We start from the raw sequence: 144,179 nt of genomic DNA, 5'->3' as shown, positions 1-144,179 counted from the left end.
AATGACACGTTTATCTTATCCAGCAATTGAGTCTTTGTTTCCTTCATTCCATTCGTTTCATTATTTTTCTTTTGTGACGGGATTAGGATTTATATATCTTAGTCCTCTACAGATTCAATTTTACTATCTACTAGCTTATAAGCACTATTATTATTATTATTATTATTTTGTTGTTAGTTTAGTAGTAGTAGTAGTAGTAGTAGTAGTAGTAGTTTTATTATTATTATTATTATTATAATTATTAATTATTATTATTATTATGTTGTTAGTTTAGTAGTAGTAGTAGTAGTAGTAGTAGTAGTAGTTTTATTATTATTATTATAATTATTAATTATTATTATTATTTTGTTGTTAGTTTAGTAGTAGTAGTAGTAGTAGTAGTAGTAGTAGTAGTAGTAGTAGTAGTAGTTTTATTATTATTATTATTATTATAATTATTAATTATTATTATTATTTTGTTGTTAGTTTAGTAGTAGTAGTAGTAGTAGTAGTAGTAGTAGTAGTTTAACACCCTCAGGTAAATCACCCCTCCAAATTAAAATGAGATTCAATCCTTTTAGGTGATTATGTGTTAATATCCTAAAAAATTTGGTGGGAAGAAAAACAAAAAAAAGTCCACTATTTAAGAATTTAGGAGGGAGGATATGATTCGCATACTGATTTAATGTAAAATGACTTTCATTTCCAAGACGTTCTAGCATTTTAGAGCAGTTAACCAAAATGTATTAGTTTTCTCTTAGAGATAAATTCTGTGCATTTTAAGGCGAAGTTACGATCAGTCGGATTTAGAGTTAGTGCTAAAAATTTAGTGAACATCCCAACAAAGTTAGAATATTGTAGAAATGATGATCATTTTACAATAACTTTATATATAAAATGTGACTGTCTATCTAAATTCTAAAATTATTGTTTTTTTTTCTTTTCACCAAGTTTTTCAAGATGTTAGCATGTAATCACCTAAAACAAAAAGAAAATCTCATTTTCATCTGAAGGTGTTAATCTACAAATTGTTGGCATTTTTTTTTTTGTACCAATAATAGTGCATCCCCCCCTGTTTGCATTTATTATTTTTTATCTGGTTCTTGTATCTGATTTTTTGTATTTTGTATCTTTTTTTGATTCTTAGTTTTGTACATTTTGGGTTTGTATGAAACTCCCTTTAATTTGGAGAAAAGGGAAATGCTAGCTCCGCGATGACGTCATGAGCCCAGCGCAAGATTCTTCCTCTTTTAAAATTCCACTGACGTAGAGATTGGACGTTCATTTCATTGCCCAGCACTGAGAATGGAATTTTGATGAGCCTCCTTGAAAGAAGAAAACCCGGCAAGAATACCCGGGTATGTGACGAGACATACTTCTGAAAACTATCTACGTGACTACGGTTTTGCACATATTTTAGGAGTGAAATTATTTTAAAGAAAATACCTTATTTTATGAGACAAGGAATTTTGGAACTTCCTACAAAGAAGAAAACCCGGCAAGAATACCCGGATATGCGACGAGGCCATACTTCTGAAATCCATCTGTGTGTCTACGGTTTGCACGCAAACATGGAGGGAGAGAAAATTCTAAAAGGACTTTAAACAAAATAAAAAAGAAAAAGGCACGTGCCTGACTGGCTTTCAATTTGTGAGTACACTCCTAAAATTTATTTCATATGTGAGTGTGATTAGGAGATACTATTTTGAATCTTATTATTGTATTCGTTAATGGATACAACATCTTCATTATAAGAACCAGTGTTATTTTTTTTCATAATATGTTACTTTGGCGTTTCATAAGTTTAATGCCCGCAAAGGGAAAAATTTGCAACTAAATTTATTGTGAATAAAATCTCTTCTTCGTTTCAAAGCAGGACCTTTATATTTCATTCTTTATCCCCCCCCCTTTTTATTCCATGCTGTCATTTTTTTTTCAGGTTAATTACTTTAGCGTCGAATTTATCTGGAAGCAAGATAAAATTCTGACAAAATTTGATATGATTAGTAATAGTTGTATTTTTATTAATTCTGTATCTGTTTCTTTTTGCATTAAAACAAATCAATCTACTACATATTTGTCATAATAGCAGTAGCAATAACTAATCAAATCTTTATAATTTAGGATAGAAACATTAACATTCTTTGGTAGTGTTGCGCAAACATGGATAAGATCCCATTACGATTTATTAAATTTTCCATGAACTAAAAAATAATCTTACACTGTTCCTAGTGAAAATATAACAGCAGTAACAAATGACTAAACAACTTATGTAAAATACTCAATCCTGATTGGTTAAGAAGCTTAATGTTTGATTGGTTGCTATAATCTAACCTTAATCAATCAGGGAGCCAGCTGATCGAATCGATACTTAAGGGTAAATCAAAGGACCTCTGTGGAGAAGGAACACAGAACACAACTTGCTGAAAGAACCCCTGGCCTGCAGAAAAAATCTTAATCATCGGTAATTCAGCAGACAATAAATTTTTGTCTAGGTTCAGGACCAACAAGCTGCTAAGGACCATTGAATAACCACTCCGTCTAAGACATGGAGCAATATACACTTATCTAGCAAATGACAACCCCTTTCCTTCTCCTTCAATTTTAAATATCAAAACAAAGCAGTAAGACACTGTTACTATTGACACTGTCAAAGGCTACTGTTATCATTTGCTAATGCCACATAAAGACAGCAAGGATAACTTTGTTATTGAACTGACAAATTTGTTTTTTTAGTTTATCCTTCAAATAAATGATTAAATAATAGTCACTTAAAACTGAATCCTGTTTGTCTATTTCTGCCTTGCCACCATATGCTTATTTTAAATAGATTCAAGTTGATTTTTAGCCGAAACTTGAATTTATTCCAAAAGATCGAATTCCCTATATATCATGTTTCAAGTCTGTTGAACAAAAATTGACAGAGTAGTTTGTTAGAGACATTTCTGTGCATTCATACACATACACACACATACACATTTTCACAGTCGAGAGCGCGTTGAGTGAAAGCAAAGACGATTGGAGGGAAAGACTAATTGCCGTAGCAAGAAGCTAGCAGGTCATGTGCAAAGACACGCAGGAATTATGATTCACCTCCCCCATTCATCACGTGTGAAGCTGAGAAGGAAAATAAAGATTTCAAACACTTCTTGATTTGAGTTTGATGAGAATAGACGTGTTCGACTGTGTTGGTTGCTAAAACAAGGCGCCTGTCGAACGGCATGGCAAAACCCCTATATTGGCATGGCAAAAACCCTAATGTATGGAATTATTGAAGAAGTCAGCTTCCTTAACTGATTGGTCATCAGTTGGGAGTATTGAGATAATGGAAACACTTCTTGATTCATGTTGGACTGTATTGGTCACCAAAAACAAGGTGCTGGTCGAATGGCGTGGCAAAAACCCTCTAACGGCAGCATATGGAATTTTTGAAGAAGTCAACTTCCTTAACCGGATGGCACAAGGCCATCAGCTGGGAGCACTAAGATCATGGAAGGAGGAGAAAACAAAAATATGAGGCATAATCTGTCATCTGAAGAACTTTATGGCACTGGATTTGTTGCACCCCGAAACAAACAACTTGCCTCCCCATGAGGGTCAGTGGATACCCGCTATTTCAGCCTTTTACTGTGATTTGCATGAGGGCAGCTGTTGAATGAACTCTGCTTGGAAAAGCTCAGGATTGCCTACCTTCTGTGTACTGTTTCTATATGTATGCCTGGATTAAAACCTTATCAGTGGATTACTGAGGTGAGGTTGGTGATTTTATATTTCTCGCTAGCTCTGTTTTTAAAAGAAAGAAAAATGATCCAAAAAAACTTGATATTGTATCCAACGCCTGTTAAATGAATTTAAATAACATTGCCGCTAAAATATTCATGACATATCTTTGATTTCCGTGTCCCTTCATTTGAAGTTCTCCCCATTGTGTTATGCTTAACTTATCAGAAGACCAGCCAGTGGAGCTTTTTCGTATTTCAAGCTCTGACTGGTCTACCAATGAACATTCAGCCCGAGGGGCCCTCCTTATGTTTTATGCCTCCATTGGGCCTCCCAAGGATGGAAATATTGAAGAACTCTTTGCCAATACATTTCTTTTATTTCTTGCTATCGGTTACATGTTTTTTTTTTTTTTTCATTACAGCATCGTTCAGTTGTTAATTATTATATGAAAATATAAAAAAACGACAAAAAAAAGTGATAAAATTCAATTATTTCGATTTTTTTTTTTTTTTTTGCTCTCCTTTCCATTTTTCTTGTTTTGTTGAATCTTTCTGCTTTCTGCTAGCCTGCTGAACCTCTGCCATTCTCGCGTCAGTCGATAACTGTATGCACGGAAGATCTAATGAGGAAACAGGTTTCTGTTTTTTTTCTTTTGCCTATACCTGGCTCAACATCGTATGGAAGCCCTTTTCCCCAGGGGTCTGACATTTAACAGGAGACAGATAGGTGGCACTACTTCAATAGAAAACTTCCATGTTATTTGAAGAAGCCAGAGCAAAGCAAACTAACTATAAGTCAGAGTGCTAGGGCTGAAGTTAAACTCAAATGCTTGGAACCAGATCAAAGACGTAATAACATGCATACACAAACTAACACATACACACACATACAGAGACACATACATATACCAACACATACGAACAAACATACACACACATACACATATGTACACATACATACACTCACATATACACACAGTAATATACACATGCATACACACACATACACACACATACGTATAAACACATACACACACAGGCACGCATATGCACACATGCATGCCAACATATTAACACATACACGCACACATATATACATATGCACATACACTCATACATGGACACACACATGAACACATACACACATATACATACACACATATCCTCACATATACACACATACACAGACACACACATATGCATGCATGCATACTAACACACACATACACGCATATGACATGTATACATACATGCACACATACACACGCATACATACATGCATATACACATACACTGCTATTATGTCCCAACAAATCAGCAGATTTCCAGGAGTTTTTCTCTAGAATATATCCCTGTACATATGCCAATTCATTCTACCATTGATGATTTCTAATTTACCAGTACCATTGGATGAAAAACACCCCCATACCTTAATCGAACCACTGCCAAACTTCACAAACATACGCGCACATACATACAGGCATACACACACTCAGACATGTACACACACATGCAAACATACATCATCATCATCATCATTGGCGGTCACTCGTGTCCGAGTAAGACTGTTCTCCGTTGTGGCTTCTGTGGGTCCTCAGGTGAGCATAGAGCCCAATCCTAGACCCAATTTGTCTTGTGCAATTTGGGCAGATAAAGGTAGTGGTGGTGGGGTGGGGTTGGGTGTGTCTGGTTGATAATCTGTCCTTTCTGTGCTTGCGTTTATCTTCAGCAGCTTGATTTAGGTCACTACTATAAAGCGCAGCACCTTTGTGGACAGCGCTCCTCCATGCCAACCTGTTCCCAGCCACGTCCTCCCATGTCTCAAGGTCCATGTCAAAACGCTTTAGATTTACTTTGATGTTGTCCGTATACCTCATCTTTTGGCCACCCTGGGCACGCTTTCCCTCAACAAGCTGAGAGTAGAAAATCTGTTTTGGGAGGCGGAGATCTGGCATTCGGACAACATGACCAGTCCATCTGAGCTGACGTTGAGCAACAGTAGCGGTGATAGTGGGAATGTCAGCCTCACTCAGGACGCTGGTGTTGGTGCGTCGGTCCTTCCAGCTGATTCTGAGGATTTTTCTGAGGCATCTTTGGTGGTACGTCTCCAGGGTTTTTACGTGCCTCCTGTATGTGGTCCAGGTCTCCAATCCATAGAGAAGAGTGGGCAGCAAGACAGCATACATACATGCATATACACATACACACACTGACAAACACACACACAATTCATGTTCATAATACATATACAGTGCCACTCAAAATTATTGGATCTATTACATTTTACTTCATAACTTTAATTAGGGTTCAAGATTTTATCTAAAATTTGGTCAGTATATTCCTATTACTATTCTAACTTATATTTAGGGTAGTAATTACAAGATCAAAGTTTAGAAATGTTTATATTTAAGGAAAAATATGTATGTTTGGGATCATTGTCATCCTGAAACAGGAAATTGCTATTATGGCCTAACAAATCAACAGATTTCCAGTGGTTTTTCTTTAGAATATCCCTATACATACGCCAATTCATTGTACCATTGGTGGTTTCTAATTTACCAGATGAAAAACACCCCTATACCTTAATTGAACCACTGCCAAACTTCACTCTGGGAATGGTATTCTTTTTGTTGTAGGCGGTGCTATTTTTCTGATATACCTGTATTGCTGTGTTTCATCCAAAGATTTTGATTTTCGTTTTATCTAACCAGATTACCTTGTTCCAAAATTCTTGTGGTTTCTCCCCCTATATTTTAACATCATTCAAATGTGAACCGACATGTTGACACTTGAACAATGAAAATGTTTTTGGAGATCTTGAAACAAAACTTGTACGATTTAGAGCTCTACTGATCTACTTGCTCATATGAAGCCCAGCTTCTCTGAGATCGGTTTGAATTTCACTATGAGTAACAAAAAGGTTTTTTTTATATACCTTTCTGCTTACCTATCTTGATTTTTTCGTTTACTTTTCTTAGTCGACTAAATCTTGGAAGATTTGCAACCGCTTCACCAGGGTTTTAAACTTTCTAACAACATTTCCAACTATATTAAGTGGTAGATTAAGTTCCCTTGATATCATTTGATACCATTTCCTTCTTAGTGTTTATCAATGATTTTTTTTACCATTATCTATTGACAACTCTTTAGTTTTAGGCATTTTTATAAATGAACTGGTTGACTTTGAAGCAGGTGAACACAAACCGGAAGAATTGAATAAAAATTATTTTAATATAAAGCTCTCTGATTGGTCAGTGATAACTCGCTTGCATTATTGCAACACGCAAAGCAAAAAGTTATCTAAAATTATTTTAGAAAAGAGATTTTTAAAAGTGTATCCAATATTTTTGCGTTTTTAATTTATATTTTTCCTTAAATATAAACTTTGATTTTATAATTACTACTCCAAATATAAGTTAGAATAGTAATAGGAATATACTGACCAAATTTTAGGTCTAATCTTGATATATATATAATTATTTCCATAGCCAGACAACGTCGCAGCCCACAAGAGCCAAGAAAGCCAACAAACCGGAAGTCTAAGACTTGCGTTTCGCCCTCATTTGGGCTCATCAGTTAGATACACCTGAATTCGGAATTTGAAACCCACGCCTCTTGCATGCTAGGCGAGCACTCTACCACAGCCACGAGCCATGACTCTACCAACTGAGCAAACACACCGCACACACAAGAATGCCTATTAACTTACACAGATCAAGCAACCCACGGCATAGATCTGACAGTGGACGTTGTCTGGCTGTGGAAATAATTATATATTTTCTCACATTTCGAAGATTATATTTTCAGAATGTGAGAGATTTTATTATTATTTTCACAGCCAAACAATATCGCAGTGCACAAGAGTCATGACAACTAACAAACCGGAAGTTCAAGAGGGTGAAAAAACTCGAGACTTGGACTTCCGGTTTGTTGGCTGTTATGGCTCTTGTGCACTGTCACATTGTTTGGCTGTGGATATATATATATATATATATATATATATATATATATATATATATATATATATATATATAAGAGAAAAAAAATTAAAACTGCAAGTTAAAATTTACAATCAAAATTTATTATTCGACTGAATACTCCAAAACACAATTAACAATTGTAAATTGTTTTTTAGAGTATTCAGTCAAGCAATAAATTTTAATAAGTTTTAATTTTCTTTCTCTTATAATAAGCTCAACTCTTTATTGCATATTGAGCTTTTTATTCGGTTGGGATTAAATTATCTATATATAAATACTGGTATTTATATTAGCTTACAGTTTACCATTGTGTACATTAGGTAAACACTACATCCTTTTGATTTCGTTACTATATATATATATATATATATATATATATATATATATATATATATATATGTATATATATGTATATATATAATATATATATATGTGTGTGTGTATATATATATATATATATATATATATATATATATATATATATATATATATATATATAAAATAAGAATTACAATTAAATTTACCAAAATGATCCAACATGGTAAAATTAAAGTATATTATAAATATTAAAGAATTAATATTTATAAAGTTATCTCAGCCAGATGTAAAAGCTCGATAAAACCAAATAGGAAATAGAGCTTATAATACGAACAAACAGTTAATAAAACATGTTAAAAAACACTTTGAAATGAGTTAAAACTCATTTCAAAGTGTTGTTTAACATGTTTTATTAACTGTTTGCTCGTATATATACATATATATACATACATATATATATATATATATATATATATATATATATATATATATATATATATATATATATATATACTAGCAGGCCGCCTGTCTGGTGGTAAAATACGTTTAAATATGATATTTTGATTAATCCAGATTTCGTATTTATTATTATATTATATTGGACCTAATATACAATAATGATTTAAAACATTGGAAAAAAAAGACTCTTGCTTTCTGACCAAGAATCAAAACCAAAACGTTTAGCTTACGATTTATTTTTTCCTCTGCCGTTAATGCCTGAGCTATGAAGACATGTTTGTTGCAAGGATAAAAATCAATACATGAATCAATAGCTATTACATTATGCATGCATATTCATAAAGCCGTCATTCGACATTCACCTGGAAAATTCCATTTTTTTATTTTCACATTATTGCACTGATTTTCCCAAATATAAAGTTTCGCCTGGGTTCAAATATCCTATATATTAAGTTTCATGTCTGTAAACCAAAAACTGACAGAGGAGTTCGGTAGGCAAATTTTTTTAAACAAATATATATACACATACATATATATATATATATATATATATATATATATATATATATATATATATAATATATATATATATATATATATATATATATGTATAAAGAGGTTCGTGTTTACTATAATATATATATATATATATATATATATATATATATATATATATATATATATATATACCAAGTTAAAGGTATTCAAGAAAGAAAACTCGTGAATTAAAACAAAATTATTAAGAGAGCTGAATAAAAAGAGCAATATATATATATATATATATATATATATATATATATATATATATATATATCCATTTATCTAGTGTTTCCTTTTCAGATTAAATGTTTTGAGTCATTTCAAAGTGTTTTTTAACATATTTTATTAACTTTTTGCTCATATATATATATATATATATATATATATATATATATATAGATAGGCTTGTTTGTATTATACTGAATTTTACTGGTTTCGTATAATTCAGTAATTGTTCATATACCAATAAATTTAAGCTAAAAAGGAGAGATGACTTAAAAAGTAAGCTACAAAATTATCATATTTCATAATTGAGCAGTCATATACTTTGTTAACAAAACCAAAAATTCAAAAAAGGAATTGGTAGCAACAAAAACCGGTCTTGAAACAATTGTAACTTACAATGAAATACACTTTTTGTTGCTACCAATTCCTTTTTTGAAGTCTTGGTTTTGTTAATACAGTACATATATATATATATATATATATATATATATATATATATATATATATATATATATATACTAAATCAATAAAAGTACACACAGTGTCTATTGACTTGCCAGTGTAAGTTTCAATTTTGTGGCAATATGATTCTATTTATAATTTAAAGTTGACTTTTGAACTCTGATCTATTTCGAATTTTTCACTATTCAGTTTTGATTTCCTTTTTTTAAACGTTACAATTTTCAAAGTTTTCAATTTTTATGAAAATTTGCAATTCTATAGCATTTTTATATGTTTTGTTCTGCAAGTTATTTTGTCTGAAGCAAAAAAAAGGCCCTATTTTTGAAACTCCATGGAATATGGAACATCTTTTGTTATATGTTATTTGAACTCAATGAATTAATAGAGTATTTTTTCAAATATTTCTAGTTTATATTGTGTATATATATATATATATATATATATATATATATATATATATATATATATATATATATATATATAATAAATTCCACAGCCAAACAGCGTCGCAGCCCACAAAAGCCATGACAGTCAACGAACCAGAAGTCCAAGACTCGAGTTTCGCCCTCATTTGGGCTCATCAGTTAGACACATCCGAACTCAGGATTCGAAACGAGCCTCTTGCATGCGAGGCAAACACTCTACCAACTGAGCAAACACCCTGCACACAATAATTTCTATTAACCAGCACAGATCAAGCAAACCGTGCAGAAATCCGACTGTGAAATGAACCTACTTCGTCTCGACAAGGGACGCGGTCATCCAACCAGCTAATAACCCCAAGCCGATGTCTCACAAGTAGGAGTTTTAACTCAAAAGGATATAGATATATATGTGCGTATGCGTGTGTATATATATATATGTGCGTATGCATGTATATATATAAACACATACATATATACATATATATCTATATATATGTGCATGTATGCGTGTATATATATACACACACACATATATATATATACACATATGTATATATGTACTCTTCAGAACAATGAAATGCAATAAATCTACTGGTATGCAAATCCAGTGATTTTCGGTCTTACAAAATATTATTGGATGTAATATTTTATATAAGACAATCCCAGCTAAATAAAATTGCCCAATATACAAGATAGAGTACATAAATCATAATTTAGGAATCAAAATTTTATGATTTGAAACGGTTAAATTTAAAACATAGAATTTTTATTGTATGTAAAGCAATATATATATATATATATATATATATATAAATATATATATATATATATATATATATATATATATATATATATATAAGAGCAAATAGTTAATAAAACATGTTAAAAAACACTTTGAAAAAGAGTTAAAAACATATTTAATTTGAAAAGGAAACACTAAGTGGATAGTCCTTAATCCGTGGAATTTCGAAGAAATACTTTCCTTCTCATCAGAGGGTAGGATTTAGCAAAATGTGGGATCGGATTTTGCATGCAAATGTATTTGATGAAACTACAAGTCAAAGATCTTACTTGATAACAAAAAGTGAAGCAGAGGGAATATGGTGAAGAAAAAGGTGATTTCACGTGAATGGATAGTCTGGTGAAAGTTAAATAATCCAATGATGGATGCTTTTGTTGTTGTGCTCTTTTTACACAATCCTTACAAGGGGTCTTACAATCACTTTTCCAGACTTCTTTTCTTCCATAATTTTGCTTAGAGGAGGATATTTTCCCTTCTTTTTCATAGGGTGTCATCAACTTTGAGACAACTCCTCTTGATATGACCAACATCTCTCACTATTTCTGTTACAGTAGAACTTGCTATATGGCCCTTTTTGGAAATCTGGTAGATCTGTGATTTTAATTCTTTTTACAAATATGCATTACCTGAAATAAAAAAAAATTAATTTAACAAATTAATTCAGAACAATAGTAATTATAAATAAACAAAAGTGAAACCAACTTTTTATTAATTTTCTTTTACAATTTTTATGATTGTTTTAAAATTGATGCAAAAATCACAAGTGTTAATTGTTGTTGTAAACAAACTGTTGTTCTGCAATTATTGTTGAAGGCAAAATGTTGCTGAAAAATTGTGGTTGATAACGAACTGTTACTGCTGAATTTTTGCTGTAGACTATTTTTTCTGTTAAATTTTTGCTGTAGATGAACTATTGGTATAGATGAAGTGTTGTTGTTGAATTGTTGCTGTAGACAAACTGTCGAATTGTTACTGTAGACGAACTTTTGCAGTTTAATTGTTGCTGTAAATGAATTGTAGCTGTTGAATTGCTGCTGTCAATAATTTGCTTTTGTTGAATTGTTGCTGACGAATACTAGCTGTATAATTGTTGCTGTACTGAATGGAGTGATAAAATTGTCACATTAGAAAAGAACATGATTCCATTTTCATTTGATGAAAACCAGTTCTCTTTTTTTGTTGCAGACCATCTACTAGTTGATCAGTTGTGTACAAATCCCAAGAGCAATAGGAGCCTTCCATCATGTCTGAAAGTGACACAATGTTCAACAAGTGAGATTGAAGATCCACCACTGTACAACGCATGCTCTCTATAGATCCACGTTATGACAACAGGACCATTGCTAGTGCCCTAAAATGCAAATCCGGACAGTTCAACGCTTGAAGGCATGGCTCAACGAAGTTTTCGGCCACAGTTATGGTCTTTGGTGTGGTTTCAAGTGAGGGTCACATCATGTCACTTCACATCTTCAAAGTCGGCTTGAAAGTGAACATTAAAGTGTACCTGGATGTGCTGGAGTGTGATGATCCCCTGGTGCAATCAGGTGACCACTGGCAGACCCTTGGTGTGACAGCAGGACTCAGCCCACATGTCCAAAGAGACCCAAATTAGCCTTTAGAATGAGTGTTATGACTTTGTACCCTTCTCTCACTGGCCCACCCCTCTTCCTCTGACCTGAACCTGCTGGACTACTTTGTTTGGTCATACATTGACAACATTATCAACATGACCTCCCACAATACCAAAGCCAGCCTGATAGTGGAGTATTAACCAAGCTCCCGCTATCACTTGTGGAAAAAGCATGCTTCCAGTTCTGGACTATTATCGAGGCGATGATTGAAGCTGAAGGCAACTAAATTGAATAGATGTCAGCTCTACCACATAAACAAGTTACCTGAATTGATTTTTTCAGTGAAAGTTTAAAAATAAAGCTGTAGTGTTATTTTCTTTTAGGAAACAATTTTAGCATTCCACCCTATAGATAAACTGTCACTGTAAAATTGTTCCTGTAGATGAATTGTCACTGTATAGTTGTTTCTGTAGATAAACTGTCACTCTATAATTGTTGCTGTATATGAATTGTCACTGTATAATTGTTGCTGTAGATAAACTGTCACTGTATGACTGTTCCTGTAGATGAATTGTCACTGTATAATTGTTCTTATAGATAAACTGTCACTGTATAATTGTTCCTATAGATAAACTGTCACTGTAAAATTGTTCCTGTAGATGAATTGTCACTGTATAGTTGTTTCTGTAGATAAACTGTCACTGTATAATTGTTGCTGTATATGAATTGTCACTGTATAATTGTTGCTGTAGATAAACTGTCACTGTATGACTGTTCCTGTAGATGAATTGTCACTGTATAATTGTTCTTATAGATAAACTGTCACTGTATAATTGTTCCTATAGATAAACTGTCACTGTATAATTGTTCCTGTAGATGAATTGTCACTGTATAATTGTTCCTATAGATAAACTGTCACTGTATAATTGTTGCTGTAGATAAACTGTCACTGTATAATTGTTCTTATAGATAAACTGTTACTGTATAATTGTTGCTGCAGATAAACTGTCACTGTATAATTGTTCCTGTAGATGAATTGTCACTGTATAATTGTTCCTATAGATAAACTGTTACTGTATAATTGTTGCTGTAGATGAATATTCACTGTATAATTGTTGCTGTAGATGAATTTTCACTGTATAATTGTTCCTATAGATAAACTCTCACTGTATAATTGTTCCTGTAGATGAACTGTCACTGTATAATTGTTCCTATAGATAAACTGTCACTGTATAATTGTTCCTGTAGATGAATTGTCACTGTATAATTGTTCCTATAGATAAACTGTCACTGTATAATTGTTGCTGTAGATGAATTGTCACTGTATAATTGTTCCTATAGATAAACTGTCACTGTATAATTGTTGCTGTAGATGAATTGTCACTGTATAATTGTTCCTATAGATAAACTCTCACTGTATAATTGTTGCTGTAGATGAATTGTCACTGTATGACTGTTCCTGTAGATGAACTGTCACTGTATAATTGTCCCTGTAGATGAATTGTCGTCATATAATTGTTGCTGAAGATGAATTGTCACTGTAAAATTGTTGCTGTAGATGAACTGTCGCTGTATAATTGTTGCTGTAGATGACTTGTTGCTGTATAATTGCTGATATAAATAAACTGTCGCTGTATAATTGTTGCTCTAAAGGAATTGTTGCTGTTGAATTATTTCCATAGATGAATTCTTGTTGTAGATAACTTTAGTTGTTTAAAAATGTTATCAACGAAATTGTTGACAAATTCGCTTGAAACTAAATGAAACAAATGCAGTGCATGGATGTACTGAGACTGCCTACATAGATTTAATAGGGTAAGCTGGCCAAACTCTTCCAGCTAAAGGAGTTCCAAAGTGTAGATACAAATACTAGTAAAAAGCTTGGAGGTCTTCGACTACATGATTTAGCTTAGGAGTCATACAGTTGGAAACACCAAATAAGAAGTGATTATTGACGCTAGGAAGTCGTTCAAAGTATGGAGGATACATGTTACGACGGTTAAAAAACCCTGATTCAAAACGGCTGTAAGTTATAAAATTTTTCTTCTGTGAACTAAACCTGCTACTTCAACTGTTCTACATCTACTAACCCAAGAACTCTCATCCATTCTTTCAAAATGGCCATACCATCAAGTCTACTCTCGGCTCATATCTCATTATTCTCTCTATGATTCTTTCCCTGAGATCATCAGATCTAAGCCTGTCTTTAAGATTCACATTACACACCTATCATATCATTCTCTCCATGCAATGCATGTCCTCAACCCTCACTGGCCAAGTTTTACGCCTATACATCACACTGTGCATGCATGTCTGATAAACTCTTCTGTAAATCTTAGAAACATTTCCTAACTGTTCAGCTGAGAATCTTAGATTATTGATTTTGGTTAAATGAATTAGAAAATCGATTTTAGAATTGATTTTGATTAAATGAATTAGAAAATCGATTTTATTTATTTATTTTTGTTCTTTTTTTATTATTATTTTGATGTCAATAAACGAAAAATACTCTTTTCTAATTTACATGCTTTTTTCCATTAACTTTCGAATTTTCCAGGGAGATCCTGATCATGCAATATGTCTCCTGAGAGATGCATTTAATCGGCACATATTCTGGGCAAGAATTGATTTGGAGAATGACCTTAGAACTGACATATAATTATGGCTGTCTCGTGATCCTCTTCGTCCTCTGATAAAAAGTGGAGGTTGACTCTGATAAGTAGATATCAAGTAGTTCTTTACATATATAAGTATACTCTTTAAAGTTATGAAATAATTATCTGTTGTAAAATATATATATATATATATATATATATATATATATATATATATATATATATATATATACGAGCAAACAGTTAATAAAACATGTTAAAAAACACTTTGAAATAAGTTAAAAACATTTTTAATCTGAAAAGGAAACACTAGATAAGTGGATAGTCCTTAATCCATGGAGTTTCGAAGAAATACTTTCCTTCTCATCAGAGGGTCACCATATTCCCTCTGCTTCACTTTTTTTGCTTTCAAGTAAGATCTTTGACTTACTTATTGTTTCATCAAATACTTTTGCATGCAAAATCCAATCCCGCATTTTGCTAATTCCTACCCTCTGATGAGAAGGAAAGTATTTCTTCGAAACTCCACGGATTAAGGACTATCAACTTATCTAGTGTTTCCTTTTTAGATTAAATATGTTTTTAACTCATTTCAAAGTGTTTTATAACATGTTTTATTAATTGTTTCCTCATATTATGAGCTCTATTTCCTATTTGGTTTTATCGAGCTTTTACATCTGGCTGAGATAACTTTATAAATATTAATTCTTTAATATTTATAATATATAATATACTTTAATTTTACCATCTTGGATCATTTTGGTAAATTTAATTGCAATTTTTATTTTATATATATATATATATATATATATATATATATATATATATATATATATATATATATATATATATATATATATATAACTATCCATTCACGTGAAATCATCTTTTTCTTCACCGTATTCCCTCTGCTTCACTATTTGTTACCAAGTAAGATCTATGACTTACTCATGGTTTAATTAAATACTTTTGCAAGCAAAATCCAATCCCGCATTTTGCTAATACTACCCTCTGGTGAGAAGGGCAGTATTTCTTCAAAACTTTGCGGATTAAGAACTATCCACTTATTTTGTGCTTCCTTTTTTAAAATTAAATCTTTTAACTCTTTTTCAAAGTGTTTTTTAACATGTTTTATTTATTAACTACTTGCTCTTATATATATATATATATATATATATATATATATATATATATATATATATATATATATATATATATATATATATATTTCATGATTTTCTTGGGGGTACAAAACTTTATTAAGGCAATCATGAAGGGAAAACATATTCCTTCGGAATTCATTTTATATTAAAAAAAAAAAAAAACGAGGAGAAAAGGAAAATGGATAGTGACTAAAAAATAAAAGTAGGGAAATAGAGGAAAAAAAAAATCAAAACGAGTCAATTGACATGTTTTGCCCTCACTCATCAAAATTGGAATCGAGGGATTTATTTTTTAGTAATTTGTTTTCCTTAATGATAAAATCTAAAAAAAAGAAACGGGAGCAAGAGCAATCGTATGGGGATGAATTTTAGAGGCTGATCACGTTCAACCCCAACAAGCATTTGAGAATTGAATGCTTTATGTTGAATTTCATTTATGATTTTAAGAACATCTGATTAGACTTTCTGTAGTTATGGGTATATTTTTTTTACCACAAGATGCTCACGATGTAAAATGCAGTGCGTAGACAGAATGTCTGGGTGCCTAACATTTTTTACCTTTTCAACAACTCCAAAGTGATGTCCAGTCATGTTTGCAGCACCATCCGTACATATACCAATGCATTTTTTCAGTTCAAGCCTTTAATAGACATTTATGTTCACCAACCATATTTTTTAAAGCACCTATTTCTTTTTTCATACCTTCATGCATTCTTTGAAACTATTCAAGAGATTTCTTAGCAAAATCTGGGTGTTTTGATTGCAAATGTCTTTCAAGTTTTGACGGTTTCATGGCATCGTTGGATAAACTGTCACAACTCACAATACAAAGAGGCCGTGGGCCCAGGTCAGTACCAACTTCTTGATTCAATCCAAATTTCAGGTAGCTTGAATCATATTTTCTTGATATTTTGCTGTGTTTTTTCTTGTCACCTCCAGTTTGTATGTTTTCTCTAATACTGTTTGACGAGGACTGTGGATGTTGTGATTCATTGATCAGTTCACTATTAACTGAAGTATTTCTATTTTCATTAGTTTATCTTTAGTTTTACTAAAGAAGTACAAAATATTCACTTGCTTTTTCTCACTTATTATGGGTTCTATTACCTATTTTATTTGAATCTTGAAAAGGAGAAGAAGAATTAGTAACTTGGAACAACAGTATATATATATATATATATATGATGATGATGATGATTGCAACGTCTTGTCAGACGAGTGCCACTCCCTCAAACATTTAAAATCCATGAGCCCAAATGCCTGAGGGAGTATCTATACAAAGATAATGTTACAGAGTCTTAGCTTTGTACGACAGCTAAGTCTCTCTCTCTCGGTTCAAAATGTTGAGATCCAGCAACAAGCAAGAGCAAGATATCCAGCAACAAATTAAACTGCAGACCAGCTTAATGCGGGTACTGGTCTCCCACTTTATGGTTATATATATATATATATTATTTCTTCTTTGTTTGACTGGTTTTCTATCTGCAAATTCCGTCTTAGTCTTAATATTCCTATCTACCCATACATCTATATCCTGCATGTATATTTACTTATATTTTACTATATGCATTTACTTACATACTTACTTGCTTTATCCTGGATTCGCAGATACCGGCCATCCTCTCCCCTTAAAATTTTTTCTATTTTTTTATTTTTCTATTTTATTATTTATTTATTTACTTATTATCTATTTTCTATTTTTTATTTATTTATTAATTAATTTATTTATTTTTTCATTTAGTGTCTTTTAACAACTCTTGCTGATATTTTCTTAAGTAATATCCTGTACATTTCAGTTGACCTATTTTTTTGCCCTATATTTTTTGCGCCTTTTAACATCCTTTTTGTCTGGGTCATTTTGACATTTGTTTTTCTATCTTATATTTAATTCTATCACCATTTAATTTTTTTTTCCTCTTCTTCTTCCCTGATCTTTCTTATTATGACTCGGCAGTCGTGTGAAAACCATATCTTATTTTTCTTTTATTAATATTATTGGTATTTTCCTCTTTTCTTTTCTTTGTACATATTTGTGAATTATTCCATGGATTTCGTCCTTTTGGATTATTTTGGACCATCTTCCAATTACGTGATTTCCTTGGATTTTACTTGTGCAAATGGAAACTCAATTAACTTTCTTGGAGTTATATTTTGGGATTATACCGTCATTGGATTATTTACCTTTCACCAGACTATCCATTCACATGTAATCACCTTTTTCTTCATCATATACCCTCTGCTCCACTTTTTGTTATCAAGTAAGATCTTTGACTTACTTGTTCTTTCATCAAATACTTTTGTATGCAAAATCCGATCCTGCATTTTGCTAATTCCTACCCTCTGATGAGAAGGAAAGTATTTCTTCAAAACTACACGGATTAAGGACTATCCACTTATCAAGTGTTTCCTTTTCAGATTAAATATGTTTTTCACTCTTTTTCAAAGTGTTTTTAACATGTTTTATTAACTATTTGCTCTATATATATATACTTATGAATATATATCTAATAGGTACGCCAATGCTCAGTATATATATATTCAATGTCAGGGGAGAATAAAACTAAAATACAATAGGCCTACAGTAAAAAATAGACATCTTTTGTTGCAAAAATTACCTATTGGCCTATTTCAATCAGTTGCAAGTAATGTTTTAGCCTCAAAAAGCAAAGTTTATTTATCTCTGCATTTTCATAACTTCATAACAGTTAAGGATACCGTACAACCTTGGAAATTTTTTTTTAAATATTCGCTAAAAACAAGTATTAGAGTTAGGATGATGAAACTTTTTCTGCCTATATAGTCTATTCTATGACACTTTTGTTAATCATATTTTTTAAGATTCTGAATGTTCATGAATTATAAATAATGACCCATTTTTCTTTTTTTTTTTTTTGCGGACCACCCAAATATTTTCACAGACCACTGGTGGTCTGTGAACCAGTGGACCACAGGTTCCGGGGCCCGGGCAACAAGATCAAAGTGTAGTATCTGTTCCGACAGATACTGCAAGCAAAGACCAGATGTGGGGGCAACCCCACATATCTGACCTTTAACCAGCTCCCATTTCCCAGCTCTCAGGAGCTGGTCCCCTTTTTCCCTTCACTCCTCCCATTAAAAATCGGCCTTGTGCCTAATTTGCTCGGTGGGGGAGCAAATAAATACCCACAGGTTAGAGCCTGCTGGATCAGACCATTCCTGTAATAAGCTGGTCCCTGTTAATTGCAGTGTAATGCTGGGTTAATGCAGTTCTAGGAGATCCACCCTCTCAGATTTGGCATTCTCTCTTAGTGAAGGCGTTAGTTTATTGTTAATCGCTGCATCTTTTGCAGGATCAGTCCTTCCTTCTCCTCTGGGACACTGACTTTTTCAATCCCACTTTCCGACCCTATTGTCACAGTCCTTTTGGTGTGAGAAAATTAAATACCTCAATAAATGTGTAAAAAAAATTTTTTTTTTAACTGTATAAAAAAAAAAAAACGCACATTTCATTAATTGGCTTTGTTTTACTTTGACATGCCCATTGTTCTGTGAAACTGTGAACATGGCGGTGTATGCGGAAAAATAGTCCCGTTAATGTTAGTTTTATTTTTAATAAAAAAACGAGATTTTTTTTTTTCGGTTACTTTATTTGAACTTTTTAACAAACTTTTACATACTTATGTATGTAAATAGACTTTATGGAGCTTTTGTAATATAAAATTTAAAAATTTCTTTAATCAAAATATATGCTAAAAAGTCATCCCCGTTTTTTTATTTTTGGTAATGAGACTTTTTCAATCGCCATCTTCCGAAATATATATATATATATATATTAATAAAAGTACCTGTCGTTGACTGGGTTCAAAAACAGCCTACAGAAAATGGACTCTGATTTATGAAAGTATCATAGGTTATGAAAAGGAAGGGTTGTAAAGAGATAGCTTCGAATTTGGGGGTATCAAAACCAAAGCAAAATATGATGAAAGTAAAAATAAAATAGATAAACCCCATAATTTATTATACCATACCTGTTCACACTGAAACACTTATCACAATATTCTGTGGATCTATATTAAAAAACCTTATTAAACTTTGTGACATATTTCCATTCTATGGAGGTCAGGCACGAACGAACACCCCATAATTTTATTATACCATATTTCTTCAAACCGAAACATAATTATCAAAGTATACTTATGCAGATAGATATGAAAAGTCTTTATTAAAGTTTGTGCCTATTTCCATTCTATGGAGGCCAGGCACGAACGCAGACCCTACAATTTTATTATACCATACCTATTTAAGTTAAAACATACTTATCAAAGTATTATGTACATCTATATCAAAAACACTTATAAACGTTTTTTTTTTTTTAATTTTTAATTTTTTTATTTCCATACTTTGTGGACCAGGCGCGTACGCAGACCCCACAGTTTTAATGAATCATCATTATGCCAGATCAAACATACCCATTCCTGTGTCTCGATACATCTTCTATCATTATATGTGATCAGTTTTCTATAATAGTCAACCATATAGGAGCCTATTCGTGACCAGACACACACACAGACGTTCAGCTTTATATTATAGATATAGTTATATATACATAAAGAGATTTTTTTTCCATTTGTCATGTATTGGATACGTTTTTATATGCTTACTTAAAATACATGAGAAATGTAAAAAAGCAAAAAGACTTATAGTTAAATAAATGTTTAAATTTTATATTAAAACAGATCTATGATCTGTTTTTATGTATGTAAAAGTTTGTTAAAAAGTTCAAATAAAGGTTGTAATGTAAGTGTAAAAAAAAATACCTCGTTTTTTTTTATTAAATTTATTTATTTATATTTTTTTATAAAAAACGGGGTAATTTTTTTTTTTTTTTTTTCGATTACATTGACGTTTGATTTCAAACATAACCGGAGACGATTTTTTCGCAGACACGGACGTGTCCAAAGTAAAACATAGCCTATTAATTTTACAACTTTTATTAATTTGTGTAAAAAAAAAAAAAAAAAAAAAAAAAAAAAAACATCTTATATTTACCCAGTTATATTTTGATTCAATAAATGTGCGTATAGTTAACTATTTTATTTTGTGTTCATGACATTTGTTGAATTTTGGAAAAGTTTAGAGAATGTTGGAATTGTCTTCCCCTGCTAATGTGTGCTCTTCAAACTGAAACCAAAAAAAGTTCTCCTGTGACACTAAGGCACTATATTGACCTTAGTGTCCAATTTGTGGCCTTACATCCAAGTATCTGTTCCGGCAGATGCTGCAATCAAAGACCATTGCCCTTGTGGCAATGGGTTTCTGATCCATGTAGGGGCAACTCCCCATATACCAAGAGGCTCTCACTATCCAGCTCCCATTTCCCACCTCTCGGGAGCTGGTCCCCTTCCCCCCCCCTTCATCTCTCCACATTAAAAAATGGCTTTGTGCCTAATTTGCTCAGTGGGGAAGCAAATAAATACAGACCTTAGTGCCGACTTTTCCTTGCATTTAGTTAAAGTAAAAAAAAAAAATAAATAACAGAAAACTTTAGAAAATATTTATTTATGATGGAGAAATATTATGGTACTTGTGCATTTAACGAACCAGACGTAACTCAGTATTTGCTCGGCTTTGTCCGGCGCATGATGTCAACAGCCGGACATAACCGAGCGTTGCCGATTAAGCAGACGAGAATTTCGCTATCAATTGGAAGAGTGTCACAACAAACGCTTATTTGAAGAGAGTTAAAAAAAAATTGTTTTAAAGATAACTCACAAAATAATAATGAATATTATAAACCTTGCGGACCAGCTCCAGACCCCAGAGACTGCACTAAACTTTTGGCCAGGATTGTGTACTTGCAAAGAGAACAAGCCTTTCCGACGGTTACGGTTGGAGGTGTAGAAGTGTAACATGTCGTCGATGGACCTCCATTAGGATTGGAACCTTCTTCTCAAAATCCCGACTAACCATCGCATGTATAATAAAAATAATATACTTATGGGCGTTCAAGATGGCATCTACAAAAAATCTCCATCGCGAATGTGGGTTACGTTCTCGCCACACAATTGTGGATTGGAAATTTTTCCTGCGTGATATATGCAGGGACTATTTTCTTAGGAATCCCCGGCAGATTGGAGGCCCAGGCCATACGGTAGAAATCGACGAGTCCGTTTTTAACCGCAGAAAACAAAACGTCGGCAGACTTTTGACACCGGTGGCAGTGGTCTACTGGTCTACTGGTCTGGGTCTTCGGTGGATACGACCCCGCCGAAAAGGAGGGTTTCTTGGTCAATGTACCAAATAGGAACGCCGAAACCCTCCTTCCACTAATGAATAAAAAGAAAAAATACCGAAAAATTCCTTGTTTCTAGCAAAAAAAAGTCCTTGTTCTTGCCCCCCCCCAATAATTTTTATTGCCCTTTTTTAGGCTTTTTTCATTTATTTGACATAAAGTGTTGCAAAAAAAAAAAAAAAAAAAAATTAACTTTTACGTGTTTAAGACATAGACAATGTTTTTTTAGGTTAAAAATTAAAAAAAAAAACAAAGTTCAGACAAAAAAAGTTTCCTATCATTTAACAAAAAAAACAAACTTGTTTTATATGTATTTATTTTGAAAACAGAAAACAATTTCAAATCATTATAAAAATTAAAAAAAAACATAAATGAACGATAGGTTTTTGCTTTTTTTTTTTTTTACTTATTTAATTTTTTTTATGTTTCTACATTTTACAATTTCATTGTATAGTTATTTTGTTGTAGCGTTTTTATTTTATCGGCAACGCTCGGTTTTATCCGGCTGTTGACGTCATATGCGCCGGACAAAGCCGAGCAAATGCTAAGTTACGTCTGGTTCGTTAAATGCCCACAAAAATTTATGAAAAATAACCCAGTATTTTATTATTATTTAAGAAATTCTACTTTCAACTGTATGTGGTAGTCACACAACATTTTTCGATTTTTATTTTAATGTTTTAAGCAAAAACAACTGCCGAAAATAGTAATATATCCAAAAATTATAAAAGTTTCATTGAGTAGAATAATTGCTATTGTGTTTTTAGTAAAAAGAAAAAAGAGTACTCTTGCATAATTTGACCCGAATTCTCGTGAATTCCCGTCAAGCATGGATCGGGCGAGACCGGCAATCATCGATGTTAGCTGAGCAGTTTTTTTTTTTTTTTTTTTTTTTTTTTTTACATGGTTGTCACCACTTATCAAGGCCCGGAAGCCACTCAGGGATAAGGGTTATTGCAAGTAAAGTACGTTAGTGTGGAGATTTGATGAAGTGTTTACTTAAGGGGGCGGTTCATTAGGAATTTGTTAGCGTTGGACTTGAAGACATCCAGGTTGTAGTCAGGTGGGAAGAAGGCAGACGGAACAGAGTTCCACAGGCGTGCAGTTCTAAGAAAGAAGCTTTGTTCATGGAATCCACGTTTTGATTTTATCTATATAATCCCAGATGCATAATATCTAAAATATATATATAAAAAACAGAAAGAAAGATTTAATATTTGGGGGTCAAATGCCCATTTATATGATTTAATGTTATCAAGGTGTGCATACATGCGTCTTCTGATGCAGCCTGTTTTTTTAGTCACTAAAGGGAAGTAACTTTGATTTATTTTTAACTAGCCTGAGTGCCCGGGGTTGCCGGGTGTTTAGAGATGTGTGTTGAGCAAAAAAAATAAATAAAAGTGGTAGTAGGTAGGCAGGCTTGAACCCATACCACGAAGGATAAAAAGAATGTGAAAAAAAAAAAAGTGACATGTTTGCTGTTGCCCCCATCACCAAATCAGAAGTGATAAAGGTTTAAATTAAGGCTAGTCAATCAAAAAGAGGGGATGACCTTCAAAAATATTAGCGAAAAAGGCCACCGCTCCCTGCAGAAAAGTGCACAGTTGAAGATGAAGGAATTAATGTTTTTAGCCAATTTTTCGATATTTGCTGTCCAAAGGGTCGAGCTTCAAAACGATACTGATCTCATGAAAATCCGTTGCCTCTGTCAAAATTTTTAGGCAGACATGCATTCATACATTTAAACAGACAGGTGACATTTATATTATAGATTATTTCCCATTCTACCAATTCAATTTGTGTATGTGTGTGTGTGTGTGTGTGTACAGAGATAGGAATGGGCTGAGCAAAGAAAAAAAAAGAGGTGAAAGGGAAAATGGAGGAGGGGCAAGAGAGAGAAATAGAAGTTATGTTACACTTTTGCCTCAAGCAATGCCAGATGGGCTTGCTGATCAGATATAAATACAAATCCAAAAAGGAAAATTCAAAATTCTGATTGGATAAACAAAGAAAAGGATTTGAATGCCTGACCAATAAAAATCTGACACCTGAATTTAAACTGCCTCTTTGTGAGACTATTAAAAGATATTAAAACAAAAAGCCATAAAACTTACTTGAGTAGAAGGAAACAAAACAGCATCACCAACCAACCTCCCGACAACAACACAGATGTGTTGGCGAACAGTCATGGTTCACCTTATTAACCAGCCACATACCAAAGCCAGACAAGTTATTATTCTTTCTTTTATCTCACACGAGCCAATACACAAACATCCGCTTTTCCTTATAAACTATACCTAACAATCATGCAAATTTACCATATCAGCTAACAACCAAAGGACTCACTTCGGTGCTTGTCCAGATTTTCCCCCATATTATTTAATAAAAGACAACAATAAAGATAAATCTGTGATGGAAAGAAAGAAAATATTGCATTTTAAAAAATCGCATGGATTGATTCAAGTAGTTTTATTTTGGTGCTTGTCTACCTTTGGGCCTATATAAAAAAAATTTTTTTCAATAAAAATCTTTAAAAAATCTATATGATGTACATACCTGTCACCACACAAAGATTTCAAATTCCAAAACTCACAAAAATTGATCAAGTATTTTTTTTTTTCATTTAAGAAAATCATCCCCCCCATGTAAACACAGAAGGGGGGGGGATCATTTTACGCTAAATTGTGTTCATAAACATTATTTTTGTTTTCAGCGCCTCCAAAAACCTGTGAAAGTGGTAATTTCAAATGCTTTTTCAAGGGTGGAAAGATTTTTTTTTTTTTTCAAAATCGATTTGTCTGCCCTTGTTGATTCTACATTACCGATCACTTGTAATTAAGATGGCGCACTAATCATTCGATAAAATGTGTCATAAAATTTGATTTTCTTGAATAAAAATAACCACTTGATCGATTCACGTGATTTTTGGAATATGACATCTTCGTGCACTCACAGGTACATACATCATAAAGGTTTTTCTGGAAAGAAAATTTTTTATAGGCCCAAATGTAGACAAGAACCTTTATTTTCAACTAAGAAAATCAAATTTTCTGAATAACTGAGCAGCAACTGTCTTGCGACACAATTTTGAAAAATGGTCAAGTCCAACATGAACAAATTCTTGTGGAATTGTCCTTGTTAGTAATCAATTTCTACTCAATTTCCACCATTACCGGTATTCTCTCATTAACCTTATCCTCGAGTGGCCTCTAAACCTTAATAAGCAATGATTCACTTGTAAAAAAAAATGTCTCACAAAAAAAGATATCATAATTCAAACTTGCAAGAATTTTGTTGTAATGCCTATGAATTCCCATTAATCGCTTAAAAATGATTTTCTTTATAAAAATAAAATGACTTGATCAATTAACGTGAGCACTGAGCACTGAGCAGAGTCGTAACAGACGCAGACTAATGAAAAAAAAAACAAAAAAACAAAGCAAAGCCGTCCATTTGTACATCTCCAGGAGAAATCATCCTTTACACACGATCTCTTGAGTAAACATTTGTGTTTGTTGACAGCAATTTCTTCTCCTGACAATATGAGATTAGATTGTTTTCATTTCTTTTTCTAATATGTATAGATTTATTTTCTTGTCTGTCATTTTTCTGTTTGGCCAATTTGAAAATATATTTGTTTGTCAGCTTTTCTTCTTTCTTTCTTTTTTTTTTTTTTTTTTTTTTTTTTGTTTAGTCGCTTTCTTCCAATTCGAACGTCGTCTGCTTCCATTTAGATAGCGCTTTTTCATTGGTTAATCAAACTCCCAAAAATTCAATTAAAAAAAATAATAAATAAATAACTAATCAGAAAATAATCCCCCCCCCTTAATATCACCTTAAAAATTACTAAAAACATAACAAAAAAAAAAAAATTAAATAAATAAAATAAAAAGTCGAGTTAGCGTTTCAACATTTGAACAACGCTCGGCTGACATCGATGATTGCCGGTCTCGTCCGATCCATGCTTGACGGGAATTCACGAGAATCCGGGTCAAATTATGCAAGAGTACCGAAAAAAGTCGATCACTACGGTTTTAAAAAGTTCGCTAATGAAGTGAAAAGAAGGGAGATAAGTATGTTTCTTGCATTCGCAGCCTTCAAGTGTTTACATCTAGAAAAATTTGCAACTCCCCCAATTTTCCATAAGAAAAATATTTTTAACTCTGAATAAGTTTCTACTCGATGAATTTTTACAATTTGTCAATGTGCAAAGGGAGACAACTCTCTTTTACTAAGAGATTCGTTCATTTTTTTGTTCATCTCATAATTTAGGATACTCGATGAACAATATTTTTTATTAAATCAAAGCAAAAAAAAAAAAAAAGAAGGCTGCGACGAGTTTTTTTTTTAACTTAACAAAGTTGATAACATGGGTTTGTATTACTGTACACATAGATTCGAAAAAGTTGTCAAAAAACAAATATATAACAAATAAATGTTATCAAAGGTAAGATAAGTTACTTTTCTACCAAACTGGATATGATTTTAGTGTTTTTATTCAATGTAACATCTTTATTCAGTTCGAAAAGCATACAGTGTTTACCGATGTATTGGAAAATTCAAAATGGCGCCCGAGTCTCTCTTTAACACGGTAAGTTCAGGAAAAGATGTTATAAATAATAAACTAGACAAAATACTGTTAGAAATTCAAATTCGCTTAATATATATTATTGTGACATAAGTTGACATATATTCGGTGTTTTTTTAAATAGTATTTTGTCTAGTTTATTATTTATAACACCTTTTCCCAAACTTACCATGTTAAAGAGAGTGTCGGGCGCCATTTTGAATTTTCCAATACATCGGTAAACACTGCATGTTTTTCGAGCTGAATAAACATGTTACATTGAATAAAAACACAAAAAATGTATCCAGTTTGGTAGAAAAATAACTTATCTTGCCTTTGATAATATTTATTTGTTATATATTTGTTGTTTTGACAACTTTTTCGAATCTATGTGTACAGTAATACAAACCCGATAACATTAATAATACAAAATGTAGTTTTTACACGACTATTAAGAGAATCGTTTTTGTTTTCATGTCACAATGTACGACGCTAAAACCAACGATATTTTCATTAGATGAAAACATTTGAAAAAGAAAGTTGCGGCATATAAAAAAATGTATTTAAAATTTAGATGAAAACATAAAAAATAAAGAAAAAAGAGTTTTTTTTTTTTTTACATAGGCCAAGGCCCAGAGGCCACTCGAAGATAAGGGTTAAAGAGAATACAGCAGGCAATTAGACAATATAGTAATCGTTAGTAACGGAAATTCGGTAAATTTGTTAACTTAAGTGGAACTGCTCATCAAGAACTTGTTTACGTTGGACTTGAAGACAACCATATTGTAATCAGCTGGAAAACAGGCAAATGGAGGGCAGTTCCACAGGCGTGCAGTTGTAAGAAAGAAACTTTGTTCATGGAATCTATGTTTAGGTTTAGGCACAGATAAAGAGTGGAGGAAATTATTGATAGTGTTTTCAGCTAGACGAGTGTTTCTTGGGAAAGTTTGGCGGAGGTAAGGTATAGATAGGAGTTCAGATGAGTACCTGCCATGAAAATAAAGATAAACAGAGGCAGACTCGCAACATCTCTCCTGTGAGAAAGAGGTTTCAGGAAAGCGAAAAGGGCATTCCCTACTAGGCTATGAAGTCTACTTTGAACTCTATCAAGGCAGGATAAGTCCTTTCTAGCAGCTCCTTCCCAGATGTGGCAACAGTACTCCATCCTTGGACATACCTGGATTTTATATAGATAGAGAATTGCATCAGATATCTACTGGATCGATAGAAGGATCCCACCATTTTTTCAGTGACCTTGGCAACGGATTTGAAGTATGTATTCCATTTCAGATCAGGAATAAAGGTCAAGCCCAGAAGCTTGTCAAAACATGAAGCCTCTCAAGACGAGAGCCATTCATTTCAATTGATGCCAGATGGGGATCACAGTGTTGATGATGTAAAGATAGAAGCTTGGTTTTAGATGCATTAAAATTAACCAGCCACCTCTTTTCCCATTGTACCACATGTTCAAGATCAGAGGAGAGAGAATCAGAGAGAACTTGGTCATTTACAGTCTTTGATGTGCTACTATAGATGGTAGTGTTATCAGCATAAATGTCTATGAATGATCTAAGGATGTGATTTAGATCATTAATGTATGTTATTTTTGCTGAGATGGTTGATTACTTCTCTATTTAACACAGATTCCAGCAACTTACTCATGACGCACAGGAGACATTGGCATGTAATGAGAGGGAGATGATCGATCACCTGAATTCTTAAATACAAGACAAACTGATGAGATTTTGAAGGGTGATGGTAAGCAATTCTCCTTAAGATAATGCTTAAACAGTTTTGTAAGTCTGGGCGCTAGTTCTGGTTTTATTTTTTTGAGCACTATAATAGGAATGCTGTCAGGGCCAGTTGCTTTACTGGAATTGAGTTTTTTGATTAGCTTGGCAACATTATGTACAGATATTTGTATGTCATATAGTGTGTTTTCTAATACAGGAGGAAATATTGGGGGTTGGCGGCCTTGGTCGCAAAGGATAGAATTAGCTGCAAAATTCTTGGCAAAGAGTTTGGTTTTGTCTGATGCTGATGAGATTACCTCAGATCCATTGATGATGGTTGGAATAGAGCACATACTTCTATTCAGGATTCTGTTTGCTATTTGCCAAAACTGGTGGTGCTCAGAAACCTTGGACTTGACGAACTGAACATACAACTCTCTCGTATTCTTTATTACTTTTTTACAGTGGTTGCTGGCAGTCCTGAAAGCAGCTTTAGTCTCAGTACATCTATTACATTGGAAGCAGTGGAAAAAGTGGTTTCTGTGTGCAGTGGCAGTAGCACATTCTGGAGAGAACCATAGCTGACTATTAGGTTTTTGCTGGAACGTTTTGAGGGTATGAAACGGTCTATACCTACAATTAACTATTTTATAAGATCTGATACTATAGAGGACACATCCTTTGTAAAAATGGAACACAGAGGTAGATCATATATAAATGTACAGAAGCTATCCCAGTCAGCCATAGAGTATCGATATACTGTACGATGGTCTGTTTTGAACGAATATCATATTTAAAATTATCTATAGCAAGTAGTTGTATACAAGTAAAAAAAACAAACAACAAAATAAGTCAATCCTGCCTAGAGTACTGGAAAGTTTTATTTTATTTATTATTTTTTTTTTAGATAGGTGGACATTTTTATTTCTTGCTTTTTTATAGGGAGGGGATTCAAATCTGCTTTTTTTTTTTTGCATTTATATATTTACAAAACTTTTAGATTTTCGAGTTTTTTTTTTTTTTTTTTTTTGCGCTGCTTCGGTTGCTAGTAGACTTGGGTAGAAAATACCAGTCAAGAATCTATTCTGGACAATCACCCGGCTTTTAGATGCGATAAGTTTATGGCATGCTGCCTGAGGCGCCCCGACCAGAGAATGCTGACGGGGACTCCCAGGCAATTTTTTCTAGGCAAGAGGGGAGTCTGCTTGACATTCCCACAACTGGCAGTCTGCAGTTACACCCGGCAAAGTTGAAAGTAACTCGACAACTCACATCAGTATTTTACACCATCAAATCATGTGTTATTTTTTTAAGAAAATTATATTGAATGGACGTACACAAATGTTACCCATCTAGCGAAATATGCATCGGCTCCGATGTTGTGCGTAGTTCGACTGAGGGAGCCGTTATTATTTTTACAAGGGAAGAATTTTGGTGTGTGACCTAGTTTTATTTTTTTATTTATTTATTTTGGGTTGAACTTAGTGCATGATTTTTGTTATTATGATTTTATCTGTTTTTTTGGGGGGGATGGATATTTTTTTTTTGTTTTGTTTTTTTTGATGGAGTTTATGTAATTATTAACAGGAAAATTGGTGAAAGTCAAAATGGAATCCGCGCTATTTTTAAATATTATTTTCAAGTTTAATTAAAGTTTTACGATACCTGCATTATTTTTTATTTAAAAATCCGCTTACTGGTGTTTGCGCCAACAATATTGAAGCCTACTGGTCTCGTATTAAAAGAAGACTGAAATACATATCGAGATCAGTAGGAGAAATGAAACTGTCTCATGTCGATGAGGCCATGTATAGAGAGGCTTATAACATGAAGAGTGAAAAAATATTAGATAATTTTGAAACATTTTTAGAGCATGTTCATGAAAAAATATGGTAATTAAAAAAAATCCCAATAAGCTTTGGGAAAAAAAACGTTTTAAACAATTGAGATTTTAATTTTTTTTTTAATAAAAATAATTATTAAAACAAAAACAGTAGTGTTCTTGTTGAGTAGTTTTTTATTTTATTAAAGAAAATAAAAGGTACTCATGCACTTATTGAGCCGTGCTGAAATAATGACATTATTTAGAAAGCCATTCTTAACATGGGGACGGGAGGGTGTTGTGTACCCACTCTGTACTTTCACCTAACAATTTAATCAAAACGGGTATCGTAAAACTTTAATTAAACTTGAAAGTACTATTTAAAAATAGCACGGGTACTTTCACCTAACAATTTAATAAGAACAGGTATCATAAAACTTTAATCAAACTTGAAAGTACTATTTAAAAATAGCGTGGATCAATAAGTGCACTAGCACAAAACAACATTTCACTGTGTTTCGATCTACGACATTTCATGAGAGGTACATACACGCTAAAGCTTTTTGTTTATCGCCACAAGTGCTAATTTTGACTTTCACCAATTTTCCTGTTAATAATTACCTATGACGAAAACTTGGGAATTTGGCTGGAATTTTGAGCGGAACACTGTATTTACTTCACAGGGATAGCATGCTCTTGTTCTGTCAAAGTTTTGTAAAAAATACATTTGCATTTTTGTAAAAAAAAAAAAAAATACAATTGTGAATTACTTAGGACCTCTATCCTGTCATGGCTGATGGAACAAGAGTATGCTACCCCCGTGAAGTAAATAAAGGGTTCTGCTCGAAATTTTGTCCAAAATCCTGAGTTTTACAGAAACATTCCCAAGTTCAGCAAGATACATCTGAAGAAGGTCAGAGATTACATCGTCTGAAACGTGGTGAAAATCACACTCAAGATGAGAGCAGTAGTCCGTTTGATACATGTGATTAATAAAATACCCGTATTTAAGTGAACTATATTTTGATACATGTGATTAATAAAAGGCCCATATCTAAGTGAACTGTATTTTGAGATCTTTTCAGAAAATGTGGGCTCCTCCCTCTACCATGCTAAAAAAAAATCACTCCTACCAGAGAGTATCCTATATCTTTACAAAGCCACAGTTTGCCCACACGTTGTGAGCTTGTCTCTGCTTTATTGTTATTTCCTTGGCAAGTGCTTGTCTGAGCTCCAATCTACAGTCCTTCTTCACCAAACCTTCGCAAGAAACACTCGTCTAGCTGAAATCACTATCAATAATTTTCCCCACTCTTTGTCTGTGCCTAAACCTAAATGTAGATTCCATGACTAAAGCTTCTTTCTTAGAACTGCACACATGTGGAACTCTCTTATTTGCCTGCTTTCCAGCTGACTACAATATGGCCGTCTTCAAGTCCAATGTAAACAACTTCTTGATGAGCCGTTCCCCTTAAGTAATACAATTTACCAAATTTACACTTCGAACGATTGCTATATTGTACAATAATCCTTATCCTCTGAGCCTTAAAAAGTGGTGATTCCTTTGTAAAAAAAAAAAAAATAAATAAAAAAATAACTTAATTGCTTTGTCAAAAATAGTAATATATCCAAATATTATGAAAATTCGAGTAGAATGTCATTTATAGTTGAAAGTAATTTTTATAAAAAAAAAAAATGGAGGAAAATTGGATGTTTTAACAGACAGTAAAATTTCAAATACAAGGGACATTACTCAGAGGCTAAAAATGTTGGGCACCTTTGAATGGTGACGAACATTTTAGCCTATAGCGATAAACCTTTTTCTTTTTTACTAATAAAACACAATAGCAGTTTTTATACTTGATAAAATTTTGTAATATTTGGATACATTATATTATTTTTGATTACAAGAACACATTTAAAAACTCGATCTGACATCATCTACTATGAGTGCAATTGTTACAACTTTGAATTACTTCCCTTGAAAATTAATGTACATAATATTGTAAGAAAAGTTAGTGATCTTTTAAACTAATGCACTTCAGGTGAAAACTTTACGTACTTGAGTGTCATGGCGCAATTAGTAAAAATTACAAAAATGATCCAGTAGAAAAAAATTACACCTAAATAAAAAAAATTTACAGAGTTTAGAAATTTATAAACCTTATTGAATGTTTTAATGTTAAAGGGTTCACAAAATCCAGGGGGAGGTAACTTCAATCAATAATTTCGACAAAAAAATATGTATTGACAATTTTTTAAACACAAAGTCTTGGAATGCAATTGTGGATGATTTTTGTAATTCAAACAACTTCTAGCACATCATCTACTAGATCCTTTTTCTTAATTTTTGGCATATATACTAATTTCGCCATGACACGTAAGTACGTAATGTTTTCACCTGAAATGTGTTGGTTTTTAAAAGATCACAAATCTACATAAGCACCAAAATGTTTGGGTAAATTATCCATTTTTTTTTTTTTTTTTTACTAAATTTAGTTACTATTGACAAAACTATTGCATAGAAAAGAATATAAAAAAAGGTTATTTCATTTAGAGAAATGAGATACATAGTCGACTTTTTTTTTTTTTTTTTAAATTTAAGCTAAAACAAACAAAAAATAAAAACAAAAACAAAACTATAATTCAAAATGTACTTTATTGTAATAAAACAAAAAGAAATTAAAGATAAACAAATAAAAAAATAAAAGTATTTTGGCATACAGCAGTTTTATGGAATTTGTCACAAATTCCATTTTTATAAGTAAATCGAAGCTGACTATTACGGAATTTTAGAAAATTAAAGTTGAATTCATTTACTAAGTAATTCTAAGGAGTCTAGGAACTGAAACTTATTAAAATTTTAAACAAAATTTGTAAAAAAGCTCAAATCTAAAGGAAAGTAACAGCAGCTTACAGAAAAATAGTTCATTAAAAAAAAAAAAAAAAGGAAATTGGAATTTATTGGAAGAAGAAGACCATTTTTGATTATATCTTTAGATGACAATATATTTGCAAATTAATTGATTGCCGTCAAGTATTTGTTATATAAAAATTGTTAAATGGAAAAAAAAAAATTTTTTCATATCTTTATAAAGGATGATATCAGAAATATTAAAAAGATGTATATAAAATATGTAGACGTCCCCATTTTTTTTTTTTTTTTTGGTAGTATAGGTATCTTTAGCATCACACTTAATAACAACTGGCATACAAAAAATATGCTCATCATTTGGTCCCATTAATAGTGAGAAAACAGAATGTAAAAGAAAAAAAAAAAATTGGTCCCTTGTTCTGTCAAAAATCGACATCAGAAATATTACAAATTACAACAATTATATCAATTAGGTAATGCTCAGTTCAAGATAATGTTTTCTTTTTTAAACTTTTGGACTACTATTCTCATACTGATTCTTATTTTCACAACATTACAGCCGATATAACCTTTGACCTTTCTCAAGTGCGTCTTATATATATATATATATATATATATATATATATAACTAGTTTATTATATGCTATTTGTTAAATTTAAAAAAAAAAAAAAAAAAAAAAAAAGGTAGAGTGGTGGAGAGAAACATTTTTCACGTACACTTACAAGTTCCAAGTCGTACATATACATTTTTGTTTGCATGGAGACGGTCGCCGTAAGTCTATAGTAACCACTCCCCCTCCTTCGATAGGTAAACACAGAAACAGCCAGAGGTTTACAAGCCCACACATCTGCTATTGGTGAACATTTATTGCCATATCAAAGCAATGGAGGGTACAAGGATGAAGCATTCTCTATTTTGTACAGATAACATTCGAAGACTCATTTAAAAATTCTCAAAGCAATTGCTATCCATTTACGACAACCATTTGCACAAACAAGGAGTATATCCACATCCACAACTTGGAACTTATGGGTGTACAAAGAGAATGTCTCCTCCGTTTCTTTTTAAATTTAACAAATAGCATAATAAACTAGAAAAACATGTCATTTTATAAATTTGACATATATATATATATATATACCTATATATATATACACACATATCAATGACTCCGTTCAGTCTCGAAAGACAAAGGATACCTCCTATAGGGGCAGCTGTGCATGAAATTGTGAGGCAAGGGTTGCACAATCCCAACCACACCTATCCTGAATCGGCACTGTTTGAGTCCAGTGGCAAGGAGAAGTCCAGGATGACTGGAAACAATGCCGAGATAAGCGGAGAACACATACAACACCTGGAAGTCCCAAATGGTCACCCATTTAGTACTGACCAGGTTCGACGTTGCTTAACTTTGGTGATCCAGCAGGAATCGGTGTGTCAACATGATATATATATATATATATACGGACGCTACTTTTGTGCAAGCAATATCGCCTGAAGGGGTCTCTAGTTACTTGTAACTGGCTGACCAAAACATGCTCATGGATGTATAGCGACATACGAATGCTTATGTAAAACAAATAAAAAGTGTGTGTGTAACAGAAACTTGGAACCTACGAGTTGAACTCGGGAATCTGGACGGCATTTTTGACCTGTGGTGTAACAGATAAAGGCAGTGAATAACAGTCAGTTCTAAATTACAATCTTCTGCAGGTTCAATCCTCAATACATGTGATGCTAAGCAAGAATAAAATAATTTGTGCATAAACATTAAAGATCATGGTCAGCGCAGAATGAAAAAAAAAAAAAAAAATTACTGTAGAGGTATTAAAGATGGTTTACTTTAATAAATGAGGAATCAATTTAGAGTTAAAATCAAGTTAGTATACTTGGAGGGAAAAAAATGTTTGAAATGTGTTCACTTTATGGTGAAGGAGCAAAATCAAAACAAGATGGCTACTGAATTTCTCTTGATGTTGGGTGATTTTGCTTATTCACTGTAAACTTAACATATTTCAAATGTGTTTTTCTCAAGTTTTCATGTGTAATACTAACTGGATTTTAAGTAGAAATGATTTCTCATTTAAATAATATTTAACAAAAAATGGCATAAAACTATTTTTAATGCCTGTACAGAATTTTTAGTTCTTATTTAGAATTACACTTATTTAAAAAAAAAAAAAAAAAATGTTTTTATGGTGTATGTACCTGTCACAGAACTAAGATGTCATATTTATAAAATATGGGGTGGGCAAAAAAAAAAAAATCAAATTTATGATGAACCAATAGGTGCTATATTTTTATTAGGATACATTAAGATTCAAAGGCAGCCAATTCAATTCAACTACTGAAATTTATCTTTTTCTCCAGAAGAGATCATCAATGGCTACCAAAAATATTTAATCAAACTTAAATTTTCATAAAAACAAAACTACTTCATCAATTTACATAATTTTTGGAATATGACATCATTGTTCTGTGACAAGTACCGTAAAAGAATTTATTTATTTTTTTGTTTTGTTTTAAGCGTAATTCAAAATATGCAACAGATTATTTTCTATTTTTAGCTCTTACCGCAACTTTTAACATTTGCCAAGTGAATTAATACTTTGATCTGGTCATGGCTGATGGAACAAGAACACTCTCCCCCAATCAAATAAAGGGTTCAGTGTAAAATTCTGTATAGATTCCAGGGTTCAAAAAAAGATGCACCTGAGGTAAGTCAAAGATTGCATCAAATAAAGTCGTGAGAATACCAAGGAGAATACTAGTCTGAATAATACAAATAATCCGATATTCACCTTGTTAAAATAATGTGTAATATATTATTTTTAATAGTCTGTATATTAGTAGCAATATACAGAAATAAAAAAAATCAATTTCCTTTACTCAATTTTATAAACAAAAGTAATTAAAGTAAAAAATGGGCGGGGGGAACAGAAAAAATTAAATAGTGAATGCAACGTAAAGAAAAAAAAAGATACTTTGAAATAGCCCCACCCCCTAACGTTAAAGTAGAAATTGTCTTTTGAAAACTTCTAATCCATAATGCTGCGAGGTTTTCCGAAAATGATGCCTGCTTGTGATGCCCCTTTATTTGATCCCATTTGAAGGCTGATAATGTTGTTGCCAGCCTTTAACTGTTCTTCGGTGAAATTGCGTTCATTGCGATCGGCTTCTTTTGGTCCTAAGCCTGGACCAGTATAGCCATTTTTGCGAGCCTGCAAAAAAAAATAAATAAATAAATAAAATAAATAAAATAAATAAAAAATAAAAACGGTATAACACAAAAAAAAAAAAAAAAAAAAAAAAAATTCTTAAATATTTGGAAATCTTAGAAATTACATAATTTCTAAAATAAACAAAAAATGCGCCTGACATAGCATCTGACTTAACTGATCGATCAACCATCGGAATAGACAACTACATACTCTCGAAAACATTCCAACAGAAACTGAGCAGCTAGGTTTGGTACACTCTTGAATGTGCCGCTGGCATAGCATACAGAAACCGCTACTTCAATTGCTTTAAATGTAATAAATGTTTTAAAACTAAAGTTGCTTATAGCTTATAGAACTGCCAGCAATCACTGCAAAAGAATTATAGAAAATGTGAATGCCGTATGCTCAGTCTATCAAGTCCAAAATAGAAGAACAGAGGCTTAGGGTTAGGGTTAGGGTTAGGGTTAGGGTTAGTTTTAGTCAATAACTAACAAGGTCTCAAATAGGTGATTTCGTCAGCATCTGACAAAGCCAAACTCTTTGTCAAGAACTTTGTAGTAAACTCAACCTTATGCTATCAGGGTCTCCTATCTCCAGAATTTCTTCCTAAGACCGAAAATAATCTGAGTGACATCCACATATCTGTTCGTGATACTGTCATACTCATCAAAAACTTTAATGCCAGTAAAGCAACTGGTCTCGATAATATTCCAGTTATAGTACTTAAAAAAAAAAAAAAAAAAAAAAAAAACTGCAATTGGAACTAGCACCCATTCTTGCAAAGCTGTTCAATTGATGCATAAAGGAGAAACACTTCAACATCTGGGAAAACCTCATTGGTTTAAAAATAGTGGAGCTTGGTCTTCTACATCTCAGTACAGACTAATTAGTCTTCTGTGCATCATCAAGTTGCTTGAATCCGTGTTAAATAGAAAAATTGTCAACCACCTCAGCAAAATAACCTGCTCAGTGACAAGCAATATGGTTTCCATCCTGCAAGATCTATAGCTGACCTACTGACTATAATGTCACATAGGATCAGTGAATCTATCGATGGGGGTTTCCTCTCAAAAGCAATAGCTCGATATATCAAAGGCATTTGATAGGGTTTGGCATAAAGGTCTATTTCACAAGATTTCAAGCTATCGAATATCTGGAAATGTCTTCTCAACCATCAAATCGTTTCTCTCTGATAGGTTTATATAAATAGTTGTTGATAAGCAGAAGTCAGAAGCTCAAATTTTAAAATTAAAGTTAGTTTTATTTAAAAAAAAAAAATTTTAAAAAGACAAGGTGGTTTTTTTTTTCAATTAAATTATAAACTTTAGTTTTACAGACACAAAAAATAGACTTTATAGATATTTTATAATAATTTTTTTGAAATATATTTAATGAAAAGTTTTTTTATCATTTCATTGTTGAATAAAATTTCAAAGTGATAAATGGTGAAAAAAAAAAATATCTCGAAAAGAAAAAACACCTTGTCTTTTTTTTTTTTTTTTAAATAAAACTTTAATTTTTAAATTTCGATGTTTGAAAAACAGTCCACAATATACATTTCATTATGAAAGTTCTATTTTTGTTTGATAAAGAGAATAAAACAGTTAATAAATACAAAAAAAACCCCCAAAAAACTCAGTCATTAAGTTCAAATAAAGACTGTTTGAATAAAACTTTACAAAAAAAAAAAAAAAAAGGTACATTCTATACGGTTTTGGCCATCCGTAGATAAAAATACGCCTGCCGTCACTTCTGTCAAATTGCTTTGTAAACAAAGGAAGGCCAATCTACACCATTACCGCAAAGGGTGTTCACAAACAAAAACGCTTGATAGTGTGTAATCTGCATGAACTATACGTTGCTTTTAAATAGAAGTATCCCAATGTCATGGTGGGGGTTTCCAAATTTTCGGAGATGCATCCAAAGTGGTGTGTTTTAGCTGGATCTATGGGTACACATTCTTTTTGTGTGTGTAGCATACATCAGAATGCAAAACTTCTTGTCGATGTCATGAAGTGAAACATCACTTACAAAGATTTTATTTCAAGTTAGTTTGTGATTTTTCTAACAAAGGAGTGTATGATGCATCGCTGTGAAAACTGCCCTGATAGAGAAGCATTCTTAGATGAGGAGTTGTATGATATGAACCCTGATGACGAATTTCATTTTAGTCAATGGGACACAACCAGCCATGCAACATTAAGATATGCAAAATATAAAGATCTATTGATTAACAATTTTACTAGACACTTGCTCTAATTGTTCTGTGAGACTTTGTAGAAAACTTTCAATTTTTAATACAAGATGAAATTCAAAGTTATCATTGGAGCAAGGAATATTGCACCCTGCACTCAGTAGTGATTTACTACAGATTCTGATCAGCAGCTAAAGCACATTTCATTGTGTTTTATTTCCAATGACAACACGCATGACATTGCATTTGTGTATCAAACTCAGACAATGATTGTTCACTTAATCCAGACTTTATTACTGCATGTGAACAAATGATGGCTGCGGGGCTCAATATAAAAACTTCAAGAATTTCATCAATTTATGCTTGCATAAGGAGGATTTTGGTATTGAAGGTGAGTGGGGTTTCTTCACCACCAGTCATGGAAAATCCCCTTGTAATGAAATTGATGGTTCAGTAAATCACAATGTGGCTAAGTGGTCATTCGAATGCCCTCTAAATAATCAAACCTTTGATTATAAAGCTATGCTTGCTATCTGCCAGATGTCTGGCATCAGTTTCTTTGCGATCAATAAAGAAACCATGGAACTAGAGCTAGTCACCTTTTTGTACCATTGTCAACATCACAAATTAGCCATAACTTGTCCAGTGAGGATGAACTATATATTGATATGCATGACTAACTTGCCATCAATTCTTTATATCTCTGAAATCACACCAATGCAATAAATAACCTGTATTTATAACTCTTTCTAGTGGGTTGGTATCGTGAACGAAATAAATGCAGAGGAAGGTGATGTAACTGTCAAGTTCATGCATCTCCATGGACCACACAAGACATTCAGTTGGCCGCAGATTGATGATACATGGTTTGTTCCCATCAAGAAAATTCTTTGTGTTGTATCCCCAACAATATGCATTGGAAGGACATACACAATAACTGACCAAGTGTATCAAAAAAACATTTCTGCATTTCAATGACATAAAGAACACAGCAGCATGTAAATGTTGAATGCTGACTTTAGTTGTGAAATCCATTATTTTCTGAATAGCATTTCACTGCAACTGTTTTATCTTTAACAGACACCTGTTTGAAGATGAAATTTATGGAATAGCCACTTTTCTGATTGAACACCATACAGATCGAAACTGGTTACTTCCCATTAAGGTACTTCTCAGGGAATAGTTCAAGTTCGTTTTTGTGTATGAATTAGTTTGCTCAGAGGGGCCTAGCTAAAACAAACAGCCCTTATTAAAATTGCATGTTTTGTATAAGAAAAGGGAACAAAGGGTGGGGGGGTCAAAAAGGCAGAAAATGAGTGTACATAAGTTTTTGAATGTCTCAAGACTTTTTACAAAGTTTTTACTTTCAACAATGTGAGCGAACAAAACAAGAACTTTTAATCATTTTTGGTCCAGAGGCAATTTATTGTGTCTAAAAACATACATGAAAAAAAAAGTAATGCGTTACCATGCCAGCCACATCCATTTTTTCTTATTCGATTTTGGGGCACATCTGGAAAAATCCAAAAACTCTTAATATCTCTATAAGGCTTCATTTTGTAGAAAATCTGATGCCATTTTTGGATTCGTTGGGTTAAAAAAAACTTACCAGAGTGAATTTTTAGGGCCATACGATCTTTCAATCAGAAAATATTCAAAGAAATGATATCACGAAATTGTCGCATAATGCGGCTAACACCAAAAAAAAAAATGCTCTAAATCGGAAACTGCTTGGAGTTATGTGCTCAATTTTTCAGGATTTTTTAGTCCCTATATTGTCCATATGCAGTGGAAACTTCAGCCAGATCTGGAGATATGAGTTTCAAAATTCCATATTTTTGGATGATTTGACATGGAATGACCCCACTATATGTAGGGTGATGTCGACACTCCGCTGCAAGAGTTACAAAAACCTAACATTGTTATCTCCCCTAACAAGGATATACATGCAACTGAGGACCGCTTGTGAATTTCATACTCCCATAAAATTTCCTTCTTTGGAGAAAGCTAGTTAAACCCACATTAGGGTTAGTGTTGCAGTTTCAGTTTAGTCTTTGTAAAAAAACAAAAACAGGTTGTTTTTTTTTGTTTTGGTTTTTTAAGCGATGCGCTTTAAATTGACAACTATTTTCTTGAATTGCAGATTTGGCAATTCACATCGAAGATATGCTAAATATATTTTTAACAAAAAAATTATCCATAATTACATTGACATTAGGTGTTTAGAAATCGCAGATCGCTAATTTAAATCAAGGGAGATAAGTCAGTTTATCATTGGCCGCACAATTCTCCCACGATAAAACTTGATAATTTGATAAATTCTATTTTTAGTTTTAATTATTTCTCTACTGGATTATTTTTCCTAATTTTTGGAATTGACACTAATTTTGAAATGACATGTAAGGATATAATAATGTTTTCATCTGAAATGTGTCGATTTAAAAGGATCACCAATCTACACAAGCACTTAATATTTTCAGTAAAACCCCAATTAAACCAGATTAAAAATGTATATAAACGAAAAAAAGAAACACTTACCATTCTACCCAGGGCATGAATTGTATTGATGACTTGAACCATATTTACTTTTTCGTAAAGATCAACAGTTTGAAAAAGATCGTTCCTAGAGACACCATAGGCTTCAATGGCAGACAAGAAATTGGCAATATTTTCCATCATATTAAAAGCGAATCGAGTCTGATTGATTTTAGGTACACTACCAGGTTTAAGTTCATTGATGACACTAAAAAACAAAGAAAGAAAAAAGTATTTTCAGTAATTCAATTCACAAAAACTGAAATATAAAATAGTAACATTTTAATCAGTTTCAAATATAAAAATAAAAATTTTTCAATTACAAAAAAAAACAAATAAAAACATTTTAAATCAAACAATTTAAAAAACAAAACACTTTCAATTAAAAACAAAAACATTTTTAATTAAAAAAAAATTTAAATTAAAAAAAATTTTCAATAAAAATACATTTTCAATAAAAAAAAACAGCTTCAATTAAAAGAACATGTAAAATTAAAAAACATTTTCAATAAAAAAAAAAAAACATTTTAAATTATGTATTTATTGAATAATTGTTTAATTGATTTTTGTTATTTACTTGCTTTCAAAGTTCTTCCAATAAATTTTCTGCAACTTTTTGGGTTGCTTTAACTTGCAGAAAATCAACTTTAAGATCATAAGTTATCACTGTGGTTATGACAACAGAGTATTCTTTTCACTGTTTTGACTCTCGAGTATATATCCAACACATTTAGACACAGTTAATCAACCGAAAACCACATCACTCTATATAAAAGCATATGATGTCAATGGATACACACTCGAGAGTCAAAACAATGAAAAGAATATTCTCTTGTCCTAGCCCTAATTATCACACACACACACACAACTTGTATTTAGTATAATTAATTGTTATTCTTACCGACAGAGCAGAACTCCACTTTTCAATTTTTCATGCATGCCAGCTTCCCCAAGGGGAGTGTCTCGATCCTCACCCTAAAATACAAAATAAATAAAACAAAAACTTGCATGAAAGGAATATTAATTTTAGCAGTAAGCTATACAAATGGATGCTAAAAAAAAAGAAGAAAAAAAAAGAAAAAGAAGAAAAAAGAAAAAGAAAAAAGAAAAAGAAAAAAGAAAAAGAAAAAAAGAACTGTTGAACTTCCAGAGTTTTTTTGGGTTTTTTTTTAACATCCATTTGTATAGCTTACTGCTAAAATTAATATTCCTTTTGAACTGATAAATGTCTGTTGGTGTCAATACTATTAAGAATATACAGGAAACTGGGGGCCACCTGTGAATTTAACATTCCCTTGACACTTCCTCCTTGACAGGAAGCCGGTTTAACTCATTGTAAAACAAAGAAATAAACAACAACAACATTATGAAATTATTTCTTTCATATGTAAAATGATCATCATTGTTAACTAAATACTAAACTATTCATGAACCGTTGGGTCAGTATATGTTATAGCTAATTATGGAATCTAATGCATTAAAAAAAAAAAAAAAAAAAAAAAAAAAAGAAAATTAATTTTTATTTGCATATTTTAAACGCAAAAAAATTGTCGATTAAAAAAGGAAGCTTTCATGGCTTTTGTTTTTATTTATTTACACATGCGCAGAAGTTTTTTTCAAACCAGAAGCTATAAACCTGAAGTGTGAAAAAATCTGATACATTACCCGCTCAGCCAGCAAGGGGGAGTAACAGAAAAATGTAATTGACAGGTCCGTGAATTTAATGAGGTCAAATAGAAATCCCGCAGTTAACTTTTTCTGCGAGGCAGTTTTTTTGGGTTTGTTTACCCAAGTTTGGCTGGTTTTATTTCCCCAAGATGTCAACTTAGTTTCACTTTATTTATATGAAAAAGTGAACCAACACGAGAGGGACTGTAATAGCAAGAATTTTGTAAAAGTCGATGTAAATAAATCTAGACGCGACGCATGTTCGCAAATCTTAGATATTACGATCTAGACAGTATATAAAAAGTTCAAAAAAGTAGTAAATCCACGGAGAACCCCCGAAAAAAAGCCTTTGCCGGACATACAAAAAATGTGCACACACATTTTGCCTTTTATTTTTATATATATATATATATATAAAATAGATCTTTGAGGCCTTTGTCCAAAATTCCCCTTATATATAAAAAAAAATCTGTATGATGTACATACTTGTGATGAAACAAAAATATATTCTTGATTGTTTTTCCCCCCATTCTTTCCATTTGTAAAATAGAAAATAAAATAAAATAGATGGCAAAAAGAAATAATGTACATACAAATTGAGCATCATTTTATTTATTTTTTATATATATATATATATATATATATATATATATAAATCAAATTATAATCAAAACGGAGAATAATTTAACAATACCATCATAATGAAACTGAAGTCAAAATTTCAATCCATTAAAAAGTGAATAGAATTTTTAAGTTGAAGAACTACGAAAACTGAAGTGGTACCATTAAAATGAACAATATTTTGTGCTTGAGAATTTATTTTTCTAGATAGTCACCATCATTCTCAATGCATTTTTCCCCAAGAATTCAATGACGCATCTGTTTCTGACACATGCCCATGGCAGGTGTTGTTTTGTTTTTTTAGAGTCTCACACCGTCATTTAAAAAAATTTTTTATTAAAACTTCAAAGTATACAGTAAACAGCAGGTTTTTACACCAGAGTTTTCCTTCTAAATGCATGTTTTAACAAAGACTGGGGTCCATCTTCCCCTGTGAATTAATGTGACCCTAGATACCAACCTGGAAATTTCTACGTCCGATAGCTCAATTCAAAATAATGATCAAACCGGATACACACTCAAACACTGATTCGACTCCTCCCTTGAGGCTCGCATTTACAAATATCCATGGACTTAGAACTAACTTAGATGATCTAGCATCATTTCTTAGCAAACTCCCTGGGTATCTTAGCGCTAAGTGAAACTAACTTGCACTCCTCCATCCCTTCTAACTACTTTAACATGTCTCGTTATCTTCCACTTTATTGTAAGGACTCTGAAAGACATGTATATGAATTTGGAGTCTATATTTGTAACACCCAATGGGTAATCAACAATTCTTCCACTTACCAACAATCATAAGGTTGTTTGCACGGCAACTGAGAAAGCTAAGATGCTTGCCCATCAGTTTGCCTCAAACTCTACTTTGGATCCGGCACACCATTCCCTCCCTGATTTTCCTTTGCAGACAGAAAGCACACTAGATCTAAAAATCACCGCTTCCCAAGTACATGATATCATAAAAAACCTAGACACCTCAAAAGCATGTGGACCTGATTTCATCTTGGCTGTACTATTAAAAAAATGCTTTGCTGACATAGCTCCAGTTCTCTCCATACTTTTCAACAAATGCCTTAACAAATCTTGCTTCTCTGACTGCTGGAAAACTGCTTCTGTTATATCAGTTTACAAGAATTCTGGCGAAAGAACTGACCCATTAAATTATCGCCCCATTAGCCTCCTCCAGTTTTTCGGTAAAATATTTGAGTCCATAATTAATCAATCTCTAGTCCACCAACTTACAGTTGCTAAACTTCTGTCCGACCAACAATATGAATTTAGTCAAACCCGTTCTACTGCAGATATCCTAACTGTAATCTCTGAACATATATACCATGCACTGGATAAGGCAGGGGAGGGGAGGGCAGGGCAGGGCAGCATCCCTAGATATATCTAAGGTTTTTGACAGGGTATGGCACGATGGTCTTCTCATGAAAATCAGATCATACTAATCATAATTAAATTCTTCTTAAATAAGAGAAGAATTCAGGTTGTCCTCCATAGTCGTATGTCAAAACAATATGATATAAATGTAGGTGTGCCCCAGGGGTCGATCCTTAGACCTTTATTATTCCTGATATTCATAAATGACCTCCCTAATAAAATTTTCTGAGATAGACGTATTTGCTGATGACATCACACTCTATAACAGGCATGAGGGGAAAACGAATGAACACATATCCAAGGCAATGACAGAAACTCTAGAGGTCCAATAGGGGCAATAATGGATGGTAATGTTCAATGCTGCTAAGACTAAGCTAGTTTCCTCTAATAATTATAAGAAACCTTCTCAACCACTAATAGCTATGGCTAATGATATATAATCTGAAAGTACTTCTTTCAAACTCCTTGGCTCAACATTCACAAAGAATATGAGTTGAAACAGATAGAGAGCATTGCCAAGGTTGCTGTGATGAAGGTGGGCTCTCTCTACTGTGTTAGAAAGTTACTTATGCCTGAAAGTATCCTGTACTTCTATAAGGCCATCATTCGCCCATGCATAGAGTATTGTTGTCATATTTGAGCTGGTGCATCTGCTGCTAGTCTTTCACTCCTGGACAGGGTCAAAAGAAAGAGTTACCAACCTGATGAACTGTCAGTTAAGCTTCAATCTCTGTCCCATCAACGAAATGTTTCATCCCTCTGCCTGTGTTACAAGTATTTTAATGGTAGATGCTCCAACAAAGTACAAGCCCTCGTATCCCTTTGACTTAAATACTCCCAACAAACCCAACAAACAGCAAAGTCCTACTCCTACACAGTAGAGATCCCCAAAGCCTTGTAGCAGTCACAGAGAACTATTTTCTCTGGTGAATCAATGCCCCCCTCTGAGTTCTCCGGCCATAGGCTGACCAATCAGCTAACAGGGCGCATTGATTCATCTGCTCCCTAAAAGTCTTAAGGGAACGTCAGCCAGTCAGATACAGACCGCTAGCATAGCAACATCTATCCTCTTTCATCTCCTGTCCACCGGACATCTCGCTATAGCATTGATGGTCTCGATTGAGACAATTGCTATCCAGCCGGGGACGACACGGTACTGATTAACCTTCGACGACCTTAAAAGAACTTTCTTTTTATTCTTCCCTTTTAGCAGCCTGACCTGCCAGTTCCTCCTACAAATAAAATACTCTTCATTGTTATTGTTTAAAAAGGAAGTTTGTTTTTCTTTTGTACCTTGTTCTTTGCTATAATTTATTAGGAAGTTAAAACAATTTCTCCTAAAGCCTTCTACTCTAATGGTTTTTTTCCCAGAAGTGCTAGACTTTAAAATTCCCTTCTGGGTTCCTGCTTCCCCAACTGTACTGACATGCAGAAGGTCAAATGTATTGTAAACAGACGTCTTGCTGCTCAACTACCCCTGTAATTTATATCCCAGATAGTAGCCCCCTACATCAAAGTGGTGCTGTGCCTTGTTTGGGGTGAAAATGCGTGTGTGTGTGTGTGTGTGTATATATATATATATATATATACACACACACACACACACACACACACACACAAAAATAAAAAAACAACATTAGCCTAGAAATAAATAAAAATATACTAGAGGTTGAATCCACCCAGCCATGTAAAGCTCTGTATCTTGATAGGTTATTGGATAAGGATTAGATTTTTATTTATATATATTATATAAAATGGCAACATAAGAGTTTTCCCCATGTGTTTTAAATTTAATTATATCTTGGGGGGGGGGGCTATAAAAAGGTTTTTATTTTTTTTAATTTATGTTTTTGCTGGCTTTATTCATTTCTTTTACCTATATTTTTTTTCTTCAAATTTTTTTTTCCATTTTTTTGAGGAACATACATTTGTCTTTCTGAGTTGTTTAATAAAAAATTTTTTAAAAAAACTACTAAAAACATGAATGTGAATTAAAGACATCATCTGGTTTTGGGAATAATAATGATATATATATATATATATATATATATATATATATATATATATATATATGTCTTTATAATAAATAAAGGGTATTTGTACAGTTTAATCAAGACATTAAAAAATGAAAATATCGAAAAAGGTTATATTGTACGTATCTGTTTTGGACTGAAGATCTCCGGAAAAAAATTTCATTTAATTTGATCGAGTAGCGTTTTCTTTTTACAATGGAAAAACATGTTCTTATGAGAGCTTGTTGAAGTCAGCCATTATGGAATTTGTTGAACATGCCATGGGGAGATAACTCCAGTTAAAGCGCCGACACTCCCTCCCCATCTTTAATAATAGCTTTTCTCCCTAAAAATCTAACCTTTTGCTCGGTATCATAACAAATTGTTTTTTCGCTGTTAAAAAAAAAAAAAAAAAAAAAACTACTTGATGAAATTAAGAGAAATATTTTTTTCAGAGAACTTCGTTCCATAACGGATACGTGCAACATAACCTTTTTTCAATATTTTCATTTTTTTAATGTCTTTATTAAACTGTGCAAGTACCAAATAAAGTAAAAGACTAGGTAGAGTTTTTGGCATTCCAGCATATATCTTGAAACATTTAATTCTTGCTCTTGCATTACTTCCCCTGTTTTCTTGACAGTGATAGACAACAATATTATGTACTAGCGGGGGTACCCGGCGTTGCCCGAGTGTTTGTTTCCGGGACGGGGGAGGGGGGGGAAGTTTTAAAAAATGTTATGGTAGGTAAGTAGGAGGGATCAAACCCGGAGTCATGAGTAAAAGTAGGAAAATAAAGTGTGAAAAAAAAAACAAAAAAAAAACATCTGCAACGTTAACAGTTCGGCCACCAAGGAAAGTCCATTCCAGTTGTTTAGGAAAAAAACAAAAAAAAAAAAAAAAAACGACTACGGTAGGTTGGCGCGAACGTGAAAATATAATGTGAATTGTCCAGCACGCTAACCACTACGCCACAGAGCACTGCAGCTTAGTTTAGTGATTTTAAATAACTTCACATGAAAGAACTACAAAGCCAAACCGGTGTTCTCTTCTCAACTGTTCCTTGTGAACGATCCCCAAACAGTGTTAAGTGGTGGCAGGGGGAGGAGGAATTTATTAGAGAGAAAATATTTTACCACTTCCATTGATCTTAACTGATTTTGGCCGTGACTTCTCAGCAGAAAAAGTATAGAAATCTAAGATTATCGAGGAATTTGAGAAATAATAAGCCTATAACACACCTCAGATATTGTTCTGCCGTTTGTGCATATTATATTTGCATGAAATATCTTGATTTTTAATCCTATTAATGTCAAAATCAGACGGGAAAAAATGAGTTCATTTTATTTATATAGAGATAATATGTATTATTATAATATTTTTTATTGTTTATTATTAACATTTTAATGTGAACAATTCTTACTTTCATTTAATAAATGTGTAATATATATTTCTTGTAACTGTTAACTTTCTTTTTTATGTGACACATTCTTAAAAGTATATAAACATTTTTTTACAGAAAATGTATCATTTTTTACACGGAACTACTACTACTAATAATAATTCGTCTGAATGTGAGAAATTTCTTCTGTTAAAATATCTGTTGGAAGAGGTTTCGTCGGGGACACCAAATCAGCTACCATTGTTTAGAAAATTAAATGTCTCAAGATATATGCCAGAATGCCGAGTTTTTTTTTATGGTAGTTTTCATCATTTATTATGTGAGGATTTCAGCATCCATCAGTTGTCAGGAATAGTTTATCATGCGTACAAAGGAGAGGATTGTAATGCACAGTAGAGACCACTCTCTGGGATCTTTTTACAGGTGTTTGTCAGGCCGCCCTACATAAAGATACTTCTCTAAACCCTTACCAAATATAAAAAATTTAAAAAAAAAATGGTGCAGTCTCCTCAAGCCATACAACACCTCCCACCACCCTGGGTTGCGAACAGGAGCACCCCCTTTAAGAGAGTAGGATTGAATAACAAAGAAGCCGTTGAACTGAAAATATAAGTAACCACAATATTAAAAGGATGAAAAGGGCTTTTCAACAAGTTTATATACCAGATGTGAAGAGAAGAGGTAAACAATGGTATAACCTTCCTACTTCAGGAAGTGATACTCCAGCCATGACAGAGGCTGACCAGTGTCAGCCATCAGGTTTTGATTTAAAAAAAAAAAAAAAAAGAAAAGAAATCCTATCCCCCTAACTCTGGCATATGCAGCAACTAAAGAAAAATAAGCCATGATCTGTGGCTCAAAATAAGGAGCTATTATTTAGCTACCATTATTAAGTTTGTGGAGCAAAACATAAAATAAAAAAATTTTTCAAAAGAAGTGCTTCTACAGTATAAAGTAAAAAAAAAAAAATTGAATTTCAAGTAAAACAAATGGTACCTGTTTAATTGTCAGGTATCAAATAGTAAAATATTCAAATATTATGAAAAACAATAAGGTAGAAAAATAATTATCCATGAAAAACAATTTTGAATAAAGGTTATGATTTCTCAGATGTTGATTTTATTATGTCACGTGATGTGAATATCTGACAAAATTCAAAACTTATGAAATTTCTGACAGGAGAGGTAAATATATTTTGATTTATGTAGTAAAAAAGCATGATTTTATAAAATTATTTTCTCACAAATAATTTTTTCTATCTCATCGTTTTGCATAATATTTGGATATTTTAATATTTGATACCTGACAATTACGTAGATACAATTTGTTTTACTTGAAATTTATTTTTTTTTTTTCATCTTTATACTGTAGAAGCACCGAAAAAAAAAAAAAAATTGTGTGAAAAGCCTCAACCAAGATAAAAGCTTGCTTCATATATTAAAGATGAATAAATATTTCTTTTAAAGAAAAAAAAAAAAAAAAAGAAGTATGGTGCTTCAACAGAACTGGACAAAATTTTTGGAAATCGTAAAACTTAATTTCACATGAAAACAATGGTATCTATGTATTCCTCATATTTAAGATGATTATATCCAAAAATTAAAATTTTTTATTAAAAAAAATAAAAAATAGAATTTGATGAAAAGGATCATAAAACACAGGAGAGTTTAAAAGGGAGGGAATTTTTTCGTTCAAACTAAACAAAGATGGCGGAAATTTTTCACCTGCTAACATGCTTAAAATTGTTTTTTTTACTAATTCAGTAATATTCGGGTAATTTCGACTGCATAATTTGGAAGCTACCATTATAACTTATTAGAATTGACAAAAAGATCAGTTGAAATCATTGTTTTTTTTTTTTTGTGAAAACTCCATTTATTGACTACACAATTTCGTCCCAATTCTGTAGAAGCACCAAAAGCGCATATTGTTTTGACTTTATTAGATTTTAGATTTTGATATTCATTTGATAATGATATTTAAGAAAAAAGTGCCATCGTATTTCTTCTATTTGTATAATACAGACAACTGTTCTCATCTTAGATGTTGTTATCATCTTTTCGACACTAACTTCCAACCATTTTCACTGACCCATAGAACAACAGAAAAAGGTGCTAAGTAATAATCCGACAGTCTTCTGAAGGTCGAAGGTTCAATCTTTAATCTTCAGCACAAACGATACTAAGAATTACTTAAGACGTACAAAGGAGAGGACTGTAATGCACGGTAGAGATCACTCTCTGGGATCTTTTTACAGGTGTTTGTCAAGCCGCCCTACGTGAAGATACTGGTCATGGCTAACAGAACAAGAGCAAACAACCACCGCAAATTGATTAAAACGTTCGGTTTGAAAAGATGAATGTACAAAATGCATGATTTTCTTTTCAATTTTGACCCCTTAAACCATTTTAACCGGCTAAAGACCCATAAAAAAATGATCCATAAAAACTCCAATCATTTGAAGCCCCCTAACACCCCTCGGAGACAGACATAGTGAGTTTAATAAAGTAGATTTCAATAAATCGCTTCATAATAGAAATACTGAAGACCAATAAAAGTGAAAGGAACTGATTTGTTTTGTCACCGCTACCGGTAGCAGTTCAGATCTACAGAAAATTCTGTAGATACCAACAGGATGCAATTAAAGAAAATCATAGTTTGTAACACTGTGAAACTAACAACAGCTAAGATGAGAACAGTAGTCCAAACAATCCGAATGATCCAAACTATCAATCCTCATCTAAAAAAATGTCAAAATATTGATTTTACATAATTTAAAATTTTTTTAAATATGTAAATTTTAAAACGCTTACCAATTGTTCTCCAATAACCTCCTCGATCCAAAGTCGAGCTTGTTGTTCGAGTTCAGTGTTATATTTCTTTTTGATCTGAAAAGTAAAATAAAATTTACAAAAAACATTAGAAAATTTTTGCATGATAAAATATAGAAAATTTGGAATTGATTTTTTTTTTTTAAATACTTTATTGAAAATAAATTTAATCAAAATTTTTTTTTCTTTTTTTAATATTTTAAAAATGGGTTTTATCAATTAAGCTATTTAAAATTTCTTATATATAGAGCTTAAATCATTACCTTAACAAAATTATAGCTTTGACATGACATCAAGTTTATGATTTGCATCATATCTGAAAACACCAATTCAAACATAAGTGATAATAAAAAAATAAATGAATGGTTAAATATTATCAATGATGTAAGAAATTATTTTAATAATTCAAAAAATTTTGCTTCAAAACAATTTAATATTACATATACTAGAATTTGGGCCCATATATGCATATTATAAAACTGGACTATCCAAGTGTTCTGACTGGCTTTAATCTTGTATTATAATAGTCGCATTCTTGTCTGTTTGTTCACAATTTAATAAGTACAGAAGGTACACCGTTTCGTAAATTAATTTTCATACTGAAGACAGATTTTTATACACTTTTACTCCAGCATGATTTCTATATGTATTAGTTATTAAAAACAAATCTACATTCAATGAATACCCTGCCGCTGGAAAAATGGTGGGATCTTTCTATCGATCCGGTAGATATCTCGCTGCTGATGCTATTCTCTATCTATATAAGAGCCAGGTACGTCCAAGGATGGAATACTGTTGCCACATCTGGGCAGGAGCTGCTAGAAAGGACTTGGCCTGCCTTGATTGAGTTCAAAATAGACTTCGTAGCCTCGTAGGAGATGTCCTTTTCTCCTCCTTGCAACCTTTATCTCACAGAAGAGATGTTGCGAGTTTGTCTCTGATGTATCGTTATTTTCATGGAAAGTGTTCGAATGAGCTTCAATCTATGGTCCCCCCTCGCAAAACTTTCACAAGAAACACTCGTCTAGCTGTAAACACTATCAATAATTCCCCCCACTCTTTATCTGTGCCTAAACCTAAACGTAGATTCCATGAACAAAGCTTCTTTCTTAGAACTGCACGCCTGTGGAATTGTCTTCCGTTTTCCTGCTTTCTGGCTGACTACAATATGGTTGTCTTCAAGTCTAACGTAAATAAGTTCTTGATGAGCCGTTCCATATAAGTTATCAACTTTACCAAATTTTCATTACTAATGATTACTATAATGTCCAATTTCTACTGTACACTCCTTAACCCTTATCCTTGAGTGGCCTCTTGGCCTTGATAATGTGGTGATGCCTATGTAAAAAAAAAAAAAAAAAAATACCCTCATGTGCATATTGCATTAAAAAATATATATTTGAATATTAGCTTGGTTTTATATATATACTAGCAGTTCCGCCCAGCTTTGCTCGGGCCCTATGTATATATTAAAAAGTAAAAATTGGTGGAGACCGCAGACGTAAATATTTTTTTTGTGAACTTTGACCCCAATTTTGACCCCTTAGCATTTATTGTTTTGGGCTCAAATAGAATTATAAAGTTAGATCCTTGTCCAAGTAATCTATTTCTAAAATTTCAAGTGTTTAGCCCCAAAATTGGCGGAGGAGTTTGGTAGAGTTCTCAAAGATCAAATCGTTGAACTTTGACCCCTTAACAGGAAAATTTCTGGCTGAAAACCGATTAAAAAGATTTTCCCAAATCTCAATACCCCTTATGTCAAATTTGGAGTCTGTAGACCAAAAATTGACAGAGTTATTTGGTAGGAAAATGCACACAGACACTTTCACTTTTATAGATATATAGATTTGTAGTGATAGAACAATTAACACGATTCTATTTAGAAATATTATTTTAAGTTGATTTATTTAATTTGTTAAAATTTATATTTTCAATTATTAACAACTGACAATAGTTGTTTAAAACCGGAACTAGCTTATTTATTTAAGCTATGAGAGGTATTTCCCCTAAGTAAGCTTTGAGAGTTACTTCCTGTTTGATTTTCATAGACCAAGATGGATGTGTTTTATGCTTCCCTAAATCCAACATGCGATCACTTTTCGCAACAAGTTAGAATATTCAGTGTAAATTAAATAGTATGTGACTAATCTCTCCACCCTGCAATATGTTTCCACTGGGTAAAGCTGGGTATATGCAGTTAGTACAGGGTGGAACGATAAATTTGTCTCTCTAAAGAAAACAACACTCCAGCTATATTTTAAAACTTATTGAAAAAAATCAATTCAGGTAACTTGATTATGTAGAATTGTTGACAACTATTCACTGTAGCTGTCTCCAGCCTCAATCATCGCCTCGATACAGATCTGAAACGGGGAGTATGCCTTTCCCACAAGCGCCGGTGGATGACAACAATCAGGCTGTCTTTAGTGCTGTGGGAGGTCATGTTGGCGATGTTCTCAGCACATGACCAAACAAAGTAGTTCGGGTTGGGGAGGAGGAGGGGCAGTAAGAGAAGGGTACAAAGTCGGAACATTCTTTCTAAAGCCAAGCCTGGGTCTCTTTGGACTGGTGGGCTAGCGCAGAGTCCTGCTGCCACACCTAGGGTGTGCTAACGGCCACCTTATTGCACCACACTCTTCAGCACATCCAAGTACACTTTGGTGTTGACTTTCAGGCCGTCTTTGAAGATGTGAGGTGGCATGATGTGGCCCTCACTTGAAATCACACTGAAGACCATAACTGTGGCTGTAAATTTCATTCACCTGTACTTTCAAGCATTGAACCATCCAGATTTTCATTTTGAGGGTGCTGGCGATGGTCCTGTTGGCATGACTTGAATCAGTAGAGAGCATGAGTTGTACAGCGGTGCATCTCCAATCACGCTCATTGAACATTGTGTCATTTTCAGACATAACAGAAAGGAGGCTTCTAGCATTATTCGGATTTGTACACAACTGGCCAACAAAAAAAAAAAAAAAAAAAAAAAAAAAAAAAAAAAAAAAAAAGAAAAAGAAAAGAAAAAGAAAAGAAAACCGGTTTTAATCAAACAGAAATGGAATCATGTCTTTTCTAGGATGACAATTTTATCATTCCACTATGTATATGAATAAAATTATTTAAAAAATTGTAAGGAGTCTATAGGAATTGATCACCATTTCGTTACAGAAATGTTGAAACATTGATCAATTTGTATAGACTTCCTTACAATGTTCAAATAATTTTATTTGCTCTAAAAGTTCAGAAACGTAAAATAATTACAGCTTTGATATGACATCATAGATTTGTGATTTATGGCAGGTTTTAAAATGTGAATTGAAACTTAAGTGATGATAAAAATAAATAAATGGGTAAAAATGACCAATGCTGGAAATTACTTTAATATTCCAAAGATCACTAACAATTGGTGCTCATGCTGATTAGCAATATTATGAACCAACACGTTTCAGGTGAAAGCATTACGTACTCATGGGTTATGTTGAAATCACATGTAATGTAATTTCTAATTACATGAAAATTTCTATGAATCAATTACAAGAATTACAAAAAATGGATCCAGTAGAAAGATAATCTATAATATAAATCTCACCTGTCCGTTTAAATGTATGTATGTATGTATGTTTGTATGTCTGCCTAAAACTTTCGATAGAGGCGACAGATTTTCACGAAATCGGTATCGTTTTGAAGCTTGACGTCTCGGACGACAAACATCGTAAAACATTAATTCCTTTACTCTCATTTCTACAAGGAGGGATCGATTTTTTGCAAGTCATCGTATCAGTTGGCTTGACTTTGCCTAATTTTAACGTTCCAAACTTCCGGTCGCATCATGGAGTAGTGGTAAGACATCAGATTTTCTTTCACTTTCTTTTCTGCCTTTGCGTCACGGGTTCAAGCCTGCCTGCTTACTACAACTTTTTTTTTTGTTTTTTTGCTCAACACACACCTCCAAACACACGGGCAAAGTCGGGCACCCAGGCTAGTTAAAATAAAAATAGAATTTATTGAAGTATCAAGTTTTGTTTGTTTGAATGTGGAAAAATTGTATGACAAAATGATTTATCACTCTGGATTTTAACTAAGGGTCCACCATTTTAATACCCAAAATGTTGGAACGTAATTATGGATATTTTTAAAAAATTTTAATACATCTCGTACATCTACCATCATAATTTTTGGAAGTTACACTAATTTTGATATGACATAAGTACATAATGTTTTCACCTGGAATGCGTTTAAAGAATAAAAGTCTGATTTTGACCAAAGTTAACACCCTTACACAGCCTAAAATCGCAAGTGCAGTCAAGACATTTTATCACTGCACAAACAGAACAACCTGGCAGATAAAATATAATGTAGACGTAGAGAAAAGGATGTTTTGATAATTTTCGTCTTGAAGGAAACAAAAAAAAAAGACAGCATGGCAGCATTTCTTAACACTCCATCTTCTGAAAATTGTGTTTCCTAAAACATATTTACAAATTTCAAACATTTATTCAGATCGAATGCGTAATACTAAATAGATATTTCAAACATTCATTCAGATCAAATGTGTAATACTAAACAGATTTTTCAAACATTTATTCAGATCAAATGTGTAATACTAAATAGATTTTTCAAACATTTATTCAGATCAAATGCTTAATACTAAATAGATTTTTCAAACATTTATTCAGATCAAATGTGTAATACTAAATAGATTTTTCAAACATTTATTCAGATCAAATGTGTAATACTAAATAGATTTTTCAAACATTTATTCAGATCAAATGCTTAATACTAAATAGATTTTTCAAACATTTATTCAGATCAAATGTGTAATACTAAATAGATTTTTCAAACATTTATTCAGATCAAATGTGTAATACTAAATAGATTTTTCAAACATTTATTCAGATCAAATGTGTAATACTAAATAGATTTTTCAAACATTTATTCAGATCAAATGTGGAATACTAAATAGATTTTTCAAACATTTATTCAGATCAAATGTGTAATACTAAATAGATTTTTCAAACATTTATTCAGATCAAATGCTTAATACTAAATAGATTTTTCAAACATTTATTCAGATCAAATGTGTAATACTAAATAGATTTTTCAAACATTTATTCAGATCAAATGTGTAATACTAAATAGATTTTTCAAACATTTATTCAGATCAAATGTGTAATACTAAATAGATTTTTCAAACATTTATTCAGATCAAATGCTTAATACTAAATAGATTTTTCAAACATTTATTCAGATCAAATGTGTAATACTAAATAGATTTTTCAAACATTTATTCAGATCAAATGTGTAATACTAAATAGATTTTTCAAACATTTATTCAGATCAAATGTGTAATACTAAATAGATTTTTCAAACATTTATTCAGATCAAATGTGGAATACTAAATAGATTTTTCAAACATTTATTCAGATCAAATGTGTAATACTAAATAGATTTTTCAAACATTTATTCAGATCAAATGCTTAATACTAAATAGATTTTTCAAACATTTATTCAGATCAAATGTGTAATACTAAATAGATTTTTCAAACATTTATTCAGATCAAATGTGTAATACTAAATAGATTTTTCAAACATTTATTCAGATCAAATGTGTAATACTAAATAGATTTTTCAAACATTTATTCAGATCAAATGTGGAATACTAAATAGATTTTTCAAACATTTATTCAGATCAAATGTGTAATACTAAATAGATTTTTCAAACATTTATTCAGATCAAATGTGTAATACTAAATAGATTTTTCAAACATTTATTCAGATCAAATGCTTAATACTAAATAGATTTTTCAAACATTTATTCAGATCAAATGTGTAATACTAAATAGATTTTTCAAACATTTATTCAGATCAAATGTGTAATCTATTATATATATAAATCCGTAATCCTGTCTGTTTGATTGTTTGTTCACAATTTGATTAATATATACAAAAGTTTCCTTACTTTACTCTTTCATTTATTTCTATATATAGCTTCATTCTTGGAAACTAGATACAATAAAAAGATTATGTCATTTGCATATGACATTAAGAAAAATCGATTTTATTAAATAGTGGTATCTTAATGTTTCTAGTGAGAGAATTGTTTTCAGTGTTTTATTTAAAATTGTTTTTAATACATTTTAAACAATAATTATATTGATAACATTTATTTTTTGGGGAATTATTATTTCAACATCGAATTTTTAAAAAACTTTTAGAGTTATTTGCCCCTTAGAATCCTCTGATCATGTCATTTGTTTGTTGTTATTATTCTTTAAACAGCTATACAGAAATCGCAAATTTTACGATGTGACCCATCGTTGTTTAATACCTAAAAAATAGGATCTACTGCCCCCCTCTGAATTCCACAATTTACACGTTTTTCTTTTTTTTTCACATTAATCTCATTGATTACAAACTTTAATTTCTAATTAAAAAAAAGGTAAATTTTTACGACATGACTCGGCGTCTTTTAACCCCTAAAAAAATTAGGACCTACTTTTTTTGGCCCTAATACGTTTAAACAATCTTTATAAATAATATGAAAGAAGTAATTTCGAAAAAAAGAAAATTAACATTTTAAAGTGGGGGATCACTTTTCTATATAAATTTGACGTAAAAATGAACACCCATTTTTGGCCACAAAGCATTCAACGAGATATATCATCTCTAGCATTTTTTTTTTCAAATTTAGCGATCGAGATGGATGGGGCAAAACATGACAAATACAGTTTTTTTGTTTGGTGGACGTGAGAATTACATTTGAAACATAAAATAATTATAAATTTAATTAATTTTTATGACACCATTCTGTACTTTCACCTTACACTTTTATAAACAAAATGAACCCCAACATATGACAAATTCATTTTTGTTATTTTGGAGGGAGATTACATTACAAGCATAAAATGATGAAAAATTTAATTTAATTGTTTTGAAATTAATTGTTGATAGATCTTCATTTTTTTTAGAAGTTCTATCTACTTGGTTATTTTTATTTATTTATTTATTTTTGCGATCATGCAGGCATTCGCTGTTATCTTTAGTGAAACAAAAGTTCTAATGATTTATTTTTAATTATTTATTTTTAGGGTGGGTATTTATAGTACTCAATATCCGGGAAATAGTTTCTTCTATCTGTATTCATTCTGCCGAAATATCTGCTGAAGAGGGTATCAGGTACTTCTTTTAAGGAACGATTAAATTTACATGTTTTTTTATCCATTCTTTTATTTATGGAATTGTTGTGAGGGTATCCATATTACCCATGATGAAAATGTTTAGTGTAGCAGGTGTGTTCCAAACGGAACTGTATGTAAACCCAGGCAACGCTGGGTACTCATGCCAGTACTAAATAGATTTTTCAAACATTTATTCAGATCAAATGTGTAATACTAAAAAGATTTTTCAAACATTTATTCAGATCAAATGTGTAATACTAAATAGATTTTTCAAACATTTATTCAGATCAAATGCTTAATACTAAAAAGATTTTTCAAACATTTATTCAGATCAAATGTGAAATACTAAATAGATTTTTCAAACATTTATTCAGATCAAATGTGTAATACTAAATAGATTTTTCAAACATTTATTCAGATCAAATGCTTAATACTAAACAGATTTTTCAAACATTTATTCAGATCAAATGTGTAATACTAAATAGATTTTTCAAACATTTATTCAGATCAAATGTGGAATACTAAACAGATTTTTCAAACATTTATTCAGATCAAATGTGGAATACTAAATAGATTTTTCAAACATTTATTCAGATCAAATGTGTAATACTAAATAGATTTTTCAAACATTTATTCAGATCAAATGTGAAATACTAAATAGATTTTTCAAACATTTATTCAGATCAAATGTGTAATACTAAATAGATTTTTCAAACATTTATTCAGATCAAATGTAAAATACTAAATAGATTTTTCAAACATTTATTCAGATCAAATGTGTAATACTAAATAGATTTTTCAAACATTTATTCAGATCAAATGTGTAATACTAAATAGATTTTTCAAACATGTATTCAGATCAAATGCTTAATACTAAATAGATTTTTCAAACATTTATTCAGATCAAATGTGTAATACTAAATAGATTTTTCAAACATTTATTCAGATCAAATGTGAAATACTAAATAGATTTTTCAAACATTTATTCAGATCAAATGTGCAATACTAAAAAGATTTTTCAAACATTTATTCAGATCAAATGTGTAATACTAAATAGATTTTTCAAACATTTATTCAGATCAAATGTGTAATACTAAATAGATTTTTCAAACATTTATTCAGATCACATGTGTAATACTAAATAGATTTTTCAAACATTTATTCAGATCAAATGTGTAATACTAAATAGATTTTTCAAACATTTATTCAGATCAAATGTGTAATACTAAATAGATTTTTCAAACATTTATTCAGATCAAATGTGTAATACTAAACAGATTTTTCAAACATTTATTCAGATCAAATGTGTAATACTAAATAGATTTTTCAAACATTTATTCAGATCAAATGTGTAATACTAAATAGATTTTTCAAACATTTATTCAGATCAAATGTGTAATACTAAATAGATTTTTCAAACATTTATTCAGATCAAATGTGTAATACTAAACAGATTTTTCAAACATTTATTCAGATCAAATGCTTAATACTAAATAGATTTTTCAAACATTTATTCAGATCAAATGTGTAATACTAAATAGATTTTTCAAACATTTATTCAGATCAAATGTGTAATACTAAACAGATTTTTCAAACATTTATTCAGATCAAATGTGTAATACTAAATAGATTTTTCAAACATTTATTCAGATCAAATGCTTAATACTAAACAGATTTTTCAAACATTTATTCAGATCAAATGTGTAATACTAAATAGATTTTTCAAACATTTATTCAGATCAAATGTGAAATACTAGATAGATTTTTCAAACATTTATTCAGATCAAATGCTTAATACTAAACAGATTTTTCAAACATTTATTCAGATCAAATGCTTAATACTAAACAGATTTTTCAAACATTTATTCAGATCAAATGTGTAATACTAAACAGATTTTTCAAACATTTATTCAGATCAAATGTGAAATACTAAATAGATTTTTCAAACATTTATTCAGATCAAATGCTTAATACTAAATAGATTTTTCAAACATTTATTCAGATCAAATGTGTAATACTAAATAGATTTTTCAAACATTTATTCAGATCAAATGTGAAATACTAAATAGATTTTTCAAACATTTATTCAGATCAAATGTGAAATACTAAATAGATTTTTCAAACATTTATTCAGATCAAATGTGAAATACTAAATAGATTTTTCAAACATTTATTCAGATCAAATGTGAAATACTAAATAGATTTTTCAAACATTTATTCAGATCAAATGTGAAATACTAAATAGATTTTTCAAACATTTATTCAGATCAAATGTGTAATACTAAATAGATTTTTCAAACATTTATTCAGATCACATGTGTAATACTAAATAGATTTTTCAAACATTTATTCAGATCAAATGTGTAATACTAAATAGATTTTTCAAACATTTATTCAGATCAAATGTGTAATACTAAATAGATTTTTCAAACATTTATTCAGATCAAATGTGTAATACTAAACAGATTTTTCAAACATTTATTCAGATCAAATGTGTAATACTAAATAGATTTTTCAAACATTTATTCAGATCAAATGTGTAATACTAAATAGATTTTTCAAACATTTATTCAGATCAAATGTGTAATACTAAATAGATTTTTCAAACATTTATTCAGATCAAATGTGTAATACTAAACAGATTTTTCAAACATTTATTCAGATCAAATGCTTAATACTAAATAGATTTTTCAAACATTTATTCAGATCAAATGTGTAATACTAAATAGATTTTTCAAACATTTATTCAGATCAAATGTGTAATACTAAACAGATTTTTCAAACATTTATTCAGATCAAATGTGTAATACTAAATAGATTTTTCAAACATTTATTCAGATCAAATGCTTAATACTAAACAGATTTTTCAAACATTTATTCAGATCAAATGTGTAATACTAAATAGATTTTTCAAACATTTATTCAGATCAAATGTGAAATACTAGATAGATTTTTCAAACATTTATTCAGATCAAATGCTTAATACTAAACAGATTTTTCAAACATTTATTCAGATCAAATGTGTAATACTAAACATATTTTTCAAACATTTATTCAGATCAAATGTGAAATACTAAATAGATTTTTCAAACATTTATTCAGATCAAATGCTTAATTCTAAATAGATTTTTCAAACATTTATTCAGATCAAATGTGTAATACTAAATAGATTTTTCAAACATTTATTCAGATCAAATGTGAAATACTAAATAGATTTTTCAAACATTTATTCTGATCAAATGTGAAATACTAAATAGATTTTTCAAACATTTATTCAGATCAAATGTGAAATACTAAATAGATTTTTCAAACATTTATTCAGATCAAATGTGAAATACTAAATAGATTTTTCAAACATTTATTCAGATCAAATGTGAAATACTAAATAGATTTTTCAAACATTTATTCAGATCAAATGTGTAATACTAAATAGATTTTTCAAACATTTATTCAGATCAAATGTGTAATACTAAATAGATTTTTCAAACATTTATTCAGATCAAATGTGTAATACTAAAAAAATTTTTCAAACATTTATTCAGATCAAATGTGTAATACTAAATAGATTTTTCAAACATTTATTCAGATCAAATGTGTAATACTAAATAGATTTTTCAAACATTTATTCAGATCAAATGTGTAATACTAAATAGATTTTTCAAACATTTATTCAGATCAAATGTGTAATACTAAATAGATTTTTCAAACATTTATTCAGATCAAATGTGTAATACTAAATAGATTTTTCAAACATTTATTCAGATCAAATGTGTAATACTAAATAGATTTTTCAAACATTTATTCAGATCAAATGTGTAATACTAAATAGATTTTTCAAACATTTATTCAGATCAAATGTGTAATACTAAACAGATTTTTCAAACATTTATTCAGATCAAATGCTTAATACTAAATAGATTTTTCAAACATTTATTCAGATCAAATGTGTAATACTAAATAGATTTTTCAAACATTTATTCAGATCAAATGTGTAATACTAAACAGATTTTTCAAACATTTATTCAGATCAAATGTGTAATACTAAATAGATTTTTCAAACATTTATTCAGATCAAATGCTTAATACTAAACAGATTTTTCAAACATTTATTCAGATCAAATGTGTAATACTAAATAGATTTTTCAAACATTTATTCAGATCAAATGTGAAATACTAGATAGATTTTTCAAACATTTATTCAGATCAAATGCTTAATACTAAACAGATTTTTCAAACATTTATTCAGATCAAATGTGTAATACTAAACAGATTTTTCAAACATTTATTCAGATCAAATGTGAAATACTAAATAGATTTTTCAAACATTTATTCAGATCAAATGCTTAATACTAAATAGATTTTTCAAACATTTATTCAGATCAAATGTGTAATACTAAATAGATTTTTCAAACATTTATTCAGATCAAATGTGAAATACTAAATAGATTTTTCAAACATTTATTCTGATCAAATGTGAAATACTAAATAGATTTTTCAAACATTTATTCAGATCAAATGTGAAATACTAAATAGATTTTTCAAACATTTATTCAGATCAAATGTGAAATACTAAATAGATTTTTCAAACATTTATTCAGATCAAATGTGAAATACTAAATAGATTTTTCAAACATTTATTCAGATCAAATATGTAATACTAAATAGATTTTTCAAACATTTATTCAGATCAAATGTGTAATACTAAATAGATTTTTCAAACATTTATTCAGATCAAATGTGTAATACTAAAAAAATTTTTCAAACATTTATTCAGATCAAATGTGTAATACTAAATAGATTTTTCAAACATTTATTCAGATCAAATGTGTAATACTAAATAGATTTTTCAAACATTTATTCAGATCAAATGTGTAATACTAAATAGATTTTTCAAACATTTATTCAGATCAAATGTGTAATACTAAATAGATTTTTCAAACATTTATTCAGATCAAATGTGTAATACTAAATAGATTTTTCAAACATTTATTCAGATCAAATGTGTAATACTAAATAGATTTTTCAAACATTTATTCAGATCAAATGTGTAATACTAAATAGATTTTTCAAACATTTATTCAGATCAAATGCTTAATACTAAATAGATTTTTCAAACATTTATTCAGATCAAATGTGTAATACTAAACAGATTTTTCAAACATTTATTCAGATCAAATGTGTTATACTAAATAGATTTTTCAAACATTTATTCAGATCAAATGTGTAATACTAAATAGATTTTTCAAACATTTATTCAGATCAAATGCTTAATACTAAATAGATTTTTCAAACATTTATTCAGATCAAATGTGTAATACTAAATAGATTTTTCAAACATTTATTCAGATCAAATGTGTAATACTAAACAGATTTTTTAAACATTTATTCAGATCAAATGCTTAATACTAAATAGATTTTTCAAACATTTATTCAGATCAAATGTGTAATACTAAATAGATTTTTCAAACATTTATTCAGATCAAATGTGTAATACTAAACAGATTTTTTAAACATTTATTCAGATCAAATGCTTAATACTAAATAGATTTTTCAAACATTTATTCAGATCAAATGTGTAATACTAAATAGATTTTTCAAACATTTATTCAGATCAAATGCTTAATACTAAATAGATTTTTCAAACATTTATTCAGATCAAATGTGTAATACTAAATAGATTTTTCAAACATTTATTCAGATCAAATGCTTAATACTAAATAGATTTTTCAAACATTTATTCAGATCAAATGTGTAATACTAAAAAGATTTTTCAAACATTTATTCAGATCAAATGTGTAATACTAAATAGATTTTTCAAACATTTATTCAGATCAAATGCTTAATACTAAATAGATTTTTCAAACATTTATTCAGATCAAATGCTTAATACTAAATAGATTTTTCAAACATTTATTCAGATCAAATGTGTAATACTAAATAGATTTTTCAAACATTTATTCAGATCAAATGTGTAATACTAAATAGATTTTTCAAACATTTATTCAGATCAAATGTGTAATACTAAATAGATTTTTCAAACGTTTATTCAGATCAAATGTGTAATACTAAATAGATTTTTCAAACATTTATTCAGATCAAATGTGAAATACTAAATAGATTTTTCAAACATTTATTCAGATCAAATGTGAAATACTAAATAGATTTTTCAAACATTTATTCAGATCAAATGTGTAATACTAAATAGATTTTTCAAACATTTATTCAGATCACATGTGTAATACTAAATAGATTTTTCAAACATTTATTCAGATCAAATGTGTAATACTAAATAGATTTTTCAAACATTTATTCAGATCAAATGTGTAATACTAAATAGATTTTTCAAACATTTATTCAGATCAAATGTGTAATACTAAACAGATTTTTCAAACATTTATTCAGATCAAATGTGTAATACTAAATAGATTTTTCAAACATTTATTCAGATCAAATGTGTAATACTAAATAGATTTTTCAAACATTTATTCAGATCAAATGTGTAATACTAAATAGATTTTTCAAACATTTATTCAGATCAAATGTGTAATACTAAACAGATTTTTCAAACATTTATTCAGATCAAATGCTTAATACTAAATAGATTTTTCAAACATTTATTCAGATCAAATGTGTAATACTAAATAGATTTTTCAAACATTTATTCAGATCAAATGTGTAATACTAAACAGATTTTTCAAACATTTATTCAGATCAAATGTGTAATACTAAATAGATTTTTCAAACATTTATTCAGATCAAATGCTTAATACTAAACAGATTTTTCAAACATTTATTCAGATCAAATGTGTAATACTAAATAGATTTTTCAAACATTTATTCAGATCAAATGTGAAATACTAGATAGATTTTTCAAACATTTATTCAGATCAAATGCTTAATACTAAACAGATTTTTCAAACATTTATTCAGATCAAATGTGTAATACTAAACATATTTTTCAAACATTTATTCAGATCAAATGTGAAATACTAAATAGATTTTTCAAACATTTATTCAGATCAAATGCTTAATTCTAAATAGATTTTTCAAACATTTATTCAGATCAAATGTGTAATACTAAATAGATTTTTCAAACATTTATTCAGATCAAATGTGAAATACTAAATAGATTTTTCAAACATTTATTCTGATCAAATGTGAAATACTAAATAGATTTTTCAAACATTTATTCAGATCAAATGTGAAATACTAAATAGATTTTTCAAACATTTATTCAGATCAAATGTGAAATACTAAATAGATTTTTCAAACATTTATTCAGATCAAATGTGAAATACTAAATAGATTTTTCAAACATTTATTCAGATCAAATGTGTAATACTAAATAGATTTTTCAAACATTTATTCAGATCAAATGTGTAATACTAAATAGATTTTTCAAACATTTATTCAGATCAAATGTGTAATACTAAAAAAATTTTTCAAACATTTATTCAGATCAAATGTGTAATACTAAATAGATTTTTCAAACATTTATTCAGATCAAATGTGTAATACTAAATAGATTTTTCAAACATTTATTCAGATCAAATGTGTAATACTAAATAGATTTTTCAAACATTTATTCAGATCAAATGTGTAATACTAAATAGATTTTTCAAACATTTATTCAGATCAAATGTGTAATACTAAATAGATTTTTCAAACATTTATTCAGATCAAATGTGTAATACTAAATAGATTTTTCAAACATTTATTCAGATCAAATGTGTAATACTAAATAGATTTTTCAAACATTTATTCAGATCAAATGTGTAATACTAAACAGATTTTTCAAACATTTATTCAGATCAAATGCTTAATACTAAATAGATTTTTCAAACATTTATTCAGATCAAATGTGTAATACTAAATAGATTTTTCAAACATTTATTCAGATCAAATGTGTAATACTAAACAGATTTTTCAAACATTTATTCAGATCAAATGTGTAATACTAAATAGATTTTTCAAACATTTATTCAGATCAAATGCTTAATACTAAACAGATTTTTCAAACATTTATTCAGATCAAATGTGTAATACTAAATAGATTTTTCAAACATTTATTCAGATCAAATGTGAAATACTAGATAGATTTTTCAAACATTTATTCAGATCAAATGCTTAATACTAAACAGATTTTTCAAACATTTATTCAGATCAAATGTGTAATACTAAACAGATTTTTCAAACATTTATTCAGATCAAATGTGAAATACTAAATAGATTTTTCAAACATTTATTCAGATCAAATGCTTAATACTAAATAGATTTTTCAAACATTTATTCAGATCAAATGTGTAATACTAAATAGATTTTTCAAACATTTATTCAGATCAAATGTGAAATACTAAATAGATTTTTCAAACATTTATTCTGATCAAATGTGAAATACTAAATAGATTTTTCAAACATTTATTCAGATCAAATGTGAAATACTAAATAGATTTTTCAAACATTTATTCAGATCAAATGTGAAATACTAAATAGATTTTTCAAACATTTATTCAGATCAAATGTGAAATACTAAATAGATTTTTCAAACATTTATTCAGATCAAATATGTAATACTAAATAGATTTTTCAAACATTTATTCAGATCAAATGTGTAATACTAAATAGATTTTTCAAACATTTATTCAGATCAAATGTGTAATACTAAAAAAATTTTTCAAACATTTATTCAGATCAAATGTGTAATACTAAATAGATTTTTCAAACATTTATTCAGATCAAATGTGTAATACTAAATAGATTTTTCAAACATTTATTCAGATCAAATGTGTAATACTAAATAGATTTTTCAAACATTTATTCAGATCAAATGTGTAATACTAAATAGATTTTTCAAACATTTATTCAGATCAAATGTGTAATACTAAATAGATTTTTCAAACATTTATTCAGATCAAATGTGTAATACTAAATAGATTTTTCAAACATTTATTCAGATCAAATGTGTAATACTAAATAGATTTTTCAAACATTTATTCAGATCAAATGCTTAATACTAAATAGATTTTTCAAACATTTATTCAGATCAAATGTGTAATACTAAACAGATTTTTCAAACATTTATTCAGATCAAATGTGTTATACTAAATAGATTTTTCAAACATTTATTCAGATCAAATGTGTAATACTAAATAGATTTTTCAAACATTTATTCAGATCAAATGCTTAATACTAAATAGATTTTTCAAACATTTATTCAGATCAAATGTGTAATACTAAATAGATTTTTCAAACATTTATTCAGATCAAATGTGTAATACTAAACAGATTTTTTAAACATTTATTCAGATCAAATGCTTAATACTAAATAGATTTTTCAAACATTTATTCAGATCAAATGTGTAATACTAAATAGATTTTTCAAACATTTATTCAGATCAAATGTGTAATACTAAACAGATTTTTTAAACATTTATTCAGATCAAATGCTTAATACTAAATAGATTTTTCAAACATTTATTCAGATCAAATGTGTAATACTAAATAGATTTTTCAAACATTTATTCAGATCAAATGCTTAATACTAAATAGATTTTTCAAACATTTATTCAGATCAAATGTGTAATACTAAATAGATTTTTCAAACATTTATTCAGATCAAATGCTTAATACTAAATAGATTTTTCAAACATTTATTCAGATCAAATGTGTAATACTAAAAAGATTTTTCAAACATTTATTCAGATCAAATGTGAAATACTAAATAGATTTTTCAAACATTTATTCAGATCAAATGTGTAATACTAAATAGATTTTTCAAACATTTATTCAGATCAAATGTGTAATACTAAATAGATTTTTCAAACATTTATTCAGATCAAATGTGTAATACTAAATAGATTTTTCAAACGTTTATTCAGATCAAATGTGTAATACTAAATAGATTTTTCAAACATTTATTCAGATCAAATGCTTAATACTAAATAGATTTTTCAAACATTTATTCAGATCAAATGTGTAATACTAAATAGATTTTTCAAACATTTATTCAGATCAAATGCTTAATACTAAATAGATTTTTCAAACATTTATTCAGATCAAATGTGTAATACTAAATAGATTTTTCAAACATTTATTCAGATCAAATGTGTAATACTAAATAGATTTTTCAAACGTTTATTCAGATCAAATGTGTAATACTAAATAGATTTTTCAAACATTTATTCAGATCAAATGTGTAATACTAAATAGATTTTTCAAACATTTATTCAGATCAAATGTGTAATACTAAATAGATTTTTCAAACATGTATTCAGATCAAATGCTTAATACTAAATAGATTTTTCAAACATTTATTCAGATCAAATGTGTTATACTAAATAGATTTTTCAAACATTTATTCAGATCAAATGTGTAATACTAAATAGATTTGTCAAACATTTATTCAGATCAAATGTGTAATACTAAATAGATTTGTCAAACATTTATTCAGATCAAATGCTTAATACTAAACAGATTTTTCAAACATTTATTCAGATCAAATGTGTAATACTAAATAGATTTTTCAAACATTTATTCAGATCAAATGTGAAATACTAAATAGATTTTTCAAACATTTATTCAGATCAAATGCTTAATACTAAACAGATTTTTCAAACATTTATTCAGATCAAATGTGTAATACTAAATAGATTTTTCAAACATTTATTCAGATCAAATGCTTAATACTAAATAGATTTTTCAAACATTTATTCAGATCAAATGTGTAATACTAAATAGATTTTTCAAACATTTATTCAGATCAAATGTGAAATACTAAATAGATTTTTCAAACATTTATTCAGATCAAATGTGAAATACTAAATAGATTTTTCAAACATTTATTCAGATCAAATGTGAAATACTAAATAGATTTTTCAAACATTTATTCAGATCAAATGTGAAATACTAAATAGATTTTTCAAACATTTATTCAGATCAAATGCTTAATACTAAACAGATTTTTCAAACATTTATTCAGATCAAATGTGTAATACTAAACAGATTTTTCAAACATTTATTCAGATCAAATGTGTAATACTAAATAGATTTTTCAAACATTTATTCAGATCAAATGTGAAATACTAAATAGATTTTTCAAACATTCAGATCAAATGTGAAATACTAAATAGATTTTTCAAACATTTATTCAGATCAAATGCTTAATACTAAACAGATTTTTCAAACATTTATTCAGATCAAATGTGTAATACTAAACAGATTTTTCAAACATTTATTCAGATCAAATACTTAATACTAAACAGATTTTTCAAACATTTATTCAGATCAAATGTGAAATACTAAACAGATTTTTCAAACATTTATTCAGATCAAATGTGTAATACTAAACAGATTTTTCAAACATTTATTCAGATCAAATGTGAAATACTAAATAGATTTTTCAAACATTTATTCAGATCAAATGTGAAATACTAAATAGATTTTTCAAACATTTATTCAGATCAAATGTGGAATACTAAAAAGATTTTTCAAACATTTATTCAGATCAAATGTGGAATACTAAATAGATTTTTCAAACATTTATTCAGATCAAATGTGTAATACTAAATAGATTTTTCAAACATTTATTCAGATCAAATGTGTAATACTAAATAGATTTTTCAAACATTTATTCAGATCAAATGTGTAATACTAAATAGATTTTTCAAACATTTATTCAGATCAAATGTGTAATACTAAATAGATTTTTCAAACATTTATTCAGATCAAATGTGTAATACTAAATAGATTTTTCAAACATTTATTCAGATCAAATGCTTAATACTAAATAGATTTTTCAAACATTTATTCAGATCAAATGTGTAATACTAAATAGATTTTTCAAACATTTATTCAGATCAAATGTGTAATACTAAACAGATTTTTTAAACATTTATTCAGATCAAATGCTTAATACTAAATAGATTTTTCAAACATTTATTCAGATCAAATGTGTAATACTAAATAGATTTTTCAAACATTTATTCAGATCAAATGCTTAATACTAAATAGATTTTTCAAACATTTATTCAGATCAAATGTGTAATACTAAATAGATTTTTCAAACATTTATTCAGATCAAATGCTTAATACTAAATAGATTTTTCAAACATTTATTCAGATCAAATGTGTAATACTAAAAAGATTTTTCAAACATTTATTCAGATCAAATGTGTAATACTAAATAGATTTTTCAAACATTTATTCAGATCAAATGCTTAATACTAAATAGATTTTTCAAACATTTATTCAGATCAAATGCTTAATACTAAATAGATTTTTCAAACATTTATTCAGATCAAATGTGTAATACTAAATAGATTTTTCAAACATTTATTCAGATCAAATGTGTAATACTAAATAGATTTTTCAAACATTTATTCAGATCAAATGTGTAATACTAAATAGATTTTTCAAACGTTTATTCAGATCAAATGTGTAATACTAAATAGATTTTTCAAACATTTATTCAGATCAAATGCTTAATACTAAATAGATTTTTCAAACATTTATTCAGATCAAATGTGTAATACTAAATAGATTTTTCAAACATTTATTCAGATCAAATGCTTAATACTAAATAGATTTTTCAAACATTTATTCAGATCAAATGTGTAATACTAAATAGATTTTTCAAACATTTATTCAGATCAAATGTGTAATACTAAATAGATTTTTCAAACGTTTATTCAGATCAAATGTGTAATACTAAATAGATTTTTCAAACATTTATTCAGATCAAATGTGTAATACTAAATAGATTTTTCAAACATTTATTCAGATCAAATGTGTAATACTAAATAGATTTTTCAAACATGTATTCAGATCAAATGCTTAATACTAAATAGATTTTTCAAACATTTATTCAGATCAAATGTGTTATACTAAATAGATTTTTCAAACATTTATTCAGATCAAATGTGTAATACTAAATAGATTTGTCAAACATTTATTCAGATCAAATGTGTAATACTAAATAGATTTGTCAAACATTTATTCAGATCAAATGCTTAATACTAAACAGATTTTTCAAACATTTATTCAGATCAAATGTGTAATACTAAATAGATTTTTCAAACATTTATTCAGATCAAATGTGAAATACTAAATAGATTTTTCAAACATTTATTCAGATCAAATGCTTAATACTAAACAGATTTTTCAAACATTTATTCAGATCAAATGTGTAATACTAAATAGATTTTTCAAACATTTATTCAGATCAAATGCTTAATACTAAATAGATTTTTCAAACATTTATTCAGATCAAATGTGTAATACTAAATAGATTTTTCAAACATTTATTCAGATCAAATGTGTAATACTAAATAGATTTTTCAAACATTTATTCAGATCAAATGTGAAATACTAAATAGATTTTTCAAACATTTATTCAGATCAAATGTGAAATACTAAATAGATTTTTCAAACATTTATTCAGATCAAATGTGAAATACTAAATAGATTTTTCAAACATTTATTCAGATCAAATGTGTAATACTAAACAGATTTTTCAAACATTTATTCAGATCAAATGTGTAATACTAAATAGATTTTTCAAACATTTATTCAGATCAAATGTGAAATACTAAATAGATTTTTCAAACATTTATTCAGATCAAATGTGAAATACTAAATAGATTTTTCAAACATTTATTCAGATCAAATGCTTAATACTAAACAGATTTTTCAAACATTTATTCAGATCAAATGTGTAATACTAAACAGATTTTTCAAACATTTATTCAGATCAAATGTGTAATACTAAATAGATTTTTCAAACATTTATTCAGATCAAATGTGAAATACTAAATAGATTTTTCAAACATTTATTCAGATCAAATGTGAAATACTAAATAGATTTTTCAAACATTTATTCAGATCAAATGCTTAATACTAAACAGATTTTTCAAACATTTATTCAGATCAAATGTGTAATACTAAACAGATTTTTCAAACATTTATTCAGATAAAATGCTTAATACTAAACAGATTTTTCAAACATTTATTCAGATCAAATGTGTAATACTAAACAGATTTTTCAAACATTTATTCAGATCAAATGTGTAATACTAAATAGATTTTTCAAACATTTATTCAGATCAAATGTGAAATACTAAATAGATTTTTCAAACATTTATTCAGATCAAATGTGAAATACTAAATAGATTTTTCAAACATTTATTCAGATCAAATGCTTAATACTAAACAGATTTTTCAAACATTTATTCAGATCAAATGTGTAATACTAAACAGATTTTTCAAACATTTATTCAGATCAAATGCTTAATACTAAACAGATTTTTCAAACATTTATTCAGATCAAATGCTTAATACTAAATAGATTTTTCAAACATTTATTCAGATCAAATGTGAAATACTAAATAGATTTTTCAAACATTTATTCAGATCAAATGTGAAATACTAAATAGATTTTTCAAACATTTATTCAGATCAAATGCTTAATACTAAACAGATTTTTCAAACATTTATTCAGATCAAATGTGTAATACTAAACAGATTTTTCAAACATTTATTCAGATCAAATGTGTAATACTAAATAGATTTTTCAAACATTTATTCAGATCAAATGTGAAATACTAAATAGATTTTTCAAACATTTATTCAGATCAAATGTGAAATACTAAATAGATTTTTCAAACATTTATTCAGATCAAATGCTTAATACTAAACAGATTTTTCAAACATTTATTCAGATCAAATGTGTAATACTAAACAGATTTTTCAAACATTTATTCAGATCAAATGTGTAATACTAAATAGATTTTTCAAACATTTATTCAGATCAAATGTGAAATACTAAATAGATTTTTCAAACATTTATTCAGATCAAATGTGAAATACTAAATAGATTTTTCAAACATTTATTCAGATCAAATGCTTAATACTAAACAGATTTTTCAAACATTTATTCAGATCAAATGTGTAATACTAAACAGATTTTTCAAACATTTATTCAGATCAAATGTGAAATACTAAATAGATTTTTCAAACATTTATTCAGATCAAATGTGAAATACAAAATAGATTTTTCAAACATTTATTTAGATCAAATGTGTAATACTAAATAGATTTTTCAAACATTTATTCAGATAAAATGCTTAATACTAAACAGATTTTTCAAATATTTATTCAGATCAAATGTGAAATACTAAATAGATTTTTCAAACATTTATTCAGATCAAATGCTTAATACTAAATAGATTTTTCAAACATTTATTCAGATCAAATGTGTAATACTAAATAGATTTTTCAAACATTTATTCAGATCAAATGTGAAATACTAAATAGATTTTTCAAACATTTATTCAGATCAAATGTGTAATACTAAATAGATTTTTCAAACATTTATTCAGATCAAATGCTTAATACTAAACAGATTTTTCAAACATTTATTCAGATCAAATGTGTAATACTAAATAGATTTTTCAAACATTTATTCAGATCAAATGTGAAATACTAAACAGATTTTTCAAACATTTATTCAGATCAAATGTGTAATACTACATAGATTTTTCAAACATTTATTCAGATCAAATGTGTAATACTAAATAGATTTTTCAAACATTTATTCAGATCAAATGTGTAATACTAAATAGATTTTTCAAACATTTATTCAGATCAAATGTGAAATACTAAACAGATTTTTCAAACATGTATTCAGATCAAATGTGAAATACTAAACAGATTTTTCAAACATTTATTCAGATCAAATGTGTAATACTAAATAGATTTTTCAAACATTTATTCAGATCAAATGCTTAATACTAAATAGATTTTTCAAACATTTATTCAGATCAAATGTGAAATACTAAACAGATTTTTCAAACATTTATTCAGATCAAATGTGTAATACTAAATAGATTTTTCAAACATTTATTCAGATCAAATGTGTAATACTAAATAGATTTTTCAAACATTTATTCAGATCAAATGTGTAATACTAAATAGATTTTTCAAACATTTATTCAGATCAAATGTGTAATACTAAATAGATTTTTCAAACATTTATTCAGATCAAATGTGTAATACTAAATAGATTTTTCAAACATTTATTCAGATCAAATGTGTAATACTAAATAGATTTTTCAAACATTTATTCAGATCAAATGTGTAATACTAAATAGATTTTTCAAACATTTATTCAGATCAAATGTGAAATACTAAACAGATTTTTCAAACATTTATTCAGATCAAATGTGTAATACTAAATAGATTTTTCAAACATTTATTCAGATCAAATGTGTAATACTAAATAGATTTTTCAAACATTTATTCAGATCAAATGTGTAATACTAAATAGATTTTTCAAACATTTATTCAGATCAAATGTGAAATACTAAATAGATTTTTCAAACATTTATTCAGATCAAATGTGAAATACTAAATAGATTTTTCAAACATTTATTCAGATCAAATGCTTAATACTAAACAGATTTTTCAAACATTTATTCAGATCAAATGTGTAATACTAAACAGATTTTTCAAACATTTATTCAGATCAAATGTGTAATACTAAATAGATTTTTCAAACATTTATTCAGATCAAATGTGAAATACTAAATAGATTTTTCAAACATTTATTCAGATCAAATGTGAAATACTAAATAGATTTTTCAAACATTTATTCAGATCAAATGCTTAATACTAAACAGATTTTTCAAACATTTATTCAGATCAAATGTGTAATACTAAACAGATTTTTCAAACATTTATTCAGATCAAATGCTTAATACTAAACAGATTTTTCAAACATTTATTCAGATCAAATGTGAAATACTAAACAGATTTTTCAAACATTTATTCAGATCAAATGTGTAATACTAAACAGATTTTTCAAACATTTATTCAGATCAAATGTGAAATACTAAATAGATTTTTCAAACATTTATTCAGATCAAATGTGAAATACTAAATAGATTTTTCAAACATTTATTCAGATCAAATGTGAAATACTAAATAGATTTTTCAAACATTTATTCAGATCAAATGTGAAATACTAAATAGATTTTTCAAACATTTATTCAGATCAAATGTGAAATACTAAATAGATTTTTCAAACATTTATTCAGATCAAATGCTTAATACTAAACAGATTTTTCAAACATTTATTCAGATCAAATGTGTAATACTAAACAGATTTTTCAAACATTTATTCAGATCAAATGCTTAATACTAAACAGATTTTTCAAACATTTATTCAGATCAAATGTGTAATACTAAACAGATTTTTCAAACATTTATTCAGATCAAATGCTTAATACTAAACAGATTTTTCAAACATTTATTCAGATCAAATGTGAAATACTAAACAGATTTTTCAAACATTTATTCAGATCAAATGTGTAATACTAAACAGATTTTTCAAACATTTATTCAGATCAAATGTGAAATACTAAATAGATTTTTCAAACATTTATTCAGATCAAATGTGAAATACTAAATAGATTTTTCAAACATTTATTCAGATCAAATGTGAAATACAAAATAGATTTTTCAAACATTTATTTAGATCAAATGTGTAATACTAAATAGATTTTTCAAACATTTATTCAGATAAAATGCTTAATACTAAACAGATTTTTCAAATATTTATTCAGATCAAATGTGAAATACTAAATAGATTTTTCAAACATTTATTCAGATCAAATGCTTAATACTAAATAGATTTTTCAAACATTTATTCAGATCAAATGTGTAATACTAAATAGATTTTTCAAACATTTATTCAGATCAAATGTGAAATACTAAATAGATTTTTCAAACATTTATTCAGATCAAATGTGTAATACTAAATAGATTTTTCAAACATTTATTCAGATCAAATGCTTAATACTAAACAGATTTTTCAAACATTTATTCAGATCAAATGTGTAATACTAAATAGATTTTTCAAACATTTATTCAGATCAAATGTGAAATACTAAACAGATTTTTCAAACATTTATTCAGATCAAATGTGTAATACTACATAGATTTTTCAAACATTTATTCAGATCAAATGTGTAATACTAAATAGATTTTTCAAACATTTATTCAGATCAAATGTGTAATACTAAATAGATTTTTCAAACATTTATTCAGATCAAATGTGAAATACTAAACAGATTTTTCAAACATGTATTCAGATCAAATGTGAAATACTAAACAGATTTTTCAAACATTTATTCAGATCAAATGTGTAATACTAAATAGATTTTTCAAACATTTATTCAGATCAAATGCTTAATACTAAATAGATTTTTCAAACATTTATTCAGATCAAATGTGAAATACTAAACAGATTTTTCAAACATTTATTCAGATCAAATGTGTAATACTAAATAGATTTTTCAAACATTTATTCAGATCAAATGTGTAATACTAAATAGATTTTTCAAACATTTATTCAGATCAAATGTGTAATACTAAATAGATTTTTCAAACATTTATTCAGATCAAATGTGTAATACTAAATAGATTTTTCAAACATTTATTCAGATCAAATGTGTAATACTAAATAGATTTTTCAAACATTTATTCAGATCAAATGTGTAATACTAAATAGATTTTTCAAACATTTATTCAGATCAAATGTGTAATACTAAATAGATTTTTCAAACATTTATTCAGATCAAATGTGAAATACTAAACAGATTTTTCAAACATTTATTCAGATCAAATGTGTAATACTAAATAGATTTTTCAAACATTTATTCAGATCAAATGTGTAATACTAAATAGATTTTTCAAACATTTATTCAGATCAAATGTGTAATACTAAATAGATTTTTCAAACATTTATTCAGATCAAATGTGTAATACTAAATAGATTTTTCAAACATTTATTCAGATCAAATGTGAAATACTAAATAGATTTTTCAAACATTTATTCAGATCAAATGTGAAATACTAAATAGATTTTTCAAACATTTATTCAGATCAAATGCTTAATACTAAACAGATTTTTCAAACATTTATTCAGATCAAATGTGTAATACTAAACAGATTTTTCAAACATTTATTCAGATCAAATGTGTAATACTAAATAGATTTTTCAAACATTTATTCAGATCAAATGTGAAATACTAAATAGATTTTTCAAACATTTATTCAGATCAAATGTGAAATACTAAATAGATTTTTCAAACATTTATTCAGATCAAATGCTTAATACTAAACAGATTTTTCAAACATTTATTCAGATCAAATGTGTAATACTAAACAGATTTTTCAAACATTTATTCAGATCAAATGCTTAATACTAAACAGATTTTTCAAACATTTATTCAGATCAAATGTGAAATACTAAACAGATTTTTCAAACATTTATTCAGATCAAATGTGTAATACTAAACAGATTTTTCAAACATTTATTCAGATCAAATGTGAAATACTAAATAGATTTTTCAAACATTTATTCAGATCAAATGTGAAATACTAAATAGATTTTTCAAACATTTATTCAGATCAAATGTGAAATACTAAATAGATTTTTCAAACATTTATTCAGATCAAATGTGAAATACTAAATAGATTTTTCAAACATTTATTCAGATCAAATGCTTAATACTAAACAGATTTTTCAAACATTTATTCAGATCAAATGTGTAATACTAAACAGATTTTTCAAACATTTATTCAGATCAAATGTGTAATACTAAATAGATTTTTCAAACATTTATTCAGATCAAATGTGAAATACTAAATAGATTTTTCAAACATTTATTCAGATCAAATGTGAAATACTAAATAGATTTTTCAAACATTTATTCAGATCAAATGCTTAATACTAAACAGATTTTTCAAACATTTATTCAGATCAAATGTGTAATACTAAACAGATTTTTCAAACATTTATTCAGATCAAATGCTTAATACTAAACAGATTTTTCAAACATTTATTCAGATCAAATGTGAAATACTAAACAGATTTTTCAAACATTTATTCAGATCAAATGTGTAATACTAAACAGATTTTTCAAACATTTATTCAGATCAAATGTGAAATACTAAATAGATTTTTCAAACATTTATTCAGATCAAATGTGAAATACTAAATAGATTTTTCAAACATTTATTCAGATCAAATGTGAAATACAAAATAGATTTTTCAAACATTTATTTAGATCAAATGTGTAATACTAAATAGATTTTTCAAACATTTATTCAGATAAAATGCTTAATACTAAACAGATTTTTCAAATATTTATTCAGATTAAATGTGAAATACTAAATAGATTTTTCAAACATTTATTCAGATCAAATGCTTAATACTAAATAGATTTTTCAAACATTTATTCAGATCAAATGTGTAATACTAAATAGATTTTTCAAACATTTATTCAGATCAAATGTGAAATACTAAATAGATTTTTCAAACATTTATTCAGATCAAATGTGTAATACTAAATAGATTTTTCAAACATTTATTCAGATCAAATGCTTAATACTAAACAGATTTTTCAAACATTTATTCAGATCAAATGTGTAATACTAAATAGATTTTTCAAACATTTATTCAGATCAAATGTGAAATACTAAACAGATTTTTCAAACATTTATTCAGATCAAATGTGTAATACTAAATAGATTTTTCAAACATTTATTCAGATCAAATGTGTAATACTAAATAGATTTTTCAAACATTTATTCAGATCAAATGTGTAATACTAAATAGATTTTTCAAACATTTATTCAGATCAAATGTGTAATACTAAATAGATTTTTCAAACATTTATTCAGATCAAATGTGTAATACTAAATAGATTTTTCAAACATTTATTCAGATCAAATGTGTAATACTAAATAGATTTTTCAAACATTTATTCAGATCAAATGTGTAATACTAAATAGATTTTTCAAACATTTATTCAGATCAAATGTGTAATACTAAATAGATTTTTCAAACATTTATTCAGATCAAATGCTTAATACTAAACAGATTTTTCAAACATTTATTCAGATCAAATGCTTAATACTAAATAGATTTTTCAAACATTTATTCAGATCAAATGTGAAATACTAAATAGATTTTTCAAACATTTATTCAGATCAAATGTGAAATACTAAATAGATTTTTCAAACATTTATTCAGATTAAATGCTTAATACTAAACAGATTTTTCAAACATTTATTCAGATCAAATGTGTAATACTAAATAGATTTTTCAAACATTTATTCAGATCAAATGTGAAATACTAAATAGATTTTTCAAACATTTATTCAGATCAAATGTGAAATACAAAATAGATTTTTCAAACATTTATTTAGATCAAATGTGTAATACTAAACAGATTTTTCAAACATTTATTCAGATCAAATGCTTAATACTAAACAGATTTTTCAAACATTTATTCAGATCAAATGTGAAATACTAAACAGATTTTTCAAACATTTATTCAGATCAAATGTGTAATACTAAACAGATTTTTCAAACATTTATTCAGATCAAATGTGTAATACTAAACAGATTTTTCAAACATTTATTCAGATCAAATGTGAAATACTAAATAGATTTTTCAAACATTTATTCAGATCAAATGTGAAATACTAAATAGATTTTTCAAACATTTATTCAGATCAAATGTGAAATACAAAATAGATTTTTCAAACATTTATTTAGATCAAATGTGTAATACTAAATAGATTTTTCAAACATTTATTCAGATAAAATGCTTAATACTAAACAGATTTTTCAAATATTTATTCAGATCAAATGTGAAATACTAAATAGATTTTTCAAACATTTATTCAGATCAAATGCTTAATACTAAATAGATTTTTCAAACATTTATTCAGATCAAATGTGTAATACTAAATAGATTTTTCAAACATTTATTCAGATCAAATGTGAAATACTAAATAGATTTTTCAAACATTTATTCAGATAAAATGCTTAATACTAAACAGATTTTTCAAATATTTATTCAGATCAAATGTGAAATACTAAATAGATTTTTCAAACATTTATTCAGATCAAATGCTTAATACTAAATAGATTTTTCAAACATTTATTCAGATCAAATGTGTAATACTAAATAGATTTTTCAAACATTTATTCAGATCAAATGTGAAATACTAAATAGATTTTTCAAACATTTATTCAGATCAAATGTGTAATACTAAATAGATTTTTCAAACATTTATTCAGATCAAATGCTTAATACTAAACAGATTTTTCAAACATTTATTCAGATCAAATGTGTAATACTAAATAGATTTTTCAAACATTTATTCAGATCAAATGTGAAATACTAAACAGATTTTTCAAACATTTATTCAGATCAAATGTGTAATACTACATAGATTTTTCAAACATTTATTCAGATCAAATGTGTAATACTAAATAGATTTTTCAAACATTTATTCAGATCAAATGTGTAATACTAAATAGATTTTTCAAACATTTATTCAGATCAAATGTGAAATACTAAACAGATTTTTCAAACATGTATTCAGATCAAATGTGAAATACTAAACAGATTTTTCAAACATTTATTCAGATCAAATGTGTAATACTAAATAGATTTTTCAAACATTTATTCAGATCAAATGCTTAATACTAAATAGATTTTTCAAACATTTATTCAGATCAAATGTGAAATACTAAACAGATTTTTCAAACATTTATTCAGATCAAATGTGTAATACTAAATAGATTTTTCAAACATTTATTCAGATCAAATGTGTAATACTAAATAGATTTTTCAAACATTTATTCAGATCAAATGTGTAATACTAAATAGATTTTTCAAACATTTATTCAGATCAAATGTGTAATACTAAATAGATTTTTCAAACATTTATTCAGATCAAATGTGTAATACTAAATAGATTTTTCAAACATTTATTCAGATCAAATGTGTAATACTAAATAGATTTTTCAAACATTTATTCAGATCAAATGTGTAATACTAAATAGATTTTTCAAACATTTATTCAGATCAAATGTGAAATACTAAACAGATTTTTCAAACATTTATTCAGATCAAATGTGTAATACTAAATAGATTTTTCAAACATTTATTCAGATCAAATGTGTAATACTAAATAGATTTTTCAAACATTTATTCAGATCAAATGTGTAATACTAAATAGATTTTTCAAACATTTATTCAGATCAAATGTGTAATACTAAATAGATTTTTCAAACATTTATTCAGATCAAATGTGAAATACTAAATAGATTTTTCAAACATTTATTCAGATCAAATGTGAAATACTAAATAGATTTTTCAAACATTTATTCAGATCAAATGCTTAATACTAAACAGATTTTTCAAACATTTATTCAGATCAAATGTGTAATACTAAACAGATTTTTCAAACATTTATTCAGATCAAATGTGTAATACTAAATAGATTTTTCAAACATTTATTCAGATCAAATGTGAAATACTAAATAGATTTTTCAAACATTTATTCAGATCAAATGTGAAATACTAAATAGATTTTTCAAACATTTATTCAGATCAAATGCTTAATACTAAACAGATTTTTCAAACATTTATTCAGATCAAATGTGTAATACTAAACAGATTTTTCAAACATTTATTCAGATCAAATGCTTAATACTAAACAGATTTTTCAAACATTTATTCAGATCAAATGTGAAATACTAAACAGATTTTTCAAACATTTATTCAGATCAAATGTGTAATACTAAACAGATTTTTCAAACATTTATTCAGATCAAATGTGAAATACTAAATAGATTTTTCAAACATTTATTCAGATCAAATGTGAAATACTAAATAGATTTTTCAAACATTTATTCAGATCAAATGTGAAATACTAAATAGATTTTTCAAACATTTATTCAGATCAAATGTGAAATACTAAATAGATTTTTCAAACATTTATTCAGATCAAATGCTTAATACTAAACAGATTTTTCAAACATTTATTCAGATCAAATGTGTAATACTAAACAGATTTTTCAAACATTTATTCAGATCAAATGCTTAATACTAAATAGATTTTTCAAACATTTATTCAGATCAAATGTGAAATACTAAATAGATTTTTCAAACATTTATTCAGATCAAATGTGAAATACTAAATAGATTTTTCAAACATTTATTCAGATCAAATGCTTAATACTAAACAGATTTTTCAAACATTTATTCAGATCAAATGTGTAATACTAAACAGATTTTTCAAACATTTATTCAGATCAAATGCTTAATACTAAACAGATTTTTCAAACATTTATTCAGATCAAATGTGAAATACTAAACAGATTTTTCAAACATTTATTCAGATCAAATGTGTAATACTAAACAGATTTTTCAAACATTTATTCAGATCAAATGTGAAATACTAAATAGATTTTTCAAACATTTATTCAGATCAAATGTGAAATACTAAATAGATTTTTCAAACATTTATTCAGATCAAATGTGAAATACAAAATAGATTTTTCAAACATTTATTTAGATCAAATGTGTAATACTAAATAGATTTTTCAAACATTTATTCAGATAAAATGCTTAATACTAAACAGATTTTTCAAATATTTATTCAGATTAAATGTGAAATACTAAATAGATTTTTCAAACATTTATTCAGATCAAATGCTTAATACTAAATAGATTTTTCAAACATTTATTCAGATCAAATGTGTAATACTAAATAGATTTTTCAAACATTTATTCAGATCAAATGTGAAATACTAAATAGATTTTTCAAACATTTATTCAGATCAAATGTGTAATACTAAATAGATTTTTCAAACATTTATTCAGATCAAATGCTTAATACTAAACAGATTTTTCAAACATTTATTCAGATCAAATGTGTAATACTAAATAGATTTTTCAAACATTTATTCAGATCAAATGTGAAATACTAAACAGATTTTTCAAACATTTATTCAGATCAAATGTGTAATACTAAATAGATTTTTCAAACATTTATTCAGATCAAATGTGTAATACTAAATAGATTTTTCAAACATTTATTCAGATCAAATGTGTAATACTAAATAGATTTTTCAAACATTTATTCAGATCAAATGTGTAATACTAAATAGATTTTTCAAACATTTATTCAGATCAAATGTGTAATACTAAATAGATTTTTCAAACATTTATTCAGATCAAATGTGTAATACTAAATAGATTTTTCAAACATTTATTCAGATCAAATGTGTAATACTAAATAGATTTTTCAAACATTTATTCAGATCAAATGTGTAATACTAAATAGATTTTTCAAACATTTATTCAGATCAAATGCTTAATACTAAACAGATTTTTCAAACATTTATTCAGATCAAATGCTTAATACTAAATAGATTTTTCAAACATTTATTCAGATCAAATGTGAAATACTAAATAGATTTTTCAAACATTTATTCAGATCAAATGTGAAATACTAAATAGATTTTTCAAACATTTATTCAGATTAAATGCTTAATACTAAACAGATTTTTCAAACATTTATTCAGATCAAATGTGTAATACTAAATAGATTTTTCAAACATTTATTCAGATCAAATGTGAAATACTAAATAGATTTTTCAAACATTTATTCAGATCAAATGTGAAATACAAAATAGATTTTTCAAACATTTATTTAGATCAAATGTGTAATACTAAACAGATTTTTCAAACATTTATTCAGATCAAATGCTTAATACTAAACAGATTTTTCAAACATTTATTCAGATCAAATGTGAAATACTAAACAGATTTTTCAAACATTTATTCAGATCAAATGTGTAATACTAAACAGATTTTTCAAACATTTATTCAGATCAAATGTGTAATACTAAACAGATTTTTCAAACATTTATTCAGATCAAATGTGAAATACTAAATAGATTTTTCAAACATTTATTCAGATCAAATGTGAAATACTAAATAGATTTTTCAAACATTTATTCAGATCAAATGTGAAATACAAAATAGATTTTTCAAACATTTATTTAGATCAAATGTGTAATACTAAATAGATTTTTCAAACATTTATTCAGATAAAATGCTTAATACTAAACAGATTTTTCAAATATTTATTCAGATCAAATGTGAAATACTAAATAGATTTTTCAAACATTTATTCAGATCAAATGCTTAATACTAAATAGATTTTTCAAACATTTATTCAGATCAAATGTGTAATACTAAATAGATTTTTCAAACATTTATTCAGATCAAATGTGAAATACTAAATAGATTTTTCAAACATTTATTCAGATCAAATGTGTAATACTAAATAGATTTTTCAAACATTTATTCAGATCAAATGCTTAATACTAAACAGATTTTTCAAACATTTATTCAGATCAAATGTGTAATACTAAACAGATTTTTCAAACATTTATTCAGATCAAATGTGTAATACTAAATAGATTTTTCAAACATTTATTCAGATCAAATGTGAAATACTAAATAGATTTTTCAAACATTTATTCAGATCAAATGTGAAATACTAAATAGATTTTTCAAACATTTATTCAGATCAAATGCTTAATACTAAACAGATTTTTCAAACATTTATTCAGATCAAATGTGTAATACTAAACAGATTTTTCAAACATTTATTCAGATCAAATGCTTAATACTAAACAGATTTTTCAAACATTTATTCAGATCAAATGTGAAATACTAAACAGATTTTTCAAACATTTATTCAGATCAAATGTGTAATACTAAACAGATTTTTCAAACATTTATTCAGATCAAATGTGAAATACTAAATAGATTTTTCAAACATTTATTCAGATCAAATGTGAAATACTAAATAGATTTTTCAAACATTTATTCAGATCAAATGTGAAATACTAAATAGATTTTTCAAACATTTATTCAGATCAAATGTGAAATACTAAATAGATTTTTCAAACATTTATTCAGATCAAATGTGAAATACTAAATAGATTTTTCAAACATTTATTCAGATCAAATGCTTAATACTAAACAGATTTTTCAAACATTTATTCAGATCAAATGTGTAATACTAAACAGATTTTTCAAACATTTATTCAGATCAAATGCTTAATACTAAACAGATTTTTCAAACATTTATTCAGATCAAATGTGTAATACTAAACAGATTTTTCAAACATTTATTCAGATCAAATGCTTAATACTAAACAGATTTTTCAAACATTTATTCAGATCAAATGTGAAATACTAAACAGATTTTTCAAACATTTATTCAGATCAAATGTGTAATACTAAACAGATTTTTCAAACATTTATTCAGATCAAATGTGAAATACTAAATAGATTTTTCAAACATTTATTCAGATCAAATGTGAAATACTAAATAGATTTTTCAAACATTTATTCAGATCAAATGTGAAATACAAAATAGATTTTTCAAACATTTATTTAGATCAAATGTGTAATACTAAATAGATTTTTCAAACATTTATTCAGATAAAATGCTTAATACTAAACAGATTTTTCAAATATTTATTCAGATCAAATGTGAAATACTAAATAGATTTTTCAAACATTTATTCAGATCAAATGCTTAATACTAAATAGATTTTTCAAACATTTATTCAGATCAAATGTGTAATACTAAATAGATTTTTCAAACATTTATTCAGATCAAATGTGAAATACTAAATAGATTTTTCAAACATTTATTCAGATCAAATGTGTAATACTAAATAGATTTTTCAAACATTTATTCAGATCAAATGCTTAATACTAAACAGATTTTTCAAACATTTATTCAGATCAAATGTGTAATACTAAATAGATTTTTCAAACATTTATTCAGATCAAATGTGAAATACTAAACAGATTTTTCAAACATTTATTCAGATCAAATGTGTAATACTACATAGATTTTTCAAACATTTATTCAGATCAAATGTGTAATACTAAATAGATTTTTCAAACATTTATTCAGATCAAATGTGTAATACTAAATAGATTTTTCAAACATTTATTCAGATCAAATGTGAAATACTAAACAGATTTTTCAAACATGTATTCAGATCAAATGTGAAATACTAAACAGATTTTTCAAACATTTATTCAGATCAAATGTGTAATACTAAATAGATTTTTCAAACATTTATTCAGATCAAATGCTTAATACTAAATAGATTTTTCAAACATTTATTCAGATCAAATGTGAAATACTAAACAGATTTTTCAAACATTTATTCAGATCAAATGTGTAATACTAAATAGATTTTTCAAACATTTATTCAGATCAAATGTGTAATACTAAATAGATTTTTCAAACATTTATTCAGATCAAATGTGTAATACTAAATAGATTTTTCAAACATTTATTCAGATCAAATGTGTAATACTAAATAGATTTTTCAAACATTTATTCAGATCAAATGTGTAATACTAAATAGATTTTTCAAACATTTATTCAGATCAAATGTGTAATACTAAATAGATTTTTCAAACATTTATTCAGATCAAATGTGTAATACTAAATAGATTTTTCAAACATTTATTCAGATCAAATGTGAAATACTAAACAGATTTTTCAAACATTTATTCAGATCAAATGTGTAATACTAAATAGATTTTTCAAACATTTATTCAGATCAAATGTGTAATACTAAATAGATTTTTCAAACATTTATTCAGATCAAATGTGTAATACTAAATAGATTTTTCAAACATTTATTCAGATCAAATGTGTAATACTAAATAGATTTTTCAAACATTTATTCAGATCAAATGTGAAATACTAAATAGATTTTTCAAACATTTATTCAGATCAAATGTGAAATACTAAATAGATTTTTCAAACATTTATTCAGATCAAATGCTTAATACTAAACAGATTTTTCAAACATTTATTCAGATCAAATGTGTAATACTAAACAGATTTTTCAAACATTTATTCAGATCAAATGTGTAATACTAAATAGATTTTTCAAACATTTATTCAGATCAAATGTGAAATACTAAATAGATTTTTCAAACATTTATTCAGATCAAATGTGAAATACTAAATAGATTTTTCAAACATTTATTCAGATCAAATGCTTAATACTAAACAGATTTTTCAAACATTTATTCAGATCAAATGTGTAATACTAAACAGATTTTTCAAACATTTATTCAGATCAAATGCTTAATACTAAACAGATTTTTCAAACATTTATTCAGATCAAATGTGAAATACTAAACAGATTTTTCAAACATTTATTCAGATCAAATGTGTAATACTAAACAGATTTTTCAAACATTTATTCAGATCAAATGTGAAATACTAAATAGATTTTTCAAACATTTATTCAGATCAAATGTGAAATACTAAATAGATTTTTCAAACATTTATTCAGATCAAATGTGAAATACTAAATAGATTTTTCAAACATTTATTCAGATCAAATGTGAAATACTAAATAGATTTTTCAAACATTTATTCAGATCAAATGCTTAATACTAAACAGATTTTTCAAACATTTATTCAGATCAAATGTGTAATACTAAACAGATTTTTCAAACATTTATTCAGATCAAATGTGTAATACTAAATAGATTTTTCAAACATTTATTCAGATCAAATGTGAAATACTAAATAGATTTTTCAAACATTTATTCAGATCAAATGTGAAATACTAAATAGATTTTTCAAACATTTATTCAGATCAAATGCTTAATACTAAACAGATTTTTCAAACATTTATTCAGATCAAATGTGTAATACTAAACAGATTTTTCAAACATTTATTCAGATCAAATGCTTAATACTAAACAGATTTTTCAAACATTTATTCAGATCAAATGTGAAATACTAAACAGATTTTTCAAACATTTATTCAGATCAAATGTGTAATACTAAACAGATTTTTCAAACATTTATTCAGATCAAATGTGAAATACTAAATAGATTTTTCAAACATTTATTCAGATCAAATGTGAAATACTAAATAGATTTTTCAAACATTTATTCAGATCAAATGTGAAATACAAAATAGATTTTTCAAACATTTATTTAGATCAAATGTGTAATACTAAATAGATTTTTCAAACATTTATTCAGATAAAATGCTTAATACTAAACAGATTTTTCAAATATTTATTCAGATTAAATGTGAAATACTAAATAGATTTTTCAAACATTTATTCAGATCAAATGCTTAATACTAAATAGATTTTTCAAACATTTATTCAGATCAAATGTGTAATACTAAATAGATTTTTCAAACATTTATTCAGATCAAATGTGAAATACTAAATAGATTTTTCAAACATTTATTCAGATCAAATGTGTAATACTAAATAGATTTTTCAAACATTTATTCAGATCAAATGCTTAATACTAAACAGATTTTTCAAACATTTATTCAGATCAAATGTGTAATACTAAATAGATTTTTCAAACATTTATTCAGATCAAATGTGAAATACTAAACAGATTTTTCAAACATTTATTCAGATCAAATGTGTAATACTAAATAGATTTTTCAAACATTTATTCAGATCAAATGTGTAATACTAAATAGATTTTTCAAACATTTATTCAGATCAAATGTGTAATACTAAATAGATTTTTCAAACATTTATTCAGATCAAATGTGTAATACTAAATAGATTTTTCAAACATTTATTCAGATCAAATGTGTAATACTAAATAGATTTTTCAAACATTTATTCAGATCAAATGTGTAATACTAAATAGATTTTTCAAACATTTATTCAGATCAAATGTGTAATACTAAATAGATTTTTCAAACATTTATTCAGATCAAATGTGTAATACTAAATAGATTTTTCAAACATTTATTCAGATCAAATGCTTAATACTAAACAGATTTTTCAAACATTTATTCAGATCAAATGCTTAATACTAAATAGATTTTTCAAACATTTATTCAGATCAAATGTGAAATACTAAATAGATTTTTCAAACATTTATTCAGATCAAATGTGAAATACTAAATAGATTTTTCAAACATTTATTCAGATTAAATGCTTAATACTAAACAGATTTTTCAAACATTTATTCAGATCAAATGTGTAATACTAAATAGATTTTTCAAACATTTATTCAGATCAAATGTGAAATACTAAATAGATTTTTCAAACATTTATTCAGATCAAATGTGAAATACAAAATAGATTTTTCAAACATTTATTTAGATCAAATGTGTAATACTAAACAGATTTTTCAAACATTTATTCAGATCAAATGCTTAATACTAAACAGATTTTTCAAACATTTATTCAGATCAAATGTGAAATACTAAACAGATTTTTCAAACATTTATTCAGATCAAATGTGTAATACTAAACAGATTTTTCAAACATTTATTCAGATCAAATGTGTAATACTAAACAGATTTTTCAAACATTTATTCAGATCAAATGTGAAATACTAAATAGATTTTTCAAACATTTATTCAGATCAAATGTGAAATACTAAATAGATTTTTCAAACATTTATTCAGATCAAATGTGAAATACAAAATAGATTTTTCAAACATTTATTTAGATCAAATGTGTAATACTAAATAGATTTTTCAAACATTTATTCAGATAAAATGCTTAATACTAAACAGATTTTTCAAATATTTATTCAGATCAAATGTGAAATACTAAATAGATTTTTCAAACATTTATTCAGATCAAATGCTTAATACTAAATAGATTTTTCAAACATTTATTCAGATCAAATGTGTAATACTAAATAGATTTTTCAAACATTTATTCAGATCAAATGTGAAATACTAAATAGATTTTTCAAACATTTATTCAGATCAAATGTGTAATACTAAATAGATTTTTCAAACATTTATTCAGATCAAATGCTTAATACTAAACAGATTTTTCAAACATTTATTCAGATCAAATGTGTAATACTAAATAGATTTTTCAAACATTTATTCAGATCAAATGTGAAATACTAAACAGATTTTTCAAACATTTATTCAGATCAAATGTGTAATACTAAATAGATTTTTCAAACATTTATTCAGATCAAATGTGAAATACTAAATAGATTTTTCAAACATTTATTCAGATCAAATGCTTAATACTAAACAGATTTTTACAAACATTTATTCAGATCAAATGTGTAATACTAAACAGATTTTTCAAACATTTATTCAGATCAAATGTGTAATACTAAATAGATTTTTCAAACATTTATTCAGATCAAATGTGAAATACTAAACAGATTTTTCAAACATTTATTCAGATCAAATGTGTAATACTAAATAGATTTTTCAAACATTTATTCAGATCAAATGTGTAATAATAAATAGATTTTTCAAACATTTATTCAGATCAAATGTGTAATACTAAATAGATTTTTCAAACATTTATTCAGATCAAATGTGAAATACTAAACAGATTTTTCAAACATGTATTCAGATCAAATGTGAAATACTAAACAGATTTTTCAAACATTTATTCAGATCAAATGTGTAATACTAAATAGATTTTTCAAACATTTATTCAGATCAAATGCTTAATACTAAATAGATTTTTCAAACATTTATTCAGATCAAATGTGAAATACTAAACAGATTTTTCAAACATTTATTCAGATCAAATGTGTAATACTAAATAGATTTTTCAAACATTTATTCAGATCAAATGTGTAATACTAAATAGATTTTTCAAACATTTATTCAGATCAAATGTGTAATACTAAATAGATTTTTCAAACATTTATTCAGATCAAATGTGTAATACTAAATAGATTTTTCAAACATTTATTCAGATCAAATGCTTAATACTAAATAGATTTTTCAAACATTTATTCAGATCAAATGTGTAATACTAAATAGATTTTTCAAACATTTATTCAGATCAAATGCTTAATACTAAACAGATTTTTCAAACATTTATGCAGATCAAATGCTTAATACTAAATAGATTTTTCAAACATTTATTCAGATCAAATGTGTAATACTAAATAGATTTTTCAAACATTTATTCAGATCAAATGTGTAATACTAAGCAGATTTTTCAAACATTTATTCAGATCAAATGCTTAATACTAAATAGATTTCAAGTTAAAATATTAAGGAAAACGAGAGGGCCGTCCACGAGAGGAGGTTGACTGTTAGTTGTGAAAGCATTCGATTGCATTGCTAAGAAACAATGTAAAGAAGAAAGAAAGCGTTGTAAATCTGAGGAGCATATCTAACAGTGAAAATGAGAATAAATGAGGAAAAACAATAGAGAAGTCTTGTTGTTACGACTTCACAGTGAAATGTTTTCTTGCAATCTCCAAGAGATGAAGGGAGTCACAACTTAAGCTGAGTAGTCCATTATCAAACGGCCATTGTGTGCTTTTGTGTCATGTTTGTTAAACCCGTTCCGAACTAATGACGGTTACCTTGTTCACATTACGCAAACTCTGAACACAAACACTCACAGGGAACATTTGTAACCACTTGACGATATGAGCCAGTTTCATACACACGTATATTATACAGACTAGACATATATGAATGCATGCATATATACACACACACATTATATACAAATCCCATTGTACTACAATTCATTTAAGAAAAAAATTTATTGTCATTACACTTTTTTTATCACATTATGATCATCCCTTTGAACTCTCCATTCACCAAAGTCTATCCGTGTATAATATATCAACATTATTTACGCCTTGTTGAAAAAGAAACAAAAAGAATTGTTCAAAGGTCTAGACAATGAAAATATTATGTCCGTACAGCATATGTGGACTTGAATATTGAGAGCAACAAACTGCCATTTTTAGAAGTAACTGAGAACTATGTTGTATTCTTTTGATTGTTTGGACAATTATTCTTGGGTGTTATTGGCACAACGTTTTTGTCGATGAACCTTACCACCGTCGTCACGTGTAAACTCCATGTTTTTTTTTTAATTAAGGAAAAAGGGATTAGATCTGTATTGCAAGAAATTGGACTCTTGGGTTTGAGTTTACTCCTGACGACAGTTGGAAGGTTCATTGGCTGAAACGTTGTAGCAATAACACCAAAAATGAGAATAATTGTCCAAACAATACAAACATTCATACCTCATCTCAAAAATTAAAAACTGAGAACTATGTTGTGTAGCAGAGATGCTGGTAGCCAAAGGTTATGACAGAATTCATTTTAGCACCAAGAATACATACAGCGACTAGTAATACGGGGTTGTAGTCGACATAAGTTGTGATGTTGAGGTTCATAGTGTCTCTGACCAAGTACAGAGTGTGCATGTGTTTTTATCTCTGTTTTTGACTGTGTAGAAGTCCTAAGTACTTCACAATTATATTTTGAGTGTTGCCCACACTGAGGATTGAGCCATAAACTTTCAGAAGAGTATAACTTTACAACCGAATTATACTAAGTACTCTATCCACAAACACATAGCTCCTGGAGGTTGATGGTTCAATCCTAAGTGCAGGCGACACTAAAACAAAAAAATGGAATTGCAAATTACTTAGGACTTCTACCCAGTCATTGCTGACGAAATGAAAGCATGATACTCCCATGGATAAAATAAAAGGTTCGGTTCCAAATTCCATGCAAATTCGAGTTCAACAAAATACACCTGAAGGAGGTTGGAGGTTACATCAACGAATGGCACTCAAGAAGAGAACAGTAGTCCGAAGAATCAAAATAATACGAAAATCAAATGTTAAAGACGTGTTTACCTTTCGGTTAACTTCTTCTGTTAACCCATACCCACGAGGTCTGTTTGCCATGTTGATCTAAAAAGAGAAAGAAATTAAGAAATTAAAAGTAGTTTGCTTGAAGCATTGTTTAGTGTGTATATCAATTAAATTTAAATTTCTAGAAGGCAATATAATGCAGAGGTGTAAGAGATAGGCACAAACTGAAACAAATTAAAATATAATGGTGGAATTAGCTGTGCAGATTCATCCATATCAATACAATATATGTGTGATATATAAGGTGTCATTTGTATAGGCGGCAAACTTTAAATTGGCGACTCTAATTGCAGATTTGGCAACTATCAGTTATTTTGAGTTCAGCTTGGCTTGACAAATCATCATGTGGTTTCAGCGTGCAATATAGTTAATTTACTGAGAGAAACATTTGATGAACAAACAATTTTATGAAATGGACATATCTATTTGCCACCTCGTTCATGCGATTTAACCCCATTAGATTATTTTCTTAGGGGATATGCAAAATCACAAATCTACACTGATAAATCAGATACAATAGACCATTAAGACGACAATATTTGATAAGTTATTGCCTAAATACAGCATAATTTAATGCGCATTGGATCTCTAGATTGCGTCATATACAAAATTAGTTTAGAACAAACCATATTTTTAGTCGCATGCAAGCGACTCTATAAGTCACTCCATCGGTCGGTCTGTCCATAACACTTTTGTGCTTGGCCTTTTTGGTTAAGATCAAAGGTCTGTTCTTAATAGATGCTGTCCTTAGCTTTTTAAGCTTTTCTTGGCCTTCCAGGTATTTTTTAAGCATTCAAGTCATTTTTAAAGTCATTCAATTCATCCTTAAGTTCATTAAAGTCATTCTAAGTCATTTACTTTTTATCTATTTAAGTCATTTCAGCCCATTTTTCGGTCATTTTAGTTTATCTTTAAGAATTTCACACCAATCCTACATTCACGCATTCATTCATTACACGAGAGCACGCGACTAATGGCTATCGGCCTTGTTCTAATAAAAACATTTTTCTGCGATTCATTTTAAAATTTGCTTGCTGCCTCTAAAGAATAATAATAAAAAAATCATATATACATATATATATATTCCTTTATTAAGCCATGGTCATAAAACCGTTAGCAACAGACAAAGGGTACTAAGCTAATTAGGGAATGCATAAAACTTAGGAATAGCACGATAGCTAGACAATACAGCACTCCAACAATGTGACAATGACACATGTTAATTCACACATTCTGAGGCAGCACGTTCAGGACTGCAGAACACAATGCGAAAGAAGATACAGTGGGTTTAATGTGAATGCATATCATCGCAGGTTTTGCATTAGTATAGTCAAGTGGAGGATCTGTATCGTTATATTTCGGGGAAAATAACCCTTCATCAAACGTGTTTGATTTACCATTGTAAAATGAGAAAATTCCACAGAAATTTATTTATTTTAAATCTATTATATTATCAGCAGGCCAATTGGCATTGTCCAGTTGTAAAATACACTTAAATATATTTCTATTTATTTAGATCTTTTTAAAAAATTTTGTTTTGTTTTTTGTTCATCCCAAGCAAGATGTATTGCCACGTGGATGTGAGAGACTACTAATCAGGAGACTGGGAGGGAGGAGGGTGAGCAACAAGTTGCCTGTTCATATTACATTTAAATTTCTGCAGGTTAGTACAATCAGGGAAGTAGGAAACAGACAGGGAATTCCAAAGTTTAGCAGCCCAAGGGGGGGGGGCTATTAGAGTAGGTTTTCTGCAGTTTATGGATCTAAAAAGTGAAGAGATGGAATCTTGCCGTTTCAAGTATTTTATGTTGAGAACTTTGAGAAAGCCAGCTCATAACACTTGAGTAAAAAAAAAAGCTCATAACACTTGAGTAAAAAAAAAGCTCATAACACTTGAGTAAAAAAAAAAGCTCATAACACTTGAGTAAAAAAAGCTCATAACACTTGAGTAAAAAAAAAGCTCATAACACTTGGGTAAAAAAAAAAAGCTCATAACACTTGGGTAAAAAAAAGCTCATAACACTCGAGTAAAAAAAAGCTCATAACACTTGAGTAAAAAAAAAGCTCATAACACTTGAGTAAAAAAAAGCTCATAACACTTGAGTAAAAAAAAAAGCTCATAACACTTGAGTAAAAAAAAAAGCTCATAACACTTGAGTAAAAAAAGCTCATAACACTTGAGTAAAAAAAAGCTCATAACACTTGAGTAAAAAAAAAAAAAAAAAAAAAAAATCAATATTAAAATGTAATTTCAATTTGTTTGCATAGTGAACAAGTCATGCTTTGCCGAATATGTCATTCAAAGGTAAACAGAGCATGTCAGCTACTTCGTTCTTTGCGGAAAAGAAAAACTAAATCCCACCTCTGGTTGTAACACTACACGAGAGGCGCCTCGGCTGGTTTGATCATGTCAAGGGCAATGGTGGGTGGATAAACTGCACCTGCATTATGGAAGTTGATGGCGTGTCTGGCACTGACTGTCAACGCAAGACTAACAAGGAGGACTTGAAAGCTTGGCAACTTCTTGAGGGAGGATGCCATGGATCCAGCTAAATGATGAACAGATTTCCGATCAGCCATAAAAATTGTTTTATAAAAAACTATGTAGATCGTTTTCATTTATTCCTAAAGAACATGCAATTAATAAGCTTTACTTTGTAAAGCACACACAACACGCCGATATTGATAGTTACATATCAAGGATAGAGAAAATAGAAAGTGAACCATGGGTATATTTCTGAATTGACTTTGATTAAAAAACAGGCAAAAATAATAAATTGATGGCACGCTTTACATTAATAGTAATACTAATAACAGAAATACAGTAAGTGAAAGTAGTAAGGTTTATAATGTTGACAGCTTGTTAAAAAAAAAAAAAAAAAAAAAAAGTTAAAAAATGGAAAGACTTTATATAAATAATATATACATTCAATGTACACACATTGATTTCCTGTGTGTACATAGGCGGAAGCAGCTGCAGTGCCGATGTGGAAGACACTGATGTATGTTTATTTTGCATGTATGTATGTATGTATGTATGTATGTATGTATGTGTAAAGAGCAGCAACAGCTATAAGATGCTGGAATAGCAGCAGCTGAGTAAGCTGTAAGACATTAATGAATATATAATAATCTATATAATAATTACACACAATATACCTATTATAAAAAGCTAGGAACGACAAAAAAAAAAAAAAAAAGAAATGGAAAAATAAACAAATAGTTGTTTTTAAAACAAATTAAAATCTATTAAAATCCATTATTCTTGAGCAAAGAAAGATAAAAGCCTGAATTTTATCATATAGAAACTTTTATCATATAAAACCTATTCTATTTTTATTAGAATTTTAAATTTAAAATTTAAAAAAAAAACATACCATTCACCGCCATTTTTGTCTTGATGGATAAAACATCTAAATATTTTTTTAAAGGTTTCTGAACAAATTAATTTTAAGCTAAACGTTGAATTAATGCAATATATTTCAAATATTTTCTGAAAAATTTCAATCGTTTTTATCAGTAGAAAAAAGGTTGAAAACAATTAAAAATATTTTAAATGATTTAATTAGTGTAATTGTTGTATATAATAAGAGAAACATGTTTTCAAGTTTTAGAAAAGTTAAATACTGATACCTGTTTTTAGTTCAGGGTTCAAACAATAACAGTTAAGCGACAAACGTAAATAAATTGTAAACAGGAGTAAATATGTAGGAATTTATTTAATTACTTGGATTTGGCAGGTGCTCGTTTTAATGAGGTCAAGTTTGACTGCAGGATAGTATTTACTGCTGAACGCTTCCCCCCCCCAAGATGTTATAGGAAAAAGACTAACCCACATGCGGCGAGCGACAAATGTTGAATATTTATCTTCCCAAAATCGAGCAAATTAAATAGACAGGCGAGCTTCGTTGTTAACCGTGAGATATTACGATTTATATGTGATATAAAAAGTTTTTAAAAGTTGTGAAGCGACCAACCGCTTCTCTGAAAAAAACCTTTTGTAGACATACAGAAAAAGCGAACACACATACATACATACATACATTTTCGCTTTTATATTTATAGACTAGCGGGGGTACCCGGCGTTTCCCAGGTGTTTGTAGGTGTGTGTGGCGTTAAATAAAAAAGAACCCTGATGGGGTAGGATCGAACCCGAAGCCCTGAGGCGAAGTTCGAAAATAAAATCGGCCAGCCAGAATGAGTTACTGAAAGATGTTTGAATTTATTTAAGCAAGAACCAAATTGAGAGGTGACCAGGTTTGTTTGTTATAAGCGAAGTAAAAAAAGAAAACATAAAAACGAACGTTAAAACTTAACAGGGGGGGGTAATCAAAACATCGAGAAAAAAACAAAAAGAAAACAGAAAAACGAACACGTGAAAAATGGCTTAAGTAAGCCTGTTTTGATATTAAAATTTAAAAAATCAGTGGGTACCCAGGTGTTTTTGGGTATGTGGTTGGGGATAAGCAAAGTAAAAACAAAACAGAAAAACAAACATTACGTGAAAAATTGCTTAAATAACACTGGTTCAATATTTAATTTTAAAAAATCGAAAAAAAAAAATAGAAGACATCTCACACCACGATTCGAACCCAAAACGTTTAGATAATGAACAAATGCGCTAACCAACTGAGCTAACACGATGTACATGAAATTTAGTCGGTTCTTCAACTATTTAAAGTAAATCAGGTCATGATGTCATCTGACGCATGCGTAGAACTGGTCGTCGTCACGAGAGGACCGTTTTTGTTGACCCTCACCCCCCCTGTCGAAAATTACCGATTTTGGGGTGAAAAAAAATGAACGTTTTTGGCCAATTTTTTGATATTTTTCAGGTGAAGGATGGGGCTTCAATATGATACCGAGTTTGTGTATTTTCGTCGTGTCTGTCTAAAGTTTTTAACGGACACACAAACACACAATACAAACATACACACATTTTCGCTTTTAGACTAGTGGTGGGCACCCGGCGTAGCCTGGGTGTTTGGAGGTAAATAAAGACTCGGGGGGGGGGGGGATTAAAATAAAAAAAGTTTTGGTAGGTGAGTATGAGGATCGAACCCGAACCCTTGAGGCAACGTGTGAAAAAAAAAACGTGCGACGTCAACCATTAGGCCAACGCAACATACAAATGGAAACACGTTTGAATTTATTGAATTACTTAGATTTGGCAGATGCACATTTTAATGACTTAATGTGGTCAACTTTGACTGCGGGGTTTTTCATTTTTATTTTCCCAAAATGTGTGTTGGAGGGGGGGGGGAGCTCTTCTTGTCCAATTTGAATAACAATTGTCAGATATAAGGAAAATTGCTTTCGGACATTTCCAGCAATCGCCACCGGAAAAATACCGCCAGAATTAGTGTCGCTTTTATTATAGGAAAATACCTAATCCACACACGGCGAGCGAAAACTGTTGAATCTTTATCTTCCCGAAGTCGAGCAAATTAAATAGATAGGTGAGCTCCGTTGTTAACTCGGAGATATTATAATTTCTATGTGATATAAAAAGTTTTAAGAAGTTGCGAGCCGACCGACTGCTTCTATGAAAAAAGCCTTTCTTGGCCATACACAAAAAGCGAACATACACACATTTTCGCTTTTATATATATAGACTAGCGGGGGGGGGGGGACCCGGCATTGCCCGAGTGTTTGTAGGTGTGTGTGGTTGTTAATGAAAACCTAAGAATAAGAGAAGTAAAAAAAAAAGAAAACAGAAAAACGAACGTTAAAACTTATCTGAAAAATAAAGCGGGGGGGGGGGGGGTAATCAAAACAAAAAAAACTAACGTAAGGCAAACGAACGATGTTAAATGTAAAAATTTGAAAAACAAAAAGAAAACAGAAAAACGCACGTTAAAACTTCTGAAAAATAAAAACAAAAAAAAAACATGTGAAAAATGGCTTAAATAAGTCTGTTTCAATATTAAAATTTAAAAAATCGGTGGGTACCCGGGTGTTTTTGGGTGTGTGTGGTTGGTTGGGGGTGTTAATGAAAACCTAAGAATAAGCGAAATAAAAAAAAAAAAAACAGAAAAAAGAACGTTACGTGAAAAATGGCTTAAATAACCCTGCTTCAATATTAAAATTTTTAAAAAAATCGAAAAAAAAAAAAAAAAAAAAAAAAAAAAAAAAAAAAAAAAAAAAGACATCTCACACCACGATTCAAACCCAAAACGTTTAGATAATGACCCAACGTTCTAACCAACTGACCTAACACGACGTACATGAAATTGTGTCAGTTCTTCAAATATTTAAACTAAATCAGGTTCTGATGTCCTCTGACGCATCTTGTCTTGAGAGGACGGTTTTTGCTGACCACCCCCCCTCCCTGTAGAAAAGTGTTGATTTCAGGGTGAAAAAATTAACGTTTTTGGCCAATTTTTCGATATTTGTCGGGTGAAGGATGGGGCTTTCATATGAGACCAAGTTTGTCAATTTTTGTTCAGTCTGTCGAAAGTTTTTAGCAGGCACACAAACATACAGACATACATACATACATTTTCGCTTTTATATATATAGACTAGGGGGGGTACCCGGCGATGCCCGGAGGTTTTGACGTGTGTGTGGTTTTGGGTAAATCAAACTAAACTAAAATAATAAAAAAAAAAGTTTTGGTAGGTGAGTATGAGGATCGAACCCGAACCCGAATTCTTGAGGCAAAGTTGGAAATTAAAGTGTGTAAAAAAAAAGAAAGTGCAACATTAACCATTGGCCCACCGCGACACAACGGAGACATGTTTGAATTTATTTAACTATTAAAAACAGGTGTCCGCAATAAAAGTTAACTCTGCTGCTTCGATTTGACCTAATTAAGAAGGTCAAATAGAAGTCACGCAGTTAACTTTTGCTGCGAGGCAGCGTTTGGATTTGTTTACCCAAATTTGACTGTTTTTTTTCCCCAACAGATGTTGGGAAGGGGGAAACCAGCTTCAATTGTCCAGATTGAATAACAATTGTCTGATATATAAGATTGATCAAAGCTGATTGCTTCTGGACGTTTCCCGGTGCGATTGCCAGGAACGGTGTCTTAGATTTGAATTAGTTTTGCTTTTTATACGAAAAGCCTAATCAACATGCGAGAAGCCAAAATAGCAATAATTTTGTAAAAATCAACGTAAGTAAATCTATATGCTACATGCATTCTCAAATCCTAGATATTATTATCTACGGCCTATATAAACACTTCTAAGCGATCGTAATCCCCCCCCCAGGACCATGTGCGAGAAAAGCCTTTGTGAGACATACACGAAATGCTCACACACATTTTGCCTTTTATATATCTAGACTAGTGGGGGTACCCAGCGTTGCCCGGATGTTTGGAGGTGTGTGTTGGTAGGGGGGAGGTAGATCAAAGCAATCCTGTTTAAAAAAAAAAAAAAAAAAAAAAAAAAAACGTTGGCCGGGTGTTTGGAGGTGTAAAAAAAAAATGTTTTACTAGAAAGGTAGGCTTGAACCCCGAACCTTTGACGCGTAGGTGGAAAGGAAATGAAAAAAAAAACCTGCAATCTAACCATCTCGACCACGAGAACAGATGAATTGATAAGTCTGTTAAGTTGCCGTTTATAAAGCGAAATTAACAGGTGCAAGAACGTTAAGTCGCGTGATGTTTGAACTAGTTTTGCGCTGGAAGTCAGTTTCTGTTTTCACCGCTACGTGGCGATCAAAGAATATCTTGAAAATAGCTCGTAAAAGTCGGATAAATTAAAGACAGCTGCGACCCGAGTTCCTTAGTCATAGATATTATTATTTAGACAGCATATAAAAAGTTTTAAGAAGGAGCGAGCCAACCGAGAATCACGGTGAAAAAAGCCTTTTGTAGACATACACAAAAAGCGAACACACATACATACATACATTTTCGCTTTTATATATATAGACTAGCGGAGGGTACCTGGCGTTGCCCGGGTGTTTTTGGGTGTGTGTGGTCGGTGGGGGGTGTTAATGAAAACCTAAGAATAAGCGAAGTAAAAAAAAAAAAAACTAACGTAAGGCAAACGTGAGACAGAAAAATGAACGTTATGTGAACAATGGCTTAAATAACCCTGCTTCAATATTAAAATTTTTAAAAAATCGAAAAAAAAAAAAAAAAAAAAAAAAAGAAGACATCTCACACCACGATCTGAACCAAAACCTTTAGATAATGAGGCAGCGCTTTAAGCAAATGAGCTAAGACGACATTGACAGAATTGTATCGCTTTTTCAAATATTTAAACTAAATCAGGTTACAACGTTGTTTGCACATGCGTAGAACCGAACTCGTCATGAGAGGACGGTTTTTGCTGACCCCCCCCCCCCCCGTAGAAAACTGCTGATTTCAAGGTGAAGAAATTAACATTTTTGGCCAATTTTTCGATATTTGTCGGGCGAAGGTTGGAAGTTTAAAATGATATCGATCTGGCAAAAATCTGTGTCCCGTGTTGAAAGTTTTTGCGAGACATACAAACACACATACATAAAAACACACATTTTCGCTTTTATATATAAGTATGTTTTATTTTACTTCAGTTGAATTTCTCAGAAATCAAGGGGGTTGCCCCTTGTTGGGGCTAAAAGTCAATCTCTGTATGAGACAAATAGATAGTCAAATATAACATTAAAGTTCTCCTTTAAACACTGGCTTAGTAAAGAAGTTGAGAATATAATATTCCTCTCTCCAATGGACCATTTCAATATGTTATAGTGTATCTTTCTTGTGGTCTTTTAGTCTTACTGGATTGCAAGACAAGAATTCATCTGGTCTCGTCGAGTATCCAGTTTCATGCTGTTACTTTAGGTAAAATCACTTGGAGAAGGTGTACTATTCATTATAACAGCCAGTGTAGGTTAGACATACCAAGATTTCATTTGGGTCACAAATACTATATAATTTTGAATATTTAGACTTACATTCAGTGAAAAGTATACTCATGCTAAGTTATCCTGACAAACCCCTGTACAGGGAGATATTAGGCACTTAAGAATAGTTGTATAGCAGACATTCAAATTGTCAGACAGACATACCGACAGATAGACATGTTTTAATTGGTGTCAGTTTGCCAAAGGTCAGATTTGAAAATAACTTATTTTATCCTTTTTTTTCTCTATATTTTAACATTTTACTTTTTGTTTATTAAAACATTTTTCTAAATTATTAGTTTTTCATTTATTATTTTAACCATCATTGAACTCCAAATAAGATTACCAGCATCATTGAAACAGATTAATCCACAGAGGGATTTCTGATGTTTACATAATTTTTTTATAGATACTAGCATTTCAGCCCGGCGTTGCCCGAGTGTTTGGAGGTGTATGTTGAGGAAAAAAAAAAAAGGGGGGGGTCAATTTTTTTTAAACTTTGACCCCTATTATGACTCCTTAACATTTGTTTTGGGCTCAAATCAAGTTATTAAATTAGATCCATGTCCAAGGAACCTACATCTAAAATTTCAAGTGTTTAGACCCAAAATTGGCGGAGGAGTTTGGTAGAGTTCTCAAAGGTCAAATCGTTGAACTTTGACCCCTTAACAGTGAAATTTCTGGGCGAAAACCGATCACATCAATTTTCCCAAATCTCAGTACCCTGTATATGAAATTTTGAGTCTGTAGACTTAAAATTGACAGAGTTATTGCGTAGGAAAATGTACACAGACACGTTATGCACACACACACACACACACACAAGTAATCTTTATATTTAATGTTTGAATATTATCAGTAATAGTGTCCTGGTGCTAAATTGTCTGATATTCTGTTGCAGCAACATTGTCTTTAAATATGAATTATAGATTAAGCTTATATTAAGAGTCCAACTTCATCAACTGTGACAAATTTAACAGGTTATATATGCAAGACAGATTTTATTTCACGAAAGATCAGATTGTCTGCTATGGTAGCTCAAATGAGCACACAGAATTTATCTCCTAAAGAAAAAGAAAAGCATTTTAGTTAATGTTTTTATATGGAAATCGCTCAAGACAAGACATAAAGCCACTTGATGTAAGAAGCTAACAAGAATGAAATTTGATTATTGTAAAGACAAGAGATGCCTATTGACCTTAGTCTTGAAAAGACCAAAGCTTTAGGTAGAAGGAAAATGGTGAGCAGGAAGAGAGTTCCATAACGTTGCAGTCCTTGGAAAGAACCTTTCTGGAATATGAATTTGTGTTACAATGAGGCATTAAAATTAGATGGAGACCACTAGACCAACGAGGTAAACAAACTGGAACAAAGGAAGCAAGGAATAAATCAGACGATTTTGAAGTATATATGCTAGTATTTGAAGAAAAAACTGAGACTAGCAACATCACGTCTGTGAGAGAATTTGCAGAGAAGGCAAGACAGTGCCAGATACGTTTCTGCAATTTATCAAGAGTCTTTAAATCGGACACAGATTCACCAGCTCAAATTTGGCAACAATACTACATGCATGGTGTAATAGTAGAGTTGTAGAGATATGTGAAAATATTTGTAGTGATGGAGAGAACCGATTTACTTTAAGCAGAAGGATAAATGGATTCATTGTCTACGATTCATTGGATACAAGTTGCTCTAGACTTGAGGAGTACGAGTCTATGATAACAATAAGATTTTCTAATTAGATTCGAGTTCCGTTTACTGATTCGATACTCTATGCTAAGAACATTGTACATTTTTCATTAACCTGAAAAGTATAGGGGAAATTATAAGGAAAGAATATCAAGGCTGCAAAATGGTAAATTTATTCCTGAGTAACAGAAAAAAAATATTTAAAAGCTATGAAAGCATAGTGACTCGTTGCAAAAGTAGAGATAATGTAAGCTATGCGGATTACACTGAGGAGAACGGCAATGGTTTAGGTGGTGGTGTTAGTGGTGTTGGTGATGTTGGTGGTGGACGTGATATTAAAAAATAAATGAGACTAGTAAAGTCGCGTCTGTGAAAGTGGGGGGATACAGGGAAGATGGAGTGAGAACAAGGAAATTACAGATGTATTTTTGAACCTTACCAAGAACTCTCAAATGGGACAGAGATTCATAAGCCCAAATTTGGCAACAATACTACATACGTGGTGTAATAGTAGATTTGTAGAGATATGTGAAAGTATTTGTAGTGATGGAGAGAACCGATTTAACGAGAAGCAGAAAGGGCAATCAGGGCTCTACGGAGAAACTTATCTTTAGTTGACCTTTGACAACTAAATATTTTCGTTTACTAGTCAAATAGAAAAGTTACTAGCAAAACCCACATGATTTTTAGAATATGACATCTTCTTTCTGTCATGAGTATGTACATCATAAAGGTTTTTTTGTCTTTTTTTAAATAAGTGTAATGCTAAATATACAACAAATTTTATGTTGATACGTGAAGGTATAAACCTTCTAATTTATTCAGATGTTTTTTTTAAATAGCCTGTGTTAGAAAAAAAAATATATATTGTTCTATTAAACTTTTATTTATTTATTTATTTTTTTTGCATAATTTAACTTTGTTCGTTTTATATATATATAAAAAAAAAGTCGAAAAGATATTTTTCACTCAAATGTGAGCTTTAGCAAGATTGTCCGTGTAAGAACTATAATAACCAAAAGATAAGTGTTTCGTTATTTCTAGTGGCCACTTTGAAAAATTACTCGCAAATGCGACTGTTTCACTCGCAATGTAGATCCCTGGCAATGGATTTAATATATGGACTTCAAGAAAGATTTGATAAGAAAGAAAAACCAAGAAATTTTAGAGCCAATTTCTCATCGATAGCAGAAGAATCTCAGAAACAAAAGGGGCATGCATACAATTCAAAGACAATAACTGAATCTTACTGGATTAAGCAAAACAAGCCATTTCTTATTCCAATCCATAATAAAACCCAGATACATTTCTAGATCAATTTTATATTTCAACTGATCTGAGAAAGATAAACAGGAAGCAATACCAGAATAGAAGGTGGTGTCATCAGCATAAATGTTAATTTTCTGAATAATATTCTCTCGAAGATCATTTATATAGGGAATAAACAATGTTGCGCCTAGAATCGACCCCTAAATGGGAAACAAAATGAGGATACTCCACCAAGAGTTAAGATAAGAGATGCTTATTGACGGGAAAGGAGGAAAACGGTCATAAAAACGGGGAAAGGGGGAAAACGGTCATAAAAAACAGGGAAAGGGGGAAAATGGTCATAAAAAACAGGGAAAGGAGGAAAATGGTCATAAAAAAACAGAGAAAGGAGGAAAACGGTCATAAAAACTGGGAAAGGGGGTAAACGGTCATAAAAAAACAGGGAAAGGAGGAAAACGGTCATAAAAAAACAGGGAAAGGGGGAAAACGGTCATAAAAAAAACAGGGAAAGGGGGAAAACGGTCATAAAAAAACAGGGAAAGGGGGAAAACGGTCATAAAAAACAGGGAAAGGGGGAAGGCGGTCATAAAAAACGGGGAAAGGGGGAAAACGGTCATAAAAAACGGGGAAAGGGGGAAAACGGTAATAAAAAACAGGGAAAGGAGGAAAACGGTCATAAAAAAACAGGGAAAGGAGGAAAACGGTCATAAAAACGGGGAAAGGGGGTAAACGGTCATAAAAAACAGGGAAAGGAGGAAAACGGTCATAAAAACGGGCAAAGGGGGTAAACGGTCATAAAAAACAGGGAAAGGGGGAAAACGGTCATAAAAAACAGGGAAAGGAGGAAAACGGTCATAAAAACGGGGAAAGGGGGTAAACGGTCATAAAAAACAGGGAAAGGAGGAAAACGGTCATAAAAACGGGGAAAGGGGGTAAACGGTCATAAAAAAACGGGGAAAGGGGGTAAACGGTCATAAAAAACGGGGAAAGGGGGAAAACGGTCATAAAAACAGGGAAAGGGGGAAAACGGTCATAAAAACGGGGAAAGGGGGTAAACGGTCATAAAAAAACAGGGAAAGGGGGAAAACGGTCATAAAAAACAGGGAAAGGGGGAAAACGGTCATAAAAAACAGGGAAAGGGGGAAAACGGTCATAAAAAACAGGGAAAGGGGGAAAACGGTCATAAAAAAACAGGGAAAGGGGGAAAACGGTCATAAAAAACAGGGAAAGGGGGAAAACGGTCATAAAAAACAGGGAAAGGGGGAAAACGGTCATAAAAAACAGGGAAAGGGGGAAAACGGTCATAAAAAACAGGGAAAGGGGGAAAACGGTCATAAAAAACAGGGAAAGGGGGAAAACGGTCATAAAAAACAGGGGAAGGGGGAAAACGGTCATAAAAAACGGGGAAAGGGGGTAAACGGTCATAAAAAACGGGGAAAGGGGGTAAACGGTCATAAAAAACAGGGAAAGGAGGTAAACGGTCATAAAAAACAGGGGAAGGGGGAAAACGGTCATAAAAACAGGGAAATGGGGGGGGAACGGTCATAAAAAAAACAGGGAAATGGGGGGGGAACGGTCATAAAAAAAACAGGGAAACTGGGAAAACGGTTATAAAAAACAGGGAAAGGGGAAAACAGTCATAAAAAACGGGGAAAGGGGGTAAACGGTCATAAAAAACGGGGAAAGGGGGAAAACGGTCATAAAAAACAGGGAAAGGGGGAAAACGGTCATAAAAAACAGGGAAAGGGGGAAAACGGTCATAAAAAACAGGGAAAGGGGGAAAACGGTCATAAAAAACAGGGAAAGGGGGAAAACGGTCATAAAAAACAGGGGAAGGGGGAAAACGGTCATAAAAAACGGGGAAAGGGGGTAAACGGTCATAAAAAACGGGGAAAGGGGGTAAACGGTCATAAAAAAACAGGGAAAGGAGGTAAACGGTCATAAAAAACAGGGAAAGGAGGTAAACGGTCATAAAAAACAGGGGAAGGGGGAAAACGGTCATAAAAAACAGGGAAAGTGGGAAAACGGTCATAAAAACAGGGAAATGGGGGGGGGAACGGTCATAAAAAAAACAGGGAAACTGGGAAAACGGTTATAAAAAACAGGGAAAGGGGAAAACAGTCATAAAAAAAAATCAGGAAAAGGGGGAAAACGGTCATAAAAACAGGAAAAGGGAAAACAGTCATAAAAAAAACAGGAAAGGGAGTAAACAGTCATAAAAAAATTAAAAAAAAAAAAAACAGGAAAGGGGGAAAACAGTCATAAAAAAATTAAAAAAAAACAGGAAAGGGGGAAAACTGTCATAAAAAAATAGGAACCTGGGGAAAACAGTCATAAATCAGGAACAGGGAGAAAATAGCCAAAAAATAGGAAAAGTGTTAAATAATCCACAGGAAGAGAATTTCACAGGCATGCAGTTTTTAGAAAGAAAATATAACTATATTACAATGAGGTATTAAAATAGCAAGTTGGTGGAGACCACTGGACTAACAAGTTAAATGCATGCGTTGGAACAAAAGAAAGCAGGGAATACATCAAGTCTGAAGAACATATACAATAATAGTATTTATATAAAAGATATGAGGCTAGCAATATCATGTCTGAGAGGTTGCAGAGAAGAAAGGGAGGGGGCAGTTAAATAATTAGTTAATGTTTTTATATGGAAATCGCTCAAGACAAGATATAAAGCCACTTGATGTAAGAAGCTAACAAGAATGAAATTTGATTATTGTAAAGATTTAAAATGTTTCTGCACCTGATCAAGAACTCTCGAATGGGAAAAGATTCAACAGCCCAAATATGACAAGAATACTCCATACATGGAGTACTTACAGAAGGTTAGGAAATAGCTGATGTTAAGTTAAAGTTATGTGTGAAACTTGTCCACACTTTAAAATTCTTAATTGTCAAATTGTTTTGAGGTATTCATGAAAATGTAGGGGAGGGGTTATTCAGCATTGACAGGACAAATGTATGTATAATGTTTTTCCTTTTCGTGTCATGGTTTTTGTTACTTACAAATAACACATAGGAGTTGGTCACTCATAACATTGCTTAAACTAGGACCTATACCCTGGCCTAATGATAGAACTTATAGGTATAGTGACAAAGGATGAAAAAATGCATACCTTCTCTTACATTTTAGAATGACCTTGTGCCTAATTTTTTTTAAAATGTGAATTTCGTTTTCTGCAAATAAATTGAAAGTGTAGCATCTATACTGACACTACACTTTGTAGTTTCTGTCGTCGGTCAGTGAAAGAGCCATTCGGGTTTGTTTTACAATAAATAACAAAACAAAAGAGGTAAAAAAAAAATGTTATCAAAAGGCAACATAAGTTACTCTTCTACTTAGCTGGATAAGTTTTTAACGTTTAAACTTATTTTAAAGCGTTTATTTCATTTGAAATACAAGTGGTGTGGAGTGTTACGTGAGAACAAGAAAAAATGGCCAACATGAGAGGGTCACATCTTTAGTTTCGAAAAAAAAAAAAAAAAAAAAAACGCATTCAAGAAATGTCAAGATAACATTGTGGGTTTCTACTAGCATCTTTCGTTCTAACGTAACACGAGACACTAGTTTTTAGAAAAACAAAATTTTTTAAAAATAAAACGCTTTAAAATTAGTTAAAAGTAAAACACTAAAATAAAATAAACTTATCCAAGTAGGTAGAAGAGTAATATATCTTGCCTTTTTGAATATTTATTTGTCATATATATTTTAACCACGTTTTCAGTTTGTTGTTCTACACTAAAAACGTCCCCGAAGACGTTACCCCCCCCCCCAAAAAAAGGGAAATTTTTATATATATATATATATATATATATATATAGAGAGAGAGAGAGAGAGAGAGAGAGAGAGAGAGAGTTAACTGTTTCTTTTGCATGGAGGACTATCCATTTATTTAGTGTTTCCTTTTTAAAATTAAATGTTTTTAACTCTTTTTCAAAGTGTTTTTACATGTTTTATTAACTACTTGTTCTTATTATAAGCTCTATCTCCTATTTGGTTTTATCGAGCTTTTACATTTGGTTGAGATTACTTTATAAATATTAATTCTTTAATATTTATAATTTACTTTAGCTTTGCCATCTTGGATCATTTTGGTAAACTTAACTGTAATTCTTATTATATATATATATATATATATATATATATATATATAATCAACAATTTAATCACATCAATGAAATCTTTATTTACATAATAGCAGTTTCTCTTTTATTACAATCAAAATATTTGTCAGATTTGACCTTAAGTTTCCCCGATGTATTCATAAAAAGTCAACGGGTGAAAGTGAGATATAAATAAACATTGAAACAAAAGTCCTATTCATTTTACCAACGTACAAAAAATTACGTCAAAAAAAAAAAAAAAAAAAAAAAAAAAAAAAAAAAAAAGAAATAAATAAAAAAGAAAAAGAAAAGAAAAAAATAAGACATTTAAAAAATCAAACCATATAAAGACCAAGAAAGCTAATATTTGCATCCCCCCCCCGCCCCCACGAGGTCAGAATATGACACACGATCTGTTTTTAACGTGGGAGAGAAAATCCAGCTCTAAAAAGGGGAACTTTGGATTACAAAATTTTAAATTAACTCAATCTAGTATTTCTCCTTCACTGATCGACGAAAAAAAAAAAAAAAAAAAAAAAAAAAAAAAAAAAAATGAAGTACAGTATCATAAAGGATACTACACTTTGCTCTTAGCCAAAATAGCAATTTAGTAAAATTAAAATAATTTTCTTTGGCTCAAACATTTTTAGGGGGTGGGTGGATGTCATTTTTGACAAGAAAAATGTTTACTTACTACACTATCACCTAAATACCACATTCACTATGATTTTAGTCAGAGTTAAAATATCAACAATAGTTACAATCACATTTTATTTAGTATCTATTTACAAAGACAGTAGTTTTTAGCTGGATTTTCTTCCACAAAAAAATAAATAAATAAAATAAAAAGGAATTGGATTTGGACGAATTTAAATCGCCTCAGTCTAGAAAGGGTTTCTCATTTAATGATCGAGGAAAGAACAGATACTACACCCTGATTTGTTTACATTTTACAAGGAAGATACCACTTATCAAGGCTCGAAAGCCACAACTCGAGAATAAGGATTAATGAGTGTATGGTGGTCACGGAGACAAAAGTATAATTACCAGTAGTGTGATAAAAATTGTGTAGAATTTGATTTAAGGAGGCAGCTTAAGAACTTGTTTACATTGAACTTGAAGACAAACCATGTTGTAGTCAGTTGGAAAGCAGACCAGCGAAACCATCTTCTATAATATAAATCTCACCTGTCTTGTTTAAATGTATGTATGTATGTGTGTATGTTATTTGTATGTCTGCCTAACACTTTCGACAGAGGCGATGGATTTTCACGAGATTGGTATAAATTTTGAAGCTCAACCCTTCGGACGACAAATATAAAAAAATTTGGCCAAAAAACATTAATTCCTTCACCTTCAACTGGGCCCTTTTCTACAGGGAGGAGTCGCTTTTTTTGCCGATATTTTCAGAAGTCATCCCCTCTTTTTGATTGTCTAGCCTTAATTTAAAACTATGTCACTTCCGGTTTGGCAATGAGCAAAGATGTCACGTTTTTTGCTCCTTCACGGTACGGGTTCGAGCTTGCCTGCCTACTACCACTTTTTTTTTCTTTTGCTCAACACACACTTCCAAACACCTGGGCAATGCCGGGCATCCAGGCTAGTTTGCAAATAAAATAAATTTCATTTCGAAATTAGACACAAGGCAATCAAAAGTGTGGGTTATTCTCAACTTAGATCCATTCTGACCAATTCGTCCAACAAGCATAGTTGTTCAACATTTGATTTGGCCATCACTTTCATTCCAGTAGTCACCATAATACCGCACTGACTCTATAGAATACCCTAATTAAAATATCCCTAATACTTTTGAAGCACAAGGTAAGGATATCAAATTATTAGGCATGGAGGTGTAGGGTCAGTGGTCATCTGTTTCTCCTATTCTTAACTAGTTTCATTCTGACCCATTCGTCCAACGAACAGCGTTCCTTTATCTCTTTTATTATCTGTCCGTCACCTACATTTCAGCAACCACACTTACTCTACTTAAAATATCCCTCAAAAGTTTTTTTTTTTTTTATGATTTCAAAATCCCAGCACTAAGACCAAGAATATCTTGTGTTACTCTGTGTCAGTAAACTATGAAAGATTACATGGCAAGTGTTCGACTGAGCTTCAATCTATGGCCCCCCCTTGCCAAACTTTCACAAGAAACACTCGTCTAGCTGAAAACATTATCAATAATTCCCCCCACTCTTTATCTGTGCCTAAACCTAAACGTAGATTCCATGAACAAAGCTTCTTTCTTAGAACTGCACGCCTGTGGAATTGTCTTCCGTTTTCCTGCTTTCCAGCTGACTACAATATGGTTGTCTTCAAGTCTAATGTAAACAAGTTTTTGATGAGCCGTTCCACCTAAGTTAACAAATTTACCTAATTTCTATTACTAACGATTACTATATTGTCCAATTGATTACTGTACACTCTTAACCCTTATCCTCGAGTAGTCTCTGGGCCTTGATAAGTGGTTATGCCTATGTAAAAAAAAAAAAAAAAATTGAGAGATAGAGAAAGATTTAAAAAATAAAATTTAAAAAAAAAAAAAGAAAGAAAAAAGGGAAGTAAATAAAGCGCTTCATTTTAAAAGTTACTTTCACATTATTGTTACGCATAGGAAAAAAATGTCAACATTGGAGGATGGGATAAATGTAAAAGATTGGTTTAAACAGAATAGACAATAAAAACAGTTTTATGTTGATTTTTTTTTCTCTTTAATATCAAGTCAGGAACAATTTTGAGTTAAAGTCTATTTAGTATTAGGCATGTATTACTAAAAAAACACACATTTTAACAAAATGAAGTCTTACGAGACTGGAAATGTTCTATTGATCATGGAGCTAAATGTTTTTTTGTTTTTTTAGCATAGCTCAAAACGAAGAACGCCACCCCTCTATCTATACTACATTGCTTTTAAATCTAAAATGTTCTTAAGCTCATGATCTGAGATATAGATATATATATAGATATATATATATATATATATATATATATATATATATTGGGGGGTACCAAATTGGTTAAAGGGAGAATTATTCCCAACTCGCATTTAGGTAAAAATGTACTTTCGTAAATAATTGAATTCAAAACAAATAACATCTATATATCTATAAAAGTGAACGTGTCTGTATCTGTGTGTCTGTACATTTCCCTATGCAATAACTCTGTCAATTTTAAGCCTACTGACTCGAAATTTGATATACAGGGTACTGAGATTTGGGAAAATCTATGTGATCGGTTCTCGGCCAGAAATTTCGCTGTTAAGGGGTCAAAGTTCAACGATTTGACCTTTGAGAACTCTACCAAACTCCGACAATTTTGGATCTAAACACTTGAAATTTTAGATATAGGTTCCTTGGACATGGATCTAACTTAATAACTTGATTTGAGCCCAAAACAAATGTTAAGGAGTCATAATAGGGGTCAAATTTTAAAAAATTGACCGCTTTTTTTTTTTTTTTTTTTTGCTTAACATACGCCTCCAAACACCCGGGCAATGCTGGGCTGAAATGCTAGTATATATATATATATATATATATATATATATATACATATATATATATATACTATTATTTAAAAGTCACTGTGTGCGTGCGTGTGCGTGTGTGTGTGTGTATGCAAGTTCTTTTTTTATAGGTTCCAAAACAGTTGAGCATATCTTTTGCAAATTTCATACAAAAGTAATTTATGTGTCTGGCAATGTTCTTATGTTTTGTACAGAAATTCATCTGATAAGTATTAAAAAATCCGATCTTAAAAACAGTTTTTTTTTTCTTATAGATAAAAAAGAATTTTAACAAGGGAATTTTTATATGTTACACTGACAAGGGAGATAATCAAATCTTAGCAAATTATTTCTCCTAAAAAAAATAAAAAATTATTGACATCTGGAGGTATAGCTCAGTAGTAGAGCATTCGATTACGGATCAATTGACTGTTCAGGTGTATTTCATAATTTTAATTTTTTCTTATTAATGAGTTCAATTTACAATAAAAGAAGAGGTACTGTTTAAAATTGCTGCAAATCATTGTTTTTCTTTTGCATATTTTTAACCTAAACATTAATCAGAAGTGACTTTTCCAGAGCAGTAGTCGAGCCCAAATGTCAAATATTTATTTATTTTGCGAATTATCCTCCAGACAAATGATTCCTTGTAATATAATATTCAATAGAGGATGGATTCTATGATAATACATATGCAATTTGCATAAATTAAAATATGTTTAAGCATATTGTCTGGCCGGGCAACGCTGGACGTCCAGCTAGTATATATACACACACACACACACAAGTTATATAGGTATTCGAGAGAGAAAACTCATGAATTTAACGAGGTTATTAAGAATGCTCAATAAAAAGAAGAGAAAGATATGTTTTTATTGATATGTTAGTGGCCTGGCAAGCAAAAAAAAAAAAAAATTAAAATAAGATTTTAACTGCTATTTTCATTTTCAGGACCCTCGAAAAAACCTATAATAGTGGCAATTTTAAAGGATCTTTTTGTGGGGTGAAAAGCTACTGCACCTTTACCAATATTTAAATCATAGACATTTGTTTTCCTAGTTTTGCATATGAATTACAAAATATCTGATATTTCCCCAAAACCTCTGGCCTTGATGGAAAGGAGACTAAAATTTGCTGCTATGGTTTCAAATGATTTGAAATAACAGCAAGGGGAGACTTGATTCCAAATATTCCTCATATGTTATATCTCCCCTCTTTAGTTTTCATATGTAAAGTAAATTTCCCATTGTATAAAGATTATTTGATACTGGAGATATTCATAATCATACCTCGTTTCCAAAAGAGGGGAGATGTAACATATGAGAAATATTTGGAATCAAGTCTCCCCTTGCTGTTATTTCATATCATTTGAAACCATAGCAGCAAGTTTTAGTCTCCCCCTCCATCAAGGCCGGAGGTTTTGAGGAAATATATATATATACACACACACATATACACACACGTACTCATTCCTATTGTCGACATTTTTTTTTTTTACACAGGCATCACCACATTATCAAGGCCAAGAGGCCACTCAAGGATTGTTTTAAAGGAAACAAACACCGTTAGGAAATTAGTCAAAACAATTCAATTCTGTTTTACTTATTTGTGACCTATTTCCCCGTAAAACTTTAATATTTAATAAAAGTTTTAAGTTCTATGAATATTGGATCTGAGCAAAGTAGCCATGTTTGTTTATGTTATTCACAAAATAAAGATGCGTACTTTGCTCAGATCTGACATTTACGCAACTTAATACTTATAACTTTTATTAAATACCGTTTTTTTAGACAAAAAAGAAAAACAATTCGGTGCTTTTACACTATTGGGATGAGATTTTGTAGCCGATAAATGGAGTTTTCAGATTAAAAAAAAAAAACAAAAAAAAAACAATGGTTTCAACTGATTTTTTTTTTTTGTCAATTTTAAAAGTTACCCTGGTAGCTTCCAAATTATGCAGTCGAAATTACCTGAATATTACTGAATTAAAAAAAAAAAAGAAAAAACTTTACTCGTGATAGCAGGTGAAAAATTACCGCCATATTTGTTAAATTCGAACAGAAAATTACCTCCCTGTTGAACTCTCCCGTGTCTTACGATCGTTTTCAAATTCTATTTTTCTTTATTTTTCTTTAATAAAAATTTTGGTAAATTTTCAGATTAGATCCACCTCCACAATTTTCTTTTAAATGACAACTTGATGGGTTTTCAACTATGCTGAATACGAAAATCGCATTGAAAATTTGCAGAAATATAGGCACCGCCAAAACTAGGGGGGGGGGGCAGGTAAGTACTTTTTGACTGACTGTCTTTTTAAAAATCTACCAAAAATCAGGTAATTATCCAATCAATACGAAATTTTCAGCGATTATTAAGAGAAGAATGAACTTTATAACAGTTCACTTATTTTTCATAAACAATATTTATATATATATATATATATATATATTTTTTTTTTTTTTGCTTACAAAACCCCCCCTTGTTTTGAGGGGGTTCCAAATATGCTTAAAATAATCATCTGAAACTGAACAAAACATTATGTTGTTGTAAGGGAAGGGATTATAGATTAAAAAAAAAACAAAAAAAAAAACTTGTTTGCATATCTTATTTTGATGTCTGAATATCAAAACTTCGATTGTGTTTAATTATCCCGCTTTTGAGTTTTGAAGTGTGAAATTCGGTGAATATGTTAAGTAAAATAATTAATTTAAGTTAAGCAAAACAAAAAAATTTTTTTTTAATATTTATACGAAAAAAGCCATTTTAAAATCTTTGATAAATAAATTAACAATTTCTTTTTAGCGAGCCAAATAATACATGACCATTATTAAACAGGGCATGCTTTGAAGAATCGATACAAAAAAAAAAAAAATTCGATAAATATTGTGCCCTTTGTGTTAAAAATATCATTATTTTTTCGATCAAGTTTGGAAACGTTTGCCGCCTTTCGACTACGGTGGACCAAACGCGCTGAAATATTTTTTTTTTATTCTGCTTTAAATTGCCCCCCTCCCCATTTTGGAGAGCCTGGCCCCCCACACACATACACATTAAAAACCAAACTCATACAAATGGTCACCCATCTGATACTGGCCAGCCTCAGCGTTAATAATACATTGAAATTTTCGTCACTGAAAAATAATTTTTTTTTTTTTTTTTTTGGCGTTTTGGTCTTCCGTAGTTTGCTTTTTATCAAGAACAAATGTAAAGTTTGTAAACAGAGTAATCAAATCGACTCGAAGTAACTGGTTGCCTATATGAATAAGTGGAATTATTTGAAATCCAGGTACTTATAATATTTTTGCATATTCTCATAGAAAATCACCCTAAATCTTAGTTAGACAAGAAATAAACAAATTAATTCTTTCAAAAACCTTTTCTTTTTTTTTTAAACTATTTATATACGTTTTTTGTGCAAAAACAAAAACAAAAGACGTCAATTGTTAACTTTTTGGGAAAATTTCACATTTCAAATTTAATTAAAAATAGTAGAAAAAGTTTTACTTTATTCTGCTTTCTATATGATAAAATTCAGGGTTTTATCTTTCTGGAAAAAAAAAAGTTACTCAGAAATAATGGATTTTAATAAATGTAATTTCGTTTTAAAAAAAACAACGACTTGATTTTTCGGCCATTTTTGGCGGTGCCTACAGAAATAAATAGTTATCGAGATATAAAAAGTTGTATTATGCATTGTATTCTTTGACGGCCATCTTTTTTTACGCGCGTGCGCGCGCTATAAACAAATCTACTCATCTATGACTGACACTGCATGCGCGTAAAAAAGATGGCCGCCAAAGAATACAATGCATAATACAACTTTTATATCTCGATAACTACTTATTTCTGTAAAATTACAATGCGATTTTCGTATTCAGCATAGTCGAAAACCAATAAAAGTCGTCATCTAAAAGAAAATTGTGGAGGTGGACCTAATCTAAAAAATACCAAAATTTTTCTACCTATCAATTTTCGTAACTTTTGGATATAATTATCTTTAAAATACGAGGAATACGTAGATACCATTGTTTTCATGGGAAATTCAGTTTTACGATTTCCGAAAATCTCGTCCCAATTCTGTAGGAGCGTCAAAAATTCCTTTAAAATAAAAATAATTGGGTATGTTAAACATAACATAACTAAAAAGTGATCCAAAATAACAAATTAAAGGCAGTATAAGGTACTTTTTTTTTTTTATATCTACCTGGATAAGATTTTAGTTATTTTCTTTTCACTTATTTTAAAGCGTTTACTCAGTTCGAAAAGCAAGCTTTATCGGGTGTTACGACGTTTTTAGGCCAAATTGCGCAAGTTTGGTCTTTTTTTTCGGAGATTATTTTTAAAAACCAAATTCTAAAAAAGTCTAAACTGCTTAAAAAAAAAAAAAAAAAAAAAAAAAAAAAAAGGGCTCAACATCGAGTGGTTCTAAAATAGGTAATTGGAACGTTGCGTGTTTAAATATATTGAAATTTTTTTGGTATTATTATACAAACACCGTGACAGCGTTAGGGTTAGGGTTAGGGTTTAGGGTTAGGGAGGGTTAATTCGCTGTCACGGTGTTTGTATAAATTTACCATTTTTTTTATTTATTTTTATTTTTTTGATAAAAAAAAAAAGACAAAAATAAAGAGAATACAGCTTACTAGTAGAAACCCTAACCCAGTAAATGTCATCGTGACATTTATTGGACTGGTTTCTACGAATATTTTGTTTATAAAAGTAAATATATAACTTTTATTTCAGAATCGTAAAGAAAGTGCGAAGAATTTTAACCAACTTATCTTCGGATAAATGACTTTAGCTTTAGAGACGAAACGTCCCAATACGTCTCGTTAGCAGCCCCCTCCCCCACCCATAACCACTCCACACATCGTACTAAAAAAGCAACAAGTATTTCTTTGTTGCTTTTACTTGCATCCCTACGGGGACAGAGTTCCTATTTACTTTGCCTCCTCACGGGACAGAGTTAGACACCAGGGTCGTTTTTTATCGCGGAAAAAGGAATAAAAATAGAAACTTATCTCAGTCGTGAAGCATTCCTCCAGTGGAGGAATCCTCCACTGACAGAAAACAAGAAATTGAAGTGCAGCAAGCATCTGAATAACAGATACTACACTGTGATCTCAGCCCGACGGGGACAGAGTTAGACAAAAATCTAGCTGGAATGTGATGAACTCGTAGCATTTGTGCGTCATCGACGTACATAGTTCTGATTAACCTGACAAGCGACAAAATCTCACCCCTTCCCCCTTCACTGTTGAGAAGTGCTGAGGTTTCTAGATGCCGGAAAGCCTTCTATTCTAATAGTTTCTTACGTCGTATTGCTAGACTTTTGAATTGTCTCCCTACTTCCTTGATTGTACTAACCGGTTGAAGCTTAAAAGTAATGTGAACTGGCGTCTCGCTGCTCAACTCCCCACAGCTCTCTATTAGACATGATTTTAAATTGGAACAAAAATAACATTAGTCTAGAAGGATTTATCGGCCGAAGACAGAAAACTTGAAGTGCACTGCAGCATGAGAACAGATATTAAAATGTTCCTATATTTGCTGCTCAAATAGTTTTGCTATCGGATTGTAAAGGAAAAAGAAAAAAGAAAGAAAGAAAAAGAAAGAAAGAAAAAGAAAGAAAAAGAAAAAAAGAAAGGAAAAGAAAGAAAAAGAAAAGAAAAAAAATAAGAAAAAATAAAGAAAAAAGAAAAGAAAAAAGAAAGAAAGAAAAAAGAAGAAAAAAGAATAAGAAAAAATAAGAAAAAAGAATAAAAAAGAATAAGAAAAAAGAATAAAAAAGAATAAGAAAAAAGAAAGAAAAAAAGAAAAAAAATAAAAATAAAAGAAAAAAATAAGAAAATAAAAAAGTAAAGAAAAAAAAAGAAAAAAGAAAAGAAAAAGAAAAAAGAAAAAAAAGAAAAAAAGAAAAAAGAAAAAAAAGAAAAAAAGAAAAAAGAAAAAGAAAAGAAAAAATAAAAAGAAAAGAAAAAAAATAAAAATTAAAAGAAAAGAAAAAATTTAAAAAAATAAAGAAAAAAATAAGAAAGAAAAAGAAAAGAAAAAGAAAAACGAAAATAAAAATAAAAGAAAAAAAGAAAAATAAAAAATAAAAATAAAATAAAAAATAAAAATAAAGAAAATTAAAAGAAAATAAAGAAAAAGAAGAAAATAAAGAAAAAAAAGAAAATAAAAAAGAAAATAAAGAAAATAAAAAGAAAATAAGAAAAAAATAAGAAAAAAGAAAAAAGCAAAAAGAAAATAAAAGGAAAAAGAAAATAAGAAAAGGAAAAAGAAAATAAGAAAAGGAAAAAGAAAATAAGGAAAAAGAAAATAAGAAAAGGAAAAAGAAAATAAGAAAAGGAAAAAGAAAATAAGAAAAGGAAAAAGAAAATAAGAAAAGGAAAAAGAAAATAAGAAAAGGAAAGAGAAAATAAGAAAAGGAAAGAGAAAATAAGAAAAGGAAAGAGAAAAGAAAAATAAAATAAAAATAAAATAAAAAGTAAAGAAAAAGAAAAGAAAATGGAAAAATAAAAAGAAAAAAGAAAGAAACAGGAAAAAAGAAACAAGAAAAAAGAAACAAGAAAAAAATAAAAAAAAGAAATAAAAAAATAAGAAAAGAAAAACAATAAGAAATAAAAATAAATAAAAAATAAATTGAAAAGAAAAAAGAAATAAGAAATAAAAGAAAAAAGAAAAGAAAAGAAAAAGGAAAGGAAAAATGAAAAACGAAAAAAGGAAAAAGAAAGAAAAGGAAAAGAAAGAAAAGAAAAAAGATTGAGGAGTACAAAAGTGTGCTTAAACTCGTGTTTTAACTTAAATCAGTACGGATGGAAAATTTTCTTTCTGCTTTTTATATGAAAAAACAAAAACGTAAGAAATTGTTTAGCTTTTATTTTATTTAAAAGAAGGAGAAGAAAAAAAACTGGGGAAACCCAAAAATGCTGAATGAATTACATTACATATTCAATATGAACATCTTGAAGAAAAGACGAACTTTCTATATGATTACCAATTGAGCGAACGCGACACGCACTTTGGTGTTTATGGAAATGACCTCAACAAAGTGCTCAACTATAAAGAATTAAAAAATCTAATTTATAAAACTCACTGTCTGTCTGTCTGCCTCCTTCCAAATTTCAAACTATCTTTTCCGAAACTAAAAGTCGCAGAGCGGCACTAGGGGCCTCAAATGATTGGATTTTTTATGAATCGTTGTTTTATGGGTCTTTAGCCGGTTAAAATTGTTTTTAAGGAGTCAAATTTGAAAAGAAAAAATCGTCATATCTTAGTTTATTTTTAAATCAGTTCATATGCGTGTCACGTTAGTACAGTGGTAACGTCACCAGCTTTGAATGCTAGAGTTTTGTTTTCGGCTTTGATTCTAGCTAAATACTTTTTTTTTCTTCTTACTTTTAAAAAATCACAACTCTATAATAATATATACGAAATCTGGACAAATTAAAATATCATATTTAAGCGTATTTTACGACCGGGCAAATCCCCACCCCCAAGTAAGAGTATATTTATTTTAAAAATTTTTACAGAAGGTCAGAAAATGAGTTTCCGTCGGTTTCAAAGTTGCCATTTCTAGTGAGAACAGGTATAAACAGAGGCTGAAGAGAGTTTGATATTTTTTGACTATAAATTGGCGCCTTAATCGGAGTTGAAACAGACGGTGCCAATGTTTTTTGATCTTCTATAACATTTTAGGGTTTATATTACAATCCAAAGAGGTACAAAAATATGTTATCAAAGACGAGATAAGCTACTTTTCTACCTAACTGAGTAAGTTTTTCAATATTTTATTTAATGTAAAATGCTTATTCGAAAAAAATAAAAAAATAAAAAAAATAATGAGCGCTACAGAAGTACAAGAAAAAAATGGTCGCAATGTCTTTGAAGTCACGATAAAGACTTCAAAATAAGAAATAAAGCAAAATGGCGGTCGAAACCCATCCAATAAATGTTACAGTGAAATTTATTGAGTGAGTTTCTACCACCATTGTTTTATTTCTTACTAGCAGACTATTATCTTCATCTTTCTTAGTTGTTGTTTCACGACGTTTCGGCCAACTATTCCTCTGGCTTTCGTCAGGTGATAACCACGACGGGATAAGAACTCTGAATCTTCTAACTGCATTCTAAGCAATCACTGCCTTCCATAGTTGTTGTCGTCTCACCAAGTTTTGACCAAGTATGCCTCTGGCCAGCTTTGGGTAGGATTGAAACCGCTATCTTCAGACAGTTCTCACTTGGAACTGTAGAGATTCAACGTCTCTATCCACTTCGCCACGGGCCCCGAAGGGTGATCAAGGTTGAATTTTTTGGTCTTATAAATCCACGTTTATTTATTATCTGATCTTCCATGGTCAAGTCCCTACCAAATGGTATATATATTATTTAATTGGAATTCATTATTGAGATGAATATTATTTATTAATTTATTTATTGCAGACTATTATCCTAATTTTTCTTAGATGTTGTTTTGTCGTGAAGCAACATCTAATAAAGATGAGGATAATAGTCCGCAACAAATAAATTATTAAATAATACTCATCTCAATAATGAATTCTAATCAAAAATAATATATTCTTACTAGCAGTTCAGCTCAGCTTTGCTCGGGCCCTATGTACTGTTCATAACCATATACATATGTATACATATATATTAAAAAGTTTGACTCGTGTCCAGGTAACCTATATCTACAATTTCAAGTGTTTAGACCCAAAATTGGCGGAGGAGTTTGGTAGAGTCTGCAAAGGTCAATTCATTGACCTCATGGCAGCCAAATTTTCGCCCAAAAACTGATTAAAAAGTTTGCTGCGTGTCTGAATACTCTTTATGTAAAAATTTCAAATGTTTAGACCCAAAATTTGCTGAATAGTTTGCTAGAGATAGCAATGGTCAAATCTTTTGAACTTTAACCCTTTGGTAGCCAAATTTTGGGCCAAAAAACGATTAAAAAGCTAGTACTATATCTGAATACACTTTATGTAAAATTTCAAATGTTTAGACCAAAAATTGGCTGAGAAGTCAAATTTTTTTAACTTTGACCCCAAATTTGACTCCTTAACATTTGTTTTAAGCTCAAATCAAGTTAAAAAAAAAGTTTGATCCATGTCCAAGTAACCTACATCTAAAATTTCAAGTGTTTAAACCCAAAATTGGCGAAGGAGTTTTGTAGAGTTTTCAAAGGTCAAATCGTTGAACTTTGACAGCCAAATTTCTGGTCAAAAGCCGATTAAAAAGATTTTCCCAAATCTGAAAATTGACAGAGTAGTTTGGTAGGGAAATGTACACACACAGAGACAATTTCACTTTTATAGATATATAGCTTTAGATTATCAAGACTTCAAAGATATCAAGGGAGATCGCGGCCATTTTTTCTTGTTCTCTGATAGCGTTTAACATTACTTGTTTTTCGAACCAAATAAACATGTTATATTAAATAAAAATACTAAACACTCATCCATCTAGGTAGAAGAGCAACTTATCTTGCCTTTGATAACATTTATTTGTTATATATTTGTTTTTTGACAACTTTTTCGAATCTATGTGTACAGTAATACAAACCTAAATTTTAATATATATATATATATATATATATGTATATGATGAGAATAATGGAAATAGTATTCCGACGAGAGAAATAAAAAAGGAACAAACCAAGTTATGCGTTCATTGACGTTTCGTCTTTATTGCGAGACTTCCTCTGGATGGACGAAATTAAGAAAACAAAACACCAGTACAAATATTTGAAAATATATCTTTGATATAATATAATGTATAACCTCGTTCCATTTCAGAAACGAAAAGTCATTGGAAATTTAAAAAAAAATTTTTTTAAGTATAGCATTGGGAAATATATATCACAACGCTATACTTTTTTTTTTGAATTTCCAAGACATTTTTCGTTTCTGAAATGGAACAAGGTTATACATTTCATTACATCAAAAATATATTCATATATATATATAGTTTGAACTAAAAATCAATACTTTTTTTCAAAAGTGCTAAATTCGTGTGCAGAGTTTAAAAAAATAAAATTATATAAACACTGTAAGGAGATCAATCAACGTTTCAACAGTTTCATGTCTCGTCAAGACTCTAAGTGAATCAGAAGTCAGTCAGAAAACGATCACAAATAAAATTTTCCCAGAATGCTATCGAAAAGACAGAATGAATACCCCCCCCCCATTTTTTCCGATTTGGGGAATAGACACTATCCCTCCCTCGCCGGCTCACTTATTAATTTCACAGCCCTCCCCCCTTCCCCGCCTCAATATATAATAGGTACGTGCAAAATGAGTGGCCGATTCACAAAATGCATAAACATTTTGATCTCTCCCTTCACTTAAAAATTCAGAAAATTAGCCAATTTTAATGAGATTTTCAGTATTTATTAAATAATGATCACCAAATATAATAAATCTATTATTATTTCTTTATCTTAGTGAAAATGTATTATTTTATTTAAATAAAAAGTACCTTTACTAAGTAGGAAAATTTCTAACGTTTAATTTGAAGTTCATTTTTACGACATTGTGCGGATGCACAATGTCGTAAAAATTCGAATAAATAAAACAGACGCTCCTTCACCCCCACCCCAATCCCATCCTTTCACTCGACGTCATTTTATGAGAAATCTGTGACTGAAATGAGTCAATTCTAGAATTCCCGTTTTCAGAGAAAAATAAAAAGTTTGCATTTTTATTTGGTGTGCATATGCGAGAGGGGGGAGGTAATGTTTTCAGTACATTTTCTTTTAAATTTGAATTCTATTCAAATATTAATAATGGTTTTAACTTTTTTTTTTTTAATTAATAAATTGTCAATGAATTTACTCGACTTATGCACTAATCAAGGTCTTCCAGAATTGAATTATTTCTATTTAAATTAATTATTAATAATAGTTTTTAGCTTTTTTTAATGAATATATCTTCTTTTTTTCTTTCTTTTTTTTTTTTACTGTTTTTCACCCAAAACAAAGCTCAGTGCCATTTGGATGTAAAAGCCTACTATTTGGAAGAAAATTTGCAGAGCTTCTCTATATATAGAAGCTCTGCAAATTTTCTTCCAAATAGTACAGCAGCAAGATGTCTGTTCACATTACATTTAAACTTCTGCATGTCAGTAAAGTCGGGAAGCAGGGGTCTGGGAGAGAATTTCAAAGTGTAGCAGTTCAAGGGAAGAAGCTATTTGAGTAGAAAGCTTTTTAGCATCTAGGGATCATCTCTACAGTTTAGGGGGTGGGATTTTGCTACTTGTCAGACGAATCAGGAGTATTTAAATAGAGGGGTACAAGGGCTTTGAGTTCAGAACACTTTCCATTACAATCAATACTTGTAAAATCGGCACAGTAATACATTTTGTTGATGGGACAGAGGTTGGAGTTTAGTCGATGGTGCAAGACCCATTAGGTTGGAAATTCTTTTTTGAATCCTATCTAGGAGTGAGAGATTAATAGCAGATGCATCAACACAAATGTAGCAACAATAGTCCATGCATTTTGGAAAAAATAAAAAATAAATAAATAAAAAAAAATTTTTTAAATAAAAATAAATAAAATAAAATAAAAAAATAAAAAATAAAAAAATAAAAAATAAAAAAATAAATAAAAAAAATAAAAATAAATAAATAAATAAAAATAAATAAATAAAAATAAATAAATAAAAAATTTTTAAAATAAAAAAAATCGAAATTTTGACATTTTAGGCTTCCATAGAAATTCTACATGCTGCCTTTTTGTTTGTTTTGATCCAGCAGTTGCCGGATTCTGTTACTAAACTCGCTTTGAGAGGAGATGCAATTTTTTTTCTTTTGTTTTAATTCAGTATCTTAAGACTTTATTAAATTATCTTTGAAATAGTTCCAGAAAATCTTTATCTTTCAAGAAATTTTTACAATTTATTTAGCTTTCAAATTAGCTGAATTTTTATGTTTTTGGAGCCGCCTTGAAAACATTTTAGCTTTTTATTCATGTCATATTTGCACTTTGAGATTAACCTTAGACTTTAATCTTTCAAACACAATCAAAAGGTAATTGGAAACTTACAAAGAAATTATGACCCGTCGGCTTTCAACACCATGGGCCCCATCAGTTTTCACCATTAAATTGGACGCACCTAATATATTAGTGATGGGACGATTCTAATAATTTTCCGATTCTAGAACTGTTACCAATTCGTACCCAATTCAGATTCTTTATAAATCCTTTAATATTTAACTAAAAAAGTGTTATTTTGTCCTGATTAGTGTAAAAACACATCTTAAATGTGCATATAGTTTCTCAAGCGTAAAAACACTTGTGAGAGGGTGATCTAGAGATTTTAGTTTTACTGGAAGTTTAAAATAAATAAATATTTATTATTTTATTATTACTAACAGCAGTAGAATTTAAAAAAACACAAAAAAAAACCAAAATCAAATAAAAAAAAATATATATATATATAATTTAAAGGATCGTTTTTGATATCGGAAAATAGGCAGAAATTTTTCAGATTCTAATACACCAAAAAGTTGATTTTTCCGATTCCCGATTAATCGTCCCAACAAATATATATATATATATATATATATATCTTTCTGCGGAAATGTTTTTTTTTTTTTCAATTATATTTCACCTTTTATTTATAATTATAAGAATTTATAATTCTTAATTTATGAAAATCAATATAATTACAGAGCATATAACAAACAAATGACAAAAGTCTATATTATATTTCAAATTTCATGATGTCGACTATCTTACCATTTATTCCTTTGAGTAAGTTGACATAGCACCTATCAATTCAGTAAAAGAATTGAAAATGCATATGGGCATGATTACAAAATCCGAAAATTGGGAGAGAAGTTGTAACATCAATGTACTTAAAGGAATAAATTTTAAGATGGTGAACATCATGAAATTTGGAATATAGACATTTGTCATCTATTTGTTTATATATATATATATATATATATATATATATATATATATATATATATATATGAGAGAGAAATGAGGTAAATAACCTCGAAATTATCATTCACATATGTTCCAGGAATTCAACAAACAATTTTGTGTATGCTCGGTTCCAAGGTGATATTGTTTTTATTAGCATGAATAAAAATGACAGAAAAATCAGGCTTCTTAAAAGAGACTTATCTTAACTATTCTTTTAGTATACATCTAAATTTTGAAGGTTTTTGAAAGATAGTAGAGCAAAGTTAATTTTTAAAAGGAAAAGAATGTATATTTCCGTGTTAAAAAAAAATGTATTTCAAATCCAAACTTAAAAAATCTGAAAAATTCCAACAAAAATCTGAAAAAAACAATTCTCAGTTTTCTGAAGCTATTTCCACGATAATTAGTAAATTAAAATCTTAAGATATCAAATTAATAAAAAATATATATATATAAAAAAAAACATAAAAACTTAGCAATCATTTGTAAACACAAATCCTGCTGATTTTCACAAAAGTATGGATCACGGTAAATGTAATAATTTCATTTAATTTTGATTCATAATACAGGAAATGTTCATTTAATTAGAATACTTTTTAATGTACATATGTAACAATTTCTTTATTTTTCTCTAAAATAAGTTTCATTTTTAACTTTGTATAAGTTTGTTTTTATTTAATAATATAAAATTATTGATGACATTTGTTTACCAATGTTTTTCCTTAAACTTTGAAATAAAACACTTGTAAAATGTTGTTCAAAATGTCAATTTTGACAATTACATTAATCGATTTATTCTAAGATTCTAAAATTTCATTATTCATTAAAAATAATCATTAATAAAGAATTGTTTTAGATTATTTTTTAATGAATAATGAAATTTTAGAATAAATCGATTACTTAATCATTAATAAAGAATTGTTTTAGATTAAGTAGAATTCAAATTTGAAAAAAAAAAAAAAATGATTTACTAATGAAAGTTCGAAACTTAATTTTTTATTTATTTATTGCCGTTCTGTACACCTATACTTCTTTAATTAATCGTTAGTAGAAATCAAACCATTTTTTTAAATTATTTCTTTCTTAGTAACCCAGGATCTCAATATTTTTCAGTATTTTTTTTTTTTATTTAAAATTATAAAAAAATTCTTACGTCGATATACGTTCATGTGTACAAGAGAAATATAATATTATGTAAAATTTCCCCGGAAACTTATTCAAATCACATGAAGTACTTTTTTTGCAATTATATTATTTTTTTCAGTGAAATAAAGAATGCTTAATTCAATATTAATTTCGTTAGTTTCAGAAAATTTTTTTTTTTTTCATTTCATATTGATTTCATTAACATGAACTTTATGAGAATTTTTTCTAATGTTCTTGAAATAAAAAAAAAAAATTAAAAAAAAGATATTTTCATAAAAATAATAAAAAGTTCTCTGGTTACCCATTGGGTTTTCAAAGATAATTTTCAAGATTCATAATTATGCATAAAATAATTTTTAAGAAAAAGTATACGTGTGCGTGTGCGTACTCCTTATACATGAACATAAGATACTCACAGTGTTGTATCGAATATATTCTATAATTTATAAGGATTCATTCAATAAGTTTATTAGATTATCTCACACACACACACATAAAATAAAAGATGAGGAATAAATGTTGCATATAACATCATCATATTGCCAGATCAATAAGGAAACAATAAGAGAAAAACCTCTTTCTGCCATGGCATTTCGAAGCTAAATGCTTCTCATCTTTCTAGGAAGTCGCGTATGTTTAATTCCTTCTTTCTAGTTATATCTTAATGTTTGTTATTCTTGTATTTAATATATACTTCCTTTATTTCTAATCTAAATGATTTTAGGCCAGTTTTTATCTATATTGTATAATATTGACCCTTCTCTTCTGATGAGAAACATTTGGATTTTAAATGTCATGGCCTAAAGAGGTTTTTCTCTCTTATTCTTTCCTTATTGATCTGACGATATAAAAACGTTATGTGACTTTAATTCCTTATCTTTTATTTAATTGCTCCTCTTAATCCTGTTGAGCTGTTTCTATCTTGATAAGTTTGATGTCTTAAAGATATATTCTTTGCTAGCTCCATATATATATATATATATATATATATATATATATATATATATATATATATTAGTGTTGGGATGATTAATTGGAATCGGAAATAAAAAAAAATAAAAATCGGAGCTTTTTGGGATATCGAAAAAATTTTAGCCTATTTTCCGATGCCAAAACCAATTCCTTAATTATCATTTTTTTTTTAAATTATTTTGGCTTAAGAAATATCTTCCACTGTTTGTAGTAATAATCAAATAAATATTTATTGATTTAAACATCCAGTAAAACTAAAATCTCTAGACCACCTCTTCACAAGTGTGCTTTTACGTTTGAGAAAATATCGGACATTTAAGATGTGTTTTTACAGTAATTGGAACAAAATAACACTTTTACAGTTAAATATTTAGAGATTTATAAAGAATCAGAATTATAAATTTTATCAGATTCAGGAATTTAGTACGGAATCGGTAAAAATATTGGAATCGTCCCATTACTAATATATATATATATATATATATATATTTAGAGACACGGGAGAGAGAGTTAGGTGTAAGCCTGTGCTACAGAAATCGATATATCCAGTCAAATTAGTTTCAATAAGGGGTACATTTTTTTAAAGAATCCAAAAGCACCATTGAATTTTTCCTTCGATTTAATCTGGAATCACTAGGGACAATTATCAGCAGCCCATGAAAAAAATGAAATATTAGAAAGTAATAACAGAAACGAAATCCACTTTTTAAATAGATTTTCAGGTTTGTTTTACAATAGACAGAGGTACGAAAAAGTGGTGTGTGTGTGTGTATATATATATATATATATATATATATATATATATATATATATACTAGCAAAAGTACCCGTTGTTGACTGGGTTAAAAAACAGCCTACAGAAAATGGACTCTGATTTATGAAAGTATGTATGAAAAGGAAGGGTTGTAAATAGATAGCTTCGAATTTGGGGGGGGGGATCAAAACCAAAGCAAAATATGATGAAAATAAAAATAAAATAGATAAACCCCATAATTTATTATATCATACCTGTTCACACTGAAACACTTATCATAATATTCTGTGGATCTATATTAAAAAACCTTGTTAAACTTTGTGACATATTTCCATTCTATGGAGATCAGGCACGAACGAACACCCCATAATTTTATTATATCATATTTCTTCAAACTGAAACATAATTAAAATATACTTATGCAGATAGATATTAAAAGTTTTTATTAAAGTTTGTGCCTATTTCCATTCTATGGAGGCCAGGCGCGAACACAGACACCACAATTTTATTATACCATCCCTATTTAAGTTAAAACATACTTATCAAAGTATTATTATGTACATCTATATCAAAAACACTTGTAAACGTTTTTTTTTAAATTTTTTATTTCCATACTTTGTGGACCAGGCGCGTACGCGGACCCTACAATTTTAATGAATCATCATTACGCCAGATCAAACATACCCATTTTTGTGTCTCGATACATCTTTTATCATTATATGTGATCAGTTTTCTATAATAGTCAACCATATAGGAGCCTATTCGTGACCAGACACACACACACGTTCAGTTTTATATATATATATATATATATATATATATATATATATATATATATATATAAGAACAAGTAGTTAATAAAACATGTTAAAAAACAGTTTGAAAAAGAGTTAAAAACATATTTAATTTTAAAAAGGAAACACTAAAGTGGATAGTCCTTAATCCACGGAGTTTCAAAATAATACTTTCCTTCTCATCAGAGGGTAGGATTTAGCAAAATGTGGGATCGGATTTTGCTTGCAAAAGTATTTGATGAAACTACAAGTAAGTCATAGATCTTGATAACAAAAAATCAAGCAGAGGGAATAGGGTGAATAAAAAAGTGATTTCATGTGAATGGATAGTCCGGTGAAGGATATATATATACACATACACACAAACGTTATATATATATATATATATATATATATATATATATATATATATATGAGCAAACAGTTAATAAAATATGTTAAAAAACACTTTGAAATGAGTTAAAAACATATTTAATCTGAAAAGGAAACACTAGATAAATGGATAGTCCTTAATCCGTGGAGTTTATATATATATATATATATACATACATACATACATACAAGCAAGTAAGTAAAATGTGTTTATTTTCCTATTACGTTGTGATTTGGTTTCAAGCGCACGCACTTGATGCGTATTTTATTTTATTCAATTTGAAACAACGTTTCTATTGAACACTCATTCTTGACAAAATACACACACACACACACACACACACACACGCACACAACAAATAAAAGTTATGAAAAGCAAGATAAATTACCTTCCTACCTAACTAGATTAGTTTTAAATGTTTTTACTGATTTTAAAACGTTTATCGGTTGGAAAAAATTAGTGTCTCTAGCGTTGATAACATTTGTTGTTATATATTTGTTTTGTATATTTTAATTATGTTTCAGTTTGAAGAAATATGATATAATAAAATTATGGGGTGTTCGTTCGTGCCTGATCTCTGTCTATTTTAAACAAATCCAGTTCTTCGTTTCATAAAATAAAAATTAAATTACGGAATATCCCAGTGAAGAATGTTATGAACACAATTAAGTTTTAAAATAATGTTATTAATATAGAAATAGAGATTCGTTTTCTCGATAATAGATAATATATATTGGTATTTTTCGAATTTAAAATAAGTAGTTTAAAATTTTTTAAAGCATCACCGGGATAACTTTTTTTTTATTAATTAGCATTCTGTTTAGTTTTTCATACAAATTTTTTTTTATCTCAATGAGCAGGGTTCTTAACATTTGTAATAATAGTTATATTTTCTACATTTTATTTTGCATACTTTTTTTTTCCTTTTCGAAACTTTTAAATCTTTCAAAAAGAATTAAAGCAATCGAAAACACACACACACATGATCTATAATATAAATATCACCCCTTCTGTTTAAATGTATGTATGTATGTATGTTTTCCTGCCTAAAACTTTCGACAGAGGCGACGGATTTTCACAAGATCAGTATTGTTTTGAAGCTCGACCCTTCGGACGACAAAGGTCGAAAAATTGTCCCAAACATTAATTCCTTTACCCTCAACTGGGCACTTTTCTACAGGGAGTTGTCGCTTTTTTCGCCGATATTTTCAAAAGTCATCCGGTTTGACGATGGGTGCAACAGCAAAGACGTCACGTTTTTGTTTTTTTGTTTTGTTTTGTTTGTTTTTTTTCATGTTCTTTTCCTCCTTCGCCGTACAGGTTCGAGCCTGCCTGCCTACTACCACTTTTTTTTTTTTTTTTGCTCAACACACTCCTCCAAACACCCGGGCAACGCCGGGAACCCAGGCTAATATATATATATATATATATATATATATATATATATATATATATATATATATATATATATATATATTATAATCCGGCTTTAAAAACCGTGGGCCCTATCAGTTTCACCATTAAATTGCACGGACTTATTTATTACTTACATGACCTCTGTCCCGTCGCTGCAATGTCGCATCCTTGCGCTTGTTTTACAAGTACTTTAATGGAATGCGCTCTTATGAATTTACAGCACTTGTGCTTGTGCTCCCTCGGCGTACATATCCCCGACTAACCCAAGAAACAAAATTCCACCCCTTCACTTGAGGTCTCTAGATGTCAAAATAATAATAATAATAATAATAGTTTCAGCACTGCCACTAGACTTTGGAATTCCCTCTATATTTACTGCTTGCTTCAGTGCTTCTTCAGTGCTTCTGCTTCAGTCACTATCCTGCTAAAGGTTAAATGTTATGCGAACACTTTCGTTGTTTAACTCCCCACTATCCCCTCATAAATATTAACCCCCTTACGTTCTAAGTGACAATATGCCTGGTTTTCAGGTAAAAAAAAAAAAAAAAAAAAAATTACATTCTTATTTTTAACTTTTCTTTTTTTAACAGTTCCCATGTATGCTTTGTCTCCCTGTTTTTACTTTCGTTTTTTCTCGCTCACATGTCCCATTCCGAATTCATAGAAGTGGGCCGACACCAGTGGACTTAGAAAAGTAGAAACAGGAAGACACTCTCGGGTGCTTTTTTCCTCTGTTCGCACTAAGTCGGTGTGGCGAACTCTCTCTCTCTCTCTCTCTCTCTCTCTCTCTCTCTCTCTCTCTCTCAAAAAAAAAATAAAAATAATAAAATAAATAAAAATAAAAAAAATAACAACTTTAGCATTTCAAAAATAGAGAAAAACTTATTTGGAAACGAGCGCGATGTATATAAAAATGACATGTTTTTCTTTTCAATGAATACGATATTCAATCACTAGTTGGTACTCATGCAGTCATCATGCACTTATTGATCCGTGCTGAAATAATGACGTTATTATTTAAAAAGCCATTCTTAACATGGGAAGGGGAGGGTGTTTTGTACCTATTTTCTACTGTAACCTTACAATTGAATAAAAAAAAAATATATCATAAAACTTTAATTAAACGTGGGAATACGATTTATCACCCTCTGCATTAGCACCCACTAGTTAATCAATCGTAAAAGAAAAGCAAAATCATAAACGAGAATTTAACTGTTAGCTGTAAACAATAAAACACATTTTCATGGCAAGTGCTCACTGCTCATCTGTGCTCCAATCTATTGTCCCCCCCCCCCTCGTCAAACTTTCACGAGAAACACTCGTCTAGCCAAAATCACTACCAACAATTTCCCACACTCTTTATCTGTGCGCCTAAACCTAAACGTAGATTCCATGAACAAAGCTTCTTTCTTAAAACTGCACGGCACGGGCGCACGGCTAGAACTCTCCTCCGTTTGCCTACTTTCCAACTGACTACAATATGATTGTCGTCTTCAAGTCCAACGTAAACAAGTTCTTGATGAGCCGTTCCCCTTGAGTAATCCAATTTACACTTCTAATGAGTACTATGATATTATCCTTTTGACTACTGTGCTGCTGCTGTACACTCATTAACCCTTATCCTCGATTGGCCTCCGGCCTTGGTAATATTATATATAATATATATATATATATATACATATATTACAACCCCTTCAGCCCCCCCCCATCATTCTACTTTTTGTTTTAAAGAAAATTACAAATAAACAACCTGAAAAAAGTGTTGAAAAGAAAAAAATATATTTTAGAATTTAGAGTTGGGGATCATCAGATTTAACGAAATGATACAGTACACCCTCCCATTTCTGTTCCACTTTAACTTTTGGGAAAACTTTACGAAATGAAAAAAAAAAATCTATTGGACACACATTGTGTAAATATGTGGTTTTACAACCTCGCCAGTCGGACTTAGGGTTAATAGTAAAAAGTATATAGTTAATTGCCCTAAAATGATAGAATGTCTCAAAAATGGGGGCCATTTTGTGTTAAATTATATACGAAATTTATCTCCTACCTTAAATTCTAAAATAATTGTTTTGTTTTTTTTCTTCTCGCCAAATTTTCAGAGTGTTCACTTGTAATCGCCAGAAAAAAAATAGAATCTCACTTGGAGGTGAGTTAGCTGAGGGTGTTAATCTACAAAATAACACAATTATAAACCATCTTATACGTACGTCTTGGGACACCAAATCAAAAACTACGATTCACAAGGTTGACGCTCAAAGTTTTTAGGTCGAAAGACAAATGTCGTAGTTAGAGGAAAAAAAAAAAAAAAAAGCTGGATACAAAGTAATTTTAAACGGGACGAGCCAATTTCATAAGGACTTCTTTTTCCTCTTTTTAAATAGGGGTGGCAGGTTGCTAAATTTAGAGAAAAGCTTGTAGGAAGTGTGTTAGGAATTTAGAACGGTTTTTCAGAGAGGGTTTGTTATAACTTAAAAAAAAAAAAATGTCAGTGTCGTCATCGCTTATCGTAAACGAAACAAATGACCATTTATTAGCACAAGTAGTAACATTAATATATATATATATATATATATATATATATATATATATATATATATATATATATATATATATAAAGAGAAACCAGAAACTGAAGTTAATAAACAATAAAGGGTACTTCTGCAGTTTAAGGACGGTGCCCTTTTTTTTTTTTTTCCAGATAAGATTTTAAAATTTTAAAGTTAATTTTAATTTTTACGGCATTTTATTTATTAGATTGTTAGGTGAAAGTATAGAATGGGTTTCTAAATAGCGTTATTATTATAACACAGATTGTGAGTGCCTCAACTTTTACGGTATCTTGTTTATCATATTAGGTGAAAGTACAGAATAGTTACAAAACGTCCCCTCCCTCCCCATATTAAGAATGGGTTTCTAGAAATAATAACGTTATTATTTAAACACGGTCCATATTCTGCAGAAGTATCCAATAATGTATCGATGAAAAAGTAAAGCGGCCCTTTTTTTCTTCTTTTTAATCAGGTTCAAGGAAAGTTTAATTTTTTTTCTTTAATATATATATATATATATATATATATATATATATATATATAAAATTTGGCCTTCAAATCAGACTTGGGAGGAGGGAAAAGAAAGAAAAACTAAAACGAAGTGTTTATTTTTTGTTATTAAAATGTGAAACTACGGCGAATTTTGGAAGAGGTCTAGAGAGAAGCGAACCCCGAAAGGATTAGTCTCCCTGTGTGTATGGGGATGGGAGCATGTTGCATGTTATATATATATATATATATATATATATATATATATATATATATATATATATATATATATTATATATATATATTAACGGACACTGCAGATTAGTTTGATTTGCCATCGATATGGATCGTGCCTAATGAAATTTAAATATGCATAACATTTATGAATAAATATTATGATCTTATTTTTTAATTTCCATAATGATTGAACACTACCTTACATATATGCGAGTACACACTAAAAGAAATTGGAATCTTAACATCTATCATTCCATTTATATACAGGAGCAACTGGACCCATGAAAAAGAATTTAAAAAAACTACCTAGCAAACCCAGTGAACGAAGAGTCAGAATCCTAAAAAGATCTCTCAGTTGGAATATCTGAGTTAGAAGGCGAATGTTTGGCATCCGATAGGGTCATCCATCCCCAGCTTAAACAAACTAATAAGAAAAATACGTGTCTAATTCACTGATATGTGTGTGTGCATTTTAAGAAAAAGTTGCCCGAACTGTTTAACGTAAAACAATATTAAAAAAATAACACAGCGTAAGCTATATAAGTAAAAATAATTGTATATGTATGTACAACTTCCCGGTTTTTTAGAGGATCCCATAAATTCTTACGAGATCAGTGTTTGTTTCGCCCCCCCCCCATCACAAACAAATATTATTGTATGCTTATAGCAACAAAGCCATAAAAAAGTGTTTATAATATATATATATATATATATATATATATATATATATATATATATATAATATGAACAAACTAGTTTTTAAAAAAAAATCGAAACGAGTAAAATAAAAATACCTTTATCAATCCAGATCTAAAATACGTTTAGCACATGTGAACAGACAAGATTTCTCGCTTTTCATTAAAGAAAATAAAAATCGGTGCTCGATGAAAATGTCCCCCCACCTCCGCCTTTTCTACTTTTTTTTTTTTTTTTTTTTTTTTCATTCATGACACTTGCTTTTCCCACCTTTGAACTTTTTTTTTTCTCCTTTTATCAATGTGATGGAATGGATTTTTCTCGTTATCCGAAAATGAGGAAGTAAAATAAAAAAAAATAAATAAAGGTTCAATTACTTCGATCTTGATATATTTTCTTTCTTTCTTTCTTTTTTAAAGAAATAATTCATAATAATAATAAAAAAAAAGGTTTGAAACTTGGTACAATCACAACTTTAGATTTTTTTTATTTTTACATTTTTGTATCCTAAAAATTTATTTTTATTACTCACCATGAAATACTTCACTACAGTCTACAAGCTTATAAAAACAATTATTATTTGCAAAATAAACATGAGAATAAAAAAAAAAAAAAAGAATCCGCAAGACGATAAATTAATGCGGTGGATTAACTTATGCGGACACCGGTTATCAAATCGGACAAAACTAATCAATAAAATTTAGCACTCATTTTGTGAAATAATCTCTTCAATATAAAAATTTCATTTATATGACTTTGTTTTACTTTGGCATCCCCGTTGTTTCTGAGAGATTGTGAACATATGACAGTGCATGCGAAAAAATCGTTCCCGGCAATATTTTAAGTTTGCTAATTTTTTTTTTTTTTTTTTTCAATTACATTACAAACTTTATTTTGAACTTTTAAACAAACGTTTACATACAAAAAAAAAATGACTTTATATATCGTTTATAATATAAAATTTTGGTCAATGTCACGTTTCTTCCCCCCCCCCCCCAAAAAAAAAAAACTTTAGAATGATGACTTTTAATGGTTTTCGGTGATGCTGTAACAGTGTCAGAAATTTCGTGAAAATAGTGAATAATTCCACCCCATCTTTCCAAGCTTATAACTCCTCGAAAAATGTAATTCAAGCCCTAATTTTTTTTTCAATTAAAGGAGCAAGGACCAAGGTTTTATTAAAAAAAAAAAAAAAAAAAAAAAAAAAAAACAATGTGTTTTTTTTTAAAAAAAGGTTTTAAACTTCGGACTTTACAGGTAAATTTCTAAAAAAGCGTTTTTTTTTTTTGTTGTTTTAAATTTGAATATATTATTTACTGACCTTTTCTCTTCAATTTGTGATATATAAAACTATTCAAACTAAATTAATTATTTACTTTTTAATAGACATTTCAAAATGGGTGACACTTGGGGGGGGGCGTGAATTTAAAAAAAAACGTTTGTCTAAAATATTATATTCGGTTTATTGGAAAGAACATAAAATTTCACATTGACCCTGAAAATATCGTAAAAATAGAATCAATAGAAAAATTTTGATAGATTTTTAAAGTTTAAAAATTGAAAAATATTGAGTTCGGAAAATTCATTACTGTTTTTAAAAAAAAAAAAATATTTCTATTACTTTTAAAACAACTGTAATAGTTTATTTTGGAAGTATAATCCATAAAGAAAATAAATAACCCACTTTTAACAGAGAAATTACGAGATTTTTATATTGTATTCGCAGTTTCGTGTTAGGGGTGTCAAAAATTCCTACAAAAATTCTGATACTGAAAACGAATGTTACGTTTAAATTTGAGGCAGATAAGTAGTTTCCATGATATGAAGAAATTACTTTTTCAAAAAGTAGGGGATCACTTTCTTATAACGTGAAGTGAGCACCCACTTTCTGGTCACCTAGTAATTTCTTGATATCATAAAACAAATTTAACCTGTAATATTCGTTTTCAGCACCCCCGATAACCGCGCTCCGCGCTGTTTTTTTTTTTTGGGGGGGGGGTCTTTTACTAAGAGATTCATTCTTTTTCATCTCATAATTTAGGACGCTAATTATGCTGTCAGTAAGTTTACAAAAACATACTTTTGTTTTTCGTTCTTTTTTCATTATAGAACTTGTATAGTTGTTAACAGGTGCCTCTGCAGTTTGATATTTCACAAAAATTCTGTTTACGTTAGGGGCGGTGGAGGGGCGGGTTGTGTTGTGTTGTGGCGGCCGCCACAACCCCACCCGCCCCTCTACACCCTCTAATGTAAACAGAATTTTTGTGAAATATTAAACGATTCTTCTGCTCGATTAATGTCGCCACATTACTTACGGAAAAAAAACGGTTACTTAAACTACAGAAGCACCTGGTAAAAACTACAAATTCTATTAACGGAATACCCACCTTAAAAAAATATATATATATATTTGTAAACCGCTCGTGTAAGCTTACTGACAACATTATTAGCGTCATAAATTATGAAAAAATAAACGAATCTCTTAGTAAAAAAAAAAAAAAAAAAAAAAACAGCGCCGGTTTTCGGTGGTACTGAAAACGAATATCACAGTTAAATTTGTTTTATGATATGAAGAAATTACTAGGTGGTTAGAAATTGCGTGCTCATTTTACGTTAGGAAAGTGATTCTATTCTCCACTTTTTGAAAAAGTAATTTCTTCATATCATGAAAACTACTTATCTGCCCCGAATTTAAATGTGATATTCGTTTTCAGCACCACCGAAAACCCTTAAAAGTCGTCATTTTCAAATTTTTTAAGGAGTTGGAAAGAAACTTGACATTTGTCATTGATTGACCAATTTTTTTTTTTTTTTTTTTTACATTTCTCATGTATTTTTTTTTTTTAAAGACTTTATATAGATCTTTTATAATATAAAATTTTAAAATTTCTTTAACAATTTTTTTTTCACATATTTCATGTATTTTAATCAAACATCATAAAAAACGGTAGTTATACAGTTTAAGTAAGATATTAAAAAAAAAAAAAGGAAAATATCGAAAAAAGGTTATAGTGTACGTATCCATTATGGAATGAAGTTCTCTGAAAAAATGTTACTTAATTTGATCGAGTAGGTTTTTTTTTCTTTTTTTTTTCTTTTTTTTTTTTTTACAGCGAAAAAACAATTTGTTATGATACCGAGAAAAAGGTATTCAATTTTCGATTTTTATGAAGAAAAGCTAGTATTAAAGATGGGTGAGGGAATGTCGGCGCTTTAAACTGAGTTATCTCTCCGTGGCGTTTTCAAAAAATTCAAAGATGGACGCTCATTGCACTCATAAAACCGTGTTTTTCAGCTGTAAAAAAAAAAAAAAAAAATACTAAAAAGAATTTCGGGGATCTTCAGTCCAAGACAGATACGTACAATATAATCTTTTTTTTTTTTTCAATATTTTCATTTTTTTTAATGCCTTGATTAAATTGTATAAGTACAAAAAAAAAAAAACAAAAAAAAACGTATCCAATACATGGTATTCTCAAAATAATTTTCTTTAATTCGCCGCCGTCAGGAAAACCGGGGACGATTTTTCAGCATATATTTTGGTTAAAGAAAATTAAACATTTTATATTATAAAAGATCTATAAAGTCTATTTTTATTTTAATGTATGTAAAAGTTTGTTAAAAAGTTTTTTTATAAATTTATTTTGTGATTGAAAAAAAAACAAAAAACCGAAAAACAAAAAAATGTTCACAATCTCACAGAAACAACGGGAATGCCAAAGTAAAAACAAGGCTGAATAAAAAAAAATAAAAAATGGGCTTGTTTTACTGTACACAGATTCTAAAAAGTTGTCACAAAACAAATATATGTTATCAAAAGCAAGATAAGGTACTTTTCTACCCAACTGGATATGTTTTTAGTGTTTATATTTAATGTAACATGTTTATTCAGTTCGAAAAACATACAGTGTTTACCGATGTATTGGAAAATTTAAAATGGCAGCCGACTCTCTCTTTGAGGCGGTACGTTTGGGAAACTGAGTTATGAATAATAAAAAAAAAAAAATTAGAAACTCACTCAATATATGTTACCGTGACATAGGCTGACATATATTCGGCGGGTTTTTAACAGTATTTTAACAGTTTTTTTTTGTTTTTTTTTGTTTTTTACTCAAGATGGCAATGCAAGATAGCCCCTTCTTACTTTTACATAAAATTTGATTTTCTTAGACAGGGATCAGAGCGTTGATGATGGAAAGAAGCTTGGTTTTAGATGCATTAAAATTAACAAGCCACCTCTTTCTCCATTGCAGCACGTGATCAATATCAGAGGAGAGAGAATCAGAGAGAACTTGGTCATTTACAGTCTTTGAAGTCTTACCAGAAATTGTAGTGTCGTCAGAATGTGTACGAATGATCTTGGAGATTTTTTTTTTTTTTTTTTTTTTTTTTTTGTATGTCTCCAGTGGCGAGCTTATATAGTGAATGGAGTGAAAGTCTTTTACATTTAAGAAGAGGAAAAATTGTACTTCAGTATATGACAAAGTTGTGATATTTTGAATAATAAAAATATTTTTTCTGTGACTTATTTGAATTTAAGGTTTGCCACCTCTTAAAAACACACACACACATACACACACACACATTATATTATATATTATATATTTAACTTTTTATTTACACCTTTAATTTATGAAGCTTAATGTAACTACAGAGCATATACAAATAAATGACAAAAAGTCTATATTCCAAATTTCAAGATGTTTTTCATCTTACCGTTTATTTCATTAAGCGTCATAAATGTGTAGCAACATATTACTGTATATATATATATATATGTATATATATGTGTGTATGTATATATATATGTGTGTATGTATATATATGTATATATATATGTACATACACATATATGTGTATGTACATATATGCATATATATATGTGTATGTATATATATATGTGTATGTATATATATATATGTGTATATATATATGTGTATATATATATGTGTATGTATATATATGTGTATGTATATATATGTGTATGTATATATATGTATATATATATATGTGTATGTATATATATGTATATATATATGTGTATGTATATATATATATGTATGTATATATATGTATATATATATGTGTGTGTATATATATGTATATATGTGTATGTATACATATGTATATATATATGTGTATGTATACATATGTATATATATGTGTATGTATACATATGTATATATATATATATGTATGCATATATATATGTATATATATATGTATGCATATATATATGTATATATATGTATATATATATATATCTATAATATAAAGCTGTGTGTGTGTGTCTGTCTGGTCACGAATAAGCTCCTATATGGTTGGCTATTTTAAAAAAACTGATTACATATAATGATAGATGTATCAAGAATCAGGAATGCGTATATTTGATCTGGCAGAACTGTGGTTCATAAAAATTGTGGAGTTTGCGTTCGCGCCTGGCCCCCAAAGTATGGAAATAAAAAATGAAAAAAAAAAACGTTTACAAGGGTTTTTGATATAGATGTACATAAGAATACTTTGATAAGTATGTTTTAACTTAAATAGGGATGGTATAATACAATTGTGGGGTCTGTGTTCGCGCCTGGCTTCCATAGAATGGAAATAGGCACAAACTTTAATAAAGACTTTTCATATCTATCTACGTAAATATACTTTGATAATTATGTTTCAGTTTGAAGAAATATGGTATAATAAAATTATGGGGTGTTCGTTCATGCCTGACCTCCATAGAATGGAAATATGTCACAAAGTTTAATAAGGTTTTTTTAATATAGATCCACAAAATATTGTGATAAGTGTTTCAGTGTTGAACAGGTATGGTATAATAAATTATGGGGTTTATTTATTTTATTTTTACTTTCATCATATTTTGCTTTGGTCTTGATACCCCCAAAGTCGAAGCTATCTCTTTACAATCCTTCCTTTTTATACATGCTTTCATAAATCAGAGTCCATTTTCTGTAGGCTGTTTTTAAACCCAGTCAACGACGGGTACTTTTGCTAGTGTATATATATATATATATATATATATATATATATATATATATATATAACATTATTATGCTATATATATATATATTATTATGCTAGTTGACATGTGGCAGAATGGATCTTGTAATCCTAAACTTACTTATTAATAGTTTTTCTTTTTCTATTTTATTATTTAATTCATATAAAAAATTTGTTTCATATATTAATAAAAATAGTAACCGTATTATTTTACATTCTTTTTTTTTTATTATTGGGGAAGTGGTATTATCCACTGGAGAGTCATGTATTAAACAGCTGTCCTGTTTTTAAATCTCCAAAACAGCTTCATGGTAAGCAGCTGATGATCCCCGTTTTCTATTTACAAAATTTTAGTTAAGGTTTTCTCTTTTCATCCTCATGTAGTTAAATTCTGTTTTAAAATTGAAGAATTTTGCGAAATCGGCTTATACAAGTGCTAAGTCTGTCTCCATTTAACAATTTTAGTAAAGGATTTTTTTTGTTTTTTTTTTCTCCATCTTATATAAATGATTTCTCTTTTGTCATTTTAAACATTTTAAAAGTCGGATTATGTAGGTGCTAAGTCTGCGATAGGTTAAAGTTAATATATTTTTTTCCATCCGGGAATTTAAACTGCATTCTTTATTTTTATTTTTGCATTTTTTTATTCAAAGCTTCTTTAGACTGTATATATCTGTATGTGTGTGTATATATATTTATATATATGTATATATATATATATATATATATATATATATATGTATATATATGTATATATATATGCAACCGGCAAAGCGAACGTTTGTTTATTCTATGTGCTATGGATTTTCGGATTGTTTTACTCTGTTATTCATGTTGAATTCACCTATTCGTAACACCCATCATCATTGTCGTCATGAACATTGAGGATTTGTGCCGTTATGAACACGTTTTCATTTTAAAAACTGTGCAACCGGCGAAGCGAATGTTTGTTTATTCTATGTGCTATGTATTTTCGGATTGTTTTACTCTGTTATTCATGTTGAATTCACCTATTCGTAACACCCATCATCATTGTCGTCATGAACGTTGAGGATTTGTGCCGTTATGAACGCATGTTCATTTTAAAAACTGCGCAACCGGCAAAGCGAACGTTTGTTTATTCTATGTGCTATGTATTTTCGGATTGTTTTACTCTTTTATTCATGTTGAATTCACCTATTCGTAACAACCATCATCATCGTCATCATAAATGCTCCGTCATGTATATTCCACATGTACGTGTATGTGTACATATGTGTGTATTTGTACGTACATGCGTGTATGTATGCATGTATGTGTGTATGTGCATGTTGTCATGTGTGTTTGTGTGGGTTCTTTCATATCTATGTTTGCGTGCATCTGTTTGTATGCATGCTTGTATGTGTACGTGTATATGTTTATTTCGATGTGTGTGTGGTGTAGATGACTCCCAAAAGCTTTGTTAAGGCAACCCCTCTGGGTGAAGCAAATCTCTGTAATAATAAAAAAAAAAAAAAATTACAAAAAAAAAAAAAACATAAAGCGGGAGACCAGTACCTGCATTAAGCTGGTCTGCAGTTTGATTTGTTGCTGACTATCTTGCTCTTGCTTGTTGCTGAATCTCAACATTTTGAACCGAGAGAGAGACTTAGCTGTTGTACAAAGCTAAAACTCTGTAACATCATCTTTGTATAGATACTTCCTCAGGCATTTGTCTACAAAAATTGTCCGTGGCGATGGAAAAGTGTCACGTGTGTAGCCCTGAAATCCTGGAAGCATCTAATAATTGATCTGCCATCATTCTATATATATATATGTATGTATGTTAATATATGTATCTATTTATATATGTATGTATATATGAATGTGTGTATATATTTTTATTTATTTATTTATTGTGTATATATGTTTATGTGTGTTTGTATGTGTATATGTATATATATATTTGTGCGTATGTATGTGTATATGTATTTATGCACATATATGTATGCGTATGGGTGCATATATGTGTGTGCGTATGGGTGCATATATATGTATGTGGGTAACTTCATGTGTATACATGTGTACGTATTTGTATGTGAATATGTATGTATATGTGTGTATGTATTTGTATATGTTTGTATATATGTGTATGCATATGTATGTATATGTGTGTATGTATATGTTTCTATGTATGTGTTATATGTATTGTGTATGTATGTATGGATGTGTGTATGTTTATGGGTATGTATGTGTACGTATGTGTGTATATGTATATATATGTATGAATGCCAAGGACCGTCTTTAATGTCATGTCTGCTTGAGCGTGTGGATTCGCTGGCAGGACTAAAAAAATATTAAAAAATTTAAAAAAAAAAAAAGAAGGTTATCTTCGGGCTCATGGACTTTCAGTGACTGAGGGAGTGGCACTCGTCTGACAAGACGTTGCAATCATCATATATATATGCATATATATATATATATATATATGCATATATATATATATATATATATATATATATATTTAAAGTGATGATTGTGTAGTTCCAACGAGGGAAAAAAATGTATATTTAAAAGAGTGTAGCCATCAACAATTGTGTGTTTTTCAGCCTTTTATCATAATTTTATTTAAAAATATTTTTATAACGCGTTTCAAGCTTTGGTTCGCGATCTTCAGATATTTTCGTAAAAAGTTTTTTTTAAAATGAGAGTTTGAAATGTTATTTTTACATCTGCTGATACTAAATGTGTTTTTCAGAGTGATGAGGTCTCAGACATTCTGTCTCCAACAGTAAGTGCTGGTAGTGTCCAGTCAAAGTTGAGTTCAAAAATTTTTTAAATAAAAATATGATAAAAGGCTGAAAAACACAATTGTTGATGGCTACACTCTTTTAAATATATATGTATATATATGTATATATGTATACATATATATGTATATATATGTGTGTATTTATATATGTATATATATATGTGTGTATGTATATATATATATATATATATATATATATATATATATATATATATATATTGTGACCTAGTATTTAAATTGAATTGTGTATTTAAATCAAAATTTAAATACTTAATTTTAGGCTGACGAGATATATCGGTCTTGTTCTTTATATTTCGACACCGAGGTGAAATAAAAGATGATTTCCACAAGATAGACTAGTGCAGTAGTCGTTTTGGAACTGAGCGAGGTCTACTAATGTACACCCACCACTTTAAAACTTGCAGAGACTTTACCGG

At 29.3% G+C, this 144,179-nt stretch overlaps 1 protein-coding gene across 4 annotated transcripts; it reads right to left on the bottom strand.

Annotated features, from left to right (window-relative positions):
• Positions 1-33,920: 33,920 nt before the first annotated feature.
• Positions 33,921-137,111, bottom strand: LOC145268261 (muscle-specific protein 20-like). Of its 4 annotated transcripts, none has more exons than XM_080123612.1 (6): positions 133,197-133,510; positions 93,160-93,216; positions 51,380-51,454; positions 42,382-42,455; positions 41,484-41,688; positions 33,921-36,751 (listed from the first exon to the last, which is right to left on the bottom strand). In XM_080123612.1, the coding sequence occupies exons 2-6, from the start codon at positions 93,208-93,210 to the stop codon at positions 36,569-36,571; spliced, it is 588 nt and encodes a 195-aa protein (XP_079979738.1). In that variant the 5' UTR covers positions 93,211-93,216; positions 133,197-133,510; the 3' UTR covers positions 33,921-36,568. The 4 variants fall into 4 exon arrangements, with proteins under 4 accessions (XP_079979738.1, XP_079979737.1, XP_079979740.1 ...); XM_080123611.1 differs by lacking the exon at positions 133,197-133,510 and adding an exon at positions 135,059-135,177 and having other exon boundaries at positions 35,704-36,751; XM_080123614.1 differs by having other exon boundaries at positions 35,704-36,751; positions 133,037-133,236.
• Between the last annotated feature and the right edge of the window lie 7,068 nt (positions 137,112-144,179).

Source organism: Euprymna scolopes, chromosome 43 (genome assembly GCF_053919585.1).
Source record: "Euprymna scolopes isolate OS-2025 chromosome 43, ASM5391958v1, whole genome shotgun sequence".
NCBI lineage: Eukaryota > Metazoa > Mollusca > Cephalopoda > Sepiida > Sepiolidae > Euprymna > Euprymna scolopes.
The sequence above is the reverse complement of the archived record's forward strand: the minus strand, read 5'-3'. Positions and strand labels throughout refer to the sequence as shown.

What these genes read in the sequence shown, in the direction of transcription:
- LOC145268261 (XM_080123610.1), bottom strand. Translation starts at nt 137,064, where the DNA reads ATGAAAAAAGAACGAAAAACAAAA. An exon ending in AAAAAGAACGAAAAACAAAA is followed by an intron (nt 93,217 to 137,040) that starts GTATGTTTTTGT and finishes TTCTCTTTTTAG; the next exon opens with ATCAACATGGCAAACAGACC. An exon ending in TTCATGCCCTGGGTAGAATG is followed by an intron (nt 36,752 to 41,483) that starts GTAAGTGTTTCT and finishes TTTTTTTTGCAG; the next exon opens with GCTCGCAAAAATGGCTATAC.